A 144179-nucleotide genomic window follows, 5' to 3' on the forward strand; every position below is an offset into this window, starting at 1 on the left:
TCATGTAGCCTAGTAAATAGGCTACAGATACAAATTCGCTGAACAAACATAAAAAATAAAAACAAGTAGGCCTAGGCTTCAACGAATTTGAACGTTTCTCACATGGGCATAAGTGTATCTCACACACAATATATTTAATAACATGTCACACATCTAATAGGCCTATTGCGTATACAAATCTGATTATTGCAAATACATATATAGACAAAATAAATATTTTGAAATGTATCAAACAGAGTGGAAATAAGCCTATTCAATCGGATTCAACAGAAAACAGAGTCGTTTAAGACATAAAGCAAATCGGTTTTGCTGCCAACAGTAGCCTAGTGTGAACATTAATCACGGTGTTTAGAGTATTTAGAGATTGTGAGCATCTAAGCACGTGAACATAATTAATATGATATTTGAACTGCTCACATGCTTGATGTGCTGCAAAACTACATGTCCTTTCAGTCACCCACAGGCAAGGGTATGGGCAAGCATTCAAGTTTATAACGGGAAAAGCCTGTGGGTCTAATAATTCTCACCTATAATTTGAAGAACGGGATATACTTAGAGTTAAAGGTGCAATGAAAGGGGAATATTAAGGATGTGCAGCCTTTTATAAAGATTTCCATCGATTTGTATTATTTTTATAATTATTGTTATTATTATAATGTTTAGTTTTTCAAAATTAATGTTATTGTTGGTAAAATAATGCAAATTAGTGTAGACATTTGTGACTTCCATCACTATTCTTATTGGTAGCCTATTAACAATAGGATTATTATTATTATTCACAATTTTATTATACTTAGCCTATTGTAATTATGGATCCATAACTATAAAACAGTGTTGTTGGTTAAAACGTGTTTTAAGATTTAAAAAAAAAGTCTGATCAGTAGGCTACCACAAACAACTTGCATGAGGGAATGCCGTATACTTGCTACAAATGTTAAGCCTGTGTCGGAAGCAAAGTCAATATTTCAGCCAGAGAGTGAAATTGTCATTTCTGGTTTAAGGCTATGACTTCTATGGCCGGGGGCAAACATAGGCAAAGAGATATCAAAAGAATGTCAGTTAACCCGTGGGCAATTCACATTTCACCGGCAGGGGTCGCTGTAAAGCGGCCAAAAAACAATCCGAACACACTACATGCACATAGTCACTCCCGTTAACGACCGCAGCACAAGGGACTCATCCATGGCCTATTGTGTGTACCTAATGTCTTAGCACGTGATTATAGTGGTATCATAGTAAATCCGATGCATTGTATTAAAATTGATTCGATATTTGAGAAACAAATCTCCACACGTTTGCACCATATTTGAATTGGATAAGAATTATTTCATGTTCATTGGAATGACAGTTCAACTTATTGTAAAAGCTATGTTGGAAATGCAATAATCTTAGTTTTACTGCACAACACATTCAACAGTTAAACTGCATTATAGCAAGCCTGTAAGGCATTCACAGTGGTAGACCTTCATCTTGTGTAAATACTGATTCAACTGTCCTTAATTTCTCATGACACCATTTCCCCAGGTTGTTTTCAAATATGAGCCATAACGGGTTTAAAAACCAAGGACTACAGCAATAATGTATTTTGCTTAGCATGAATGAACACTACACTAGACTACTAATATATTTTTTAAATGGTAGTAAATCTACCCTTCAAGGACATTAAAAAAATACATACTAAATTGATGCTACGGATATCAAATAAGGTTTGTTTTTTTAACACAGTTAATCACACAAAAATCTAACAAAAATCAAAAATGAAATATTTATTACAGCATTTGTGACTGAACACCTTTTAAACATTACGTCACAGTCCTCATACAAGTATTTAATGTATTTTGACAAAGCTTAAGGGAGACGGCATTTTATCTAGTGAGGAACACGTGCTGAAAAAGGAAGGAATTCATGGACATACAATATCAATGCCACAGCAGATCTGAAACTAGCAAAAACATTCTTTTTCAATTGAGGTAAACACATAGAATATCTAACATGAAACAATTAATAGACTGAACTCTGTACGAAGTTTGTTACAATATTCTCTTAGCTTTTTCCCAAAAGCTTTGAGTTCATAATTTAAGTTCTTTTTTTCATCTATTTTTTTTGTTTTAGGTTTTTTGGTGCATCAACCATCATTTGCTTCTCCCAGTGCCATAGAATCCACCATTGTGTCAGTATTGTCCTCATGGCAAGTATACGTTGATCCAAAGGCAAAAGAAGCACTTTAGGATGTTGCTTTTCCACTATTGAGCTTCCTTCAACAGGCTCTTTCATTGAGAGTCCAGGATACAAAAAAAAAAAAAATTATAATATTAATAAAATAAAAATGTATAAAACCAACACAATCCAGTGCTTGGGCAATTCAAACTAAGAACTTTGTTTTCAACCTACAGGGAAACATTCATTCATGAACCAAAAAAGAAGAAGAGGGGCATGAAAAATGTTCAAACTGAATCCTCTGGAGAGATCAGGTGTCACTTAGCAGCCTTGTCCCATCAGGCCCTGTTCTTGTTGGGGGTGGGGGGACAGGGCCCGATGGCCCTCTGTTATTGGAGCCATGGTGAGTTGTTCCATCTTCTGGTTTATAGTGCTGCGCTGCCAATGAGACAGTTTCTCCTCCAACAAGGAGCACACACAGTGTGAGAGAAAGGGTTACCTTTTATTCTAGAACTAGCTCAGGAAACATAAATCGTGATCAACGAAAATGCACAAGTTTTAACTTATTTTTAGTCTATACTTTTTTTATACTACAGTAGTTATAACTCTTGGAGTCTTTGTCTTTTTCTCTTTTTTTTAAAATCTTCCAGAGCGATTTCGGCTTTAGATCGTTTGAACGTGTCACTTGAGTATGCTGGATGTGTGGGAGTGTGTTTGTGTTTGCGTGCGTTGTGTGTGTTTTTGAGTGTGCGTGTATCCCATTTCCTTTTTTTTTGTTGCACATGTGTAAGTCAAAAAATCCTCTGTTGATCTTTAACAAAAGCCCAAGACTTTACAAAGTGTTCTTGTCAGCTTGGTCCTCCAATGGATGAAAGTAACAAAATTGACAGGTAAAAAAAAAAAAAAAAAAGATTTATCACAGCTCATCTGGAATTCTGTTTTTAGCGTCTAATTCTGGTCAAAAGGATTCGCTTTTATTCTGAAAAATAGTCTCAAAATAGCTTGCTTGGGGGATTGTGGGTTCATGTTGTTGACGTTCCTCTAAGTAGCTGCTGTTGTCGTAGTAGTTGTCGTAGTAACAGTTCCCTTATACTATTGGGCATGGATGTCCAGGCCTTGTCCTCCTGTGCTGGGGTCAAGGGGGGTCAGCAGGGGGGGGCTCTGAGCTGACATGGTCATTCCTGGGTGAGAGTGGGGTCCTCCGTGCATCAGCATGGCTGGGTGATGGGGGTGGTGGTGGTGGTGGTGGTGGGGGCCGGACAAGTAGGATGGGTGGATGTGAGGTCCGTGTCGGAGCTGGGAGGGATGGGAGGTCATCTGGGAAGGGTTGTAACTAGGTGGGGCCATGCTCATGCCCATAGGACCACTCTGAGGTATATACTCCCCTGGCATGCCTGGTAGAGCTGGAGAGAGAGAGAGAAAGAGAGAGAGAGAGGGAGTTAGTCATGATTACAAATAACCTTTTTTACAATGTATAATACAGTATTATGCCACAATACAAACATCATTTCTATCATATCGACCAAAGAAAGAATGTTTCACAAAATAAATCCCAGTATATTTGAGGAAATATGAGGCTTCATTGACTAAACAGCTTTTGTTTCTCTGAGCAAAACCAGTCATTACATTGGTCTATTTTAGGTGATGGAGGGTGGTTTACAATGTCCGATAGACTTGTGGTCAGTTCTCTGGTTGTAAAGTGATCCTCTGCCCCCCCACAGACACGCTAGCTGAGAAGGAGCGTGAGGAAAACCAAGCAGCTATATTGATGTTAGCAGCACTAATATTCTTACAGGCGGAACAGTCAATTCCCTCGCTGAATTTAGCGACAAACCAAACAGGCGTTCTCTCATGGGGATCCGCTACTGTGAACGTTATTTGATTTAGAATCCTGTAAAGAAGTTATTAAATAATTGAGGCCTCGCTAAACTCTCACAACACAACATTCTAAGAATAGCATTCAATAGCTTTGCTTTTGCCTCCTCAATGAGAGCAGTTTTAAGAAAAACAAAGTTGGGCTCTGAAGTGAAGGAGCGTGGGTTTATAATGAAGACATCCGCTAAAGCACAAGAGACAGACAGAAGCAGACAGGAGGGACAGAAGGAAAGGGACATATTTAAAGGAAGGAGCGAGAGAGAGACATGGACAGAGAGAAAAGGATGAGGGTTATGCTGAGGTCCCTAATGATGGAGAGTAGAGGGCCCTACTTTCCGTGGGACCCCTGAGTGACTCCAGTCACAGGTTGACAAGAGGTGCCTCTGATTTGGTTTTTGTAAACAGACAGGGGGAGGAGGAGGTATGAGGAGTCAGGGGTGGAGGGGAGGGGGACTGCCCTGGAGCCTGGGACTGGAGTATGGGAACAGGCCTGGTCTGAAGGCCTGGACCCTGGGGAGAAGCAGGGGCAAGCAGGCTCGGGGTCCTGCTGGAGCCATGGACCTGGGTCTGGGCCGGCCTGCTTTGTAATGTGAACCCCTGGAGGAGAGGGGGGGGGGGGGTCATAGCAAGGTCACCAGGCATGCTCACTCTCCACATTCCTCCACCTTAGTACACCGCAATTAAGAAATGACACTGGAGGGCCCTGGCGAGGGTGGAGGAAAGGGGACGAAGGGAAGATGGGAAAGGGTGGTGGGCGGGGGGGTGAAAATAAAGAGGACAGCAAAGACAGAGATTAATGGCCAATCTCATTGGCTGAAAGCTGTGCCATTTTCCAATACTCTGCCCTCTTCCACGTCAGTTCATTTGAAATGCACATGTTTGTCGGAGTGCTCTCTTAAAACCCCACTATCGGGGTCATAAAATAAGTAAATCAATCTGGGTGTTGGGGGGCAAGAGGAGTGCCCTCACCTCCATATAACCTCACGGGGCTCCTGTTAAAAGGCCCAGCAGATGTTTTTGACACTGTAAGCTGGTAATCTCAAGTCTTGTAAGCTGCAGTCATTCTGTTAAGTAGATCTGCACCCCCCCCCCCCACCCCTCCTCCTTTATTAACAGGAGTGGTAAAACCATCTGAAGACAATAACGGGGGGCCAGCACTCTGCACCAGGTCCCTCTCTTCCCCTCGTTCTTCTCCAGGCCTGCCTCCTCTCACCCCCCCTCCCCCCCTCTTCCTTCGCTGCTTCCCGACTTTTCCCCCTTTCTCTCCTTTCGGCCTTCCCCCTCTTTCTCCTTTCGTCCTCCTTACCCTACCCTACCTACCATCACAATCTCATCCCTACTCTCGCTCCTCCCGCTCCTCTCTACCTCCTTGCCTTGCTCTACCCTGCCTCACCAGACTATGTCACAGCAGTCCAGCTCAATGGATGGTCGTAATTAACAACCAAATATACCATATTGTTTGGCTGCATGATCAAATCAAAAAAGGGTAATATTCCTCTGTATTAAGCCATTAATGTAATTGATCATGAAGCATAAAATATGTTGCATAATTAAATTGTTTCAGAACGATATTGCCTACATTAAGAATTAGCCAAGCTGAGCAAATGTTGTCTCTGTGTGGATATTCCAGGGAACATTGCTTCCTGCTTAGTCTTTTTTGGGTGACACATTAGCAAAGCCAGGAGGGGATGAGGTGGAGAAAGAAAGAGAGAGAGAGAGAGTAAGACAAAAAGAGAGAGAACAAGAGAGAAAGGGGTGAAATGATCTCTGTCGGAGGAATCGCTATGGTGACCCTATGTAAAATCTAATGTCCATTTACATATAAAGGGTTCTTTTAATCAAGGTAAGTGTTATGATTTGTTGCCTCATTGGGCAACTGAGTTTAGGTGTTAAATAAAATCTGTTCTGCTCTGCTGCCTTTGGGATGTGATATGTCTTGATTTTTGAAATGTCAGCACAGTGGCAAGCAGGAGGTGAAATGACCGACTTAATAAGACCACTGCCATTTAGTTACACTAGGTGTGAGTGTGTAAGGGAGAATGTCTGTCTGTGTGTGTCTGTGTGTGTGTGAGAGAGAGAAAGAATAGAACCCCCCCTTTCATATACCTCCACTCTTTAATGTCTCCATCCCTTAAAATTTATCTCCGTGTCCCACTGTTTCTTGTCTGTGTGTGTGTGTGTGTGTGTGTCGTGACGAACTACGTACCGCCGCCCCCCCCCCCGTCCCCCTAAAGTCCTCCCCCCTCCAGTAAAAAATAATCAAAACACAGGGGTCTCCCCCCTCCAGCCCCCCCCCCCCCCCCCCCCCCAGTGAGGGATCGCCGGTGTCACCCGGGGCCGTATATCTGGACCAGGGAGCGTAATGTAGTGCCGCGTTCCCGTCTTTGCATATAAGATAATTTGGGCATCAATCCTCGGCCAGACAGATTTATGTCACTCGGAGGACAGTTTCACTTCTCCTTCTTTATCGCTTCGCTGGAGCCTGCTTCATTTCTCCCCGTCAGACCCTGCCCCTGGAGATGGTCTTTTTTCCCTAAATGTCCAACATTTGCATTGGCTGTCGGAGATGGCGGAGAGCGATGGCGCTGTTGTGATAAATACATTTGAGCTTGCCATGCCTACTTGGTTGTTGGAATGGGAGGGAGAGTGTATTTTCTTTTTTTCGCCCACCCCCCCCTATTCACTTTTTTGTTGTGGTGGATGTCTGGCGCCACAAGTCGCCCCTCTCTCTCTCTCTCTCTCTCTCTCTCTCTCTCTCTCTGTCTGTCTCTCTCTCTCTCTCTCTCTCTGTCTCTCTCTCTCTGTCTCTCTCTCTCTCTCTCTCTCTCTCTCTCTCTCTCCCAGGGTCTTCATGAGATGGCCTTGTGACACCACGGCGGCTCCCACTACTCCCAGTACACCCATTCATCCTGGGCTCGCTGCACCTCCCCTACCACACTGGTAGCTTGTTGTTGTGTGGAATCGATGAAGGGGGGGGGGGGGGGGGGTTTGCTGTTTTAGAATTATGGTTAAGGGAGGTGTGTGGGGGAAGGGGGTTGTGGGAGGTGGGTTGTGGTGGAGTGAAAGGGAGACAGTGGGTAAGAAAAAAGTATAAACCCACCAGCCCCCGAAACGTATGAGAACCCAAGGAAAAAGAGCCCAGTTGTACTTACTTCCCCCTCTTTCTTTGCGTTTTTGCTTTACAAGGTTGAGGTTACATGTAGTGCCATTGCCCATCCATGCCCATATTCATCCCCATTCCACTCATAGGCCCTAGAAGAGGAGATAAACGCCAAAGAGAAGGTCAGCAGAGGTCAAAGAGGGAACCACATCGAGGTCAGAGGACAGACCCTGACAGAGGGAGGACTTCAGGGTTAGAAGGAGAGGGACGGGAAGGTCAGTGCAGGTTGATGTGATGAGGCGAGGGGGTGTTTTTTTGATCTCTCTGCAATTGTCTACCTTCCTCTGTTAGACTTCGCATTTCTTTAGGTGAGAAGGGTGAGCGGAAGGACAAGCGAGGCTGATATTCAGGCAGCAGGCAGAGATGCCAGTTAGTGAGGGGTGTGAAAATACAGTGGAGTTGGATTTTAGAATTGTAAAAGGGTAATAACAGTGTATAATAGTGACAGTGTAGGGTCGTAAAACAGCAGAAACAAGGTAGGATGGTAACAGGGTAGTGAGGTAGTTGGATGGTAACAGGGTAGTAATCCTCTAGTCAGCAGTGGTTATGTCGCTCCTACAGCAGGTTAGTAGCGGGTGCATGCTATCATGTCGGCCCGGTGCATGCCAGGGTGACCACAGCGCGACCAGTTTCCAAGGGTGCGGTGTGATACACATGACATGAGTGGAGGGAGGGGATGAGGGAGGGAGGGGGGGTAGGAGGGAGGGAGGGAGGGGGGAAGGGAGGGAGGGAGGGAGGGAGGGAGGGAGGGAGGGAGGGAGGGAGGGAGGGAGGGAGGGAGGGAGGGAGGGAGGGAGGGAGGGAGGGAGGGAGGGAGGGAGGGAGGGAGGGAGGGAGGGAGGGAGGGAGGGAGGGAGGGAGGGAGGGAGGGGGGAGGGAGGGGGGGGTGCCTTACCAGCTGGCCGGATCCCCATGTGTTGCTGACCGTCCAGCACGAAGCTGCCCATGGGCTGGCCCTCAGGACTGTATGCTGCTCCTTGGCTCACTGAAGGATCAAGAAGAAAACCTGATTGTAGTCAAAACATGGACACGAAGGGGGGAGAAAGAAGAGAAGACACACCAGACAATCAGCAATTGTCCCAGCCCAAACCAACACTGCAAGACATTGTGCTACAGTATGCGCATGGCCCCTAAGCACCCAGGACATGCAAACAGGCATCCAGTATGCAAACAGTCACACACACATACAATCTCTGTGTCTCTCTCTCACACATACACACTCATGTTAACATTACAGAACAGAGAAGATGCATTGTCTTCTACAGTAGAAAAGAAAGCATGTAGTTTGACAGGTTCAGCCACTCAGCCAAGACTGTCACCGACCAATCACCATCCCTACAGACAAATCGGCTCATGATGCAGAAACACAATTTAGACCTCATTAACTCAAATACAACCATTCATCCTTTTAATGAATTGTGATAAGTGAATATGATTATGTTCATTTTAATTTATTAGCATTTAGTAGATCAATAAATGAATACATTATGTATTTATATAAAGCTGTTCGGTAATCGCTTAGTTATGTTGTCTTCTGTACTGTTTATTATTAGTCAATTGGGTAAATGCACTCTGGAGTCTTCAGAAGAAAAAAAAATATTCCCGGACTAAACAGTATTATCCGCAGTAATCTGTAAACCCAAGAGATTAGACGAAGCTGTTAGTCATGCTGTCTTTGGGAAGACTGCTAAATTGCCACACTTTGAAAGCGCGCTCTCAGAAATATTCCTTAGAAACCACAGGAACTCTACCGAGACCCACCACAATTCGGGGGCTTATCTCATTTCAATAATTGGTTAACTTCATTTGCACAATCTCCACCCCCTCCTGGTTGGTGGGACTTTCTTAGATGCAGAGCTACGTAAACCCCAATCAACGAAAAAGCTTTTTTCCTCCTCAAAAGAAAAATGACTCAGCATTTTGTTTTATATTTATTTATCTTTTTTTGGGGCAACGGCACAGTCAACGCAACTCTAGAGGCAGCTACATAAATTCTTATCGGATTCTTTGCTCGATTTGCGAGTGGCATGTTTACGACTCAATCTTTCATCGTTTTTTGTCGTCTGACCGCGGTAGATATGGGAAATCAATGCATTATCAATTTACAATATGAAGCCTTCCTTAATCCCTTTCAGAGGAATGGAAATCTCTCCATCCGTGGGCCTCATGCCAGGAATCGTGGATCAATGGATCATATAAAACTCATTCTCAATCCTGAGCCAGGATGACCAGGATGAATTCATTACCCACAATTACTAAATTGAAATTAAGCCGTCTGATACGATAGTTGTTGTTGTTTTTATTTTTTGGGGGGGGAATGGGGGTGAATGCTGTGTAAAGGAATACTCGATAATCAGAGTCCAGCTGAAACAAGCTGACTCCTGGTGCTTGAGGGAATTTAATGAATAACAAAATAACATAAGAGCTGTGGGCATTGACTTGCACAGCACCCCTCCCCGCCATCTCCCTCCAAAATGAAGATAACCCCCAAAAACGGTTCATACGGTTTGGTTTTGCAAACTCCTCTGGTGCCCAATTAGTGATTGGCAGAGAGGGTGCTAATGTCGCTCTCTCTCCAGTTATATTGGGAAATATCCAATTAGAGCCAATCAGTAACAGGCAGGCTTCACAGCCAGACTCATCCCATTGAGAATGGGGAAGATAGGAGGAGGAAGGAGGAAGGAGGGAAGCAAAGGGGGGGGCAACCTTAAAAATTCAGGCTGCGGGCATGTTGTATATGCCAGCAAAATACTGGGAAAGGGCTGGGGTGTTTAGGGACCATGGGAGATACAGTACAGAGAGAGAGAGAGAGAGAGAGAGAGAGAGAGAGAGAGAGAGAGAGAGAGAGAGAGAGAGAGAGAGAGAGAGAGAGAGAGAGAGAGAGAGAGAGAGAGAGAGAGAGAGAGAGAGAGAGAGAGAGAGAGAGAGAGAGAGAGAGAGAGAGAGAGAGAGAGAGAGAGAGAGAGAGAGAGAGAGAGAGAGAGAGAGAGAGAGAGAGAGAGAGAGAGAGAGAGAGAGAGAGAGAGAGAGAGAGAGAGAGAGAGAGAGAGAGAGAGAGAGAAGCCTATATAAGCTATGAGCTATATAATGACGGGCTCTTGTCTTTCTTTACCTGCTCGATTTGACTGGTCAATCATGGGCTGTACTATTCTTCTCCTGGCATTGATGAACCTGAGAAAGAGAAGAAAAACAGAAGACATACACAAGTTAAACCACTTGTAGCTTTCACATAGCAGAGGTATGCAACCGTTACACCACCTCAATACCACAAAACACCTCAAAATCAATGCCAGCATTGGCCACTGGTTGCCTGTAAGGGGCCATCCAAATAATAGTATTTTTTGGAGTATATGAAGGAATATTTCTGTTCAGGGATAAGGAAACCAGGTCCCTCATGATGCACTCCCCTTGTTTAATAAAGCTTTTGATTACACTGGTCACCATGGACACCAGGACAACATTTCTCAAGCATTCCCTTAGAGTTCTCAGCATTTGACACACACACACACACACACACGCACACACATACACTACTCCATTTCCACCCCCCTTCCACCCCCCACCCCCCACACAAACATTATTCCTACAATGTTATCGCTAATCTTAAAAAAATAAATACATTACCAAACAGCAAAGATACAAGTGGTTCCTTTCACCCCCCCTTAAGCCCGAGTTTTCTCCGGCTGGTCTGGGACCCCCACCTTGGCTTCATGGTAGGGGGTTCTACTCCCCTTCCAGCTGTCTATAAATGAGGACCAGGCACGGCCACTCGGCGCTTTCACAAGGTATTGTTATGTCAGCGAGCCCATCAATTAGGCTGTCTGAAGTTTTATCACCAGCACGGCAGCGAATGAGTGCAGTTCCACAAAGGCTCCGTGGCCCTGCTCTCTCCTGCAGCTCGGCACTGTAAAACCAGGGGGGTCATCTGGAGGTGACAGCCAGCCGGGGGCCATCTTTTAAGTCAGGACGGGACACCCGGGGCCCGAGTCTTAAGACAAGCTGGCCACTCTGGCCTGACCAGCCAGCCAGCGAGGTCTGCCTGCAGGCCCCATGGCCCCTCCCTCCCTCCCTCCCTCCCTCCCTCCCTCCCTCCCTCCCTCCCTCCCTCCCTCCCTCCCTCCCTCCCTCCCTCCCTCCCTCCCTCCCTCCCTCCCTCCCTCCCTCCCTCCCTCCCTCCCTCCCTCCCTCCCTCCCTCCCTCCCTCGGTCTGCCTTTCTTTACTCTCACGTACTAAAAAAGCAGCGAGGAGTTAGCGCTACAGGTACTGACATGTGGTTGATATTAGAGGGAGGTTTCAAATCATTGTGGGGCTATCCAGAGAGCGCTTATTCGTTGGAAACCCCCAAAAAACGAGACAGAGAAAGGAAGAAAGGGTGTATTTCGGTCTTAGTGTGCGGAGGGAGTGAGGGAGGGCCAGATGATGGAACAGAAGGACAGAAGGACGGATGGTGTGAGGGAGGGATGGATGGAAGGGTGAACAGATGAAAGGAGGGAGCGAGTGAGGGAACGATGGATGGAAAGAGGGAGGGGGGGAGGGAGGGCACGGCTGGGCAACACTGTTGGTCATTAGACGGAGAGGACTGGAACCACTTTGGGGTTCCTAATCCCCCGTGAACCCCTGATACCTGCCCTTACCTCCTCCCATTAACTTAAACAGCCCTAATCTGGCCGCTTGCAGTGACATGGTTAAACGTAACAAAAGACACGTTCGGTGAAAAGGAGATGCAGTACTCATTTGCCTGGGGGGGCAAATGGAGTGCAGGTAGGCAGGCAGGGGGTAGAACACTAGCTATAAGATATGAGGAGAGGGGGAAGGGGGGGGGGTCCCGTCAGCGAGGGAAGATTTTTCTGTTTCCCTGATTGTGTGTTCGGGTTAAAAAAGGCTTGGCCCTATTTGGCTCTCGTCTATGTGTCTCCTGTTTGCGTACGTCCTCAGAAACGTCACTTGGCCTAACTGTGCTCGGTAAGAAGTGAGAGAGATCGGGCGAGGGAGCGAGAGCGAGAGAGAGAGAAGGAACAATCACAGAAAGAGTGAGGGGAGGCTTCCAGCACCAAAACCAGCTGAGCAAGTAAACAGGGAAGCATTCCAGCCATCAGGCTTGCTAGGTGAGCTCAGAGTGAAACCTGCCCGGATGCACGTCCTGCTCTCCCTCGCCAGACGCTCGGAGGGTTCGGAAATCCTAACGTACGACTGTGAACACGTAATATGGGAATGTTTTCCACAGGTGCTAAACATTCCCATACTTCACATAAGAAGAACAACCTAGCATTCTAAGAAGACATCAGCACCAAATGAATATGTGCCCTGGTTATCTATTCAAACTATACCTTTGTGTACACAGCTTATACAACCTGTTTACCGATATATATATATAAATATACCCGTATACTTGTGAGAATAATACTATGTAGGTGTGTTTGTGTTATTGACATGATCATTTGATAATGAAAAACAGACTCTTCACGGCGTCTACAAGCATATGGGTATTCAAATATTTTCCATGTGAGTTTTCGCAGTGATGGAGCCCCCTCTTGTCAACACATTAGCCAAACACACACAAACACACACACAAACAAACACACACACACACAAATACAACTGCCAGCATACAAACACACACACACACACACACAGACATGAGGGCCCAAACACATACAGGCACACACACATTACAGGCTCTGTTGATATTCCCTGAACATGTTGCCACAGTAACACGCTGGGAGGATGTGGGGCATAGTGACGGCGGTGGGGGCGCGGGTGGGTTGACTGAAACGCCCCTCCCTAGACCCTAGAGCTTCTTTATCAGTCAGAGTAAAGCCAATTGAGATTATCAGAGCTTGGCCTGATAACACTGTTTTCTCTCCTCCCATGAGCTGCTAATGGTGTGTGCTTAGGAACAACCATGGCAGGAATCTCTGAGAGATGAAGGCCAGACAAGCAGGGGTGGGCGGGTGAAGGGGTTGAGGGAGAGGAGGATGGGTGGACAGATGGATGGATGTGTGGATGCACGTGTTTGTGTGTGTGCAAGGGGTTTCGGGTTAATAGACCGGGGAACGCCACAAAGACATGACCCCCCCCCGGTGAACAAGTCCACACTCAAGAAGCAACCCCAACCCTGGTCAGGGTGTCCATAGCTGAACCAGACCACAGACTACACAAAGACAGACACAAACCTCGAAACCTCCGACCATATTTGATTATTTACATCTGGTGGTCTCCCTTATTATGGCCTACCCCTGCTCTGTGCAAGAGTGCAGGCTCTCTCTCTCTCTCTCTCTCTCTCTCTCTCTCTCTCTCACACACACGCACACAAACACACACACACACACACACACACACAGTGACTCACAGCATGGGAACTCCATGCTGTCTTCAAACAAATAATTAAAGGCAAGGTTAGGGGGTTGAGGGGAGGTCATTCCTCTGGATACAGCTCAGAATGTGTACATTACCCCAGGAGAGGGGGGGATGGAGGGAGGGAGCGAGAGAAAGTGGTGGGCTGCTCTTTAATGTGCAGGGTACTCACTATCCATTAAGCCACAAAGACGAACAAGAGAAGAGATTTGCATAAGACAGAAAAAAGTGTATGTGTAATGTAAAGTGTAGAGTGTGTGTATGTGTGTGTGTGCACGTGTTGTGGACATGAACATTATGTGTGTGTGGTACATGAAGGTATGCGACTAAGTGTGTGAGTGTGTTAGCACATTCCTCACAGCGCAGTGAGAATGGGCCTCTGGTTGCAGTTGCAGTCATTCCACCAGCACATTTCAACTAGCCAGAAACACACAGCCCCAATGTGTGTATGTGTGTGTGTGTGTGCATGTGTGTGTGTGTGTGTGTGCATGTGTATGTGTTTGTGCGTATCTGTACAAGCACCCAAAACTACAACTGAATGTGGTGGATGAAGTGAGCCAGTAGGAGGATTTAGAGTCCTGGTGGCGTGTTTGGGCAGTCTGGCCCACGGAACACAATAACTGGCAGCTCTGAGTGATGGAGGCACACCAGCAGGAGTCCACTTGACCCTGTGCCTCCTCTGAGCTGGATCAACACACCATCCCCGACCGAGGGGAGGGGGGATGACCACGACTGGGAAACAGACGTTTAGGTGTTAAATACCCGTGCTAGGTTGTGTTACACTACAGCAGCGACAGGGAGAAGTGCGAGCAACGACAGGGAGAGGAGAGGACAGGGAGGAGAGGACTCCCACAACTTTGAGAGGGAGGGAAAGAGAGAGAGAGAGATAGAGGAGCAGTCCTGTGAAGGAGTTTCACCTTGAAGAAGACCTTGGTCTTAGTATTCTCTTTCATCCACCAACGCCACACACTGTATCTTCAGAGCGAGACAAGGAGCTCTCATATCAAGGAGAGAGACAGAGAGAAAGACAGTGACTGTGCATATAAATCGGCGCAATCCCGTTCTTATTGAATCTTTCGGGCTTGCCTCTGCTCTTGTAAGCCTTCTTTCTGTTTTTTTTTCTCCTCCTCTCTTACGTCTTTTCGATCTGTCAGAAAAGTCTTGTTTCTGCTTAACTGACTCATGGCCACACCTGGTAACGGACTCCTGTTGTCAGCATTCCTTCCCTTAGAGATCCTCATGCCAAACCACCCTACCCTGGAGCGCTGCCAAGACTCTGAGAGAGCCTCGTGCGGCCAATAGCATGGGAGACCCGAGGGAGGCCGGCCAATCAGGAGCGGGGTCACTCGTTTGACGAGTTTGTGATGAAAGAGCAACAGCGAGCCAGAGCCAGAAAAAGAGACAGGGCGAGAGAAGAAAAAAAAGGCATGACATGCAGAACACATCTTTGTATGAGAGCAGAGGTTGGGGGTTAGGGCCTCACTGGATATTTGTCCAAATCAAGCCCAAAATCAAGCCTGGAGAATTTGTAAAAGAAAAGACATGAGGAGTTCCTGAAATTGGGACTCTAGGGGGGTGGGGGGGAGGGGGAGGGGTATGGGGTTTGGAGTTTCCGTTTGCCAGTCACAGTGAGATTAGACGCAAATCAATCTGAACTTGAACATAGCTTTCCTTAATCCCCCGTCACTTGTTTGCCAACATCGTCGTCCTCTGGTTCCTATTAGAGTTCATTGCTTCCATGCTCCTGTCTCAGAGACAAATCCCAAATGGCTAGCGTCTGACTCACTGGAAATCAAAAAGGGAAGATGAGGCTTGAAAACAACAACAACAACAACAAAGACGACTGGTGAACTTTGACCTGGATGTGATTGTAGATTAACCCCTGGGTAGGTGGTTGTTAAATAAAAGCAAACAAGCCCCAATAATGGTCCTGTCCGAGGGCTGGTTGGAGGGCCAGTCCCAGGCCAGTCCCAGTGTGTCTTCTATGCCCCTGCAGGCCTACTAATCTACTGTGTGGTAAATACTGATGGAATCAGCTCCTCTGGGCCAATGGGAGACACTGCAGCAGCTGCGGCCCGCCGCCAGATCACCGTTATCGTAGGATTTATCATAAACTATCAGAAAAAGGGTATTTTTTTCCCCCCAAAGCTACTCCTCTTCAAGCTTCCTCCAGCTACTCCTGTCACCGATGTAGGGTTCCTCTCTCCCTCTCTCTCTCTCTCGCCCCCTCTTTTCTTTAAGTTAAAACAGGAGTCAGGAGACATGAGCCCCGGCATTACCTCATCGCCGTGTTTGATTTAGTGCAGATGTGAAGCGGAGCTCAGCCGCTCGGTCGTCTGTGGAGGAACTTCGGAGGGCGGCGAGGGCCAGTGTCTAGGGCCAGCCAGCCATTGTGTTTACATACTTCTGCTTCTCTCTCTCTCTCTCTCTCTCTCTCTCTCTCTCTCTCTCTCTCTCTCTCTCTCTCTCTCTCTCTCTCTCTCTGTCTTTTCATATATAAATAGCCTAGTTCTCAATGGGAAACATTTCACATTTTTCTCTCTCACCAATGACATATTTTCTCTTTTATCCGCCATTCACCTACAAAAAGTATGTTCCACCGTCTCTCCTGGTGTGAGCATCATTAGCGTCTCTCTCTCCCTGTGTCAATCCTCTCCTTCCCTCCATCGCTTGGAAGTGTTCCACTCATTAACACTGAAGTGAAAAATCTGGCAGATAATTTTATTTTGGTGTTGCAAACCGATGCGATTTAACGAGCTGCTAATTAAAATAAATCAATAGCACTGCGGAACTCGCTCTCTCTCACTCGCATCTCCAGCTTTCTCTCTGTCCAGTTCTTTCTGCGTCTGTGGAGCAACGTATGCTGCTCAACAAGTGTCCCAGTGACGGTCCATCTTTTGGGATTCCCCGCCAATCCCCCCTGCCCTTAGAACATCCGCTAAGCTATTGCACCGCCCCTTCAAAAACCAACCTGCCCAAGCACAAACCCACAGTGTCCTTCAGATCCCTTTCCACTCCTCCCCCCACCAGCCCCACTCACCCGTCCTCCCTCCCTCCCTCCCTGCCGTCCGGTCGGGGGACATCACCTCCAGGCCCTGCCGTCCAGCAGCCTGATCCCCACCCCCCGGGGTGTCAGACAGAGACGAGAGCGTTGTCCAGCTGCCCGCTGTCCGTCAGACACCTCCGGAGCAGCGCGGGGCCGGAGCAGAAACACCACGCTTGTCGCCCCTTTGATCCTGCACACAGCAGCTGCTGCTTCCCACAGCACCACTTTGTTTCCTTCCTCTCCTCTCCCCTCCTCTCCTCTCCCCTCCTCTCATCTCCTCTCCCCTCATCTCTTCTCTTCCTCTCCCCTCCTCTCTTCTCTTCTCCTCTCCCCTCTTCTCCCCTCCCCTCCCTCCCCTCCTCTCCTCTCCTCTCCTCTATCCTCTCCTTCCTTCCGCTGCTCTGCCCTGGTCTCCTCCTTTCTGTCCTAAGGCACTAAACTAAACCACACCACAGAATCTAAAGGAGAGAGAGAGGGGAAAAAATTGAAATCTCACTTTCCAGATTTGACTCTGCAACATCAACAAGCTCTGACAACAGCAGTGGGGGGCTTTCTTGGTCTGGCAGGGCTCTCAGGCATCCTCTTCTTCTGAGGCCTCACCTTCTCCTCTTCTTTTTAAGAGATACGATAGTCATTGTTTAAATCGGCCCGGGTGATTTGACTGGAGCCCAGCCAAGCCTGCCTGCCTTCTTTCCTGCCCCAGGCGTCAACACACCTGTATGAAAGAGGCCTTATTGTAGCAACTGCGCGGCTAACCTGCACTAGCTCTACCAGTTCTCCACCCGCTGTTAAGGGGAAGGGAGGACCTCTCTCTCTCTCTCTCTCTCTCTCTCTCTCTCTTCTCTCTCTCTCTCTCTCTCTCTCTCTCTCTCTCTCTCTCTCTCTCTTCTCTCTCTCTCTCTCTCTCTCTCTCTCTCTCTGTCTCTCTCTCTCTCTCTCTCTCTCTCTCTCTCTCTCTCTCTCTCTCTCTCTCTCTCTCTCTCTCTCTCTCTGTCTCTCTCTCTCTCTCTCTCTCTCTCTCTCTCTCTGTCTCTCTCTCTCTCTCTCTCTCTCTCTCTCTCTCTCTCTCTCTCTCTCTCTGTCTCTCAGACAGCACCCTAATCTTTCCCCTTCATTAATCCCCCTTTCTTCTCCAGGCAGGCACCTCTGCTCTGGAATGTTTTTACTTGGGCTATTATTTTTGATTATCACTGGCGGGGTGGGGGGTGGGTTTTGCGGATTAGGGAAAGAGTTGGTCCACATACCCTTGTTAGCACCCCCCCCCCCCTCCGCTCCCCTGCCCCGCAACTCCCCTCTGTCTTTTTCTTTCTCATTCTGCCTCTTTTGCTCTCCGTCCCGAGAGACAACACCTTTGTGGACGTGCATAGCATAGGTGCACAACAGGTATCCCCCCCCGCCTTGTCTCATCACTGGGGGGGAAGAGAACAGCTGTGCTCCTCCACTGTTTGAAGTGTGGCTGGAAAAACGACTGGCGCACGTCAATATTGGTCCCTGTCAAGAGCCACGCTCAGCATGACAGAGGTCTCCTGCGCTGGAAGGTCAACTCTCCGTCTCCTGACGCGCCGAGGGTTCTGCCGTTGCTCTCATGCAGGGCCAATGTAAAACAGCCCACCGGGCACACTTGGCACATACACACACACTAATACACACACACTTACACAGCAATAGGAAAACATTTATACACAATCGGATGTTAGGACTTTTTTCTTAGCGTTTGAGTCTGGCAGTGTGTGTGTGTGTGTGTGTGCGCGCAGGTCCCTGACCCTTCAGTACACCGGAGAAGGAGGATCTGAACCAAACACCCTAATTATCAGACTCCTCCTCCTTAGAGAGAGAGAGAGAGAGAGAGAGAGAGAGAGAGAGAGAGAGAGAGAGAGAGAGAGAGAGGAGGGATGAGGGGAGAAGGGGAGTGCCGCACTGTCATTACTCCAGCCTCCACAGCAGGCAGGGATAAATGAGTAGGTGTGCTAGTGAGGTCGCCCGGCCCCATTCTCTCTGCTCTATAGGCTCGCTCCCAAACGCCCAGCTTTCCCTTTTCTCCCACAATGCCATGCACGCTGGGGTCCTCCATGGGGAGGGCAGGGACCATCTCTCCACCGTGCCCTCACCTCTTATCTCAGACCGCTAGCAAGCAAAATGTTGGTCTTTCTCTCTCTCTCTCTCTCTCTCTGTCTCTCTCTGTCTCTCTCTCTCTCTCTCTCTCCCTCTCTCTCTCTCTCCTCTGTCTGTCTGCTCCACTCTCCTTTCCGCCTTTCATCCTTCACCTCTTTTTCTTCTCTCTCCGCAGTAATCGAGTGAGAGATTCCGCGACACGCCGACTCGCCCCTTATTGTCAGATATCAAACAGGGCCGCTCTGAGGATCACCAGGGGAAACCGATAATGACGCGACACAAGCGCGAGATTTCCGACAAAATTGAGTGTCAATCGACGGCATCGTCTAGGCAACACAAGTGTCTGCGGCAAGAAATAAGGCCAATCTGTTTCCTTTGCTTGATATCAAACGTCTCATTTTTTCATCTCCTGTGTTGTGAGTCTATAATGGGCCCAGCTCTCTCTCTCTCTCTCTCTCTCTCTCTCTCTCTCTCTCTCTCTCCCTCCCTCCCTCCCTCCCTCTCTCTCTCTCTCTCTCTCTCTCTCTCTCTCTCTCTCTCTCTCTCTCTCTCTCTCTCTCTCTCTCTCTCTCTCTCTCTCTCTCTCTCTCTCTCTCTCTCTCTCTCTCTCTCTCTCTCTCTCTCTCTCTCTCTCTCTCTCTCTCTCCTCTCTCTCTCTCTCTCTCTCTCTCTCTCTCTCTCTCTCTCTCTCTCTCTTCAGGCTGCTCCAACAAGAGGGGCCTGTAGAGAGGGGTTATGACTGAACTCCTTATGCAACAAACCACACACACAACACACACACAACACACGCACAACACACACACGCACACAACATCTCCAATGCATTGGAAGGAAACAGAAACCACAGCTGGTAAGAGGGTATAAGGGTGCCCCCATTTTGTACTTTCTTCCTCGTACTCTCGCCAGTGAGCATGAATTCGGAGGGAGGGAGAATGCACGGCAGTTTGCACAATTAAAAAGGGACACCTAAACCTGTCAGAGAGATGGCCTAGCCCTCCTAATGCCGGGACTTAAAGCTGGAGCTCTCAGGGTCTTAAAGAAGACTTTCTGAGAAGGAGGGCATGTGTGAGCATCTCTCCTTCTCTCTCACTGACTGTCTCACCCTCTTGTGGGGAAGGGCGTTTAACGTGACTGAGGAACAGCCAACAAGGATATCATCGTCCTCTTGACATTGTGGTGTGAGTGTTTGTATGTGTAGTGTAGTGTATGTGTGCGTGTGTGTGTGTGTGTGTATACTTGCAGCTGTGAGAGTCATCAGTCAAATACTGTGGGCTCTCCTCTGACTCTTTCAATAATTAATTTGAGTCTGAATCACGCTCACACTCGGTTACACACCCACACACACACACACACATACACATACACAAACACACTTAGAAACCACAGTTTAGGGGTATCAAAGCCCAGAGGCAGACCAGTGATATAAATAGCTTAGTGCTGGGGATGGGTGGGAGAGGGGATTGGCAGTATTGACTCTGTGGAGCAGAGCAGAGAAGGGAGATGTGTCCAGTGACTGTAGTTCTCCCTCTCTCTCCCTTTTCACTCTCTCTGTCTTTACCCTTCCTCTCTTCATCCGCCTTTCTAGCCTGAGGGGGGGAGATGTTAAGCAACTGTCTGTGTAGACTTCTGACTGTGTCTCACTGTGACTCTGTGTCACATGCCACATGGCCTGTGGTGGATGGAACTGGTCTGCCAGGGCAGCCTCTCCATAGTGGTGTATGAACAACATAGTCAACCTCTCTCTCCCCCTCTCTCTCTCTCTTTCTATCTTTTCTCTCATCCTCACTTGTTCTCTACTACAATCTCTACACGCGGGGGGAAGGCCTCCTGCACATGCTCAGTGCGTCGCCGCAATTGAAACATCATAGTGGGTAATGAGGAGAGATAAATATTCATGAGGCTGGCTGGGAGGAAATCCTAGATTATACTCTGATAGGCTGCTCATTGTGCTTCTCTCTCTTTCTCTGTATCCCATTCTCTCTCTCTCTTTCTCTCTCTCTCTCTCTCTCTCTCTCTCTCTCTCTCTCTCTCTCTCTCTGTCTCTCTCTCTCTTTCTCTCTCTAGGCCTGGCTGCGCAAAATACCTACAGCTCTCTGATATCTTCATTGAGGAGCTAACTGGTGTGTGTGTGTTGGTGCCAGTGTATATGTTGTGGGGGGGGAGAGCGGTTTCTGTGCAAGCATTTATTTCCCACCTCTCCTAATTACCCAGTGCTTTAAGAACCTCGGCCCTGTTCCAATTAGATTTGATTATTCTTCCGCTGAGCGAGCTTCGGGGACTCAGGGTTTGTGCGTTGGGTTTGGCACCGGTCCGACCTCTACCTCACCCGTGACAGGCTGGACCCAGGTGAAGCTGACTCACGCTAACAAAAGTCAGTTTGGACTCACAGGGTCCACTGTGATGGGGGGGGCTATCAGCTTCTGACCGGACTACACAGCTACAGTATAGGGAAGCAGTTCATCCATTACTACGTCATTCACACACAGACACACACACACACACTGAACAGTAAACATATACAAATGACAACATTTCAACATAAGGGTTGGTGGTGGGGTGTGGTCATGAAAAAAAAGATAAAAAGAAAGAGAGTAACAATGACAGAGAGAGAGAGAGAGAGAGAAAGAGAGAGAGAGAAATAGAGAGAGAGAGAGAGAGAGAGAGAGAGAGAGAGAGAGAGAGAGAGAGAGAGAGAGAGAGAGAGAGAGAGAAGAAGAGAGAAAGAGAGAATGAAAAGCATGTCTGGACAGAGAGAGAATACCTGGGCTGGGTTCACCAGGTTTAAAGGGATCAGCCAGAAAAGGAGCCTCCTGTCCTCTTGGGCTTGCAACCCCTCCCCCCCCCCCACACACACACACAAACACACACCCCGGGGCCAGGGCCTGTCTGTTACACCTGGTCACCTTTACTCCTCAACACTCCAGCCACTCCCCTTGTCCCCCACCTGTTTCATTCTTTGTCCACAGTAGCTATGTCAGCAATGAGCTGCCCTTCTCTAATCTCTTCCTTGATCTGTTTTCTTTATTTAATTGATTTAGTTTTGCCTCAAAACATCCACTCATTAAATAAATACAGACACACACACACACACACACAGCAAACCATAACCAGACCTGCAAAAAAACACTAAATGAGGAATACTATAATAATTGACATATACAACATAACATTGCAATCTCAGTCAGACTCATGGAGATGTTCAGAGGTATGTTCTAATGGTTCCTTGACATTGGCAGGGAAGAGTGGACTTTAGTACTCCATAACAGGCCAGTATCCTCTGGCTTCCAGCTGCATGGAGACAGCATCGCTCCCAATGGGCTCAGGAGGACCAGGCCTGATCATAAATACTGACTTGACTGTATAGACTTTGCATTTTATCTTTAAGCAGTTTCCCTTTTTATGGGCCTGGGACCTTTATAAGAGAGAGAGTTCGAGAGAGGAAGAGAGAGGAAGAGATAGATGGGGAGAGTGAGAGAGGGACACAGAGAGGGAGAGAGAGAGAGCAAAAGTGAAAGAGTGAAGGAGAGCGAAAGAGTGAGAGAGGTCTTTAGAAAACGAGGTGCTACTACAGAGAGAAAGAGAGAGAGAGAGACACAGAGAGAGAGAGAGAGAAAGAGAGAGAGAGAGAGAGAGAGAGAGAGAGAGAGAGAGAGAGAGAGAGAGAGAGAGAGAGAGGGAGAGAGAGATAAATGGGAGACGTGCCGAAAAGAGGGAGCCGGGAGGAGAACAGGAGAATAAGAATGAGGGAGAGACAGAGGAAGGAGAGCGAGGTCACAAATCTTGCTGCTATTCCAGCACGTGACATCTTTGCTCGTTTGCTGCTGCTCATTAACAAACAATACTGCTGTGAAATTGGTTTAATGACAAAGTAATAAAATTGCTATTCTGCTCACAGATGGCCCGAGGCTCTGGGAGATTCTGCCAGGCTTACTCTTGCTGCCCCTACACATTAGCCTGCTTATTTATGAAAACAGCTTCCTCCACTTTTCCTCCTCTTTTCTCTCTCTCTCTCTCTCTCTCTCTCTCTCTCTCTCTCTCTCTCTCTCTCTCTCACTCTCTCTCTCTCTCTCTCTCTCTCTCTCTCTCTCTCTCTCTCTCTCTCTCTCTCCCCCTTTATTTATACCTTTTTTACTTTCTACCTGCAAAAGGAAATAAATTAACCTACTTTCCCCTCCCTGTGTTCTCCTTGATTTCTGCCTCTCCCACACTCTTACCCTTTTGGTGTGTCTCTGACTCTCTCTCTCTCTTACTCCCTCGCTCTCTGTCTGTGTTTCTTTCATTCCTCGAGCGGATTCCTCCTCCCGTTCGCTCGTTCTCTCCGTCTCTCTCTCACCCCTGAACAGAAATTACCATCTTAAAATAAAAAAGGAGACTCGCCCACGCAAAACGCAGCTCTGCTTCATTTTCAAACGCGGAGCCCTTGTTATTAAACGACCCACCAATAAAACCAAGCCGTTGAGGAATGAAAGAGCCAAAAGGAGGAGAGAAGTACAAAGACACCCCCCCTCTGCTCCCTCGCTCCTTTTCTCTCTCTCTCTCACACACACACACTCTTTCTCTCTCTCCCTCTCTCTCCCCCCTCCCTCCCTCCTCTCATTTTCTCTACTCTTCATTGCCTGCTTTACTTCTCCTTACAGGCTGCCTCCTTTGCAGGGAGAATTTCACAATTTCACAGCTCCTGGAAAGGGTTGAGTTAGTTATGGAGTTACGGGAAAAGAACTAAAAAAGGCTTTGTTTTTGCATGATCAGCCTGCGATGCCAGCGTTCTTACAGAACCACCTGTTTTTCATCCTCTCACATGGAGGTGGGTATGGCTATGCCCTTCACTGTCCCCTTGACTGCAACAGACACCCAACCCACTGTGTGACTCAACCTACCCTTGTGCCCAGTTACTGTAAGTGGAGAAGTGTTCATCTCACTAAACACACAAACGTACGTACACACACACACACACAGAAACACACGCACACACATGGCGAAAACATGCACACACATAAATCAGATGCTTATGGAAGTTATGTGTATTTACGTCAATTAGATCCATTTACGATAAACAAATAAAACATAATACCGGAAGGGATTCTGATCGGGCAGTAATCAAAATATGTTTCTCCAAATATTTAAATTTCCTCTTTTCAAAATTCAAAAAAATAACTTAAAAAATGAAAATAGTTTGAAATCACGGCCTCATGTAAACATGCAGATGAAAGGAGTGTTCAGTGTAGAGGGGGTTGGGGGGTGGGGGGCGTGGGGCACATGGGATCCAACAACAGAGTCAATTCTGCTAATTAACTGCCAATTAGCCGTCCCTAAATGAGAGGGATCATGATGCCCGCTCTGGCAGTGCCCGGTTAGCTCCCCTTAACACACACACACATGCACTCACATGCACTCACATGCACTCACATGCACTCACATGCACTGAACCACCCCCACCATCCCACCACCCCCTTTCCTTACAAACACACATGAGAAAAATGGGCATGCAAGCACACACACACACACACACACACCACACACACACACACACCACACACACACACACACACACACTCTTTACACTCCAGCTGTATATTTAGAAAGCCAGGGCCACAAGATGGCCACCACTGGGAGTCCCAGGTCGAAGCCAAAATAAGGCCTGACATTTCCATCTGGGTCAAAGTTAAACGGATAACCAACTACTTCAGTCGACTGTCCCACCGATGTGGGTGGGTGAGAAAGAGAACGAGGAAAGGAGGAGGAGAGGAACTCAAATGCCTCTTTGTAAAAAAATAAAAAATAACTTTGATGACTGAGAGGATATAAAAGAAACAAGTTGTGGTTGCGCCAACTTTGGATTTTTACATTACATTTGGAAAATATTAGTTATTATTTTGCATTTCATAACGGGTGAGCATGCCAAGCCCGAGGGTCATAAAAAATCATGCAAAAAATCATAAAAGCCCAGTTTCTAAGTGTCTCGTTGTGCTCTGAGACAGAACGGGTGGTGTTGTGTGTGTATGTGTGTGTATGTGTGAGCATGTGTGTGTGTGTTGGGGCTTGTGTGTGTATGTGGGGGTGGTGGGGGGTGGAGGGGTAGAAGCAGTAAGAAACAACTAACAAAGCCTTTTCTGTAGCTCAGACACTCAACTTCCCAACTTCAATGTCCCAACTTCACACCACAGACTAAACCCTGCGCGTGTGTCTTCTAATCTGGCTCCAGCTCTGGGGAAAGAGAGAAAGAGAGAGGGTGAGGGAGAGAGAGAGAGAGAGAGAGAGGAGAGAGAGAGAGAGAGAGAGAGAGAGAGGGAGAGAGAGAGGGAGAGGGAGAGAGAGAGGGAGAGTGGGGCGGAGGGGTGGGAGAGCGAGAGGGGAGGACAAATTGGAGGGCGGAGGGGGAGGAAGAGGGGCTTGCTGTGACGATGGCGATGAGGTGTTTGGTGAGCGAGACATGATGCGGCAGGCAGAGGAAACAAGAGACTGGGGAGGTACAGACCCCCCCCTCTCCCCCCCACCACCACCTCACCAATTCTGACTCAGCGGTGAAAGAAAAAAAAAAGAGATAAAAAGGCATCGGTCATCCCCGTGACATCACAATGGACTCGATGGGGTGATACTTTGACTGGGTACTTTGGACTTCAGAGGAGGGGTGTTGGGGAGTACGCCATCCCTGGAAGGAAAAAAACCCTGGCCTCACCTCGCCTGTCTGCGGCGAGGATTGGATCTATTTCATCTCGGCAGCGGGCATGAGGTGGTTGGCGCCGTCACTTGGCGGATATCCCTCTCTTATCACATGACCTGTGCTCCTGTCGGGGGCAAAGGTTGTCCAGGATCCGCCCCCGTGTCTTAATAACTCACTCATTGTATTCCTCTCCACTGCTAATTAGTGCCTCGCTGTGTGTGTGCCTGTGTGTGTGTGTGTGTTTCCCTCCAAGCCCTGGAAAGGAGGCGGGGAGGTAAAAATAGAGTGTGGCTCAGTGCCCTCTTTATTGTTATTAGTGCTCCAGTGCTATGGCAGTCAGTCATTATAGACGCCAAGAACTGATGTCTCTCTCTCTCTCTCTCTCTCTCTCTCTCAGTCTCTCTCAGTCTCTCTCTCTTACTGCCTGGGAGATGAGGGAATAATGAGGGGACGATTTCCTTCCTCTTTTTTAGACGCTGTGTCTCTCTCCCCTCGTCTGTCATCGCACTCATCTCTCCCGGGTGCGTAATAACCCTCTGTGTGTGTCTGTGTGTGTGTGTGTGGCAATGGAGCAGGGCCATGTCGTGCTGGGTCTAATGCTGAGACATGAACAGATCCGGTCAGGCCCCATTGATCCCAGACTGATAGAATAACACACTGCTCCTGGTGCTGCTGCGGGGAATATCTCCCCGGCTGAATCCTTCTCCCTCGCCAGGCTCTCTCTTCGAACCTCCATCTCGACGCCTTCCTGAGAAGCATCTCTTTGAGCCGCTCTCCCCCCCCCCTCCCCTTTCTCCTCCTCCACCTCCAGACATGACCCTCACCTCCACTGACAATCTGGAGCGAATGGCGCCATGCTCTCGGACCACTCCTCCATTCCGTCAGCGCCAACTGCCACTGCTTAAGCCGAGCAAACACAACGCTAACTAACGCTGAACTAATGGCCTCCCGCGATAGTGTAGATACAGTACGCACGCACGCACGCAAACACACACACTTGGCCACTATTTGAGGAACAATGAATTCCTCCTCCAACACCCGGCCTTTCCCTTCCTCGCCAGTGAGAGTGCCTGTGTGTACTTTACCCTGTCCTGTCCTTTGTTCCGTATTAGCAGCCCTGAGCTAATGGACCGTGGGCGTTTGCAGGTGAGGGAGCATGCTCCTGTAGCTAACACACACACACTCACACACAAGTTTCCTTCCAGGCACAGCTAAGGTACAGGTGAGTGTGCAACGGAGGCGGCGGGGGTACAAGGTGAGGGTGTTGGCGGGGCAGCGTTGGCAGGGCGACACGGGAGAGAGGGAGATGTGCCGTCCATTGACACTCGTACAGAGCGCCCTTGTGCCCTCCCCGGGCGGGGGCCACGGCGGCGGACAAAGCTCTGATTCAGCACATCCTCCCCCGAGGGAGCGGCCTGGAAACTGAAGACAGACGCTCGTCCCTCTCTCTCTCTTTCTCCCTCCCTATCTCTCTCTCTCTCTCTCCCTCCCTATCTCTCTCTCTCTCTCTCCCTCCCTATCTCTCTCTCTCCCTCTCTCTCTCTCTCTCTCTCTCTCTCTCTCTCTCTCTCTCTCTCTCTCTCTCTCTCTCCCCCTCTCTCTCTCTCTCTCTCTCTCTCCCTCTCTCTCTCTCTCTCTCTCTCTCTCTCTCTCTCTCTCTCTCTCTCTCTCCCTCCCTATCTCTCTCCCTCCCTATCTCTCTCTCTCCCTCTCTCTCTCTCTCTCTCTCTCTCTCTCTCTCCCCCTCTCTCTCTCTCTCTCTCTCTCTCTCTCTCCCTCTCTCTCTCCCTCTCTCTCTCTCTCTCTGTCTCTCTCTCTCTCTCTCTCTCTCTCTCTCTCTCTCTCTCTCTCTCTCTCTCTCTCTCTCTCTCTCTCTCTCTTCTCCCTTCGTCTGTCTATCTCTGGGGCGGCCTGGTAACCTGGCAGCTCACACAATCAAAGGGAAGCGACACACAATGCTCACGGCCAGCCAGCCAGCCAGGAATTCAGGACGCTTGTTTTTTTTCGGTTTCATCAGGAATGTCATACATGGGGCGGGGTGGTATCCTGGGTGGACTGGACCATCCCATGACCTCTAGGGTGGGGGTTTCAGAAGTCCTGATAGGGGCCACGCAACACAAAGAGACAGTTAACTGTAACTGTCCCTGTGTCCCACTTGGTTAATAAAACAAAACTAAAAACTAAACTTGGAGCATCCTGTCTGGGTCTTGTCTTTCCCCGCGCTGTGAGACACCCAATAACGCGCTGCTGCCAAGCGACCCCCCCCCCCTCCCCATCCCAAAATGCAGCAGAGACATGCCTTAAGCCCCTCTAATGACTTTATTTGTGAAAACAGATTCCTGTTGTGTTTTTGTTCGCGCTAGTGTAACAGTAATGCTCAGGCCACGGCTTCTGGCTCCGTGTGTGTGTGTGTCTATAAGGATGCATCCCACTGGGATGGTTTCTCAGTCTCTCTAAGAAGGGATCTGATCCATTTCAGGGCTAGGCTTGGATTTCATGGCCACAACCCAAAGATTCTCTCTCTGTCTTCCTCTGTCTGTCTCTCTTCATGCCCCATGCCTCTCTCTCTCTCTCTCTCTCTCTCTCTCTCTCTCTCTCTCTCTCTCTCTCTCTCTCTCTCTCTCTCTCTCTCTCGCTCTCGCTCTCGCTCTCGCTCTCACTCTCTCTCCGTTCTTTCAGGTTAGTAGACTATTTCTGCATTAATCACCATGTCACAGGCAAGGCAACTCAATTTTCTGCTCCTGTAGGTAAGGTGCGTGGCATCCCGAGACGCCGGCGCGAGGCATGAAACAGGCAAGCGGGGGCTAATCTTTGGTTACTGGTGTAATTGAAATGCTATCCACACTGTAGGGTGCATTAAAGGCAGATAACAGCGGTTCCTGTGGCCAATTTAAGTAGCTTGACTTCCCCTGGCTAAAGAAGGGAGAGAAAAAAAGGAAGAGAGAGAGAGGGGCGGGGGGTGGGGTGGAAAGAGAGAGAGAAAGAGGGAGAGGAGAAGAAGAAGAAAATTGCCTGACAGATAAGGCAGACAAACCAGTCTAATTCTCCAGGCATGTTTTTTATTGTGAGGGGAGAGAGACAGAAAGAGAAAAAAGAGGGGAAAAAATGAATCACGGAACCAAAAAATCAATTGACCCTCGGGTGGCTTGTCAGCCTGTGAGTCTGATAAACCTAAAAGCTTGGTTAATGTCGGCCTGCCTGTACCCAACAGATAGAGCACTTTGTAAATGAACCCGCTTTGATAAATATATTAAGGAAAGCTGCGTATAAAAGGAGAGAGACTTCTCATTTGTAAATAGAACCTTCGCTACATGGAATTAGAATGATAAAATGGGGTTCCATGTAATTAAGTTTGTGTAAGACCTGAAATCCGTGCAAATACCTTCCCGGAATAGTGAAAGGAAGCTGTCACTTCAATTAATCTGAACATCACCCCCAGAATGTACTGAACAAAATTAAGCCCTCGATAAAACCAGGGCTAGTATTTTGATAAGTAATTCCTGTATCATTTCTTTGCCTCTGAGATCATTTTCTTTAATCCACCACCCCCAGTTATGTGCTAAGCTGTCTACAAAGAGGACTGCTGGCCAGGCCAACGAAACCTTAATCCACCATATAGTATGTGTAACATAGGGAGGGGGAGGCTGTGTGTGTGTGTGGTAGATGTGTGTGGTGTGTGTGCGTGTGTGTGGTGCGTTTGGTGTGTGAGGTAGGCAGGGAGCTTCTTTGTGATCAACCATTTTTTTTTCCCTTGAAAACTATCAAAGTGAATACATGTGTATCAAACAGTAGGGACCAGTGACTCAGGGCTAAACACTTTGCTGATAACACCTTAACATCCTGATACAACTAGCTGTGTATGCGGAGGGGAGGGGGTGTCTGTACATAAACGGTTTTCACACTTTAGGAGTATTAGTGGCCTGTGCTGGCACACAAAGGGAGAGAGGGAGGCGAAGGCTTTTGAAAATGAAAGACAGAGTGATGCTGGTGGTGGATAGATAGGGGACTTGACTCACCAGTTGTTTACTTGTAAGATGGTGAGGCCTGTATCCTGGGCTAATTGCTTCTTCTGCTCTTCAGATGGGTATGGGTGCTGGAGAAGAGAACACACATACACACATGAGTTTCCTTTGCCCAACAACTTTACATACGAGTCCATGTTCATGTTGGTGAACCCTTGTGTGAGTGGAGTGGCACTGACTGACAGTAGTGAGGCATGTTACAGGTACTGCACAGGTAGTGCTACATCAGCAGTTGAGGTGGATGTGGCTGGGAGACATGTACTGGCTGTATTGTGTAACCGAAGCCTGCACCTTCTGTTGACCCCAACCCAACCCCGCCCCTTCTCAGCAAAGACATGCAAAGAAAACACGTGTCCACCCACGCACGTGCACACCCAGACGTGCACACACACAGACACACACAAGTCAGTGCAGACCTGCAAGAGGTGGCCAAACAAGTTTGTCAAAACTGTCAACTGTGATCACCCCCCTCCTCATCCCTGCCCACACACACGCACACACACACACACACACACACACACACACCAGGCACAAACAAACAGATCGTCTCCCTTCACTCTCCAGAGTGTAAGATTCCTTTCATAATACCAGGATGCAGAACGAGTGGGTGATGATTTGCATTGAACACGTTTCTCTTTCCTTGACGGTCTGAAGGAGAAACCGTGTAGCCGGGTGTGTGTTTAATAGACAGCAGCGAAACACAGCCCAGCTTAGAAAGAACACTGCTCTAGGAAATGACTCCTTGCCGCCAACTGAAAATGCTATTCCGCGAGCTGAGCTTCAGTGATACTATGTGTGTCAACTTCAATCTAGAGAGCTGGTGCCTGACAGCAATGGCAGACCTTGGGCAGTGCCCCCCCCCCCCCCCCCTTTTCTCCACCTCACTTCCTCCCCCCTCTCTCCCTCTTTCTCCCCGCTCTCTCTTCCTATCTTCCTCCCTCTCCTCCTCCCTCGTCCTCCCCCCCCCTCACCCCTGCCAGGGAGCCGTGACAAAACAACAGTGATCGCTGGTGACAGATGTCTTTAAGGGCCAGATTAGGAGACGGAGCGCACGCAAACGCCACAGACGAGATGCTCGGCGCTTCATTCAAACGCTCGGCGCTCGCGTACACGCACGCACGCACGCTCGCTGGCACGCACACACGCAGACGCAAACACATACACATGCACACAGACAGACCCATGCAACAGACAATGCATATGGTACGCATAAGCACAACACATGGATGGAAGGTTTAAAGTTGACACTCTAATCCTCAACATTTTCGGTTTCGGAATTCGTTGACGCACGCCAGCCCACCCCCCACCCCCACACACTCTCCCTTCCTCCCCACGCCCCTCTCTCTAGCTCTCCCTCAGTCAACCTTGCCTATCTTTCCCCTGGTCTCTCACAAGACAGGCCAACACGACATCCAAATCACAAACAACGTCCATCCAGCTCTGTTCAATTGAATGTGAACGTAACTTGAAAGGATAACTGTGGCTCAAGAAGCGTGTGCGACTTTCCAGCTTGAGAGCGAGGGGCTCCCTATCTGCACAGCCAAGAAAACCTTTTCTTCAGGTAGCCGCCTGTCTCAGAGTAGTCATTTTAATTATAGCATAGAAGGAAAGAAAAAAAAAACATGGGAGGAATGTGCTCAATTAATAGCAAACAAGGGCAGAGATTGGTCAAATAATGAGCTGTGGCTCACAAGGAGGACTAATCTGATTTCTACATGTGCATGTCGTCTCTTTTAATATGCTAAAATCATTAACAAAGAAAGATGATAATGCTTACATAGAAATACATTTTTTTTATTACTAGGTGATGACATTTCTTTGGCTGGGGCGGATGAGGCTTTTTTCTGTGTGTGTGTGTGTGTGTGTACTTCTGCCCTCGCCTACATTCAGGCAAGCGTGTGTTTGTTATTTTCCTTTCACCCCGAGATAACAACATGTAATAAGAGGAGGACTCCTCCTCCTCCTCCCTCCCTCCACTCCTCCTCCACTCATTCCATCCTCTTCTTCTACTTCTTCCTCCACTCTTTGTTCCCTTGGTACTTTCACATTAACTATGACCTCGGCTACAATCAACACACACACACACAGACAGACATCAGCTGATCTGGAGTGGAGGTCAGGCAAGAGGAGAGCAGCAGCCCAGACAGGGAAAAGAGAGCGGGTCATTTCCATTGTGCCGAGGCTTCCTCCTCGTCCACTCTGCTCCAGACCCACTCATCAATCGCCTACTGTCAGCCGGGCCGGGCCAGGGAGCGAGGCAGGCGCGGAGGGAGCGAGGCGCGGAGGGAGGGGACGGCGGTGATAAATACGCCAGGCCCACGGCGAGCCGGCCTTCACCGGCAGCACCACATAATGAATGGATTGAACAAACAAGAAAGATGTCTCATCAAGGAGAGTGGCAATGTTAAAGCCCCCCTCTCCTCCCACACATCTTGTGTACACACATCCACACACACATATACACACACTCGCCCCCGCTGGTCAGAAAGACCTGAGTAAGGAGATTTAGCTTGACCGCAAAGACACAACACTGAAAATCCTATTTCACTCAGCCTTCCCTCAGTCCCTTTGCCCCTTCCATTCTGAGGGAGCACACACACATATCCACATAGGCACACGTGCACACACACATCCATGCATGTAGACATACACACATGAAACAATCACGTAGATGCACAAAAACACGCTTTTAGCCACACACACGGACAGGGGTAAACAAGTCCCTGTTTCTGTCTTAATGTACTCTCGCACTCCTTTCCCTTCCCCTCTCCTCTTTATCTCTCACACTCTCCCTCTCTTTTCTCACCCCTCTCCCCCCCCATCCCTACTTTTTATGACTGCAGGCCACCCACAGTTTACGTGGTGACAGTTCTAGGGTTCTAGTTCTCAGTCACACAAAATGGAGCGTGTGGTTGCTAGTCGGTTGGGTGAGTGGGGATATAGGCTGGGGTGCAGAGCACACAAACACAAACACACACCCACACACGCACGCACACGCACGCACAGCAGGCTGAGAAGTAGGCCAGCACGGTGGGCTAGTGGTTACAGAGCTGCAGCAGCCGTGAAATTGGAGAAGGGCTATTTAGACCTCTGAGTAACCTCTTAACGTTAATTGCTTCAGTAAAAAACTATACAACATTAAAATCACCAACGTTGGGGGAAAATCTGATGTGCTGATATAAATGTTGAGGAAAGAACAAAATATGGATGTAAAACAGCGTGTGTATATACAGTATACTGTTTTAATAAATATATATATATATATATATATATATATATATATTCACACACATACAATTTATAATGTATATGCTGTTGAGTGGCATGTGTGTCTCCTTCCTGGACATGTCCACATTGTGACGCTCTGTGACACGACGACTTAATGAAGGAAACCCCAACACAGACGGCCAGATCAAAGACCTTATTGATAATCTCCAGACGAGCTTCGACTGGAATCAATACCGTCGGTTACAAACACAGAGACCAATATCCTGCATAGAGGGACTGACCGCAAAATGTACAGCAGTCCAGTCTATAAATAATTAGAGGCAGAGCTGTGCGGTGTCTTTTATTGCGCAGGCCAGCCCTGGCTTCCGATCGAAACAGTTCTGTTAATTACGTGGAAGGCCGTTAATGGCCCAAGCGTGTCCTATCCCACTACGACACTCATCTAATTCCTACAATCTTAGCCGCAGATGCACATCCTCAGACTCAAACACACACACACACGACACACACAGACACACATTCTCATGATGGAGACATGCTGAAGTGGATCATGTTATATGCCAGACAGAGAGGTTGGGAGCGCATTTGTGTGTGTGTGTGTGTGTGTGTGTCTCACAGCTCTGTTGGCTAAATTACAGGGTGTGATGGGCTCTGTGCACTCTCACAGTGTTCGATGTAATGAGTCCTGTGGTTGGCGAATGTTACAAGCTGAGCTAGCTCCATCATCACAGTTCCTTCCTTACAACAGCCCACCCCCCATCCCGCCTCCCACCCTCCCCAGCCACAACCCTGCCCCTCAACCTGCAAGACCAGCTCTTTCCCCTTACACTGCTCAGCAAGAAGAACACCATCCCACGCATGCTTATCTACAGTGTGTCTGCTACACATTTGATTCACCACCTCCCCCTGCACTCCCCCCCAGCTCTGACCACTTCATGGAACCCCCCCTCAACCTCTTGGTACATCTCAATGCCCCCCACCTCCCACCCCTTCCATCCTCAGCCACTGCAGGTCCCGTTGATGAATGACATCATCAGGGTGTGACATGAGTTATAGAGCCAGGCCACAGGGTCACCATGTCCTGAGAACTCATTCCATGCTAATGACTCCCAGGAAATAAGAGGCCATTGGCTGTTTACCCCTACTGCCATGGCAACAGACTGAAATTGCTAGTGTTGATTTGTGTGATTTGGGTCCCATCTATTGTTCTGTTGGCCCTCTTAGAAAATATAAACATCTCCTTCATCTTTATTTCCCAGTCATCATATGCAGTATTTAATACAATTTGTTGGTTAAAAACTTTAATAACGTTTAAGTACCAAATACTTTTAGACAGTATGGCGTTTTTGTGTTGATAGCTTTCCCTTTATTGCAATTGTGTTTTCCCCAATGTGCTGCAATGTATTATTCAAATGCATCATTTCATATACATATTGCAATCATATTTGTTTTTTAATCAAAGTGACTGAAGGATAATAATATTCACTGTCTAAATAAAAGTCATCAAATATAGGCATGACATTTTAATATTTATTCTGCATTGAACTGAGAGTAAGATTGGCACTTTTGAGATACAAACATGCCATTGTTAATAATATTACAGTTATGGCATCCCTGACAAATGACAATAAGATTGAATGCATAAAGGCATTTCTACCAGATCCAAAAGATATGACATAAATATATCCAATTTGACTATGTGAAGTTATGAATCATGAATGGTGACTGATTACTATGCACCGTTTGATGGTTTTAGCAGCAAGAATAGCTTCCATAAAATATTCATTTTTTCTTAAATTGCTGGATCGCTCATCAATCAAAAAATCCATGTGAGAAGAGCAGTAGGACTGACTGAATATTTTGGGGAAAATGTACATGGTTTTATAAGATAACCTCATATTCTTCTTGACAGCATATTTTCAACAAGGTTTTAGTAAATGAGCCATTTCTGTTCGTAAACTATGTGTTGCTTCTGCTTAAAGACAAGGTTCCTTTGGCCTTCTGTCTGCCTGTGTCTTTGTGTGTGTTCTTAGGTGGGTGGAGGTGGGGGTGGGGGTGTGTGGGGGTTTTGGGGTGGTGATGTTTGTTTTATTTTCCTGGGGACTAAGCTGCTTCCTGACAACAGGGAGAAAACAGGCAAGAATGCCACATGACTCAACCTTGCTGTTCAACTGCCTCAAATAGACAAACACACGCACACACACAAACAAACTCTATGTCCTATCCACACACACACACACGCACACACACACACACACACACACACACACACACATACTCTCGCATGGGTACATGCACAAAACTCTTGTGCACTGCACACACAGACACACAACCATTCCTGACCACAACCTCTGTTCCAATCAAAACCACAGGCTCTCCCAATTCCACCGCGTGCTCCTCCGCTGGTGGCCCTCAGACCAGCCTCTGAGGTAAAACAGTTCTCATCTCACACTCACAGAGCCCAGTGCCAGAGCCGTCGGGGGGGCCCTGGCAGCCACTGAGGAGTTTAGGGCCTTCTGTGCCTTCATGCCTGTGTCTCTGTCTGACATGCTGCTTGGCAGAGCTTCAGTAACTCCACCAACCACCACCACCAATGTTGCTGTTCCATCCACCGCTGACCCCCACAACATGCACTGGCTGGCCTGCTCAAGATGATTCCTGGCCCCCTGCCAGCCGCCCTGTCTGCTCCAGACCGTACATGTATTCTCACTAGAGATGGAGAAAAGTTCTAGAGGTTTCCTCGCCATACTAACTGTTGCCCCTGCGATGGGAGGGAGGAAGTGTGGGAGGAGTGGGTGAGGCGAGAGGGGGCGGCAGAGCTGGACCCAGGAGAGTCTGTAAGCCTCACTGTTGATGGTAAATGTCCACAAGGCTAAAAAGCAATCACTCCCACACAGTCCCAATGCACGCAGAGGAGCCATGGCCCATGGGTAATACTGTAGCCTTCACTGATTGACCAATTTAAAGGAGAGCAAGGTGAACGCCTTGTATATTTACTATGAGTAAATGAATGAACAATAATAAAACAAAAAAAAGCCTTATCAACAGATAAGGCATTAATGAAACAATATACAGCTAACTGAGCCACAGATCCAAGTACTACACAGAGTTCAGGTGAAGGTTGGGGGACCTGGTGTGTATGTGTGTACGTGTTGCGAGTGTATGTGAGCATATGTGTGTGTTGTTTTCCGGACCTGGTCTCAGATGTGGCCCGAAGCCATAGAGATGTGCCTGTTTAATCATCAGATCGAGTTCATGGCTTCTCTTTCCACCACACGACCGCCCCTATGCTTTCAAGGGGAGGAATATGATCCCCCCCATCCTTACACAGTGGGCCTGCTCTCTCTCTCTCTCTCTCTTTTTCTCTCTCACTCTCTCTCTCTCTCTCTCTCTCTCTCTCTCTCTCTCTCACTCTCTCTCTCTCTCTTTCTCTCTCTCTCTCTCTCTCTCTCTCTCTCTCTCTCTCTCTCTCTCTCTCTCTCTCTCTCTCTCTCTCTCTCTCCCTCCCTCCATACTCCTCAGGCCCAGCGGCTATCGTCCACGCACTCAACACCAGCCAGTCTGGCCTCTTCTCCTCTCCTTCTCCTCCTCCTCCGTCTCTTTTCAAAGTTTCCTGCCGGAGCTCAGAGCCAGGTCCTAGAGGGCAGGAATTTGGCCTTCTTTTTCTCGACCAGGCTCTTGTCTTTGTTGTGGTAACCGGATTTCGGAGGAGCACCAGCCCCTGCTCCCCCGTCCTGTGCTGCTTGCCTCATGTTAGCACTCAGGCACACTTAGCGTTGCCCTTTGAGAAGCCTGTGCATTTTCTTTCCTTCTTCGTATGGCGCGGTGAACTTAGGAATCTTCAGTTTAATTCGAACGCCGTGCTCTCGTTTCTCGAATCGTTTTTTGTTGTTGTCGTCGTTGTCGTCGCTTTTTTTGGAGAGCGGCAGGAACTCTCTGCGGTTCCTAAAATGCCGACTTTACGGAAGGTCCTTTAGCTGTGTGCTGCTGTGAGGTCACTCATCAACATTCTTCGCGAGGGACTTTTAGGGGCTATAAGCAGGTCATTAGAGGCCTGCTACAATAACCCAGGGCCAGTGAAAGGGACAGGCTCACCCCCCTGGCTCTCTGGGACCCACCCCCCACCACCTGTCACTCTAGCCTGTCATGAAGTCATTGAGAGCCTTGGCAGACTCATGAGAGAGCACGGACTGCTGCATAAACACCAACACTAGTTCAAATGACAAGAGCACACACTGTAAAACAATGAATGCTCTTACAGGCAGGTATGCTCGCAGGCTAGCAAGCCAACCAGCTAGCAGACTAACAGGCTAGAATGCTAACAGCTCAACTGATCCTAGCCCAGCCAATCCCCACAGCCAAACCCAAGAGCTAAAACGAAAACAAAATAGCACTGTTGCCGTTTGCTGCCATTTCAACACAGAAAATACCATATCACCGGTGACCTTTTTAAACGTGTCTTTTGAGGGTGTTTACTATGAAACCAAGAGGTCATGGAGAGGCACAGGGATTTGGGCACCCCTACTGGGAAAGAGGGTGTGCTCACTGGGGACTGGCGACACTGAGCCAGGAGAGCACTTCACCTCGTCTGTTGACTGAGTCTGTTGTGAGAGAGGCTTAGCATTAACATACAGGGTTTCCCAAAGGTGCTCTCTCTTTCTCTCTCTCTCCATTGTGCTCACTTTACATTGTTTAACTTCTTGGTTCCAGAGTGAAGGGGGATTGATCTTCAAAAGCAACAGTCCAGGTTTATTTGTCTTTTTGACTACCGCTCTTTTGACTGGAGTATTAACTTAATGAGTGTAAGTACTCCCTCAGACTCTCTCTTTTTTTCTTTCTTTCTTTCTTTCTTTCTTTCTTTCTTTCTTTCTTTCTTTTTTTCTCTCTCTCTCTCTCTCTCTCTCTCTCTCTCTCTCTCTCTCTCTCTCTCTCTCTCTCTCTCTCTCTCTCTGTGTCTCTCTCTCTGTGTCTCTCTCTCTGTGTCTCTCTCTCTCTCTCTCTCTCTCCAACACTCCTCCATATTACCCAGAGAGGCCGGTATGTTCTAATAGCCAGCCTTAGGACACAACCACAACAGCAGAACCACTTAGAAAAGGACAAACAAGAAGGCCAGAGGGCTGCGGAGGAATGTCAAGCCTATTTGGAGATATTACAGCACGTTTGTAATGTCAATTTCTGTTTTTCGGGTCAAAAATCGAAGGGAAAAACACAGAGGGCAACATTTGTCCATTACAGTGGGTGATGAGAGGAAAGGAGAGCCCCCGCAAAAACAGCTGCAGGGATCACTTCCTGTTTGCTAATGACGCTAAATGTGTTCAAGTCAACCATGTCACATCTTTCCTCTGAATGGACAGAACACAGCTGGTGTGTGTGGGTGTGTGCCTGTGTGTGTGTGTGTGTGTTCGTCACCCTCCCAATGGCGAAGGCTCTAAACTCAATACCTGGCTGTATGTTCATGTTCAAGAGAGCCAGCAGCCGTGAGTAACCGTACACATGTTAGGTGACTCAGCTCAGATCACGTGTCCCTCACAGGAAGGCAGGACTGGGGAACAAAGGACAGCCTTGATCCGTCATCGCCCGTCCGTACCTGTTGCGTCTGTTCCTCCACGGAGAACGCTATCTCTGCCTTTAAACAAAAACGCGCACGTTCCGACCACTCCTTTCATACGGGGGGGGGGGTGAAGGAGTGGTGGAGTGAAGGTGGAGGAGACATCTCCTGTCAGGCCTCAAGCCCTGGGGCCTCGCCGGAGAACAGAGCTGTGGACAGACACATGCGCTCAGGTTCTGAGGCTTCATCAGAGGTTGGAAAACCCGGAGGTGAGATGTGAGGGGGAGCTGGGAGAACTTAGGAAGCACCATAGAGAGAGGAGAGGATAGATCGAGCCGACTGGGGCTTTTAATGCCCGGCTAATAGCGTCAGACCTGTCTTAAGTGCATTCCCCCAACCCCCCCCCCCCCCCCCCAAACCCCCTTCTCCCCGTAGTGCTCCTGGGCTGAATCCTGGCCTGGGGCCGGCCTGACCCCTGACCCCGTCGGCCCAGCCTATCTACAGCGCTCTCGTTTGTTAGGGGCTTTATCCACTGACAAAGCAGGCAGGAAGCTGGCAGCCACCCAGGAGCCCCCTGGGAGGATGACCATCAGCTAGCTCAGCTTACCGCTTATTACAGGACAGGGTGGGGAGTATGTGTGTGTGTGTGTGAGAAAGAGAGAGGGAGAGAGAGAGAGAGAGAGAGAGAGAGAGAGAGAGAGAGAGAGAGAGAGAGAGAGAGAGAGAGAAGGGGAATGTGCATATAATGAATGTATGTATGCCTGTGCTTGTACAAGGGTGTGTGATAGAGAACGAGTAAGGATGACTGGGTGTGTGTGTGAGAATGTGCGTGTTGGTGTGCATGCATGTGTGTACGAGGCAAGGGGGGCGGACAAATCAGAGACGTGGCCGACCTTTTTTTTTCCTGCTGACGGTTTTGCTAACTAATGAAACACAAAGAATAAGCCTGGAAGCCACGAATGTCCTCGTCTCCCAGCTAACCCGATCAGCTACGCATGTTAGTGACAATCAGGCAGCCGTCCAGACACTGCGCTCAGGGGACCCCGGTACTGTACTGACCTCCTCTCCTTTCCTCTCCTCTCCCTTCCTTTCCTTTCACTCCTCTCCTCCCTTGTCCACTTCTCCCCTCCAATCTCCTTTCCTCTTAACTCTGTTCCTTTCCTTTCCTCTCCTCCTCGTTTCTCTTCTCTCCTCTCGCCCCTCTCTCCTCCTCTTCTCTCCTCCTTCCCCCAGTTCATCCCAGCCCTCAGAACAGCTTACTAAAACATTCTATCATCAGACACTCCAGTTTCTTCTCTCCACTCCATAAATGTCGGGTAATTCATACTTCATTTATATATCTGGCCATTAATAAAGCTGATGAACTTTTACTCCTTAAATCTAATGGGCCATTTTGCCTGACTGCCGGCGCTCACATCTCTCCTCTCTTCCCTCTCTCCCCCTCTCCCCCTCCCTCTTTTACTCCCCGCTCCGGAGCGGCCTACACTAATCCACACAGTCGTTCGGCTGAGCAGCGAGGGCCTTGTACAGTGATTGAAGGAGGGGGAGACCAAGAGGGATTTGGAGATTCTTGACTGACCTCTGCCACAGGCAAGCAGTGACACGCAACATTTATTGTGGGACCGGCACAGCTTTAGTGGCTGCTCTCTCTCTCTCTCTCTCTCTCTCTCTCTCTCTCTCTCTCTCTCTCTCTCTCTCTATCTCTGTCTCTCTCTTTCTCCTTTCCCCATCTCTCTCTCTTCTTCTCTCTTCCCCATCTTTCTCCCCCTTTTTCTCTCCCTCCCTCTTACCCAGAGTGCACTGTGGGATCATTAACCCCTGGGCCAGGACTGAGGCCTGATGGCTCCCCGACTCAGACCCTGTTGACAAGCGTCTGTGTTCTTTTCAACAACTCGTTGAATCACCTTACCGCCCCCTTCCATCTCCTCCCTCCTCCTCTCCACCTCTGCTACCCCACCCTCCCTCCCTCCCTCCCTCACCCTTTCCCTTCTCAGGAATGTAACACAACCGCTTACTGAGGTAACCAAAGGCCCTCCCTTTTCTCATCCCTCTCTTGCAAGGACAGAGCGCAAGACAGAAAGAGGCCAACTGGAGGTGTAAAACAGTTGCCTCTCTCTCTCTCTCTCTTTCTTTCTCTCGGCCTATCTCTCTGTATTGCCCTCTTTACATTTGCTTCCACCTCTTTGCCTGTGGAATAATTCATGATGCATCTGAGCTAAGAGAGAGAGAGAGAGAGAGAGAGAGAGAGAGAGAGAGAGAGAGAGAGAGAGAGAGAGAGAGAGAGAGAGAGAGAGAGAGACTGACCAGCAGGGGCAGCTGCTACCTGACAGCCTATCCTACAGAGGTCTCAAGGAATGGGAGAGAGCAAGAAAGACAGAGAGAGAGAAGTGGGGCTATCACAGCTGTAATGGTAGCTGTGGACAGACAGTAAACTATTCGTCTACCCCCTACCCCCCCACCCCCCTTCCTCTTTGAGTGGTGTTTGAGCCCCCCTCAATCCTTCCTCCCATCCCCCTCTCCCCTCCTTTCCTCCCCTGTGTCCTGATGGCAGGATTGGGGGGCCTGACCTGTCTGGTGATTGATGGTAATGTCTCAGGAAGTCATTTTCCCCGACAGCGCCCCGCTGCCTTTCACCAGGCCCGCTGCAGAGGTGAGCCCATCACAGAGCGCTTTCAACTCCCCGCCACCCACCCACCCCCCCCTCCCCTCCCCTCCCCCCAGCTCCACTGGCATAGCCCCCTCCACGCACGCAAACCCCCTGCGACCCCCAAGGCCCCCACCCAGTTCAAACACAAGGCCGAAAACAATGACTCCAGTCAATGCCAGGTCTCCGTGGGCCGAGGACATCCATCGCGCAGGTTCCAGGAGATACAAGCAGCGCTGGACGATTGGAGGACGGAACGAGAGAGGGACAGGGAAGGAGAGAGGGACGAGGGTGGAAAGAGGGAGAGAAAGATGGAGGGAGGGCAGAAATAAAGGACTAAGCCCCCCGCCCCCCCTCCCCCCCCCCCCAAAAAAAAGTTTCAACCATCTTGTTGTTTAAACCAACACGGAACATCTTGAAGTTGATCTGCCGGACGGCCCCTCTAATTCAGTGTTCTGGGGATGGCACCCCCAAAAACTCCATAACAGTCGGTGCTCACCACCTCCATTATGGCAATTAGGAGATGGGTCCAGCGCTAGGAATGCTATGCGGTGCAATTGCTAACATCTGCCTGCCTTCTTCCTCCATGTGTCAGACGGTTGTCTTAACTTAAACACACAGCCTCTTTTTTTTGTTACAGTCGCAGTCTCTCTATCTCGCTCCCCGCTCTCTCCCTCCCTCCTATTTTCCTTTCTTCTTTCTCTCGACAGTGCACTCGACATTTATTTACTTAATTCCACTCAAACTGTGCCTTAAAGAGATCCCTCACTGTTTGAGTCCAAATATGCGAAAATGATCCGTGAAGAGCCCGCCGTTCCCGTTGGTTCCATAGGCTTCGTTACTCTTTCATATCTGCCTGAGAGGAGAGAGGGCTGGCGCGGAGATAATCAATGGAAAGCAACCGGTAGCCTATTAATCTCCCCCAAAGGATTGTGGGTTACTGGGGGAGTGTGGGGGGGGAGGGGTGGGGGGGCAAACAGGGATGTGTGGGGAGCACATGTGGCTGGCCTGCTGGATGGGCAGGGTAATGAACCAGACACTCTTTTGGTGCTGGAATGGATATTGCACCAACCCCCCTCCCCTCCCCCTCTCTCAAACACACACACACACACACATGTACACACACACACAAAACAAGGGGTGTTCATATTTCCGGAGAACAGACCCCTGTCAATCCCTGGGTGAGGGAGCTACAACAGTCCAGGTGCCAGGCAGGGCGGGGCTTCCACAAAACGCCTGCCCACCGGAGCACGTCCCCATGGAGACGATATCAGGGATCCCTAATGTGAACAAGAGTCGGACTGATCCGGCAGAGAAAGAACTGGACAAAGAAGAGAGAAAAAGGAGAAGTACAGTGGGAGAGATAAAGAGAGGGAGGGAGGGACTGTGGCACCTGGGGCTGATGAGTAGATGTGATGTGTGTGTGTGTGTGTGTGTTCGAATTGAATGCGCGGCCCAGTACACACGTTTGTGTGTGTGCCCTGTGTGTGCTGTGTGTGTGTGTGTGTGTGTAGAGGACTGTGTGTGAGGTGACCCCTGGTCAGGGAGCCCTGTAACCAGAGCTCACCTCCGGTTCTGTGAGTCCTCCTCTCAGTGCTAAACAGCCACCTGAAGACAGGATTAGCCCTGGTGACCCAGCCCCACTGGTAACAGAGATACAGCTCCAGGGGTGCGCCCGAAACACACACTGTCATGTGCTGTGGGGAGGCAGACAGGTGGGGCAGACGGAGGGAGGGAGGGTGGGTGGGTGGGTGGAGGGAAGAGTGGATGTAGTATAGGTGGGTGGGCAGGTGAGACAGACAGGAGGGAGATAGACAGGAGGGAGATAGACAGGAGGGAAACCGAGGGAGGATGTGTGGCGGAGAGAGGGAAGGGAGGTTTCTGGGGGTTTTTGGCGGAGGGAAAACAAAACAGCAACGGTTAAGAGGATTGTGGGACCTGATCTAAAGCCCTGAGGTGGCTGAGATTTGTGCCTGTGTGGAAACCGATGCCCGTGTCTCTCTCTCTCTCTCTCTCTCTCTCTCTCTCTCTCTCTCTCTCTCTCTCTCTCTCTTACTCTCTCTCTCTCTCTTACTCTCTTACTCTCTCTCTCTCCCTGTACGAGTCACCCATGACAGCAAACATGCTTGTGCGTGTGCGCTAGTGTGTGTACATCTGCATGTGTGTGTGTGTGTGTGTTCCCTTCTGTGACGAATGAGTGGCGCTTAATTTGCTTCTGATTATGCGGCCTGCTGGTCCCTTAAACCCCTTTGAACTTGTAATTGCTGCTGGTTTCAATAATGAACATTAAGGAGGATTCCGAAAAGTGTGGACGATTACAGGTTTCCCATCTCCACACAGGATGAGGAGTAGGGAGGAGGAGGAACTGGAGGAGAGACAGGAGAGGAGGTGCAGGGTCGGGAGGCATAGAGCGTCATGCCAGGCCCTCTTTATCTAAATAATTGTACAAGCTGGGTTTATGGGATTTGGAGAGGCCCTTTTTGTGTGAGTCACAGTAGCCCTGGGGATGGAGGTTGGGGGGTGGGGTGGGGGGGGGGTGGGGGGGGGGGGTCGGGGGGGGTGGGTGACTAGCTCCCCCCTCTCCGATCAATATTCACACAGATCCACATCTGGAGCCAAGGCCTGCGCGACTTAGATTTGGATTTATTTTCTTTTTATTTGATTTTTCCCCCCTTCTCTTCCTCCTCCATCCCTCCTCCCCCCTTCCCTTTCTTTTCTCCGCTCTTATCGGTGGGCGGCTCAGCTCCATTTGATCCGGTGGTTCGCTGTATCGTTCTCCCTCATCTGTGCAGCCTTACATGATCTTAGGAGACGTGGCTGCATAGTAAGTCAAGCTCCCAACCAGGCCTGCTCAATGGATAACAGATATCCAGATGCAACACATGATCAGACTCACACACAGTCAGGGCCTCCCTTCGATTCAGTGTGCGCCAGATAGCACAGAAGCGGTGCATTGTGGGTGTGTGTGTGTGTGTGTGGGGGGGGGTAGTGGGGGGGAGGGTGGGGGACACAGGGGGATGGGGGGGAACATGCAGGCCAGCAGAGTTTCAGGGGGGAGGAAACCACAACAAATTGAGCTGCTCAGTTTTCCTCTTTGACACGGGCTGTTGCTGTTACACTCCCCGATATGAAACCATGTTGCTCTTAGAGAGAGAGGGAGCTAGGGAGGGGAGCGGGGGAGTAAGAGACAGAAAGAGAGAGAGGGGGGGAAGGAGGGGGTGTATTATTGAATGAAAAGATGAAGAGGGGAGGAGAGCAAGGGAGCGAGGTGAGAACAAGAGCCATGGCTCCCAGATATAAGGACCCCACTGTGCAGGAATCCCCCCGCCTGCCTGTCTGAAATAAACGCTGTGCAAAACAAAAGCATCGACGCAGGCAGCGCAGAGGAGGAGAGGAAGAGAGGAGGAGAGAGGAGGACAGAGGAAGGGAGGAGAGAGCGAAAACACACCACGAAACTGGGGCTCCCCCGGCGGACTCAGAAGAGGAACACAAGGTCTGCTTTTGATTCCTGCTCCATCCATCCATCCTTTCACCTCCATCCCTCCCTCCTGCTGCACCCCCCTCCCCCCCCCCCCCCCCCCCCCCTTTGAGCCTGGTCTGTTCCTTCCATGGTTCCTTCTTTTCGTGCGCTTCCTCTCCTCTCCTGGTGTGAGGTGGGTATCAAAGGGGGGTTTAGCTGGGCTCGCTTGGCCTATGCTGGGCAGCGCAACACTATCTACGGCTCCAGTCCCAGCACACATTCAGCCGGGGAGGACTGTAAACTGCTTCACACAGAAGCCCCCCTGTGGCTGGGAGGGGATGTGTGGAGGGAGAGGGGGGTGGATGATGGGGGTCATCCTCTATCATCCACCACCGTCTTAATGGTGGTGGTGGGGAGGGGGGCTGGTAGAACTGGACTCGGACTGGAGGTGCTGCACCACTGGGGAATACAGGGCTGTTTGGGGGGGGGGGGGGTTGTCATTGGAGCATGGGGGCCTCGGAGTAGCCTAGTCTCTCCAGTTTATAAATCTGCCTGGCCTTCTCGAGCCCGCGGCTGTGTTTGTCTTGTGCTCAGGTCATTGAGCGTGCAGTCACCTCTGGAGGAGCTGACCGTGTGGACGTCAGAAACTATGTGAACAGTCCCTGGTCAGGCCGAGAGGCTGGGAGGCCGGGGCTGGGAGGCTGGGAGGCTTAAAGACAGAACTTGCACTAGGAGAGGAAATGCATTGAACCAGGGATAAGGAACCAGCGAATTAACAAACCAGGGGCTTCTACAACGTATGTACTATGTGTGACCAAACAGAGGATGGAACATAAGTCTCCTTTATTTAAGTAAAGGGCTAATTTGCTAAGTGAAATTCTAAGATGGTAAGCTAATACAGTGTTTAGGCAGAGCAAGCTGCTACTTACATTTCTTACAGTGCCCCTCAATTTGGTCTGGTTCAGCGTTTTGTGCTCGGTTTTTTATTTGTTAACATGTTGTGGGTTGCTCTTTTTTCTCGCTCTTTTTGTCGTTTTTTTTTTGGCAGGCACCAAGGAGCCGTACATGGCTTAATCGCCTCGGAAACAGCGTGAAGGTGTTGTAAACAAGCTCTTAACGAGAGCACTCATTTCTGCAAGTTCATTAAACAGGGAGTGCTAAGACGCCAACAGCAGGCATGGGCATTAAGAACTGCCTGGAAGGGAGGGAGGGGAGGGAGAGATAGAGGGAGGGATATAGAGTGAGCACAGAAAGGTGTAAGAGGTCATGCACAAAAGTGGCTGCGAATAAGAGAGTCCTCACAGCCAAATCATAACATGGGAGATCAGCCAAGACGTGAGTGTCGGCTTGAAAGAAAAAACTGAACGCTCACGTGGAGAGAAGCCTCCTTTCCCATCTCCATGTGCCCTACCCAAACTACACCTGCACACACACACACACACACACCCACACACCCATAACAAGCCGCTTAAGCCCTGCTGTGTGCTAAGTGTAGGAGTTTCCCAGCCTCTGGCACCTAACCATGACCAATGCAGATTAGTAGGGCAGAGTGAGAAGGCCTGATGTCAGGGGGGTGAAGCTGTTCACGCCTGTTACACCCTAACGCCCTGCTAAACCTATGGAGCTGGCTGCTCGACGTAAAGCCTGCTGTACTGTAAATGAGGCTTTGACAGTCACACGGCAGCAAGGAGCTCGCTTGCACCACTGGGGAGCTCTGTAGAAGCGCCCGACGCGGCCCACCAGAAGTTGATGTGGCTTGTCATATAATTATACGGCCCACAAGAAGAGGGGGAGTAACTGGATACGGCCTTCTAAACTTTCAAAGTGTATTTTTTGGCCTGCTCGTGTATGAAAGGGATTTCTTGTTAGCATAGAATGAAAACGTATTCCCATGAATAGTGAACGGCGAAATGTCTCGTTGTTTGAACGGGTATAGTTCTGTCTCTCAGCCTCCCCAGCCTCTCCCAGCCTTTCCTCTCCCCGGCCTCCCAGCCCTCAGAGTGAGGTGCAGGCTGGAGGGGAACAGATGGTAGGCTGAGATGACTTGTGTCTCTGTTTTCTAGGGTCGCTGAGCAGCAAGCATTAGAACACACTGTCGGACAAAAGCCCTTACCAGACCTCCTCCCCCTTCACACACACACACACACACACTCACACACACCCTCTTCCCCCTCTTCTCCCTCTTCCCTACTCAGTCATTATTAGTGAGTGTGGTGACTCCCTAACACAATCACCCTTTTCTGGGTATTGTCACTTAATTCTGTTTTGTAAACTCGCCTAACACACACCAGTGGCTATCTTACATTGAATAAGGAAACTTCTTAGGAAGCAGCCACACTCTCTCTCTCTCTCTCTCTCTCTCTCTCTGTCTCTGTCTGTCTCTGTCTCTCCCTCTCCCTCTCTTGTTCTCTGACTCTAGCACACGGTCAGTGGCGGTGAACCGAAATGTGGCCTGGGTTGCCACGGGTGACTGGAGAGCTGACTTCTGGGCTCCGAGGCAAACGAGCACATGACAGATTAGTGTGTGGGCCTCTTCGAGTCCCGCACCTCCCTGACCCTTAGGATCCCCCTCCTTACCCCCTTCCCAACACCTCCCCCCTCCCTCCCCGTCTTTACAACCCTATCCCTTCTCTCTCCCCCCCCCCCCCGCCCCGCCCCCGTGGAACAAGCACACCAAGAGAAGAAAATGAAGACACTAAACATCTCCCCACCCCCCCTCCACAAAGACCAGTCAGACCAAAGCACAGCGAGCGGTTAACACTACAGAGCCATCATCTTCAGCCAGGGGGCGGGGGAGACGCCGGAAAATCGCCGCAAAATATGGAATAAACAGTTGCATGAAAGGAGGGGAAGCTGCGAGCCATTTCAAAGCGTTTGCAGATGTGCTTCCATCCGTTAAACCGGTGCTAGGGCCCATGACCAATCAGAGTGGTTTCGAGAGACTATTGAGAGAAGTGGTACAGACTGACGACAGCACAGCACCAGGGTGTTTAGTCTGCGCTAGCACACAGGCCCACTCTCTCTTTCTGGGGACAGACTTTTGTTGCGTTTTGTTTACGTCTCCTGGACAAACATCCGTTGCCGGGGACTGGCCAAACACGGAGCCCCGCGTCTCTGCCGGTGAACCCGGGCCGAGCTTTTCTGTCCCTCGCTGAGGGGGGAGGGCCCGGGGAGGGAGTCCCACGGGGGGGCTCGACCTGGGGATGACACCCTGTCGCCATGGAGACTAATGCTGAGTCGGGGGGAGGCGGAGTGTAAGAGGGGAGAAGCCACCTAATGATGTTTGCGGTGCAACAACCTTGTCTCTCTCATTAACCCCTCGTGGTGCCGGGGCAACCGCCTCACCTCCGCTCGCTTCCCTTTTCACCGCGGTTGCCACTGTGACAGGTCTCGCTTCCGATTGCGTCAACGCTCCCCCCCCCCCCCCCCCCCACCCTCACCCATCAACTGTCCCTCCCTCTCCTGAGACGAACATCACGTGACTTGTGGATGCCTTGGCAAACCCCATGCTCGTAAGCACTGCAAAGGGCTGACAGCCAAGTCAACATTGCCTTCCCCAGACACAATCTTCTTTCTTTAGCACGGAGAAATATCCCACTGACAGGCTTTTGGAAGTTATTCAATTACTGGCCATAAAGAGCACTACTTAGCAAGAGTGTCCCCAGCTCACGTGAACAAGGGCCAAGGCTCTGGTGTGCCCTCCAGAGTGACCATGGGATATATCACTTCCCTTTGAGAGAGCCCAAGGGAGCCATACACCTGGCTTAGCAGCTTAACAGCATTTCCCCAAACAGGCCAGCCAGAGGGTGGCCCAACGCCGAACTTGAGACGCTTGATGCCTCAGAGTGCTACCTCTCCTCCTGGACACACACACACAGACACAGACAAACACACACACACACACACACACACACACACAGACATACTCCCACTAGCCCTCGTCTGCTCTTGAGGTCCCCTATTTATTTTCATAGGTGTTGGAGGGTTTATGTTAGTCAAAAGACAAGGCCAAGCCACCAGAGGTATCTTTGTATCTGAGTGCTTCCTGTTTTCATTACAGGGCCGACCCTTGTCTTTGCAGGGGTGAGTGTAGCTAGCAGGGGGCTAGCACAGCCTACAAAGGAGGAAGGCTAGGGGCGCTAAAAGGCTAATTGAGAGATCTCAGAGTTTGTCTTTGCCAAGCGAAAGGCCATCCCCTCCACCGCTATGAGAAAAACCCACAGCGCCTCTCTCTTCCCTTTGTCGTTCCTTGTCTCGCTCCAGCACGACCTCTCCTCCTCTCTTCCCCTCTTTGCCTCCCTGCTTTTGAAGCAAAGTAGAACATTGTACCCCTAACAGTGAAGTTTACCTTTCTGATAACATAATCTCCCAGTAGTATTGAAAAGCTTATACCAACAGTCTGGGATTTCCCTTCCCTAATGTGACTGGAAGACATCCAGGAACTCTAAGAGGTTGAGAGGGAGGGGAGAGCGGAGAAAGGGGGGGGGGGGGTCATGGAAAGATGGGGAGAGACCGTCTCTGGCCCTTTAGTGCCAGCTTGTGCCAGTCAATGTGCCCGCGTCGTTTGCCAGTTGCACATGGTGAAGGCCGGTATTAAAAGACGCCAGCTTGCGCGCTTTTCCCGCTCCACGGCAACGTCCATGAAGGAGGAAGTAGTAGGCTGGGAGGGAGGTGGGTTATCACTCTATAGAATAATTGCGTATTCATTATGTGAGATATCAGATCTCCGGAGCACAAAAACCCTGCACTCTCCCTCGAGCCGACTGAACCAGGGGGACCGCTGGGCGGAGGGCAGGAGCCAAGTGAGGCCAGGCTACTTTCCATATCTGATTGTGATGAAGAAAGCCGCCCCGCAATTTCTCCCATGAGAGTGTGAGGTCAGGATGAACCCGTGGGGGCAGAGAGGGGAGGGGACGGGGGGGGAGGGGTTGGAGGACGAGGGCAGAGAGGTGATTTTGTTATACTGAATCCAAAAGCCAACAATTGTTACTGTCGGCCTGTGTTGTTTTTCTGTGTGCTCGTGGGGGGAGGAGGGGGGGCTTCTGGGGGTGGGGTGGGGGGTTGCTTTTGAGCCATTCAGAATAGGTGACAATGGTTGGATGTTGAGAACATATGTAGAGGGACCCCTGGAGTTCAGGCTAGAGGAGCTCCATGCTGGCCCCGGCGTTTGAGAAAATACAAGACGGCTCCTTTCACTCCTCACCCCTCAGTTAATGAATGCGTGAATAGCAGAATGTCGCTATAAGGCCATTCAGGGGCCAAAGTCCCCAAGAATTCTCCCTCGCATCCTGCAACTGAAAAAATACATTTGCTTAACGGATTTGAATAAAAGGGTAATGGGTGTGCATGAGTGGGAGCTGTGTGTGTTCCTGTCTGTGTGTCTGGGTGGGGACTTGGCTGGTTAGACCAGGGGATAATTCAATTAGTCCATTTTCTTTTTTTTTGGGGGGGGGGAATGAAGGTAGGTTAAAAGGAAGGGATTATTGCTTGTAAAAAGACTGGTCTGGGCTCCTTACAATAGAGACAAATAAAGATTGGAGAAAACATCTAAAAGCACGAGAGATGACAAAGGACAGCGGTATAGAAGCTCCTGAAAGCCCTTCTCATCTGAATCAGAGAGGAACACTATCAAAATGCCCGTGTGTCCCATCTATGGGCTCCTTTCTCCTTCTGTTTTTCACTCTTTCAATGCAATTTTAAAACAATTCTAAAGAAAATTGGTGGGGACTGTTCCTCGTTCAGAGTTTGGTACTGGATCGGGGCGAGGGGAGAGAGAGAGAGAGAGGCTGGCTGACAGGCATTCCTTCCGTCTCCAGGACAGACCTCTAATGCTCCCTCAATAAAGTGAGACATTTCTACTCAGTATGAGCACATCAAATTACCAGGACGGTGTGTGAGCGAGAGAGAGAGAGAGAGAGAGAGAGAGAGAGAGAGAGAGAGAGAGAGAGAGAGAGAGAGAGAGAGAGAGAGAGAGAGAGAGAGAGAGAGAGAGAGAGAGAGAGAGAGAGAGAGAGAGAGAGAGAGAGAGAGGGTAGGTGGGGAAAAGAAAAAATGGTAGAGAGCGGTAGGGGGGGATGGAGGGAGGGTGCGAAATAATCACCATGGAAGGTTGCTGACAGGAGGCTTCCAAAACTTTGCCCTTCTCCATCTCCTTTCCTCCTCTCCTCGCCACACTCAAAACAAGCAACCACCTCGGAGCAACACTCCGGGTGGGAGAAAGAAGCGCAAAAACAAGGAGCCCTTTTCAGTCGGCCTTTCCCGCTCTCCGGCTGCCTCGGCCTCGTACCGCAGGCTGCCGTGCGAGGCCGGTGAGACAGCCATCCAGTTTGAAGCAGCTGCGAACAGCTGTGTAGTCATTTGGATAATGATGGAAATAATAAGAGCTAGTGTTGGGCTTGCAGAGAGCGCCAGGCCGCCTGGAAGGGAAGCTCTGGGCTCTGCTGCTGCAGCTTCACTGCCTCTGAATAGATAAAAGTGATTAAAGCACTCCTGATAATCCCTGACCAATATGTCATGGATTTACAGCCCTTTCAATTAGGCCGTATTTGCTGGCCACTCATTCCTCCAGCTCTGGTTAGGTAATCAGAGTCCCTTGCTGTTTGGGCAGACAGGGCACAGGGTGGTGGTGTGTGTGTGTGTGTGTGTGGGGGGGGGGGGGGGGGTGGAGGGGGGGTTACAGACAGGGGGCACCTGACCCTCTTAAGAGAGCGGCTCATCCTGAGCTCAGGGTTCTGACCTGACCTCCTTCACTCTCCCTCCGTCTCTCTCTCCGCCCCCTATCCCTCAGTCCCCAGGTGACCACGTGTTCAGGGAGCAGCTTGTGTGTCCTGCCCCCCTCCACATCTGAAACATGACCTCCTTGTCCAGATCAATACTGCCCAGCGCTCTGATAATGTTCTGACACAAGAGAGGGCGGTGACACATGTCTGACCTAACTCTCCACCCTCCCCCCCCACACACACACACACACACACCAATCCCATTCAACATGCTGAACAACGATGAATTAATATGGCCTTGCCATAAACAATTTCATAAAATAGGAGCCTCACTCTAAACAGCATAGTTGTTGTCAAATTTAGATTAAATATATATATTATTATAATTCGGTTTAATAGCACACCTCTTGTTTGCACTCATTTACCAGTAACCGAATAAACAGCCTCATTTGCTACCAAAATTCCCACATTGCTGTTGGAGTTAACCAAGCATCTCTGGAATTATATACAGTTGAAAAAAAAGATGAAGACTGACAAATGGCTGACAATGCTCCCAGCTAGGCTAAGCTATGTTCCAATATTAACTTTGTGCTAAGCTAGGTATCAGTGCTAGCTCTCAATCTGCCAAGGTCCTCAGCAAAGTAAACAGGCCCGTTTAATTGAGTTGACCCTGTCACTCTGACCCTACTGACAGGTGAGTGACGGGTGAGCATCACAGAATGGCCTGTCATGAATCACTCCACTGACAGGTCCGTAAAGAGAGTGTTTGCTCGTGTGAGTGTGTGAGTGTACGCTTGTGCGTACCGTGACACAAAATAGCTTGACTCACCGTGAGATGCTGGAAGAGCCACGCCCTCATTATGTTGGTGGCCACCTTGGGGAAGATGCCACGCTTTTTCTGCCTCTTCTTGTCCTTGTCCGGGTCATCGTCGTCTCCTGTGCCAGGGGACGCCACACTATTGTCTAGACCATCTCCTGAGCAGAAACAAGACCAGCGGTCAAATAGTAGCCTGGGCTAGTAAGGCAACACAGACACCAGCGGCTAGCTAAAAAGCAAGCTACTAATCACTAGTTTTCATGCTAATGCTAGTGCTACTCCTGTGACTGAAGAGAGATGCATACAGCTGGTTAGCATCAGACCAACATAGGCTTTTCACACTATATTGCAAGTCCAGAACAGAGGTAGAGAGAATGATCATCTTTAGTTGTAGGCCAGTTGAGAGAGAGAGAGAGAGAGAGAGAGAGAGAGAGAGAGAGAGAGAGAGAGAGAGAGAGAGAGAGAGGGGGGGGGGGGGGGGGGGGTTCAGATGGCCTCAGAGTAGAGGAGGTTCCTGGTGATGTGTCATGATTAGACTAGGCCATCCTACTAGGCTTTTACAGTAGGAGGAGAAAAGAAGAGAGTGAAAAAGAAAGAAAAAAACGCTTCAAGTATTAGGCTAGGGCTCATGTCATTAATCCAATAAAATTTGCATGCTTGACATAAAGCAGTGTGTTTTATTTTTTCTTGAAGCACCAAAGGAGTCCATAAGGACACATACATTGTGTAATACACTCCCATGCACACACACACACACACACACACACACACACACACACAGTGAACGCATGTCCACACATTAAGTTGGAAATTCAAAGGCATCTGTTCAGAAGTGAGGTGTTTAATGATTGGTTCATTGCTACAGCCTGAACTCCCCTAATACCCCCCCCATCCCTGTCCCCCACCACCTGCCCCCCACCACACACCACACACCACCAGCACACACCACCACTAACAACAACTTTGGCTTCCACACGCAGCCCCAGACCCCTCAGCCGATCCACCACCAGATTAGCATGGCAGCCCACTCCGCATTAATGTCAGTCAGCGCTCGATTTCAGCAAGAAAAACATGCGCATATCAAGGCGGCCTTGCTCCTTTAAACCGAAGTTTCCATGTTTGGCCCCGGACCTTTTTCTCTCCCCTCTTCTCCGCCATTAATTGTGCATTAGCAAAAATGATTTACTTTTAACAGTCATAGTTATTTTTTCTTGCCCCCGGGCACAAATGCCTTGAAAGCCTTCCTTGAGGGCATCTAAATTATGTATCTGAAAAACTCCTCCTCTAAGGCTGGGAAGGACCCAGACATTCTCCAAATTCAGACCCGCATGTCTCCCTGTTTTTGGGGAGGCATCAATCAAGGGCACCTACACAAGCCCTAATCTTGCATAAATATTTGAACTAATAACATTAAAAAGGAGGAAAGAAAAAGGATCCAACTGGCGGAGTAACCAAACGCAAAATACATGAAGAAGACAAGGACAGCGCTCTCTTTCTCTCCTCCTTTCTCCTCCTCTCTCTTTCTACAGACACTTATTTCCATCGATTGTTTATTTCCTTCTCTACTTCTTTCCTCACGCTCTCCGTATCTCTCAGTCTCCCCCCCCCCCTCACCCTCTCTCTCGCTCTGTCTGTCTGCATGGTGTTTTCCTTTCACATCATTAGCAGGGAGCCACAGGAAAGAGAAAGGCAGAAAAGTGCCGACTTAGCGCTCCCCACGTGGAGCTAAAGCAGCCGTGGATGCAGCCTGCGTCTCTCTGAAGGACATATGGGACGAAGCAAACTGGGGGCCTGTTGTAATTGTAGAATGGGCATTCATTAGCAGCAAATGCCATAAATCCCAGGCTAAGTACGAATCCTTGTTCAGGAAAGCCTAAAACAATAAACGGGGGCCTAGTTGCAGCCCTGGCCTGCCCACGAGGGGCTTCCTGAGAAACACGACCCAGACGGAAGGCTGGAGAGAAGCTAAGTTAAGCTAAGCTAAACTAGTCCCCCACGTTTAGTCTCTCTACGCTTCAATAACAACACTCCAGCCATCACCAGGCTGCTCTCTTCCCCTGCACACCACCGTGTTCAGGCTTGAATGAAATGTAACTATGTTACAACACACCAGTTGGCTGCTGTTTGTGTAGAGCCTAGCTGGTTTTGTGTATGTTGTCTTTCAAGATAGTTTCCAAATCCGTCTCCTGTTGGGAGACACCAGTGGCCAAAAGGCCGGCAGATTAATTTTATTGACGTTTCCATTTTCACTGCAATGTGATAGCCTCCCTATGGCTAGGGCTAGGGCTTGAACTGAGGCTGAGGCTGGGGGTGGGGTTTTAGGTGAGGTTGGGGTGAAGGCTGGAACTGCCTTGATTGAGGCTGTTCTAGCATGTGGTGGGACTTGTTGTGAGTGAGGCTGTAGTTATGTTTGCAGCTTGGACTGAGGCTGAGAGTGGAGCTCAGACAAGGCCCAAGGCTGGGACTGAGGCCGAGGCCGAGGCTGGGGGTGAGGCCAGGGTGACCCGTGCTTATTTACAGACTGACCTGTCACTTCATTACCCTGCCCGCTCTCTCCCTCCAGTCCAGACCCGCAAGGGTGAAACCAGACTCCCAGCCTTTCAGCTCCTCTCTCTCTCCCTGACTCTCCCTCTCTCTCTGTCTTGTACATGTGTGAACACAGCACACAAACCCAGATCTTATGCTGTGCATCAGCTGTTCTTTAGGATCTACATGCGTCTACATGCATATACATGTGCTCTGACATGTACACAAACACACAGAGGGGTAGGGACTGACAATGTGTGCTGGCCAAAGAGGTGGAAATAATCAAGTAAATGAGGATCCCGGAGAAGAGGAATAAAGGTCAAAAAGAAAGAAAGAAGTAAAGGAGTAGAAGAGAAAAGAAAGAAGGGGAAAAAAGAGAGAAAGAGAGAAAGAGAGAGGAAAAGAAAGAAACGGCCCCAACTTGCACACAACCTCATTACATCTAAAGCAGAGTGGGTGATTTACATCCTCCCCCTCTCCTTTCTTAGGAGCCAGAGAAGGAGCGCTGCAGGGCAAATTGTCCCAAACGCTAATGGCTTCTGACTGTTCCCTGGCAACTCGGCCATTTTAACCTGTGTAGATGTGCACTCGACAAAGCAAAAATAAATAAATGGGAGAGAAAAGGGGAAGGGGAAAAGGCAGTGTTGGGGCAGAGGAGAGGAGAGAGGAAAGGAAAGGAAAGGAAAGGAGAGGGCAGAGGGAAGCGTCCCATCATCTGGCCATGTGACACAGATGGGGGCTGGCTATTAGGAGGCGGGAGCAAGGGCCTCGGGGAGTGGAGGTGGTGGAGTGTAGCCCCGGGCAAGTTTGGGAAAGCAGCGCCCTTGGAGACGGAAAAGAGACAGCCTCCTTCTCTCCCTCTCTCCCCTCCCCCCCCCCCTCACCCCCCCCCCCACACCCCCTCATTCTCTCCCTTCCTCCACCATTCCACCCTCCTCCTCCCGTCCCCTTCTCCCCATCTCCCTCTCACTTTTGAGTCAGAGTGCACGCAATGAAAGTATGTGCATGTTTTCGTGTGCACGGGGAGAACATGTGTGTGTTTGGGGGACCGGACACACGTGAGCAAACAAACAAGCCACACACAGTACATAATTCTCCTACACACACACACGCGCAAAAAAACCACACACACACATACACACACACACATACACACACTCATCACCGATGGGCACTTATTAAAAATGTATTCCGATCCAGTCCATGCCTCTCTCTTCTCCCAGTGAGTAAATTGGTCTCGGGGCTGAGCTCATTAAGTAGCCGAGATAGGACTGCAAACACTCGGCAAGCACACTTTACTAATGTTGGTCTGAATAATAAGACGGTCTCCGCCAGGGTCGTCCCTGTGTGTCGTAGGTGGGTGTGAGGAAGGAGAGGCAGCGCGGTGCTGCGTGCGCTGTCCGTGTTGAGGGCACAGGGGCCTGGGTGAACCCTAATGACTCCAGAGTGCATGTCTTCATAGCTGGGGGGCATGGAGCACTTCAGGGCAGCACGCTAGGGTCCTTAGATGGGGGAGGTGGGCAGGCGGCTCGACTGGAGACATGCACAGGTGGTGGAGCAGTCAATACTGCAAGAATGCACAGGCGCGTGACTCGGTGAGTTCTTCACGAACCCACCTCAGCGCACGCCCTCGTTGTTCTTGCATAGAAGAGCACGCTTATTTGGCCTCGTGGAGTGTTTAAGCCAGATGAGCAGGGTGTGGATGAGCGTTGCTGCGGAGGCTGGGTGGAGGGTTAGCAAGGCCGAGCCGGGCGTTTGTTTCAGGGTAATGGGGCATGAGGGTGGAGGCCGTGCTGTACAGAGGCAGTGGTTAAAGGGACTCATTACAATGGGACACCCCCCCACACACACACACAAACACATACACACACTGCAGAGCCAGACCGCTCAGGCATGCTTGGCCCACATTGGGGTAGGGGTGAAGGGGATGAGTGTGGGGGGGAGGTAGAAAGGGGCTCTATGGTTCTAAAGCCCAGCCTCTTAATGGGTTATAGACCATGAGCCCCCCCCCCCCCCCCCCCCCGACCCTGCCCTTGCCGAACAACCCCCCGCACACACACACACACACACACTCCCCAGCACCACCTTCACCCCCAAAGGCTGGGCCACAGAGAAAAGAGAGAAAAGAAGAGGGGATTTAGAGCCTCCCTTTCCCCTCCTTTTTTCTCCTCAACTTTTCAGCCGGCATAAGCGCCGTTTAGGACATTCAGTCCCCCAAATGGCAGCGAACGAGCGAAGCAGCGGGGCTTTCTCTTTTGTCCGGCCCTTTCCCCCTTTTATTTACTCAGGATTTACGCACAGCCCTCTCCGACACTGGGACCACATGTTCCTGAAGCACACACACACACACACACACAAACGCAGAGCGCTCCATTCACACTCCAGCAGGCAGGGGAATTGCTGGCCTCTGTTGCTCTATTCCCTACCCAAGGGATTACAGGTTTTCTTGCCTCAACCACATGCTAGCAATATGCTAACCTAAAACACACACACACATACACACGGTGATAACAAAACACACACTCGGACGCTCTGCCGGCGAGCCGCATATCAAAATACACACACTCCCAACACATTGTCAACATGATCTAAATTCCGCCTAAAATAAAACTGTTTCTGTGTTGTTTCTCACACATGCTCCTCTATACACCATGTACTGTACATGAGGGGCCTCAAAGTGAATTGTTTTTGTGTGGTGGCCAATGAAGCCTTTGCTTTACGCTGATTATTTCCTGATCTGTGCTTAAACAAGCAGCAGGGCTTGCACTGGACCGTAAAACAACAGCTTAGTAAACACCAAGCAGGCTGACAAATTGGGAGCACTATGCCTGGAGTCATTAACAGCTCTAAAACCTGTCGTAGCAATTACACTCTTCTTCTACTCTACTCTCTCTCTCTCTCTCTCTCTCTCTCTCTCTCTCTCTCTCTCTCTCTCTCTCTCTCTCTCTCTCTCACAGTCTTCATGTCATGGTCAGGTGTCGTCTGGCTGCCTGCTTGACTACTCGTCTGTGGCACGACCAGGACCTGTCCAACACTACACTCTTCAGCTACAGCCACATCCTAGAGGAGGTAGGACTGGCTGGCTGACTGGCTGACTGACTGGCTGACTGACTGGCTGACTGGCTGACTGGCTGACTGGCTGACTGGCTGACTGGCTGACTGACTACCCACCTGCTTCAGTGACTCCGTTTGCATGACAAGTAATGGGTAGTTGTCTCTCCAGAAAAACACATCATTAAGTGCTCCCTTAAATGAAGTGGAATAAGAGAGCCTGATTAGAGGGCTTCTTCCTGTGGCTTGTGCAAAGGGAGGCAGTCAGGCAGACAGGCAGACAGGCAGTCAGGCAGACAGGCAGTCAGGCAGACAGGCAGTACGGCAGGGAAACAGACGGAGGTCATTGGTTGCTCAACTGCTCCTTTTCTTCCTCCTCCTCCTCCTCCTCCTCCTCCTGCTCCTCCTCCTTCTCCCCTGCTCCCTCTCCCCGCCCCCTCACCCAGCCACCAGGCAGATCTCTCTGTCATCCCAGGAATGCAGGAGATAACTATCGCCTCTCCACACCGATACACGGCCCCTCTCCTCTCCCTGGACGCAGGCCAAATGCTGACCCCACAGCTCCACTGGAGTGGGGGTGAGGGGAGTGGGGGGGGTGGGGGGAGTGGGGGGTGGGGGTGGGGGGGTGGGGGGTGTGGGGAGTGGGGGGAGTGGGGAGTGGGGGTGGGGGGTGTGGAGAGTGGGGGGGGTGGGGGGAGTGGGGGGGTGGGGGGAGTGGGGGGAGTGGGGGGAGTGGGGAGTGGGGGTGGCGGGGTGGGGGGAGTGGGGGGAGTGGGGAGTGGGGGTGGGGGGTGTGGGGAGTGGGGGGGGTGGGGGGAGTGGGGGTGGGGGGGTGGGGGGTGGGGAGTGGGGTAGCGGAGACAGAGGAAAGGAGAAAGGAAGGAGGGACAGAGGTGGAGCAAAACCAAAACAGGTGCAACACTTACATATCTGGCCAGGTCATTTTACCTGTCAAACCAAAACAAGGCTCCCAATACAAGCTTCCCTCCACCTGTCTCAGGAAAAGCTCCCTAGTTGTAGGCCTCTGTCCTGGGCCTCTGTCCTGGACTCTATCCTGGGCCTCTAACCTATGCCTCTGTCCTGGGCCTCTGTCCTGGGCCTCTGTTGTAGGCTTTTGTCTCCTGTTACTCCAAGCATAAGTGACCACTAGGCCCAATGTGTGGTTAAAGCCTGGCTTCTTATCAAAGACTTTGGGACTTGGTAATTATCACTGTAATTAACCTGCTACCTGTAACAACAACTATCTAATGACATCATAAATAGGCCCTTTGAGAGGCCCACAATGGCGGCTGCTGGCCTGGCCTCCTCTGATTGCACTTCAGATTTGTCCAGCGGCCCCCCACACACACACACACACAGTCTTGTTAGCTTGCTGATCACTTGGTCCTGATGATTTTATTAGTCCGCAGCCCTTTCATTTAAGTAAACAAAAGCACAGCTTACTTAGCACAGGTAGCCTTTCCTGAGACTTTAACCCCAAACAATTAGACCACAGGGACACACCCATGAACAAACACTTGGACTTTGAGTGAGAACCCCCCCCCCCTCACACACACACACACACACATGTCACCCCCCACCTCCCCCTCCCCTCTCCCTTCGATAGAGTACAGCGGAGCTCAACTAGGAAGAGGCGGAAAAGGAACATCATCTAGAGGGATGAGAGGGAGGAGAGGGAGGGGGGAAAAGTGGAGAAAGGGTCTGGGATAGAGATGTGTTGTGTGCAGATGTCAGGAGCCAATTTGCATGAATAGCAAAGGGCTAAATTGCAGGGGAAGGGGTTTGGGGGTGGGAGGAGGGCGGGTGCAACATCTCGCTCCTCTTCTTTTTTTTGGGAAGGGGAACCAAAAGGGCATTGTGATGTCCATGACTGCACCCCTCTCTCTCTCTCTCTCTCTCTCTCTCTCTCTCTCTCTCTCTCTCTCTCCGGAGGTGAGGATCAGTAGCTAATGAAGGGCCCTGGGTCTCTTCTCCATGCGTGTTTCACACACGCTGCCTCCCTGACAACTCCACCCTGCTCCCTTCAGCCAAACCCTCCCTCCCTCCCAGTCCCCTCCCAGTCCCCTCCCCCCGCCCCCCCCCACCTTCCACTCCCTTCTTCTCCAAATCAGATTGACCTAATTGGTCCCAGAGGTTATCAAGGTGCATATCCCTGTCTCATACACATCCTTTATAGAAGCCTGTCTGTCTTCTTCCCTCCCCTCACCTCCTCCCCTGTCCCCTCCCTTCCCTTCTCTTCTGTCCTCCGCCCCTCTCAATCCCTCTCTTCTTCCCTGTTGTGGTTTCCAGGCACAATGGAGCTATTCTCTCGCCATCTCGCTGGTTAAAATTACACACGTCCCCTCTGCCCTCGTTGGACTTTGATAACTTTATTACTACGGCAAACTAAATAACAGGCCGTCCTGGCTTTGTAGAGGAGAGAGGAGGAGAGAGGAGCAGAGAGGAGCTGGGAGGAGGACAGAGGAGCGAAGAGAGGGGCAGGGAAGCAAGGGCCCAGGTCTGTGGGTCTCACCACATGCCCCTCCTCTCGTCTCCAACCCGCCACCCCACTCCACAGAAGGAAAACTGGGTCGTGTTGAATTAATTGGAATGAGCATGGAAATTAGCAGAGCAAAATGCATCCATTTTCACAGCCAAAATAGGGGGTGTTGCGCCTCTTTTGAGCCCTGAATCCGTCAATGAAAAGAGAGAATAGAGAAGAGAGATAAAAAGAAAACAAAGAATGGGCGAGAACTAGAGAGAGAGAGAAAGAGGGAGGGAGAGAGAGAGAGAGAGAGAGAGAGAGAGAGAGAGAGAGAGAGAGAGAGAGAGAGAGAGAGAGAGAGAGAGCTAGAGAAGCAAGTGAGCTCATCACATGGATTTGGTCTGCTAGGGGCTATATGGCTTTATTAATCCCTGCTAGAGCGCTATCAAAGTCAGCTCTGAGAACCGACAGGAAAGGAAGAGAGGATTCAGCACTCCGCTGCACCTTCCACCACCCCGTCCTCCCCCTGTTTTACCCGAGCTAGGGGTTGCGATGTCAGATAGATGGGGGAACAGCTCGCAACGTTATACAGGCCGGACAAGGACAACAACACCAGTAGCGATTCTCTACCCTCAATTACACCTCCGCCTCAAACAAACAAAGCCATTCTGTTAGTGTTGTGTTGCAGCTGGGAGGGCAGGACACCTTGGAGTTATTACCCTGGCCAGCCTACCACACCCGCCAGACAACCCCACGAAAAAGGAGAGATTTCAACGATGGAGGTTTGTGTTACCGGAAGGGAGAGAGGAGGGTGGGTGGGTAAAGGGGTTTAGGGGAGGGCGGGGTGTCGGAGGAGCAAAAGATGAAATAAAAGGTTTATAAATCAACAACTCAACCATCAGATTGTAGGCTCTGCTCTCCAGGCCTCTCATCAGCCCGCTGCCATGAAGTTTTCTTTCTTTTTTTCACTCTCTCTTCTCTTTTTTTTTCATACGAATGTCCTGGAGGCAGGGAACAAAGCGAGCAGAACTGATTACTGCGGCGCTGAGCTGAGCCCGGGCCCGCTCCGGCAGTCTAAACTCTGTTTGGCTTCCTAATGAGCTCACTAAAAACCCAATTCATCACCCATAACCCCTTCTCAACTTGCCCAGAAACTCACCTTTTATGGAGAGTCAAGGGTAGTTGTATACAGGGGTTAGGGGTTGTGGTGGGGGTTGAGGTAAGGACGGTAAGGCTTATAGCTTATAGCCTGGCCAGGGTGTCCTGCTGCCAGAGGGGTTCCCTCTGTGCTCCCCTTTCTCCTACTTACAGGGTTTTGCTTACAGAAATGGGTGTGCCTGTCTGCCTGTCCGTGTCTGTCTGCCTGCCTGCCTGTCTGTGTGCCTACGCCTGCATACCTCCCTCCCTCCCTGTCTGTCTGTCTGTCTGTCTGTCTGTCTGTCTGTCCATCTGTTTGCCAGTGCCTATCTGCGTGTCTGTCTCCCAGTCTCCAGTACTGCTGGTCTGTCTCCCTGGATGCCCGGGTGAAGGAATGTCTGGCTCAGTGGTTCCAACAGCGGGAACGTCCCGTTCCCTACTGCCTCCACGCAGGGCCGGAGATTTCCACTTTAATACCCCTTTCCCCTTCTCTCTCTCTCTCTCTCTGTCTCTCTCTCTCTCTCTCTCTCTCTCTCTCTCTCTCTCTCTCTCTCTGTCTCTCTCTCCCCTCTCTCTCTCATCCCTGGGAAGACAGGAATTTGGTGGGAAGGGAATGTTGAGGTGGTGGGGGTGTCACTAGGAATGAGTGGGGCACTGGCGAAAGAAGGGAGTTGTGTGTGTGTGGAGCAAGGTTTTGAGGAAAAAGATAGAAAGAGATATGGAGAGGTATGAAGCTGGATGACAAACAGCTGAGGTATATTGACGATTCTCCAGCAGTAGAACCAGTATTGGAACAGACGGAGAGAGATAGAGAAAGAAAGAGGGTGCAGAAGTAGAGGTGGAAGAGGGGAGGAGAGAATGAGGCTGAGGGTGGGGGAGTAAACTCCCACAGTTCCTCATTACATGGAGTCGGAATGATCCTCTTGGCACCTGAGCTGTAACCGAGAGATTACAGAATTGATGAATCCTCGGTTTAAAATGCAGCTGTTTTATTCTGCTTTAGTAATTAATTCTTTTTCCGATACAGTATTGATTAAGCGTAGCCCCTGATAAAGTTCAAACCCAGAGGAAACCCCTTGTGGGCTTTGGCATGGCCAGCTCTGGAGTCAATGAAACTTCCTTCAGTTCCTCTTGCCTCTACCTCTCTCTCTCTCTCTCATCCTCTCTCTCTCATCCTCTCTCTCCCCGTCTCTCTTTTTTCCTCTCTCCCCCTCTCTCTCTCCCCCTCTCTCTCTACCCCTCTCTCTCTCATCCTCTCTCCCCATCTCTCTTATCCTCGCTCTCTCATCCTCTCTCTCCCCATCTCTCTGCAGCATAGTTTTCCCTCATAAATTAGTCAAGCCAGTGTGGAGCTCTGTTAGTTGATCTCTGCTTTTGTCTGCGCCGTTGCTGACTTGCTCCCCTCTCTCGAACGGGGCCTTTTTACAGTAAGCTTGTGTCACACACAAACACACCCATACGCACGCAGAGAGAGATGCACGCACATACAATTGTAGTAAGCGCTGGTAAAAGTCTGCGTACACACGTGCACATTCACGGGCACGCCCAGACACGAGCAGGGCCAGTCAGTTGGCTGGTTTGTTCTCCCCTTTCTCTCGTCCCTCGTTCCCACTCCCTCGCTCTCACCAAGCATCGCAGACAAAAGAGGGGAAGCTTCTCATCCACGAACCCGTCTTTCATCCCTTCATTTATTTATTTATTTTTTCTCCATACAGCTGAGCGTCTGTCTGATCAACATAGGGTATGGGCTTCTTCTCAGGGGACCCGACCAGCAGAGAAATCAGATACTGCTTTACAGGCGCTTGAGCCGCTCGTGTCTTGTCAAGACCTCTCACCTGCTGACTCTTTTACGAGTCAATATTTGCAGCCTAGCCTAATATAACCAAACTTAGCTTAGCCTAGCCTAACTTAGCTTAGCCTGGCATAACCTTTACGCGCATTACTGAGCCTAACCTAGCCTAGACTTTGGCAGTCTAACTTTGCCAGCTCTTCTGGGTTGTGGCACAGATTCACACAAATTCTTGGATACACTCCCTCGATCCCAGATAGGGGGAGGATGTTCACAAGGCTACGCCTCTTCTTTCAAGGTTCCATGGAACACGTGGAGATCTGGGTGAAGCTCGATACCAGTAGTTTAGGCTCCATTACTGCAGAGCCACAGAGCTTAGTGACTTGGACATATTCCCACAAGGACAAGGATGACCCTATTCAGACAGCTCAAACAACACACTCCGTCTGCCCCTGTTCAATATGAACAGAATTAATGAGTTAATGAGAAAAAGTAAGAAATATAATACGACAGCAGAGGCTGTGCTCAATGCATGGACAGGAGACTATTTCCTTAACTTACAGTAATGGGACCGGAAGGGAGGTTTTGATGAGCCTCTGTATTGACTGTCCCTCCCCGCTCCTTAAAGTCAATTCACCAGGTCATTTCATTAGAACACCAATCCTGGTCCTAATTTTGATTTTAGATGCTTGACAGTTGTTGGCAGAGTAATTTGCCATGGCAGTCCTAGACTGAGAGGCTCATTACTACAGCCAAGAATGCTAGTTTGGAAGCCCAAGGTTCAAATTATCACTTCCCTGACTGGCTGACCAACCCAAATAGGTATTCTATCACATTTCAGGACCCCTTTTTTTGGCCTGACAAGCTGGTCTGAAATAGGCCAGACAAGATTTCATCCAAAACACACCACTAGTATGTTGGTGGGAGAGGCAGGCGACAATGTATGTCACCTCCACACGCACACAGCGCCAACTGCATATCACCAAATCCTATCGTAACTTCATCATTCTGGACCCGAACCATCTGTGGGAGGGGCCTAACCCCACACTCAGCTCATCATGGAACTGCATTGCAAGATAAAACACAGCCTTAATGCTCCAGCACTGGTGGATCGGAACCCTGGTAATAAGCTGCTCTCTGCTGTTCATCTCTGCTTTTGATTCCTTTTGTTTCCTCTCTCTCTCTCTCTCTCTCTCTCTCTCTCTCTCTCTCTCTCTCTCTCTCTCTCTCTCTCTCTCTCTCTCTCTCTCTCTCTCTCTCTCTCTCTCTCTCTCTTTTTCTTTCTCGCTCCTCCTTTTTTGAAGGGCCTTCCTTATTGACTTTTCAATTTTCCCCCCTCACATACCCCCCTCCACACCAGCACTACCCCGGTGCCTCGGCAACAAGACCCAGCCCGGCAGTACCCCCAAGCCCACTCCCTGAGACCGTTGCTGGGGCTGGGGAGTGCTCGGAGCATAGGCAAACCCTCAGCTCCCAGCAGCCCAGAATTCACTCCCCAGGAGGCCACAATCAAAGGGAAAGACCCTTAAAATCTAACCATGGGTAATGAGGGTGCTCCTCTACAGAAACAATAAGCAGATACACCACTGGAGAGAAGGAGGGAGGGAGAGAGAGTGGGAGGAAAGAAGAAAGAGGAGACGATAGATACATAAAGATCTCAGGCCTGGTTTAGTTGAGGGTTATATAGGACTGAACAGCAGAGGAATGAAAGAAGAAAATAAAGTGGTGAGACAGAAGAGAGAGAGAGAGAGAGAGAGAGAGAGAGAAAGAGAGAGTGAGATAGAGAGAAAACGAGCGAGAGAGAGAGAAGAAAGGGCAAAAGGCCAGAGCCAGTGGTGATGGTAGCCCCGGCCACACATCCACCCAGGCACGTATCTGTGTTAAAGACAAGGGTGTGTGTGGCATGTCTCTGCAGCCAAAGGGAGCCAAAGGGAGCACGACTAATTTCTGCACAACAATAGGCCTGGATGGGCGCCCACACAATGGCAGGTGCTTTGAATAGCAGCAGAGCCCTTACAGCATGGAGCTTCTCCTCTGCTCTCCTCCACTAAGGAGGACCCAGGAGCTGGCTTGTGTAACCTTTTATTTTGGACTGGGCTTCCTTTTGACTTATAAAGGATGAAAACGATCTCATGGGGGGCCGCAGAAGGAGCGGCCAGCCAGGCCCATAGGGCAGAGCGCAGACCGAGGCCTGTGTTCTCTCTCTCTCTCTCTCTCTCTCTCTCTCTCTCTCTCTCTCTCTCTCTCTCTCTCTCTCTCTCTCTCTCTCTCTCTCTCTCTCCCTCCCCCTTCCTCCCACCCCTTTACCCCCCCCCCCTCCTCAGTCCAGGCCTGGGACCCCTTTTCTCTCTTTTTGATCTCTCCCATTCTTACTGCTCCCTTCTTCTTTGTGGTTGGTGGTGTTGGTGTTGTTGTTTCAGGAGTGCGCTGTAGCAGAGTAGCTGCTGGGCTCAGAGCTGCGTTGTGGGCCGACCAGGGGTAAAGGCAGCATTCCCCCACCTTAACAGCATTCTTTCCGGGGTCAAGAGGTCAGGCTTCACAGATGTCTCCTGCAGACACTCTGTTGTCTAAGCACTGCAGCCCAGGGAGTCAGCATTCTCTCCAAACAATGCTGTTCACCCCCTCACTTAGGAAAAATGTAAAATCTCACTCTCTTATTTTTAGAATTAAGCTACATTATGTTTTTTCTTTTTTCAAAGTGGAGATTTTTGGGGGATAATGAACGAATGGCTATCGCAAGATAGCAATGTTTTTTTCTTTCTTTCATTCTGTTCAACCCTCCCCTCTTCCTTAGTTTCCTACAATTGTTCTAAGGGAGCCTTAGTCATCCTTGCCTGATGGCAGAGGGAAAGATGCTTTACTGAGCCGTTTTCCCCTTTTCAAATAACACTCGAGAAAATTGCCAGGAGAGTAAAACGAAAAAAAAAACTAGGAAGTAACTCTCTAAAAACGCACACGCCACACACACAAACAACTCTTGACTAGTCAGGGCAGAAACCAGAACAAACAGAAAACCTAAATGAACAGAAAAACAATATTTAAAGTAGTGCATTGGTGGGTAGCCTCAATAACAACAAAATGGTGGAGAGGAGTATTCCCGAACCCAACGGCTTTCATTAAATACAAATCAGGCTTCTGCATTTGGGTGGGCGGGGCGTGAAACACGTGAAAAAGAGAGAAAAGATGGCAGTGTTTAACATGCGCGTTCCGCCTCAGAACATGGAAAACGGGGGAACTGGAACAACCTTTTAAATCAGGCCTCCTTCAGGGATCCTTGTTTCTGTTTTTATCCCTCTCTGTCTCCTCTCTCTTTTGACATGGCTTGCTTCTTGCTTCCCCTCCAAACATCTCTCCTGTATTCTGAAAATTGATAACCCTCTAAAATGAATTATAGTAGGTGTATAATGAAGGGCTCCTCAGCATCAGCCCGAAGCCTGCCAGTACTCGAGCCTGCCTCTTTTGGCATGTTGATTTGTTTTGTTGTGTATTTAGCCCCTGTGTTTCCTTAAGAGTGCACACTGCTCGAGGCATGTAAATAAGAAATTATCCCTGCTGACTAACATCCCTAAGACCTCCTTGGGGTAATCAGGAATTATTAGATGCACGCTTGCAATAAACACAAGAACTCATGGTGCTAACCACTGTCAAAGCTCTCACCTCCTTCTGCCCCCCTTTCCCTCATTGAATGGAGGAACAAAAGCTATCAGGTGTGGGAAAAAGGGAGGGCAAAATGAGGACCATAGGGAGGAGTGCTGTACTGTACGCCCAGAAAACTGCCTTCTGCTTAAACACTCATTTAAGCATGTACCCGAGTGGGAAACAGACTAGAAAATAAGCTTATCTCCCATAATGCCCTCAAAAGCTTTGCATAAACGGTGAAAGATGTACGCGTGAAAATCAGCTAAGGGGAAAAAACTTGCATTGCAACAACGTGGCGGCCCCCTTTGTCGTCCTCCCACTCTCTTGGACTGGGAGTCTGCCAGGTGCAAAACACGACCTGTAGGGTACAGATGCTCCAGAGAGCTTCAGAAGCAGCTCGCTCTGAAAAATCCACCGCTTGTATACGAGACCACACCGCGCCTGCTGGCTAACGAGCTAGCGAGCTCGCTAGTTAGCGAGACTATTATCCTCAAATGAGTCGTGATTATAGGAGGGGTTCTCACAGTTCTGAGGTGGGGATACAGGGGGGGGGGGAGGCTGGTGGGGGTGGTGGAAGGGGGGGGGGTAGAGATTAGAGAGCAAAGGGGGACAGAAGAAAGGGGAAAAAGTAAAAGAGAGCAAGGGCCATTGGTCAAACACAATGAGGTAGAAAGGGAGGGGACCCAACTAGGGTTAAACCCCAACTAAGCACACCTTAAATGAGCCAGTGTGAGCAGGCGTAGGAGCAGGGGGGCCGGAGCCTCCCTGCAGGTGTGCCTTTGACTGACATGCCCTTCTAACCCCTCTCTACTAGAATGGGGACTCGAGTCACTCACGGACATGGCCTAAGAGATGCCTATGGCGTCTCACTGTCGCTGTGTGTGTGTGTGTGTGGGTGTGTGCGTGCGTGTGCATACATATGTGTGTGTCTTCTTCCTTGAACTCACTTTCCCTCAGAGAAGTATAAACACAGGCACACACACACCCATGATCACATAACACACACACACACACACACACAAACACACATAAACACCCACCGGCGGCTTGAGGAAATCAAATCTGGTTGAGACTAGAGCAATTGGATTATCACCTCTTAAGGGGTTGACTTCTTGGTCGACTCCCTCAGGGAAGACGCATGCTATAACAAGACCCCCAAATTCCTGGGAAAACACTATCCCTTTAATGAACCGGGCGCATGGTCATCCTTGTGAAAATACAGCAGCATTAATGGACGTGGCGGTGCCCTTGGGGCCATGCTCTAAGATCCCTTTTAGCCATATTACATCAGCTCCCCAAGCGCAGCAGCATCGCCACGGTGATGGGACTCGTCCGCTCAGGGAGCGGGGAATCGGAGCGTTCCACATCTGTGTAATGATTGAGTGCACCGAGGCACAGAGGTACACCTCCGTCACTCAGTCCCTCTTTCTCCCTCTCTTTCTCTGTTTTGTCTGGGCCACGAGGTGAAACGGAAAGAGAGAGAGAAGAGAGAGAGAGAGAGAGAGAGAGAGAGAGAGAGAGAGAGAGAGAGAGAGACAGAGAGAGAGAGAGAGAGAGAGAGAGAGAAGACAAAAAGAGAGACAGAGAAACAAAGAGACTCACCATGCTCCATATAGTTCTCATGATTACCTTCCTGCCTACCCCCGACCCCACAGTTTCCTCTATGTTTGTTAATTACGCCCAGCTCACTTCCACCAAGGCTGGTCTGTATCCACTCCAGAAAAAAGACAGAAGTCAGGAAAGAACAAAGTGAGAGTAAGAAAGGGGGGAAAAAGTGTCTCCCCAAAGCCTTCCCCTAATGGCGCATAACATACATTCTCCTCAGCTGATGTCAGAATAATCGGGGTAATTTTTTCCCCATGTCCAGCAAACATTAGTTTGCACATTAGGCTGACCCAGTTAATGTGCCTTTCCTGCTGTGGAGGACCCAGACTCAGCACCAGGAACAGGCACTGGACCAGGCAAGTGGAGCAAAGCGAGGCCAGGGCCAATATGGGCTAGGCTGGACAGGGTTGGGATAAAAGCATGCTCGTGATTACGGACCAGAGGGACGAGCCCCAGTCAGCAAGGGAGGGGGCATGGCCCGGGGAAGATCTGAGAACCCAGGGAAAGGGAGGAGAGGAGGGAGGGAAGGGGAAGAAGGGAGAGTGCTTGGGGTGAAGTGTGGACAGAGGAAGAGAGGGAGGCTGGGGGGGGGGGTGACGTTACTGGAAGTCCTCCGATTGACTTACTGGATAGCGTTAACCATACTCTTCTTTCCGTCTTTTGAAGTGTTTTTGTGTCTTAATCCAGAGATTGGGGGGTGTTATACAGTGAGAGAAAAGAACGGTGGGCAGAGAGGAAGAGAGAGAGAGAAACACAGAAAGAGAGAAAGAGAGGGATGGGAATGAGAGAGATGGAGGGAGAGAGAGAGAGAGACAGATAGAGAGGAGAGAGAGAGAGAGAGAGAGAGAGAGAGAGAGAGAGAGAGAGAGAGAGAGAGAGAGAGAGAGAGAGAGAGAAGGGGAAAGAGGGAGCTGATCGTTCTGTTTAATCACCTTCTGGAAGAGGGCCAGATAGTCTGCGGTGCTGAAGTGGAAGAGGGAGGGAGGGAGGGAGGGAGGGAGGGAGGGAGGGAGGGAAGGAGGGAGGGAGGGAGGGAGGGAGGGAGGGAGGGAGGGAGGGAGGGAGGGAGGGAGGGAGGGAGGGAGGGAGGGAGGGAGGGAGGGAGGGAGGGAGGGAGGGAGGGAGGGAGGGAGGGAGGGAGGGAGGGAGGGAGGGGAGAGCATGGGTGAGTGAATGGAGATGTGGGAAAGCCACATAGAAGTAGAAAGAGAGGGCACGGGGGAGAGAAAGAGAGACCAAGACAGAAATAAGAGAGTGAAAAAGAGAGGGGTAAAGAGAGAAGAGGTGGTTGTTGCCTGAGAGCACAGTCCCTTGAAAGCTCTGAGAGCACATAGCCGTTATGTGTGTGCGTGTGTGTATGTATGCTCAACCTGTGTGTATGTGTGTGTGTGTGTGTGAGAAAACAAGGCCCTGTTCCCGTAAACGCCCCTGAATGCTGAATCTAGCAAGAATCTGGTCTCAGCTCAGAGCGGGAGCGATCCATTTTGAAACTATGTGCATTAACTATACTTTTCCCCATAGATGAAGCACTCCACATGAATAATTTAGCCTCTCTTATGCTAATGGAATCATGAAAGTATCCCCTCTGTACTGTGTCCCCCCACCCCCACCCCGTCCCCCACCCCCCCTTCCAGAGCACCTATTCTCAGCTTTCAACAATGGCCTTGCCCCTTTCCAACCAGGCCAGACACCGATACTGCTCTCACCACCACCACACAGACACCTGACTAAGATAGGACGGGCCTGTGGTGACAGGGTGAAAACCCCTCCCGACCACAACACAGCCGAATGGGCCAGCTCTGAAACCATGTAGTGAGGGGATGAGAGCTAGTAAGTATGTGGTTGAATGCAATTTCATTGCCAGAGCAGTTTTGAGAGGTGTCTATTTATCTTGTCGTCTATTAGAATGTCATTGAGGACAGACCACTGGCGTTGACAGACTAAATACTGCTGGAAGCCTGGATAGGAAGTAACACTAGCCACACCACGACGGCTCTTCATTTGATGGTGAAGTGATCATTGATCATTGTTGACGTTTAAGTAGTTTTGTAAACAATCGCTTGGGCAGGCTCCTCTTGCCACTTGCTGTGGAGTCTGTTCTTTAGTCTCTCTCTCTGTCTTTCTCTCTCTCTCTCTTTCTTGATTTCTCTTAGCATACCAACACCACATACACACACAGACACGTTGTGATGAGGCAGGGGCACTGTGTAGAATATTTTGGTCCTCCAGCAGCTGGGAGTGAAGGCTGTTAAACAGCAGGGACTGGCCACGCTTTATTGTTTATCTGTTGTTTATTGGCCAGTATTCAGCTTTAATTAGTACTCTAAATTAAGGTCTAACAGGCAGCTAGAGACAGTATCAAACACACACAAACACACACACACACTTCAGCGGTTTCAGTCCGGGGCAGGCGCATCCTCAAAAAACGCAACAAGGCTTCCATCTTGCGTTTTAGCACAGACTCTGGCTTCCTTTTTGTTGTGGTTACACATTTTTTTCTCTCTCACTTTCTCTCTTTCTTTTCTGGACTCACAGCAAGGCTGGAGCTTTACCCAGGACCAAAAAGAAAAAAAAGAAAAGGAAACCAGAGGTCTGAAAGCTGCCAGATTCAACAGGCCTTGTTCACGCGGGGGGGTTCTGGGTTTGGGCCGCTAGTCGTGTCCCCAATAGGAATGACCCCCTCTGGTGAGCTCTACCACAAAGACCCTGCCTGGAGGGGCCCCTGACCAGGGCTGAAGGAGCTGAACTCCCCACACGCTACACACACACTGGAAACACACACACACACACTCACTCACACACACACTAACACCAGTACACTACAACACAATCAGACCCTGCACACTCCCTCCAAGCTCAACACGCTCTCTTGCCTTCCTCTCTTCATCCCCCTCTCCCTCCTTCTCTCTCTCCTTCCACCTCTCTGGGGAGTCTGTCTTTCCGCAGAGCATGGGGGATTGTTCAATTGCTGAGAAAATGTACAAAACGCTCTCTCTCTCTCTCTTTTCTGATGGGCTTTTTTCTGACTAAAAGGGGGGAATCGTATGGTAAAGCCTTTTGCTCACCACTCAAGATGTCAACATGGATTTGGTTTTCATGCATAGCTAATAATTACAGGAGCGGACTGAGGCCAAGACAGTCAGAAAGAGGGAGAGAGATAGCAAGACAGTGGTAGAGAGGGAGAGAGAGAGAGATTCCCAGCAATACCTTGTTGAGTCAGTGGTTGGGATTTATCTAGATGAATGAGGGTGCCTGACTCCACAGTGTTTAGCATTGATACAAACTGGACTGTCATCGCGTACTGCTCAAACACACACTGGGCGGTGAAAAGGATTACAGACACTCACTTGTAAACGAGGGCTATCTTTAGACAGCCACAGACATCATGTTTTATTACTACAAGTGATGTGGTGAGTGTTTCATGTGAGGGTACTATGTTCAGTGGTAGAGTTCAGTGGTGGAGGGACAGGGCTGATTATCAGCAGAAGCAAGGGAAGAACAGCCAATAGAATCGCTGGATCATTACAGGGTGAAAATCTGCATGTAACCCGTTCTTCTTCAAGCTGAATAAACACAGGCAGCGTAACTCACAGTCAGTTTGGGGAGGGGGCAGAAATTGCCCTGAAGGTGATAATTCACTTATGTTTTGGACATTCTAAGAATACTTTTGTTTTAAAGTGTGCGGGATGGTGGGAGCAAGGTGTTAGGAGGATTGGGTGGATGGGTGGATGGGTGGGTGGGGGCAGGGGGTGACGAAGGTGGGGGAGGGAGTGCATGGGAGTGCTCAGGCCCAGGTGCTACTGAAGCCCTCCACATAATGTGTCAAAGCCTGATCTGGCAAACTCTCCTGACAGCTACGAGCATGCTTCACCTTGCTTTACGCTCTCCTATAAATTATTCTGTAAGAGGGGCTACACATATTTTCTCACTGGTTAAATTGTTTTCTGGCACCGGTTCAGAGTACTGCTCCAGTGCTGAGATACAAGCCAGAGATTACCGATGTAAATTCTGCTCAGAGCAACCCTGGCCAGACTTGTAGAGCGAAGCGGTACAGTACATCCTCTGAGGGGATTTAGGGAAAGGTGTGTGTGTGTGTGTTTGTGTGTATGTGTGCAAAGTACAGTTTGTAATACAATATATCTTCTAGCCGGAGTCTTTATAGGTGATGACTATATAACAAGGAAGGGAAAACTGGAGAGCGACTCTAACTTTGCCAACACATCCGCTTAGAGGGCTGTCCTCCGTAGAGCTTACATAAGTGGGAACACCTCAGCTCCCACTGAGAAAAGGTTGGAGGGCAGAAGCCCTGTTATCAGCCAGTTGCCTGTAGACTCCTCACACGCTGGGTAAGGTTTCCAATCACTGGTTCACGGTGCAGTTTGCAAAAGGTCCCGATGTTACAGTGTTTACACTTCTGTCTTTGTTTCACTGTTAAAACCCCAAAGGCTAAGACGGAGCTCTCCTTCCCTCCTCCCTCGCTCCCTCCCCCATTCTTTGTCTCTTCCCTCTCTCCTTATCCTTCCTCTGGTCTCTCTTCCTCTCCTGCTCTCCTTCTTTCTCTCCATCCCACTCTGTCTACTCCTACACTGATCCCCACCCTCACCCCTTTTAACCGAGGCCAAGCTGTTAAATAGCCCATTACTGAAGTGAAGCACTCGTCTCTCGCTCTCTCCCCCTCTCTCTCCCCCTCTCACTCACTCGTTCCCTCTCTCTCTCCCTCTCTCTTTATTTCTCTCTCTCTCTGTCTGGGCTGCCATGTGCTTGCTGAAGATTGTGTGTGGAAATGTATGGAGATGAGATAGGAGTCCAGTTCATGCGTGGAGTGGAGTGGAAAAGTGAGGAGAACAGAGGAAGAAGAGGAGGAGGTGAGGAGGGGTCTGTCAGAGTGGAAGGGCCAGAGTCGGGAGTCGGGGAGAGCTTGAAGCGTTAACGTAATTGCAAGAATGTGAAAAATGAGGCGGTGGGGCTCCCGAGTGGAGCGAAAGGTCAGAGCACGCTTCACACACAACAACTGGCTGGAGGACAGCCTCATTAGAGCATTAAATCAGCTCTCTCTCTCTGTCTCTCTCTGTCTTTATCTCCCTCTCTCTCTGTCTCTCTCTGTCTCTCTCTGTCTCTCTCTGTCTCTCTCTCTCTCTCTCTCTCTCTCTCTCTCTCTCTCTCTCTCTCTCTCTCTGTGTCTCGGTCTCGGTCTCTGTCTCTTCTCTCCTTTCTTATTTTGGTATTTTTCCCCTCCTCCCTACTTTGCCTTCTCATTTTCACCTTCTTCCACTTCTCCAATTCTCATTCCTTCTCTCTGTTCTGCTCATACCTGTGCTTCAGTCCTAGATCTGAGCTTTTACTTTCCACAGGGGCCAGGAGGGGAAAAAGAGTGTTTAGCCCCGCTTTGGTCTGGGTCTGGCCCAGGTCAGGATTGGCCCTGTGCACAGGTCCGTACGGTAACTGTCCTGGCCAGTATTGATCCTGTGTTACTGGATCCGGTGGAGAGAGGAGTCGATAAGTGCTCTGTGGATTACAGGTCACTTGTACTTATGCATGTAAGATAATCAATAGGCAGTGCATTTCTTTCCCTTCTTGCTCTCTCCCTCGCTTGCTCTCTCTCTTTCTATCTTTCTTTCTCTCTCTCTTTCTCTCCCTATCTCTCTCTCTAGTTCCAGTTTACTATTGTCTCTGTCGGGATGATGAAAATCAAAAGGGGGGTGGGGTGGAGTTCAGGCCAAGACAAAAATAAAACACACACACACACACAGAGACACGATGGACCTGTGCTACTACTCTGTCATGGTCTCTCCTCCACTCAATCAGGGAAAAAGCTGACCACAGAGTATTCTTCAGCTGTGTGTGTGTGTGTGTGTGTGTGTGTGTGTGTGTGTGTGTGTGTGTGTGTGTGTGTGTGTGTGTGTGTGTGTGTGTGTGTGTGTGTGCACGGTGGGGGTGTCTGTGGTCACTGATGGATGACAAGTGAGAATGGGAAACCGTGATTAAACCAGCTCCACCACAGAACACACACTCCATCGATATCTTTGATTGCCTATCGGCAAAACGTTAGTATAGATTGGACTTGACAATGCCTGGCCTCCTCTGGGGAGCCAGACTGTGTGTGTGTGTGTGTGTGTGTGTGTGTGTGTGTGTGTGTGTGTGTGTGTGTGTGTGTGTGTGTGTTTGAGACAGGAGTTGAGTGTGATGAAATTCCATGTAAACCCTAGATGCTGCCAGAGCATCCACACAAAGGTGAACACACACAATCACATTCACACACACACACTCTCACACGCATAAGACTGCTGCCAATGAAAGTGGATCTCTGGCCTGACTGTTAGAGAGAACATTCAAAACAAGTGCAAAGGGAGAAAGGAGAAGCTGTGGCTAATCAACATTGTTGTCTTAGTAAATAAAGACAGTACTTAAAAGTTTGATAAGTGAATCATTTATGACCCTACATAGTTTCTTTTTTTCCTGCTTCCGTGTTGACATTTGGACCCATACTTATTTTAAAAATATATGATTTAAACCAGGCTGCATGGATTTTTTTTTAATCTAAAGAGCTTTGACCATAACATTGCAGACTGGTGTATTGTAACAGTAATAAGCATAAATGTTTAGAAATGTGTTATTGCAAGTTGGCATGGCCAAAGCCAAATAGAAATGCAAGGTGCTCTGCTCTGTAATTAGCTCGCAAAGTTAATATGCTTTAAATGCAAGTGAGAACTGGCAGAAATATCCTATTAATCACCAGCTTTCCTAAGCTCAGCTCTGCTCACTATTAAGCATGCTGTCCTACTCTAAATAGCATTGGTTGGAAAGCCTTCATAAACCAGTGATTGTGCATGTGTGTGTGCGTGTGTGTACATGCATGCCAGTGAGGGAACAGGATAATGTGATGTGCATCTGAGGCAGATTTGTTGGAAACTATTTCCAGAGAAGAGAGAGGTGCCATGTTATCAGTCTTGCTCTCATATTACACATGGCTATACTGGTTTGTTGGCTAAATGTATCATTGCAAGGATTAATATATACTTGATGTGGGTGTGTGTGTTTGCATGTGTGTGTATTTTGTACATATGTTAGAGTGTACATTTCTGTTTGACGTATTTGTTTGTATATGTGCTGTGCATGGTGAATGTGTGTGTGTGTGCGTGTGAGTAACTGCGTTTTGGACTCACCTTGTTCACTGCTGTTATCGCCGCTCTGTGACGCGTGGCCTCCACTGGAGGGTCCAGGTGTGCCGGCGGAGTGTGTGGAGGTGGCGTCATCGTGGTCTCTCCAGGAAGCAGGGTTCTGGAGGGGTTGGAGAGAGAGAGAGAGAGAGAGAGAGAGAGAGAGAGAGAGAGAGAGAGAGAGAGAGAGAAAAAGGGGGAGAGGGGATCCATCCACATTCCCATCCAAAACCGCAAACCAGAAGCGGAATGGAGGAAGAGGAGGGACGGCAGGGAGGGAGGGAGGAAGGGAGGGCGAGAGGGCGAGAGAAAGAGAGAGAGAGGAGACCACATGAGCATGCTGGAAACATGAGAGTGACATCTGTAAGAGTCCAGAGTGCTGCGCCGATCTTTGGACTGCTTACATTCTCCGAGCAAGCAAAGAGCTCCACTCCCAATTTCCCCTCAATCACACACACACACACACAACACTGTACACACACACAATCAACAACGGCACTACAATCAAAGGGCCCAGAAAAGACTGGAACACCACAGCAGCTGGCACTAAGTCCAAAACTTTGCAATCAAACAGGTCCATTAGGACAGAAGCGCAAGGGGGGGTAGAGACAGTTAATGTGGCGTCTGATTTTGAACGTTGCAGGCAGGCCTCTGGCGAGGACTTGTCTAAACACACATGGAGAAGGAGAGTTCGTTTATACCGTGACCAATTGAGACTTCCGTGTCAAGTGAGAAATGCAGGGAGAAACGCGAGGTAAAAAGTCTAGATATCCCACAGACCTCATTAATCATTCCCACTGTCAGCAATGAAAATAAGATATGACAGTGATTCTCCTTCTAATCTGCCAAAAAATGCATGCACGCCCACATTCACATATACGCCCACACACACACACACAGAAAAAAGCATTCCCTCAAAACACACACACACACATTCAGAGAAAGCACAGCCTTTTTCCCATGCCGCTTCTGCGGAGTGAGCGCATTTGAGTTTTTTATCTCTATTAGTTGAAAAAAATGCAATTTATATGTGTTTACATGTGCTCTCGTTTTTTCTCTCTCTCTCTGTGTCACTTTCCTGGTCATTCCCTGCTGGACCATGCAGGGAAACAGGATTTCTACTGTACAGGAAGGGCTTTATCAGTGACACACGAAGGCAGACTAGAGGTGGAATTTCCTCTGGAATTTAGGCCAAAGAAGCACAAACTGACCACATCACCAAAAACATGCACCCACACACACCCTCATGCATACACGCTAGACATGGAAAAAAAAACGAGCCCCAATTTAACTTGTCACCTGAATACGATGACAACATGTTGGCTAACATTAGCCTAACATTGACTGGGGCCCTTGGAGAAGCAGCCCCTTGAAAGGAGCCCAAGCCAAACAAACATAGGGCTGTACCCAGGCTTCCCACAAACCTCAGCCCACTTCTCAGTACCAGCTTTGGGCTTTTTTCTCTCCCTCCAACGCACACAAACACATACATATATGACATGGGGAGGGGGGGGGGGGAGAAAACGCCACAAAACGTTTTTACCGTTCTGCCTTTTAGTTTGCTCGCTTTCTTGATGAACTGTCGCCTGAGCCCCAGCCAGTGAAGAACCAGCCAGGACCCCGCCTGCCCCAGATAGACTGAGTTTTTTTGGGGGGATGGGGTGACAGACATACAGCCTGGAGAGTAGAGGAGCTTCTCTGCGAGGGGGGCTGTGAAGCAACTGCTGCCTGCTTCCCCTGGGTGCCTGGTCCTTGCTGCCTGCCAGGGAGCCTGCTGCTCTGCCTATGAGCGGACCCTTTTATGTGCTCTAAGTTGTTTTTTTGTGGAGGAAGACCATTTTCCCCCCAACAGCTTGGAGCGCGGGGGCCGCAGACCGTCGCAGGCCCTTGGAGCTCCACTCCAAACCCTCTCAGCATCAGCTGTTCACCGGATGGCAATCATGTAAAGAGCTCAGAAAATTCCCCAAAAGAGGGGGAAAAAACAGGCTGAACAATAGCACCCGCGCTATTGGCCATAGAGGACAAGAGGTGGGTAATAGTGCTCCTCCTTCTCGCTTGGAAAGGGGTGTATGATTGTGATGTGCTAAGTCTCCCAGGTCACTTGTGATCAAGGACACAGCGTCCGGGAGCGCACCCCGTGTCCTGAGAGTCACAACTGTAAATGGTTTCTGAGCTGAACACAGCTCGTCGACTTGAGCATCACTTTGACTGCAGTAGCTATGGCAGTTCTATTATGTGTCACAAGTCAATGTCATAAAACAGGGAGGAGGGGAATGTCGACATGAGAGGGAGAGAGAGAGAGAGAGAGAGAGAGAGAGAGAGAGAGAGAGAGAGAGAGAGAGAGAAGACAGACAGCGAGGAAAAAAGGAAAGAAAATGGTTGGATGTATTCTTACAGAGCTGGGCTGCTCCGCCGTGCTCTCAGAATGTGCTGTTGTTGTTCTAAGGGAAGAAAATGACTGGTTTCTGCTTCCTGACACTGAAACACCCATTGCAAGCAAGACTGGCCTGAAAACCCAGGCTCGCCTCACATCCCTGTCTGCCTGGGATATCCAGCTTGTCCGGGACGCCAACTTAATGCAACGGCGGAATCGATAGAACTTAATTTAGCTATCATTGCAGGGTAATGTGTCATTTTTAATGGCCCGGGCACTAAATTAATTTCAAAGACACCCCAGCTAATGGTGTTACAGGGAGATATATATTGCAATGATTTGCTACACAGAGAACGGAACCTATTTTCTGACACTTGCTGAGTGAAAACACACAGCAAAGCTACAAGCATGTGAGCCAATGAAGAGGGAGAACACACAGTGTCAGTGTCCATTCTCACACAAACACAAACACACACACACCTCTGTTTTCGTGTGTATGGCATCCCACAGCCTTTCCCGAGTACCACCGCCAGTGTACTAGATCACAACAGAGGCGTTGACTTTCAACACGGAACAAGGCGACAAAAGCAACAGCCTTTCCTCCACATGAATAATTTAGGGCACCTCTCCAAGCTATGAGGGGTGCTCATCAGACACCGAGGCTTGTAGCACCGGCACACACACACACACACACACACACAAGGCGCGTACACAAAAACATTTTGTCATGACTCCCCTGAGTCCATTAAATTTCAAACAACTTGTAAAAAAAAAAAAAGTTGAATCCGGGACCCCTAAAAAAATGGGATTGTGAGGGAAAAAAAGGGAAGAAAAGGAGGAGAAAAGCCATCCGTGGCCCATGTGACTACTCCCTGAAGCTTGGCATAATTAGGAGTCAAACATGGTTCACTCCATGCTCTTCTCTAATTGTGTTAAAGAGCACTGTTACCAGAAGGAGGAGGAGAGAGCCAGCCAGCAAACACACAGCGCAGCAATAGCACAAGGTGTCAAATAAGATACAACGGGAGGCCTGGTCTCTTGGGGCAATGTTGTCTATTTGCCGAGGTTAGTGACCAGCGGCTGATAATGGAAGATGTAATTAATATAAAATCAGGAGACAATATGGGGAGGGAAGGGGGTGTGTGTGTGGGGGGGGCTGGGGGGCGGCGTGTAGTACAACAGAGCCACAGGAGAATTGTGTTTCTCTCCACTCTTTCACACACTCGCACATATACACTTGCTCTTCCCATGGATACACAATCTCGCTCATGGTGTCCCTTGACATTTCCCAAATAAAACAGATTTAGGTGCGTCATTGAATTGTGCTTGAATTCCCCAGGAAACTAGATGGACGGAGAGAGGGAGGCAGGGAGAGAGTCAGGGAAGGCCAGAGAGACAGTGTTCTGTGTTCTGGTGAGAGGAAGCAGGTTGGGAATAACTACACTGCAGTGTGAGCTGGCTGCATGGGAGGATCCCATACTGAACATGTACATACTGCTGACACACTCCAAAACGCAGAGGATCGTAAATTACAGACCCAGCTGATGGTCGGAGACATCTTCTTGCCACACTGCATAAGCCGTTAAAACTCCTTGCACATTTTTTGTTTGCAGCATTTACTAGGGCAATTATGCTATTTCAAAAAAGGTGAACATGTCTCCCTATTCAACAAACATATTTACAAAACCCCCAATTATACTCCAGGAATAGAAGAGAAGCAATAATTAAGCATCTAATAATTCACCACTATGTATTTTAAGAGGCGTACGGGAGGGAACGACTGTGTGTAGGGTTGGTAATTTTCTTCAGGGCAAAATAAGTCTCGTTCACTGCACCCAATGGCACATTACATGTGCAATCACTCTATCAGAAAAGCAGAAATAAAAAGCTGATTCCACGCCACTGGTTCGGTTTGATTTATGGACTGGACTCACATAAACACATGAAGACAAATCCAAAACTCTGACAATGGATTTATCAAAAAGACACCTGAAGCCGTTGAAAAACACATGCAAATTCCCATCTAAACCATTCAAAATGAGGTGCCACAAACCCTTTGGATATGACAATGATCATCAACAAGTAAGCTAATGCCATAGTGCATTGATGCAAATAGGGCTAGACACATTTAATAGTCCAAAAACAGATAGATCTATGTTGAGCACACAGTAGACGAGGCAACTTCGATTGCATGGTGCTCGGAGGGCGAGTGAGGGGCGCAACAAGTGAGATCGGTCTCTCTCTTCTCTCTCTGTCTCAAGCCTTAGTGATTAGGCATGCCTGCCAACAAAGCGCTGCATCTCAACCCTAATCAAATAGGAAATGTAGGGCCAGACAACCCACCACCACCAAAACAATAGTCTGTAACAGTGCACTCCACTCCGCTAGGCCACGCTATTTGAGGAATAGGTCTGTGTGGGGAAGAGGGGGTGTCTGGAGGGGACTGGTGTATGTCAAATTGGAACACCTCCAGAACATAGAAATGGCATAGCTCTGCAGCTCACTGCGGCCTAGCGAACACAAACACAAGGAGGCCGACAGGAGCTCTGGAAGAGAATAGGAACATGAACCCAATGTGGCATTCCATAACATCCCCCCCTCCCCTCTTGACAAATAACACGAGCAGCAGTTGTGCACATAAGATATATACAGCAGACTTATAGGTCTGACTCAGAGGCATTGTTCTGAGTCTGATCAATGGCCTTCTCTGGCCCAGGGGCTGCTCTAGAGAATCATATGTAAACAGGAACATTTTCACGCCAACCATGCAAAGCTCAGATGACCTGCACATAACATCCTAGAGAGCGAACTGTCATAAGCTCAGAGCAAGTAGTGCAAACCCCAGGATGCCAAGAATCACTCAAGTACAACAATGTCACCAAATAACCCTAAAATGATATTCCAAGTTGTTACAGTTTCTATGTGCATGTGTGTGAACGCTCCCTCTGCTAATATGGACAGCTTGACTGAAGAGGCAACACAATAATGCCAGGAAATCACACAATTCAATTCATTAGAACAGATCATTTTCAGCATCAGCAACCATTAATTCTATCCGCCTTGCTAAATGGGTGTAGCACAGAAAAGACTGAAATGTAATTTTATTAATTAAAAGAAAGGCGGACAAAGCGTTGATCTAGCAGCACAACGGCAACAATCTTTCTTGCCAATGAGACATAGTCCTGCTTTTACTTTTCAATTTTAACTTTGCGTGATTATTATTATGTTGTTACAAGAGGGAGGGATGACGGGCAGGGGGGAGGGTGTGTGTGTGTGTGTAAGGGGGCTAGAGATAGCCACTGGAAGCTAATGTCAGACACCAACAATGTCATCAAGGCCTTAGCTCTGCCGACGATAATGTTGTAATCCTATCACCTTCTCATCCTACAGACAGTGCTGCACTTGAGTGTAAATAAAACTGGGCTTATTAGGGACAAGCCAACCCCATCAGGTAAGGGTGGTAGAGAGGGGAGGGGATGAAAAGAGGGAAGAGGGAGAAAAAAACAAGCTCAACGGGCTGTCTCCTTCACAGTGAAGAGCCTCATCATCTCCAGCAAGTCCAACTTTCACCAAATGAGATGTAGCCCTGGGCTATATATTAAAAATGCATATCAAAGCAAAGAAAAATGGACGTGAGAGATTCTAACTAAATAAATTAGCATATCTAACTATCAAATTGCCTTCCCCTCTCCAACTAGAAGAGAGGGTAGAAATGAATAATAAAACACAGCCAAAATAAATAATAAAATAAATAAGACAAAAGTAAAGCAGACTGTTTGTCATCATCCCAAAAAATGGGATGATTAGTTATTCTATAAATAATTCTTCAGTTATTCTGTCTTGTGTGTATATACAGTATAATCAATGATCATTCCATTTGAAGCATATAAAACAGTTTTAAATACCAAAATTAGATATGGAAATAACTATACCCATTCACGTCAAGGGCTGCCGGTAATACGTAAGCACTTAAATACACACTTGGTTAAGCACTGAACCTCACACATTATCTTCACTTCAGCAGTGTTTGACTTGCACCATGCATTCAATATTACTGACAAGAAGACATAGCCTACACACAAATCCTATTAAAGAAGAGAAAATAAATAATGCCACACACAATGAGTTGTATTAAGGCATCAGCCTATACATCCAAACGTTTGTAACAATGTAACAAAGATGGTTTAAGTTATAGCCTAGTGCACATGGTTCTTACATTTGCATAAAGATAATCCGACTCAACGGCCTTTATCAGAATAGTTTCCACAGTGAAAGCCAAGTCCACGGGTAAACATGGCAGAAAACGCACAAGCAACCCTTCCGCTTTGTTAACGCTGAGCCCAGCAATTAGGTGTAGTAAAATGTTCATTGCTGCCACACGAAAGAAATAAATCGCTCCAAAAAAAAAAAATAACTAATGAAGTGGTCAGTCTAAACGACCACAGGATAAATGGCTTGTCATTCACCTTACAAATTGTTTATTTCTGCTCCTGATTTTCTTTATTGGCAGGTTGAATTGTCTAATTATGAAAATAATATTTCTCACAAGTATCCTGATGACAATGCCTGGCTACAGACATTGCGACGGAACGCTGGAAATTGGCTTGAGTAACAGCCATCTGCCATGAAACTAAACAGGCTAGTTTATCTAATCTCTTCAGTATAAACAACAGCATGCCTCATTTCTACACTCTTCTGAACAAGCGACACAATATTGAGATTTCAGCCTCTTCCCGGCCCCGCACTGACATTTCAGTGTTGATCGTGTTTTAATGCACCTATACTGCATTGCACTTTGAACAAGTCTGAAAACGCGACGGGTATTCAAAGAGAATCCGCCGCCATTAGGCCTATAGCCAGACCCAACAGATGCAGCGCAGTGACTTTGCATAACACTTAAATCTGCTTTGATTCCTAATAGGCTTGGGCTCGTGCTGCTTAGATATTAACCAAGTCACTCTGTTGCTTTTGTCGCTGACCGATTTGACCAGATACAAGGCTTGAACAGCCTTACTTTTATCAGGTGGAGAGGAGTCTCCCAAAACAATCAGATGGATGTAGGCTATGTAGGCTACTGACCCATTCCAGAGTAAGCGTATATTACACTGAAAAGACACATTTAAACCACGGAATCGATTCTCAAATTTAAAGGCACTGTACTTCAGGTGGACATAATTGAATTCAGCATTATGGAGCCTCTGGGCCATAAAATAGGGCGGAGAGGTAAAAGCCACTGCAGAGCAAACCACAGGTCGATCAATAGAAGACAATTAAACACATTAACATCAACGGCAAGTAACGTCATGGCACTGCTCGGCCATCAGGTATAGGACTAATATGAACTTGACATTGATGGTAGACAATACGAAGCAATGGAATATTACTTTCTCCACCTATGCAGATAAAACAGCTTAACGCGCGCGCCACGTGACTTCTTCCACAGCTTTTACAAAATGTTGTACTTTCTCAGTAAGTTCCAGAAGCCCAAAGTATTATTCTTAGTCTGTTTTAATGTAGGCTGAAGTTGAACCAATGCAAGAAAATATTTTTTTCAAGTTTTCAGTGGCCAACAATCCATAGTGCGCGGCGGCCATGTCCAAAGCCATGTAACCACACACTGACGCATTATGCACACATGGATGCCTCTAATCTAAAAGACAAAAACAATAACTCTCTCCATTGTATTACAACAAGCTTTTGACCTCAAAATATCGATTGTTAAATTTTACTTGTAAAAACGGCGTACATACAATAAGCTGTTGACACAGAGGTCAAAGACTAAGCGCATACAACAATAAATGTGACGTCAAGTAAAATATCAAACAAATAATTGTCAAGGAAAGCTCGTGAGATAACATATCTTTCCTCGCAAATATAATCTACCAAAACAGAGCTTTGCAGAAAATCCATGTCAAACATATCACCAAGAAACCTGCAGGCACCCACAACGTATACACACACACACACACACACACACACACACACACACACACACATATAACTCTTTCATAAAACTACTGCAAAGAGATGGAAGCCATTGTTAGGTAACTTACGTGATCGGCTAGGTTAGTCGAAGATCCTGAGAGTTCCTCATGGTCTGACTTTGAGCTTCCATCCCTTTCGTCAATAACCAGATCTATTGGCATTTTTCCTTTCAAACAACTGATGTACCGGTGGCAAAAATTGTCACAGAGCTCGTGAACCTATAAGGAGGGATAACATAAGATACAAAATCAGGATGTGGAAACAGTGCGGGCAGTCCAAGAATAACTACAATTACTGGGCATTATCGGTCAAGGCAAGGAAACAATAGTGAATTTGTTGCTGTGGTTATTATTCTCCTGAGACTGGAGCAACAAGTTGAACGGCAAAAATAAATACCATGCCGTCAGCTCGTCAAAAGAATTACACAAAACTATCGCAACTAAATCTTTCAACCATAAAAGTGCACACTGTAATATTTGTCAGAAGATGTATACCATTAGTCGATTACTACTGTGATTATCGGCTAGTTATAGCCTAGTAGTAGAACTTTAATTAGCCTATGGTTGGTGTCTTTACGTCTTTTAAATGTTTATATAAATTATGCATTTTATAATAAAAGTATAGATCTAATAAATGTTTACATGCTACAGGATATAAATTATATCACCAGATGATCAGACATATTGTGCTACAAACTGTAGGCTATACAAGCGATTTATGTCAAGCCTACAAACAATATAATATGTTATGTAAACGTTTACCTTTTCTAATTCCAAAAGGTGAAACCGTAATACTTGTATGGCTTGAATCATCTGAAAAATAAAATAAACAAAAATGCAATTTAGTCATGAAAGGATTATTATACACATATGACATTTAGCATTTACCCGATGTTCTATTTTACAGATTGAAAAAAGTCAACAAACATGTAAAAAGTATTTTTGTGTTACTTATAGTTTTACTGGAGATCACAATTATACTGTAAATTTTACATGTAGAATACAGATTTTTTATTCCACAATTGAATGAGACAAGACATAGCCTATTTGGTCACCCGGGCCAGCTGTTGGCCTCAGAGACTGAACTATGAAAGCGGCAAGTAGGGCCACAATGCTTCAAATGAGTGACCAGGGCGCAGTGGGGCTGGTTTCACCCGCCGAGATGTCCCAGCGCTCTGCCTAATCAGAGGCTTCCCTCCCGGCCTCCTTAGAGCTAGCGTAATACGCTGCCACTCGAGACCCCTTAGAGCTTGCCCTTGCTCACTTCAAAGAATCCTATCTAACGTCTATGTTGTGCTTTTGCATCAGATCTTCACATATGTACTTTGCAATGCCGAAAACAGAAAACCAGATTGAAAGTCCAAAAAACAAGTTAAATAGCAATCAAACCTAAAATGGGGATAAGGAGGACACGGCGCTTACCAAATTGTCCAACTCTGGATTTGATGAAAATAAAGGTTTTTCTGCTCGGACCTACGTGAGCACACAAGACACATGGAGTTAGCCTACTTTAAGTATAATTCAAAAACATGTTATGAATATGCACACATAGCCTATTTGCCTATAATGACCATAATGTTGACGGAATGAATGCAAAAATAATGTTATTACATATAACGCACGTACAAGGCTATGTCATCGTACGCATTGTCCCTACTTTATAAACAGAAAAGCTATGAGTTTAAGATGCATATTATTTTATATAGCACATTATTAAGATTAACAAACCTGTAGCCTATGTGCAGTGTCAAAAGTTGCAATAATAGTTGAAATACTATTTAACATTCAACAACTGTATGCGCTGTGTGTCTCATAACTTAGTGTAAAATCCGTGTAGCCTATATTTTATAAAGTATAATTGAAGTGACCTGTTTGGCAAAGACTGCGATGTCCTCGTTGAAGGAGTCTGAGGAACAGACATCCCCGCCTGCTACCCCGGGCTCCCTCGGAGTGCATGTCGCCAGCTCGCACTTCTCAAAAACCAGCGCAAGCAGGGGGAATAATGGGTGACTGCAAGAGGGGAAACAGAGCCTGAGTACAAGCCGCCACGAGCTCCACCACGCCGGAGCTCCGCACAAGCTACACCGAGAAACCGTGTCTTAAAAGTCGGGCATTGCAACAGCAACGCTTGTTTTGGTCAGCGCCTTCTATGGTTAGCTGTGTACACATATAAAAGCTAAATGTGATATGTTGCCAATTAAAACATGTATTGCTTTGACAATGTCATTTGTCATAAACAAAATAATGCCTGAATTTCGGAAACTACAATTATTAGTTTGAAACCTATATAATTACGTTGTGAAGCAAGTGAAACATATTTATTCAAAGTTCCATAAAAACAGATAAATAGTAAAAAACTAACTTTCAATAATAAGGTATTAAATTGTAGTGTTTACCTACCCATAAATTTGATCTTTGTCCCGCTTTAAAACATCATTGACAGCGGAGCCCATGCTAGTGGGCATAACGTTGGGGTGTGCATGTGCACCGTAGTGCTGGCTCGCGTGTAGCGGCGGTCCATGGTTCAAATGATGGACTTGGGGAAGCGGCCGGGGAGCATGCGGGTCTCCGTACATAGACGCCGGGACTCCCACTCCGTCCATCCCACCGTAGTGGGCCAGCTCATCGTACTGGAATAAAACAAGATAAAGTCAAAATGTGCAAAGCAACTTTTGTGTAAAAGTTTGACAAAATGTATATAGTAGCCTATTTCATTCATAATAGAAAGCAGAAGTTGTAGAAGTGATTACTACGACAGCAAAATCGGAATGCCTTTCCCTTTGTAATCTTAAAAAGTCACTCGCTACTGCTAGACTATCAGGTTAATATATTGATAAGATTTGTAATTACCAAAAACATTCTAAACTTCGGTAGACTATCCCCGAAGGAGAGTTACTTTGGTAAAACACCGAACTACTTAGGAGTCCCTTTAAAACTGCTCCACGAATGTCGCGGAGACCGTCGGTTAAGCAGAGGCTGTCACTTGTCTTGAAGAGAAAAGGTACTGCAAAAATGTCAAATAAAACGGCTTAGATATGAAAACTTTGCAAATTAGCCGCCACTGACAAGAGGATAGTGCTATGGTGGCCCTCCTATAGTGGATTTGTATAGGTAAGTGTTGGAGATTTAAAACCTACCCTTTGCGCCATCAGGCTGCGCTCCAATAAACTCCTGGATGTGTCGTATATTTAATATCCCAGTCCGGTTAGAAAGTGATTTAGAGTTAAGATTCCTTTTTCAACCAACTTTTCGAATTCTCCTATTCTCCAATGTGGTTGAGTTGAAGCAGAAGCATCAGGAGGAGTTTTGCAATTTTTCTTGTTTTCCTCTTTCCCCAAATCAGAAAAAATGTCAAGCACCCAACTGAAGGTTACAATCGGCCCATCAACAACCTGCATGTAACTAAACTGTCGTGTCTCATGGCTTTTTGCCACTCCAGCTGTCAATCAAAGCCAGGGGTTGTCAAGGTAATGAATGAATGATGGTTGGTGATGATGTTCAAGAGAGGATGAATCTTTTTAGCCCGTTTTCATCCAGCAAGTCCACGTCTCCCTTCTGCCTCCGGATCGCTATCTTGTTTTATTATTACTGTAAAAAGAAAAAAGCAGTAGAAATTAAGAGATTGCAATTCAGATCTTTCCTTTCCCCCGTAGGTATTTCATCTATCTCGCGGTCTGAGATGAGTGAGTGTCAGCGAGTGTTGGCAGGTTGGCTGCTAGCTTGCTTATAGAACAGAGTCAGTTTGCTGCGCTGATCGGCAGGAGAATGAAATGACGGAACCCGGAAGTAGCAGTGGCCATAGCCAGTCCTACAACAGCTACAGAAAGAGAGGAGAGACCAAATCCTGTGATATGCAGAGTATGCACGAGGACGGCTTCAACTCCTCACGGGGGGAGCCAAACAACACGGCTTCTACTCTCAACCAATTCCCTTCGCAGATAAGAGAGGTAGAAAGAAAAGCAGAAAGCGTTGTTTCTGTTAACCTGCAATGCGTTTCAGTTCGAACTAGCCTATAGCGATTTCCTCGTGGGTTCCACTGCGGAGAGAACCCCCAAAGTATGAGACTATCGTAAAATAAAATGCACACTAACTTCTTTGAGTTGCCATATAGATTATTCGGAGAGACTATGCGAATGCAAGACACCTTTTAGCTTGTACGCGGATTGAAATGATAAAGATCAAAACCTACTTTGATTCTCAAGCCATAAATAGAATTACGCACGTAGCAATTCAGTCTTTACGCTTCGAAACATAAACATCAACAATAAAAACAGCCTAAATTAAACGTTCACCATATACGTCCATGCTTGTATAGGCTATGTTTCAGTCAAACTACATATTTTAAGGTAAGAAAATTATCATCCTTGAGTCAAACTATTATTGGTTTAACTTTATAGAGCATCGGATGTATTGAGTTTAATTTATGAGTATGACCCTTACGTTTTATCTTTGTTGTGGTTTTCCAATGCCTATGAAAAAGCCTATCTTGTAATACCTTCTAATCGCACTGCTAATTATGAACTGGGCTGTTTAGCAAATTAAACGATATGGCGCACCCCCACTCAGCTCAAAATGAACTTTTCCAAAGAGAAAAAAGCTTTTGTGGAGAATGTAATTTTGTATGTTTCTATCGTCCAATCCCCTTGCTTGATAGAAATCCGTGCCTTACCTCTGAGTAGTCAATTATCAAAGCTCCCCAAGATCATCAATCATGTGGATTCTGAAGTTTAGAGGAGGAGCAACGCTCCGGCCATCGATTGCTCTAAAGCTAGCCCTTTTTTTCCAGTGACCGAGCTCTTTTGCGCACAAAACAGGCCATCCATTCCTTTTCCTATTTAGCTCCATCAATGGTAATCTACACTGTGGCACAGATGCCATCATCGCTATATTGATAGGGTTTCACATAAATGGGTACATTTATGGCTTGGTGACATTTTTGGTTGTCGAAATTAACCATTCATAGTTTGGATGAGCTAGACTTCTTTACCCGAGGAGTGGGTTGGAAGGCTACAGCTGTAGGGTCAATAAACTCCCAACTAACAAATAAGCCATACGGTTGCTTGGGTCGACAATAGAAATAGCAATTAAAAAGATTTAATAAATGAATCACCGTGACAACAATTATGTTTGTTGGCATAAGGGGGTGGGAAGCCCGACAAGACAAAGTAGGACCGCAGGGTTGACAAACGGCTGTGGACATTTCAGCGAGCAGTAGCCCGAGAAGGAACTACAGGGCTCTGAGCAGAGCGGCATTGCACCGTCTCCAAGTCCCTCTGACCGTCTTTACATTCTGAGAACCCGAGTCTGGCTGCCGTCAGCTATTGAAGACTGCTGTTTTCATAAGCTACTGCCTAAAATACGATCGTGCACATTGACTTGTACACTAACGCTTGACTTTGTTCCCCGGACAAACATGGTAAGTGAATCATACTGTATCCTTTGTTATGACTGGGTCTAGCGTGAAACGCGAGTCTCTTTAACAGTGAAGCTGCGAGTTAGAAAGTTATAATCAATTAGCATAGCTTATATTATTAGAGCGACTTTACATTTTTAAACGAAGATGCAGAAGTAATACCCTATCTATAACGCCGACATGTTTGTAGATAGCCTAATTAATGATAGTTAGTTAAAGGTGTTTGCCGTTGACCACCTAGATATGTATTTTCGCCCGAAGAGCGGTGATGTGCACATCACAAGAACGTCTGGAAATGGCGTGGGGTTATAACGCATTGAGCAAATGTTTTGCTCTTCGGAAATAGGCTACTTCTTGCGTGGTTAAGAATTCACACACAACTTTTTGAATGCTAAACATGTAAACAGGTTTCTCTTAAAGCTAATTATAGGTGTTTATGTACACTAATTTCCATGTATTTAGGCCTAATATAGATGTAGCCTACGCAACATAAGCGTTAACTTGGCCCACATTTCTCATACATTATAATGATAATACAGTGTAAAAAATTATGAATACATAACTTTAAAGACATTAAGTGTACTTGCACACTCAATCTTTTTGATGCGGTCTGTATTTCATTAATCTACGTAATCTGACTCAATCTTAATTGACCGTTTGAACCAGCCTTACAGCATTATACATTAAATAATCACTTATTAAAAACCTAATAGCCTATAATGTTTACAAACTAAATAATTGTTAAAATTAATTTAAATCTTCCATATCAGAGACTAATATTTTCTGTTTTATTTGGCCTATATGTTCAATCGTTTACATTCTTGTTTGAGTTTTTAGTGGTTAAATGGAGCCATTATAGAAATAAATAAATACAAAAATCTGTGTTTAAGTAGGCTAGATGCGTAACTCCGTCAACATGCGGATCCCTCGCCTCTGCAGAGGGTGGCATTAACAGGCGGTAAAATTTCATCTGGTGGTGTCAAATGGAGGTCAGTTTAGGGTTAAAGCTCTCGGTGTCCGTGTGGGACATGGCCAGCTGCGTTTGGATTCATTAGGGGGCAGCGGATCCATTTCAAGGAAAACACTACTGAGACAATCACGAGGCTAAAGATCCACTCCATGTCACATCCTAAAGGTGCACCTCGACTGTAACAAACTTCCCTCTAAAACTTACATTTAGAAATAGACACCGTTCACTGCTATCGTGTGCAAAAGTCAGAATCTGACTCCACTTGGCGCTCCCCAGAAGCTTGTTTCTAAACATGAAGAAATGTATTGTTGATTCAATTCCTACAGAAAGGTCACTGATACGAATCAAGGTTTCAATCCTCTTAGAGACCTTAAATACTTCTGTGGAAATAATTGGTGTTCAACCAAAGACACCAATAACATCTTCCTAATCATGTTTGTAACTATGTTTTTGGTTGGCCTTCTTTAGTTTTTTAGATGAAATAAACTTAGATAATATATCCACAAAAGACACGGGTCAGGCTGTTCATAAGAATCAGAAAACCAGCAACCTTTTACGCTTTTTTGTTTTTTGTTTGGAGAAGCCTGTAGATGAATAGAAGCCTTTAGAAATTCTAAGCGTTTTGGCCTAGTCTTTATAGTTTCAACTGGTACTACCCAAAATAGTCATAGGCCTACATCTGGTAACTCCAAAATGTGAATCTTAATAATGATTATGCTTTACATGTCATCCAATTTCATTTACAAAATGAGATGTTTGTCACTATCTACACATTATGTTTAATTTATATTTTTGTTTACAAGCTTTCTGTCAGTGTTTTCCTCATGCGGCACACGGGCATTACCTCACCAGCCTTTCAGGCTGAACTTGCTTTGACCCCCACGTGAAATGTGACTAGGGTCTCAGAAAGTGGAATGAGCAACTCAAATACTTGTAAAAGTTTCGCGACTAACTGTAAATTCTTCAGCTCCAAAGACGTATTTTCCCCTTCACCGATTCTCAGAGTCTGGTGTCGACGGGGTTAGTAAGGGGGGCGACAGAAAATGTAACTGTGGCTTTGCATTGAATATCTGTGGGCTATTTCTCCAACACTTACTGTGCCGAACGCGTAAAATGTGCAGCCCTCCAGTGACATCTAGCGGACGAAGAAAAGGCCAAACGGCTCGCCACTGCGTTGGAAACATCAAAAATAAAATAAAAAAAGCTTTCAAACTTTTTTTTCAGTCTATAAACTAGCCCTGAATTTAAAAACGATTATAATAAGAATTACACGTCAAACAACATATTATATGACACGTTACTCGGAGATAGATATGGTAGATACAGAAATATAGTATATTTCACTTTCAAAATGTGATGAAATCGTGAAATCCTTTATTTGTTCGTTATCAAGGTTATCTATAGATACGATCGTTTATTTTCATTAATATTCAGATAGACTTCATGTTTTGTTAAAAAGCAGTTTATATTCAAATTCCTGCCTTTCCATTTTTGCTCACAATAAGGGCCTAGATTAACCCCAAGCATGGGGACCATAATTAGTTATGGTTTCTGACTTGATTCTTGTAAAGGTATTTATTGGCAGCCCATGCATTTACACGTTTACCCCGAGTAATTGTATTAAGGTGGCCTATCTATACCCACATAAAATGTGATTCATATTTGGGGATTTCTGTTGTAGTCTTAATTGAACTAAATTGTATTTTTAAACTGTTTTAAAAGAGCATATCGTGCGACCAGGGATTTATGTTGATCAGGCCAAATACTGTAGCCTATTTAAAGTTAAAATACAATTATTTATTTATTTTCAATCGATAATGTCAAAAAGCATTTACGCTGCCTTCACTGACAATGTTTCTATGAAACAATGTTACACCTATAAGTAAAAAAGTACAAAAAAAGAGAAGAAAATAGGTAGGCTATATTTTGACATGATATATCACTTAAGTATTATCAGACTACAAACACATTTTAATTTACAACTTGTAAATTGTCTCTAATGTCTGCGTCCACAAAGCAGTTATGGTATTAAAACGAAAACTAGCCTATAGGCTACCTTCATGCTCGGCTTTAACCATAATTCAGAATGTGACAATGAGTGGAAAAAATTGAGACAAGGGTTTTAGAACAACCATCAGACATGCACTGAATGTTGATTTTAATAAAATTGCATTGTTTACTCAAACAAACGTCATTCTTTAAATCATATCTCAGTGGATTCAAATAATTAGTCGATTCTGTAAAAACACGCTGACATTCTGTTTCATACTCTGGAACTTTGGGTTCTATATAGGCTGGTTGTGCTTTTTATTTATTTATTATCGTGTCGGTGCGTATGAGGACGCTTTCTCCACATTACCATGCAATTGAGAGAACTTTAAGTGTAGCCCGGATAACCGAGAAGTTAATAGCGATGACCCTCTTGCGGTGCCTCTGTCGCTCATCATTTATCAGACTTAAGAAGCTTAAAGCGGCAGTATGGACCCACCTTTTATTACATATCAAACGCTCTCTTCCTTATCTACATTATAGGAAATACATGCCTCGTTGCCCGTTATGTGGATTCGGAAATAGAAACATGTCCAATAAAGTCTGCCTCACTCGTTGATCGGAAGGAAATATGCTTTAGGCGCACCGAGACTGTACCCTGTCTATTTAAGCCTTTAATAAATTGTCTTAATTCCCCACTTCACATTAAGCTTAACATAAATTCCACCCTTGAGTTGTTTGTCCAGCACAGAGCACAAGGAAAATTCCTATAGTGTGAAATATTGTCATGGTTGCATTATCATTTGGAATTGAATGAAATTGCACTGAACAATCAAGGGCGCAAATAGAACGCGTCTGGTTGCCTTGATGCCCTCTGGACACTTGGTAATGCTTTTATGCCAGCCTTGATGGCAAACGTGTCAAGATACATAATCATGTATGCAGTGTTAACCCTCTGTATGTCAGACACAGTCAACCAAACAGATAACCATATCTGATGTAAACTAGAGCTTTGGACACTGCGGGACACAGATAAATACCCAGCGTGAAAAAAGCTGCTTCAATTGCTCCTGCAGGCCACACATTCAAATGAACTAGATATTGTATTCAGGACATAGGAATGCGAACATATTAGAACGTTTATCATCCTATTTTATTTTGTGATTTAGATGTTACGTTTTAGAATGAAAAACACTGTTAATGTTTAGCCTATGCGTTCAAAAGTCAATTTTCTGATTTATTTTTATTTAAGAAATGCCTGTGTTTTACATGAGTCTTCCCAAATAAATGTGTTACACATTGTCATCATTGTCTGCATTACAATTACAGCTATGAAAAACTGCTAATATTCTGTCAATGTAAAACATTAATAAAAAGAAAAAAGAATACAAATAAGCCTCTAAGATTCTTTACTTTGTATTTATTTGATTTTATTTTTGGTCAAGAGCTATTCCATGACCACTCAGCCGAAGAGGAGTGAGCTGAATGTATGTCCAGTTGTAGTAAACCCTCATTTATATCTGGTGACATGTTTTAAAATCTAATCATAGGACAGGCCAAGATAAACTGTACAATGTTGTTCAATAAATAACATGAACACATTTTTACGTCCTGTGTGTTGATTTGTTTTGTGAATATGACAGGTGATATCCTCTGACTAAAGTCTAAAGAGAAAATGTTGATGTTCACTCTAAGCCTTGTGTGCTGACTTTACAAACCTGAATTAAGGCCAAGGACATACACTGACACATTTTCCCTTGTCACAAATGTAAATATCATCAGTATTAAGATGTAATTTTTTGAAAACCCTTTTTTACGATAGGGTAAATAGTCAACACACTGTGATGACATTAAATATGTGCTGCACCATATATGGGATTGTTCTGCTGTCTTTTTTTATTTAACGTAGACACAATTCAGATCCCACTGAGACCTGCATGTCTTACAGCAAAGCACGCCATTGTGAAGGAACAACAGTACGCTCGTCACAAAATGACTACTTGAGCTAACCAAAATAGCCATTTAGAAACCTAAGACAACTCATTATATAACTAGCTGAAATGTTAGGTCTCTGACTGTAAGCACGCATGTATGGGCCTCCGGGTACAGCATGCATATGAGATGACTTACAGCTCCCAGGTCACATTTCAGTCTTCAAAGCCTAACCTCATGGATTCTCATCACTCAACACAGACCTGTTGGTTCATCAACTCTGGGGAACATCCTAGAACACACCTCACCGTTGTCTGCGAACGTAACTCACAAACATCTCACTCACGACTCTGACTCAATTGTCTGAAAAGAAAAAATGCAGGTAAACAAATGCAGGTGGCATGTGTGTTCCTGTTTTTGTCCCCCACCCTCTACTCGACTCTTTCCTGTTTGTGTTCCCCCTTCCCTTGCCTCCCTCGTCTCCCTCTCCCCACCCCCTCTCCACCCCCCACCCCTTCCTCTGGTTCTGCTGGAGTTCACTTGATCAAGCAAGGTACCCAGGTAATTACCGAGCATTGTCAAATAAAACGACCGCTGATTCAAATGAGGAGTGAAATATCAAAGAGCAGCGTTGCCTTTGCAGCCAGCCACTTATCCACATAGGAGACAGAGAGGAGATCTGAGGAGCTGCGAGACCTGCAGAGAGGCTGCGACAACGCTCAGCCTCTCCTTCTTAGATAAATATCATCACACACACACAAACACACCAACGCTCTCTGGAGCCACTGGAGTAAACATGCCCATGTTTCCTCGTTACTCTAGTTAGATAATCATACTCATCGTACACACTTTTGTCAGTAGACACCAACACTAAAGTAACCATGGTGCAAACCAAAGAGGTTTTTATGTCAATATATCCCAGGTTACCTTGCGGTTAGTCGACTCAATGAATTGACTCAAAGATCAAAGGTTATTTGTGGTGACTCACTGCCCTCTTGGAAATCCTATAGCTCTGTATTAATGACTATTTTAGTAGTCATACAGCATTGTAAATCATGTAATCACATTTAAATAGTATACTGTTATAGTATACTGTAATAGTATGAAATTGTGGAAAATAGATGTTGCTTTTACAGCAAAGTCATTATAAAATAATGTATTCACACATCTGGGAGAGGGATCACAAGAGAAATGGCTCCTGTGAAGAGGATCATAGAAGATGATACCATTTTTACAAAGTTAAGATTGTGACGTCCTTGCATTTCAGAGTATCTGCATGCACTGAATGTAAAGGCTTCCAACACATGCGTGCATCAAATTTTAAGAGGAAGGGGATATGGGAAGGTTTTCACGCATATTCAAACATAATTCATATATATATTGCATTTCTGCTATTATTTTTTTTCCGTTGTTCCTATTGGTGCACACACTACACCATGATGTGAACACAGTTGACAATACAATCTACCCCATTTTGACGCAGTAAGTGGAAGGGTGATCTCAATGAACAACGTCTATGCTCTGGCAACAAAACCAGAGAAACATCTTTTCTTTTCCCTTCAAGTTAGACGGAGACAAGCAGTGCCCTGGGATTTCAGCCTGCACACTCAGAGTACCTGTAATTTGACTTGCCATGTCTAAATGGAAGTTGAATGGGTTACATTGTGAAACAACAAATAAAATACTCACAATGCTTTAACGGGTATGTTTCATGGTTGCAGGCGAAATGGGGTCTGTGAGAATGTTTGAGTGTTTAATACTATAAACACACACGCTTTCCTCCCTCTGGCTTACCGAGGGCTCCTAGGGATGTTTTACATGTAAATATTCACAGAACGATGGACTGGGCCATTAATTATTAAGCACAGTAAGGAAGTGTAATACTTCAATGTTTAACATATGAATCCTTTATTTTATTAGATGAGCTGGAAGATGAACATGTGAGGGGAAAAAGCAGTTTTTCGGAATTGCCACGCAAAAAGCCTGAGGAGGTAAAAATGAACGGGATGAAAACATCCTCTCTCAGTCTCCCCGTGACCATGTGTAATGAAATTTAAATGTAACAAAATCTGCCGGGAGTCACAGATAGCCCTTCAAGAAAGATAGGAGAAAAGCTTATGCTGCCATACATTTTATAACAGCATTGCAGCCAATTTACGCAGACATTGTACAGGTGTGTTGCTTATACTTGCTCTATTTAATAGCTTCCAAAATGCACGGGGCCCCACTAAGATCCCAATAATGAAAAGTTGACTTGCTTTACGTGAAATACTAAAAGACTCCTTCAACATTACACAAGCTCTTTTCAAGCCAAGTGTTGATGCAACTTTGAAACGTGTCGGGATGGAGGCGTGGGTTAAAGGTCAGAAGAACAGGACATTCTGTAGTTTTTGATGTGCTTTTCACACTTGCTGTTAATGCCCTCGGTAACTTTCCAGGTGAACTGTGTCTGACCGCATTCCTTCAGCCCTACTCCACTAAGGTGCTCCAGGGCTTGTGGCTAGACTCATGACAGATTGTCACAAGGTGATGGAACTTGAGTGGGGCCGCTGGTAAGCACTAGTTAGAGTTCCATGCCTCAGACTGCAGACTTTTGAAATCGGAGAAGAAAAAAAAACGTCTTCTGTACCGTGGTATGCCAGTGGAATTGTGTCTCAAGTGTCATCTGAATGCATGTATACCTGTAAGGCCCTGAGGATAAAAGCCATTGGAGGTTAGAACAAAGAAGTTTTGTGTAATGACTTGAAAAAAAAAAAAAGATTGCATACACTTGTGCAATACAGTGATGTATGATTCAAAATTCCCTTAAGTGTGTATGTTTTCAATTTCTTACTTGTCTTAAACCCAACACAAATTTGAGATGTTACGAAGATGTTGGTGTTAAAGAATAAAATACATATCATTGATAATGATCAAGTTATGAACAAAATGATGCTCAAATGCCATACCATGTAACTACCCACATTGAGTTTAAATTGTTTTAGACTTTATAACAAGGAGCAAATTATAATGGTCCCTTATTACATGAATGTTCAAGACTTTGTACATTCAGTAAGAAAAGCTACTGGGCTGGACGCTGAAGAATGACTTAGTGCACATACTGACATCCACTCACCAAATGCTCACGTGAATCTTCATGGATTGTATGGTATCACATGAGTCAAAATTAACGAAGACACCCATGCTTTTCTGTGAGATCCATCCTTCTCAAAACTAAGTATCCAATAAATGAAATTGAATTAACAAATCCCCTTGCTTATTCCGTCTCTTAAAGTCCTAATTATGCCGAGGCGTTGTATCTATTATCAAATCCCTGAGAGGAGAAAAGGATTCTATGTTCGTCTTATCATTACCAAGTTTGTAATATTCTAATCAATTAGCATGAAGGAGCTAATTACCCAGTCTCTCACTAACTGATTTGGTGCAGGAAATAATATAAGTAGGACAAAATAATGTAACGCATTAAAGTGCATTCCCAAATTGAGCTCATCCGTTGGGTTCCGAAGTTGAATAGTGCTGTGCATCGTCAATATGTATGAGCCACATCAAAGAGTACAGCCGGGGTCCCCCACAAAGGCAGAATTCATTCTTATTAGGCATATGCAAATATGTTGATTCCTGTTGAACTCTTGGTGTTTGTGTAATATCTGTTGACAAAAATACAAGATTGTTTTTTAATTTAACTTCTTGGGTATGGAAAATGTTGTGCCCTTCTGGATATTTTTTCTCTGAGGCAATTTAGAAAAAAATGTATATTTAAAGGTACATTAGGTATGTTTTTTTCACCAAGAAAATACAGTTTTGTCTCCTTTAAACTTTAATACTTTGTAAGCTAATGAGGCCTTCTGAGAGTTATTTAGTAACAGACAGCTCAGTACCAGTGGAATGCCAATTTCTAATTTTTGGAGCAGCAGACAACACTTCCCTGCTAATTGTGAACCTTCTATAAGGCGGGCTTTCCTCTTGGCCTATTCTCTGAAACTAATGTCAATCAAACTCGAACTGTAGGAAAGTTCAGACAAGAATTGGGGGCTCTGTTTGTATGTTGCCTATTTCAGCTTTAAGTTGACCAAAGAAAAACCTGGCACTGAGTAGAATATTCTACATGTCCTCTTCCCTCTCATTACTCACACTATTTGTACAGTACAGTATTCTACTGTCTTTCACAGTACCTCACTTTCTTAATGGTCTTTTCTCTGGGAATGCTGACTGATTCATTTATTTATCCAAGTCTTATATATGTACCCACACAGATAAAGCAACCTGTGTAATGTGTGGTATCAGTAGCACAGTCTATTATAGACTACCAGAAGCTAGGTTGGCTAAGTGTCCTCAATACCAACATCTGCTCTCTTCTTCAAGCAGAAAACACACAATCAGAGTTTGTGTGTGTCAGGATGTTAGGCTCCCACCATCATGGTTACCCACAGACATAGCAGGATGAGGACACCATGACAAGGCTTTAAACGAAATCAAGGAAGTTGTCGTGTGGCAGTGATCTCATTAGGGGATATTTTCCAACGAGACAGCAGGGGAGAGGGTTGACAAAGCCAAAACCATAGAAATGCTGTTTGCTTGTGTTACTGTGGGCCAAGTTTCCAAGGAGTAGCCTTTCGGATGATTTCTGGTTCAGTGTCTAGAAAAAACAAGCAGTCTTTTGAAAATGAGATTGATGAAACAATCTCGAGTTTGATCATGAAGTAAGATCAGTTTCAGTCTAGAGTTGTAATTTCCTTAGAGAACAATACATATTTCCTGTAATTTTTTTTTCTTTGGTTTCATCAGCAATACTATTTCCGATTCAGAAATGTCTGAGATTATCGCAGGCAACTTTGGTTTTAGGATTATTTTCTCTGTTCCTCAGTAGAGTGAAATCTAAAAATAGAATGCAATTTATTTGCCTCCCTGTCTGTACATGACATCCTGCATTCTCTTTTAATATTCACTGGTAGTTAATTATTAAAGGTATGTATTTGAATTATAAATATACTAGTTATACAGAAGTAGGCAAAGCAGGCATACAGCCTCGGGCTAAATTCTTCCATTACCCATTATTTTCCAGACTCCCGTCTCCACACCCCAGCTTCCTACCCCTATGTCATCCCTGAAAACACTGAGGCACTCCTTTGTACTTACCTACTGCCCCCCCACCCCCCACGCACACTTTGGCCACACAGACACCCCCCCCCCCCCCCGTATGTATGGGCGCTACCTCCTTGAAGTAGGATGTCACACTTGTCTTAAATATAATGAAGCGCTATCTTTAAGGCATCCCACGGATCCAGGGCCGCTCCCCACAGAAAGCCTGGCCCAGTCCTCCCGTTTCCCCGGTTTCTTCCCTCCTGCCCACATGTCACAAATCATTCCGTGTTGGATGGGCCTTGCAGGGAATCATTAACATTGTCAGGACTGACTGAGCCAAGAGAGAGGGAAGAGCCAGGAGATGCTGTGCAGACCTTTGTGCGTGTGATAGGAATATGGAACAGTAAACAAAAGAAGCGACTCTTCCCCTCCACCTTGCGTCTCCTCACAGGAATCATAAAGTAGATGCAAGACAAGGTACAGTGTGAAGAAAGTATGGCAACTGTCAGACAGTTCACATGTTTGAAACCCCACATGCTTTTTTATTCTTTTTTTGCCTTCATAGGAAAGTGTGTAAGAAAAGTTTCACTCCCTTGCTACAAAAAAAAGAGGGGCGGATTTGACCACGATGGATCACTGTGTATGGCAACATTCAGTAATGGGCATTATCAAAGTAGGATGTTGGGGTATATTATACCAAATTAAATGCTTTTACTAACCATAGTTGCTCAGTCGACATGACATTCATAAATATGCCAAAATCCTACGTACCAAAGATGTTATCTGGTCTCTTTCAGATCTACCAGATCTGAACACTTCAGATTCTCACAAATTCTGTAATTAATTCCGTAGCTTCCTTTTTAATTCTTTAGCCACACTTACATCTTAAGGATACACTTATGTGTCATCCATCAAAAGGATTACTAATTTTCTCTCAATTTCCGACGTTCTCTAAAGAATCCAAAGAATGATTGATAACGGATTAACGAAAAGCACTGTGGTACTGTTTTTAACCTTGCTCAAGTCATCAATCCACTTTATGCCTGTGGAGGTAATAAAGAAGACAATGAATTAGTCATTAAAGCACAGGTCAGTTTATTAGAATTCCTGATTGAACTGTAAAATGACTTCTCTGGGGCTGCCAGGATGGATAGATCAGAAGGAGGAGGGAGAAGAAAAGAAGCTGAGGGAAGCACAGAGCAGAAGCCGCCATTAATGCGTTTTTCCATCTTCTCCGAAAAGGTGAAACAAAGGATCACAAATCTCTACACCATCTGAAAACATCTACGGAACTGGAATACTGTGAATAGGCTTTTGGTTGATATTGGGTCCAGTGAAGGTCTTTGAAGACATTTGGGATATTAGCCAACTCCATAAAAAAAGTTGAACTGTGTAAAGAGAAGAGGTTAAAGAAGAGGTTAGAAGTAAGGAATACACACACAAACACACACACACAGTTATACTGACATTACATGGTGAAGCTATGTCCCTCTCCTTGCATCAGTTAGCAAAGGTTGCTGATGAGAGTGCTGACTTGTGTTCGTCACCATTTATTAAGTAATGTGGTTGTTGGCATGAATCCAGTACAAGTAAGACCTTGGATGTCTGCTGTTCCCTACAAAAGAGTGATGACCTAAATACATGAATGGATTAAGACAGAACTCCAGTCTCTGGAACCTGGCATGGGGACTGGTTCAGACGTAGCAATGGCTGCCAATTTCATTTCAAGAAAGCCACTGCATAGGGGGAATCTTGGGAGGGGTTTTCTGTAGACAATCCATTTCTATAAAGTCCAATCCCAACTATAGAGAGAGTAGAGTTGTAATTTAAGGATTTAAGAGGATAATTTGCACTGATTCAGCCAAGTTGAAAGGCACAATGCAAAAGGCCCATAAGGAATATTTAAAAAACGTTAAAAACTACAAGGAACATTAGTGCAAATAAAAAGTTTTTCTTGGAATGCCGGGTGTATAGACATGCCTCTTCACTCTCCTTTAATTCAAAATTCATAACATGATTCCAATGGAACTATCCCGCCAATAAGGGAATGAAGTTCCAGGATTCAGGTCAGGGTTATTTAGAAAATTACCGTGATGAGGAGTCAGTGATTAGTTGACTCACTCTGGGAGGCCACTCATCAAAAAGCCAGCCAGAGAGACATTAAGGCCAGGTCAACAAGGGACTTGGCAAATCTCTATTTGGGACTAAGGTCAGTAGATGTTTTGTCTATGAAGCCAGAAAAGTGCATTCAAGAACTTCAAACCCAAAGTTTGGACCAGGTGTTTTTTGCAGGCCTCAAATGATCTTTTGTTGGTTTTAGGCATCCTTTTGTAACTGGAACCTTTGCTCACAAATTATTTTCTTGCCCTCTTCTCACTTCTTCTTTCTTTTCTTTTGCTTTCTCTCACTTTACCTCCTGTAATCTCTCCATCTCTCTAGCATCCTCAGCTCTACCCCTGCAAGAGTAATGTCTGTCACGTTCAAGAATCCTTATGAAGGGAATTGGTTTCCAGTGGTTGGCCTGATAATAAATATGCTCTGACAACTCGTCTCTCCTGAAGGTGCTGTGCTGGACCACCAGCTGGGTGCCGTACTGCCCCTCCACCCCGCCCCACAACCCCCCTGAGAGACAGCCCCTTTCTACTCACGGGGGGGACAAGGTTCCCCATTGGGACGTGGGGTTAGGGGATGGGGCAACCAGCTCCAACCACAAAAAATGTAAACACTGTGCATACATTAAAAAACAACAACAAACAACAGCCCGTCACAGACGAAAGAGGTTTGGTGGAGGGGAATTCGCAACATGGATGTGCCATTCTGTAGCTGCATACACCGTTGTGCTGTTCAGTTCTCTTCTCAGCTGTTGGCCCGCATCCGTATCATCGCTGGTGTAGGTTTACAGCTGAGCCCTGTTAACGATGAGTGATCGTCTACAACTAAAAGCCATTTATGAATGTCTTATTAATGCTACATGAAAATAGACCTAGTTTTTAACCATCGTCTCAAACAACCGAGCCAATGGCACTGTCAGTATGCCTCAGACCTTTATATGAACTGCTTAGGCTTGGTGTATTAAAAAGTTACTTTTTGCCATACATCAATGTACAATAAAAGTGTCTTGGGAGAGGTACGAGAATCCATTTGTCCTGAGAGTCAAGCGTTATGACTGGAGTGAATGTTAGGGAGCGGTTGTATACTGAAGCAGCATCAGTCAGCAGAATGCGCTCACGCTGTGAGAATCCAAGGAATGCACAGTTAAGCTGCATTTCAGAATCCCAGTTGCATTTGAAGGTCTTCATAGAGCATGCCCCATTATTATTACGCAACACCTCTGCATAATGACCCAGCTCACCCCTAACAATCCTCTCCTTATTTCAGGGCTATGTTGGAGGTCCATGGAGGGAGATGAGACCTCGCTAAACCAATGAGCTTCAGCAAAATGGATGTCATTGCCCAGGCCTTGGTGTAAATGATCCTGGAATAACACGAAGCAGATTGTGCCATCACCAAGGGACAAGATGGCCGTAGTTGGTTCCAGACCGGCGCACTCTCGGACCGAGCCTAATGAGGGGGCTAATGAGCACGCTTATGAGCTTGCTACACAGGTGGCCAGGTGGCTGTGGGGGTGAGGGGGTGGGTGGTTGAGGAGGACGAGGAGAGGTGGAGGTTGCAGGAATGAAGACCTGGGCCTGACATTTCAGAAATTGCATGGCATAACTGGGATATGGATATGTGATGTCACGTTGAAACGGAAAGGGAGATCAGCGTGGCCGTGTGGGCGCAGAAAAGGGATTTTTTTCCGAGGTTTCCGAGGTCATGGTCAAATATAGGCTGTGTTCCAATCCACGGTGAGGGGACCAGCCATGCACGGGCCCCACCATACATTCCAATAGCACTGGATGGGTCCACACAGCATTCACCTCCTCTGGCATGGTTTGACATGCTAGCTGATAAGTGTTTGACTTTTACCAAGCGTGCCAAATCCGTTCCTGGTCATTTCCGCTGTAAAGACGAATCATCAGCCGCTGCCATATGCTGAACCATGTGAGAGACAACCAGGGAGAGAGGGGAGGGAGAGAGAGACAGCGAGAGAGAAATCTGTTTGGGAACGCTCTGTTTCCTTATGAAGATATAATTGTCCCCCCCTCCGTTGCAAAACAAAGAGCAATCAAACTGTGTTTATTTAGAATTTTTCCGGCCACGTTTTATCTCGACGGAGGACGTTTGTGACGGGCCGCCGTCGGTGCAAGCTGGTGGGTAAGGGGGTGAGGTTAGGCGTGTGCTCAGGGGAGGGAGGGGGCTGCAGATGGAGGACGGCAGGAGGCGGGGGATCGTCGTGGGTAACGGGTGTGTGTGCGATGGCGCCGGGAAGACAAGAAGAGGACATTATCCCGGTTTTTACATTTCTGCCTGTCTATTACTGACACTCATAAGCTAAAGCGCCGCTAAACGTCTCGGGAGCACAGATAATGTCCCTCCTCCGACACGGGGCCGCCAGGCGGCTGTCACCGGCGCCGACAGAATAAATGACGGGGTTCCGTCAGGCCGCCTCTGTGGCGCATTAGGGACCTGGGGATCTCCCCATCCCAAACACGGCTGTGAAGAATCATTTTGTCACCACGGAGCAGGGTCACCCATCACTGTCTCAGCCACAGCCTTGACTAATAGTAAGAAGGGAGCAACATTACGTCCTTTAGCTGGCTGCTTAATTGCCCCCCCCCCCCCCCTCCCCCCCCCCCCTCCCCCGCTCACACTCACCCGCACACAACTCCCATTTTCCTACCCAGCCTTTGCTCTTAATATAATGACTGACCGTCTGCCACTGTGGGACAGCATGTACTTAGCCTGGTGTGTCCCCAGTCAGTAGGATGGGATAACCCCCCCCCCCCCCCCAACACACACACACATACTGTACATGCACATTCAAATCTCCTTTTGGAACCCCTTATCACTCCCCTAACTAGCACCTTCTCCCCTCTTGTCACCCGCCTTCATGGGAGTAGGCTCCAGGCAAAGCAGCCGCACCCCCCCACCTCCCCCACCCCTTTCCCAGCTCTGTGTTGATGTCCACGCCACAATGATCCTGGGTGTTAATGCATGTAGATTTCATTTCTGATGAGTGATTATTTGACCGCTCATTTGGTCTGAGATTGATGGCGTTGCTTCTATCTCCTGACTGCAGTGGCAGCCTTATCTTTAATAAAAGGAATGAGGACATTAATCAGGGTTTGTCAGCGGCCCTGACTAAGACATTAAATGTATTGTATAGGGTAAGTAAACACGCTCCACGTCCCTCTCTACTCCACCAGATGAGAAGAGAGGGGAGAGGAAAGGAGAGAGAGATGGAGAGAGAAACGGAGAGACAGAGAGAGAGAAAAAGAGTAGAGAAAGAGAAAGATTGAAAGAGAGAGCAATGGTGAAAAAAAATCCCTTCATTATATCTTATCATAATTCCACATCTGCTGTTTTTGAAGCAATGTACCATGAGGCCATAAAGTGTATTACAACTATGCATAAATTCAAATGATTTGTGGCTGGAGTAACTAATTCCTTGAGTACATTTTAGAAAAACAAGCAGTCAGCCCTGAAATTGCAATTCCATAAAGGCTTTAAATTACTGAGTGCCGAATCAAGAACTTGTCTGATGTGTCTGGCACGGTGGCTGTGTCCTAGTTCAGATAGAGTCAATAAACCCAAAGATGAGTGAGCCATATACTCAAACAAAATTAAAGGGAGAAGATGTGGAGATGGGCTGGCTCTAACGTGATGGAAGGGACTGAGGGGTCTGCAAGACCACCCCTCCCCTGCTGCATCTCATTTCACCCTTTTACTAACCATGAGAATGCCTTTGAGAGGACACATCCTCTCTCTCTCTCTCTCTTTCTCTCTCGCTCTTTCTTTCTCTCTCGCTCTCTCTCTCCCTCCCTCTGTCTCATCATAACCCTCTCATCCCTTCTTCCCAGTGGAGGAGTTAGTGGATGGGTGCCAGTGTTGCTTGCCAAGCTTTCTCATTCAGACACAGTTCAACTGATATGAATCTCATCATTAGCAGAAAGGGGGAGATTTGTACTGCCAAGTATTGTATGGGAAGCCTATCACCTCACACACTCACATACACACAAACACACAATTTTTCATACACACATACACACACTCTTTCTCTGTCTTTCTCACTCACCTGCATACATGCACAAAAGCATGCACACACACACACACACAAACACACACACACACACACACACACACACACACACAAGCAATACTGAAATAGCACACACATCCTCCTTCCATGCAATGCACCTGCTATGGACACCATACCATTTTGTTAAAGATGGAGGAATGGGTGCTACATTCTCTCGAAAGATCACCAAGGCCCGCAATTTTGGCTGATGGATCCATGTTTCAACTCCATTTTGTCACAGCTTTTCACCCTTCATCTGGCGGTTCAGTTTTCATACATCTTCCCAACTTCCTTCTCTACATTTCCAGAGTCATTTACTGTAGTTCCAGGCCGAACTCGATTCTCTTATCAGGCAAATGAATATCTTTATCGGCGCTGCAGGAGCTGGAACACAGAGGGAGCAGGGGAGAATAAACAGACAGAGCAAACAGAGCATCTGAAACACCGCCGCTCTGTAATAGCAGGTCCTCAGTCAGCACACACTGTGAACATTTAAATGGCCTGCTTACTTTGGGAGGGACTGGCTTGGTGGGCTGCCATGAATGTTAGCCCTGTTGTGGAACTTGAGGCTCAAATATATTCACTTCAGCTGAAGACGGCAAAGAATATTGTCAAACATATATATTTGAGAACTCCAACTGCAAAATACATAAAACTACGAGGTTGTGATAGAGTAAGTCCCAAAAAGTTCTGTTTCACACCTAAACCACGACATGATGACATCCTTTACATGTGGAGAAAGAATACGTGGCTAAGAAGGATATGAACATTCCGACTGGATGGAAAGTTAATTCATGAACACCAACTTTCAGGAGTGATTTTGTTTCGCTTGTCTGTCCTTCACTTGTTCAAACCCAAGAAGACGAACACTGAAGAGTTAGGATGTGACAGGATCATCCTCATTATGCCTCATGCAGTGTGTAAAACAAAAGCACCCAATCCGCTTTGTTAAGACCCAATAATAGTTGATTTAATGGCCATAAAATGTGTTCATTAGAGGGATATAGTTAAGAAATATTGAAAGTATACCTAAAAGTGTCACTTTTATTGTGAACGAACATGATAATATAATCTAAAAAGGGTGTGATTATATTAAAGATTTGTCCTCCAGCATTATCTAGGAGCTCGTAAAGAGATGAAATTTAATATGATGCTTTCAGTCAGTTTAATTGAATTTTAATTGCCACTTTGGGCAGAAGGTTTAGATCGGATCAATAAAATATTCTAGATATGGTGCTTTGGCATGGAATGGTCTCCTGCCTCTCAACTCATTGTATTCTGGGACAAGATGGGAACGTGTCTGTTTATGAGGTGGAGGCCGAGCCAATAGCTGTGTTTTTCAAAGTGTTTCGACAGTGTGCGGTGGATAAATAACACAAGGCCAACAAGCTGGAATTCCATTAATTACATCGGTGTGGAAGTGTGGTCGGTCACCTTCAGAGGCAGGCCTTTAATGTGTCACAGCTATAAATATTTTGAAATGTCACACCTGAGGAAGACAGCGTCAGGCCAGAGCCAGAGTCATAAATCAGAGGTTGAGAAAGACCAGGAAAGAAAAGATGGCTCTTTGGTATTTTAGAAATAATTACTAATACAAAAAGGGTAATGAATGAAGCCATAAATTACATTAAAAAGGGCCATTAGAGAGAGGATTAGTTTATAAAACTATGTGCTGGTCCTTGAAAATTACCCTCCCAGAATATTGCCTATCTTACTCTGTCCATAATTCATATAAATAAAAAACATGTATGCATAATACCACTAAACCTGGAGATTAATGTTAAATTAATTGATTTTGCTGTACAGCATAAACACCAGAAGACAAAAGGTTGATGAGGAAATCTAAAGACAAAGAGAAACCCAAAACATTCAACCCTTTCATAAAAAATGTATACAGTACCCACAGTATGCAAAAGCAGAAAAAGGTTTTCTAAAAATAGTTAATAGAAAATGCTTGGATGCCAACTTCCTTTGTCCCTCCTCTACCTTACAAGCCTATCATCACTTCCACCATCACCCCCATCTCTACCAACTGCACAATTATCACCACTACCATCACCGCCAGCATTACCACCATCACCACCACAACCACTGTCATCAAGAACAGGGATAAATCTGGAGCAGCCTGGGTTCGACTGCTGCATGGATGGAAGGAATTTATACTCCATCCCATGGAAGAGGGCCGGGTGTGAGAAATGACATGGCCCATCCTCCAAGCCTCATAAAAGTCTAAATTAAATATCAAATGGAAGCGCTGATGGATGGCATGCCTATATGACTCCCTGCCCCCAGCCTCCCCGCCTCTTCCACTCACGACAGGTGCTGCTCACATGGCTGGAGACACAGACAACTTTGTTAGAGAGACCTGCTTCCTAGTTTTGAGTAAAGGCAGATAATAAATATGTGTACTAAATGAGAAGCCAAGGTCTAGAAATTGCAGGATGTTAGAGTTGAATATCTCAAGTCTTGACAAGGTGACATCCTCCCACGTTCTTTTCCAAAGTTCAGCTGTAGATGTCATTACCTTGTGCCTGAGGAAACTGAGAGTTGCTAACTTAGAACACGTAGCGATAGCATAGCACATACACATTCTGGGAGTAAGGAAACTCTTATAGAAAGGTCCATACACATATGGGCCTCACCAAATGCATTTCTGTGGAACTCATGAACTCCCAAGTCCTCAGCTGCACACGATAACACCTCTGAAGCAAAGCGTTTCGATTCAACACGAAAGTGAATGCTGTCTTGCCAACAATGGCTGCTGTCGCCATCGCTGAGCTAAAACTGTACATTATGAATCATCAATTGTCCCCCTGCTTTGTATTATCCTCCAGGAAAATCCCAATCGGGTCCTGAGCCCCTGGCTGACGGACACCCCATTATTCAGCAGGCTCTGCCCCAGCTCTTAGACAGGACCAGGGACAGACAGTAAAGAGACGGCCTTAAGATTAATCCGCTCTTCCTCTCACTTGCCTCTGAATCAAAATGAAATAGAACATCCGCTTCCTTAATCAAAAAGTTTTCATCTTTACTTTCCGAACTTGGCGAAGCGAGGGATATTCTCAGTCTGGCTCGCCTGGTGACATGACGTAGGAGGGGGGTCTTGTCTTTGTTTAGGAACAATTCGGAGGGAAACCAGTTGTAGCCTTTCAAAATCATGTCATGTGTTTTCTCAGATGTGGGAACGAAACAACCCCTTGACAACGCCACACATTCCTCCAGCGGACGCCCTGGCATGCGTGTGTGTGTGTGTGTGTGTTCTGTCGCTCCCTGGCATGCGTGTGTGTGTGTGTGTGTGTGTGTGTGTGTTCTGTCGCTCCCTGGCACATGTGTGTGCCAGAATTGAGATTACGAAAGGACTTTTCTTCATCCTTCACCGACCTCCATTCTGCCGGGATGGGATCTAATTGGGATAATAGTTTAATAAAAGTCAAACTACACAGCACAGAGGGAAGGAGGCAACGGAGAGATACAAAACTGACGATGACAAGCCTGCGATTGTTAACAATAACACCTCCAACAAGCCTAAACTTTCACTATGATTCCACACACGTAACAACTTTTTTTTCTTCAGTTCATACTGGACTAAAAATGGAGGTGGTGGTGGTGGAGGAGGTGGGGGCTGCGCGGGTGCAACGTGATGTGGTTGTCAGTGTGGTCTCAGGATCCAGGTGAGCTGTGAGGCTGTGCTAGCAGAGCGTTCACGCCGCCAAACCGCTTATACGAGCAGGACTGCTGTCATGCTGCAGCCCACAGCACTTAGCAGAGGGTTGTGAATTTTTTTCCACTGAGGTGTTAATGAACTACCAACTTTGTCTGCCTAATAAGAGTAGGTTCCTATTGAAAGCGTTACCTGCGAAAGATAATGAGAGCTCGGGAATAGTTTAGCGGTAGCGGCTGTTCATCTTGCTTGGTTCATGTGAAGGAAAAATGACTTAAAGCTCTCCTTGCTGTGTGAATTTCAAGGTTTTTATTCCAAATCCTACTGTAGCTTTACCTTCTAATCCCTAAACCACTCATACCGTGGCATGCCCACCTCCTGGCCACGGCGGAACAGGATTCCAGGTGTGTCAAATATATAGTGTGGAGCAACAGTGCTGGCCCCCAGCCAGTTCCACCCAGCAGCTCCTCTGAAAGAAGCCAAAAGACAAAGGCTCACTGCAGTCCTCTGTGTGTGAGGGTGGTGGACGTGTGGGTGGTTATGCAGATCACTAATTGTGCAGGGCCACCGGGGGTAGAGAACAGTGAGGCAGCTCCACTCAAAGACATGCCGATGGAGGGGATGGGGACTGATGCCGCCCTCCCTTTCTCTCCATGTCTCCCCCTCGATCTCTCCCCCTCGATCTCTCCCCCTTGACCGCTCTCACCCCGATCGCTCCCTCTCAGGCTGTCCTACCTTAGTAACATTCTCTCTCTCTCTGTCTCTCTGTCTCTCTGTCTCTCTCTCTCTCTCTCTCACTTCTCTCTTATAAATTGGCAGCTGGCAGGCAAATGAATGCAGTGTGAAGTGAGCCTGCAGAAGTGCAGGGTCCTGCTGTTCGAGCAACAAAGGAGCTCCGTGCGAGACATCTGCTGTTCGCTCATCAGAATACATTTAGTCACGTGCCTCTCCTCTCTCCTTCCCTCCCTCTCTGTCCTCCCACATCATCAGCCCAGCACCCTCCGTTTGGCCAGCCCAGATCCAGCCATTTCCACCTCTCCTCTTCATTGTGTACCTTTTCTTCCATGGCATTCTTGAGAACAACTGCCCCCACCCCACCATCCTCTCCCCTCCTCTCCCCTCCCTCTATCTCTCATTCTCTCTCGGTTGGCCACCGTAATCCCCCCCCCCCTCTTTTCCTTTGCTTCCTTTATTTAAACAGTTTAGGTCTGGCAGATAACCCTGAAGTGCTTCCTATCTGCAGTTCAATGCATGAACTCTGTGTGAATGATCACAAAGAGGGCCGCAGGAAACGCCAGCCTGAATCTTAATGAGGGAGCCCGGCGCAGGCTAAAGTAAATTGAGCTTACCACCATGATAAATTAACCTAATGAATGCAATTGTTCTGTGGCACGCTAGCTTGGGCTGGAGCCAGATGGTCGATACTTAGCACTTGAATTCCGTGCCACCGGTTTACAACCGATAACACAGGCTAAATGGAAGCCCCTGATCGTTTATTTTAGAGAAATATATCTAGTTTTTTACACGTCTATGTTTTGTATCCACTAGCTATAAAAGATAGGCGGAGCACTCTCAAAACGCTCAAATGATATATGAACAGAGAATCCGGAAATTGTTAAAATGTGTAACAACATAATTTGAAGATGTGAAGATTCATCCTGCTGGTTCTACACACCATGACAAACATTAAACTGTCTCTTTCAACAGCAAAACTGTTTCGTCTGTTCGTCTGAGTAAACCTTAAGAGTGTGTCTTGAGCCAGGATCCTCCAAATTCCTGCTCTCATCAGGGGAAATGTTTCATGGCCCCAAACCCCACCTCCAACCCACCTGTCTATCTGGTCGACATGTAAACGAGATCACTTCCTCTGGGCAGGTGGCACTCATCTAGCTGTTCATGTGGTGGATGACACTGCTCCGACGGTGACCCCTGGTCTCTCCCTCTTTCCCTACCTCGGTCTCTCTCTCTCTCTCTCTCTCTCTCTCTCTCTCTCTCTCTCTCTCTCTCTCTCTCTCTCTCTCTCTCTCTCTCTCTCTCTCTCACATTATCCCTCTCCCTCTCCACTAGAACAGCCCTGTTGGGTTGGTTTACACCATAATGACTTGTTTCGCTTGGGGCCTCACCACATCTGTGTTTTACTTCCTCCATCTCCGTCTCTGCCTTTCCGAGTTTCAAGCGCAATCACACACACACCACGCACGCTCACACACTCGCTCACACACTCGCTCACACACTGTCTCTCACTCTACCTCTCACTCTCAGTGGGACTTCTCTTTTTGAATCCATACTGATGTCAAACCGGACTCTGCCTGTTTATTCAATGCCCAAGCCTACATGGATCTACATCCACATCTACATCTCGTCATCTCTATCACATGACCTCTCTTCCCTTTGTCTGCTGTGCATCTCCGCACAGTCCTGCTCCCAGAGAGACAGGTCACTGCGCTCACCGGACTGAAGCGCGGACGTATATGACACATATCAGTCCAAATGAACGGCAGCATCATTCAAAGCCAGCCAGGCCGGTTAGTGGTTAGTTGTTATTGACTGGGCTCTGTATGCAGGCGTAGTTTTTGCTAGATTGTTGAAGCGGGGGGGGGGCAGGTGTACATGGGCATGCGCTGGCAGCATTGTGTGAGTTTACTGTCACAAGGAGTGATGTGTGTACGACCAGCTCTCCACTCATTACCAACCCTGCCAACCAGGGCATGGGGTGGAGGTGGAGAGGGGGGGGGGGTAACCAAAGTGTGGCCAATTGCTGAGCCGGCGTTCTGTCTTGTCCCCTCTCACCTTGCTCCCTTACATAGAGCGGGGCGGCCCAGTGACTTTCTGGACGGACGAGCTATCGATAACATGTGACATTTGTGACATTGCATTGCACAGATATGCATCTCCGGGGTGTCAACTTATCAGTCAAACTATGTCGCGGACAGGACATACATATCACATGACATGTTAAGCAGCCCTAGAATTCCGGCAGGGGGGGAATGTGCAAGTCGATTTGGACACTCGCGCTTGCACACGGGTAAACCTTGCCTCTGTGAATGTGTTAGAGTGTCCATAAGCTGCCTAACCTTCACGTTCAGTAGTTACAGCAGCATGGTGGTCGGTCTGATGGAAACAGAGATATTCAGCAGTATTGTGGTGTGTGTGTGTGTGTGCATATTTCTGCTTCTCCCTTCACAATGAGAGACATATTCACTTTGAATACAAGCGTACACACGTACCGTCACACATCCCTACAGGCTCACCCCACAAGGTTTTGTATCTCCTCAATTATAAAGAAGGCCTACTCCCCCTCAAGATACATCCCCCCCCCCACACACACACACACACACACACTCCTCACACCACACACAGTGTGTCTTGTTTTCAGGTTCATTAGGCACCAGTGCCCCAGTGTCTGACAGGATGAAAAAAAGCACAGGGATGTCCCCCTGCAGGTATCCATTCAGATGATCATTGGGAGAAAGCCTTCTCTCGTTAGTGTCCTCATTAAGGCTCGAGGGGAGTCCGTTAATTAGTGGGACGAGAACTGCTTGAGAATGAGTCACTTCCACCTGTGGACCTAGATACCTGGAGTACCGCGTATACTTACTGTTAAAAACTCCTGGTTCTGTCCCCCCCCAGCATCCCCCCACCACACACAGACACTATCTCTCCCCAAATAGGCCAAAAGTAGACTGTATCTTCAAGGCAAAAAGAGGAGAAGGAAAGATAGATTGAAATCAAACAAAGGCCAGAAAATGTCAGACCTATGAAAGGTTCTATGAAAATGATCATTGAATTAGCTGCAGTGATCAAATCAACCATGAACCGGTTCGCTGGGGTAGGCAGGGTGATTCTCTCTCTCTCTCTCTCTCTCTCTCTCTCTCTCTCTCTCTCTCTCGTCTCTCTCTCTCTGTCTCTCTCTCTCCCTCTCTCTCTCTCTCCCTCTCCCTCTCCCTCTCCCTCTCCCTCTCCCTCTCCCTCTCCCTCTCCCTCTCCCTCTCCCTCTCCCTCTCCCTCTCTCTCTCTCCCTTCCCCCCTCTCTCTCTCCCTTGCTCTCTCATGTGTGTGGTGTGGTGTAATTCCACCCTGCTCACATGAACTCATGAGAGGAAATTCAGTTAGTTTTCTCATCACCGCTAATTATACTAATAAGTTTGAAAATGTCTTGTACAAAATGCATGAGCCCTCCAAGGCTCGTCGTTACAGTGATATGATTTTTGGCAGAATATGTATCAAACCTATTATCACCACAGCCTCTCTCCTCTCCCTCCACAAATCGTCTGTATAGAAATATGCCTTGTCTAACTGTGAAGAGGGGGTGAAGAGGAGTGTTCTCCTGGTAGGGGTCTTTCTTGTTTCCAACCTTAGTTCCACTCTGTCCACTTCAAATCATGCTTCATGTTCCTCCAATGACTTTTTAAACAGTTTTCCTCCAGATGTATGTAAACAACATCACAGACGTCTTCCAGTGTGCTGTCCCCGATCCCTTCATGCCAGCCTGGAACGAAAACCAAGGAACAACGTGTAAAGAAACGTAAAACAATGTTTGTGCCTGGAGCCTCACCGGCTAAGAGCACGTATCACATGGGCTGAGACCTTGCCGCGGTGGCCTTGGTTGGAACACGGCCTGGGCCTTTCCCTGCATGTCATCCTCCCTCTCTCCCCTGCCTTCCCTGTCCTTCTACACGGTCACTACAACAATAATGTAAGCAGAATTTCCCCCAGAACATATAACATGTAAAAATAAAAAATATATACAAAACTTTGCGAGTATATAGTGAAGTCGGTAGAGGACTTGGCTTGTGTTACAACCTGATAGTATTTATGTGAGTTGATTTAACTGCTGGCCAGGGTCCTCTGGTGAAATGTGAGTTAGTTCCAGTGTTTAACCCCAATGCAGTCATTTCTGATCTGTGGCAAGGGGCCCTCAATCATCCACTCTTTGGGGAGGGACAGTCATCTCATTATCTCGGATTTAATTAAATGCAAGGATACACTTCTTAATTCTAGAGATTACTAAAACCCAAACCAGGTGTAAATCTCAGGTGCAGCCATGACTCCATAAATTGTGAAGGGAGAGAGGAGATGAGAAATGAGGGAAGAAGTGTGGAGTGGAAAGGAGAGGAGAGGAAGATAACCTAAATTCCTCATACCTCTAGTTGTTCTTCTAAAGAAAAGAAAATACCTAGAATACAGTGTCAAGCACCAAAAAAACAAACAAAAGAACAATAAAACATAGCAGGCTTTACCTAAAACTAACAAAACATGTATGTACACAATGCAAACATGGGAAGCGGGAAATACTATTACTTACATATTCTATGTTATATTGAGGTGCTTTCCCTTCTATTCTAGTCAATAGGGCTTTCTCATGACTGGTCCAGCTTTATGGCTCTCAGTCTGGATATATCTGGACTGACAACACAGTGCCCGTGCATCCTCAATATCCTCTTGACTGCTATTACAAACTCCCAGTACTGCGCTAGCCCCAAGCCAAACAGTCAGATTTGGTGAATACTTATTAGTGAATACATGGGACAAGGAGAGGAGAATGCCGGGTAGGTCTTAGTCTGATCTTGGTGTCTGTACATGTTCATTATGAATGCTGTTGTCCAGGACTGGGAGTAGGAGACAGCCGTCGAGAAAGCCAGCCGACCGCCCCTCGGCTGCACGATGCAGGACATTAACACTACAATTTACATAAAATTACTTACATACTGCAGTAGTAATTTAATTTGTTTGACCAGAGCAGTGCAACTGTGAGAAATAGATTCTCTTCTGCACACGAGGGACCTCTGCCTGCTCTTCCAGTTGGGTGGCTCTTTCACAGAATATTATGGGCAGAAAATTAACAATAGCCACACTATAAAAAACCTTTATTTCATTTATGAGCCCTGTCTCCCACATATAGACTCACGGGAGGTGTGTGCTTCTCTCTCTCTCTCTCTCTCTCTCTCTCTCTCTCTCTCTCTCTCTCTGTCTCTCTCTCTCTCTCTCTCTCTCTCTCTCTCTCTCTCTCTCTCTCTCTCTGTCTCTCTCACTCACACACACACACACACACACACACACATACATACAGAGATTTTCATAACCCACACCCACCCACCCACACACACTGAAAATGTCTAAATCTATACAGTATATCGACACTTTTGTCTATATCAATTCATATCCAAGAGAATTTCTTCCTGGACTTTATGTGTCAAAATAGGACACATTCAAGTTTTTGATGATTTTTGCCACCCACAGCACTTACTCACATATCCTTATTTATTCATGAAATTTGTTTAACGAGGTTCATGTCTTTCCTGGAGATCAGCATCATGTCAGACATGCTTCTGCCTACAGAGCTCTCTCTCTCTCCTTGTCTCCTTCCACAATACAGTATGTCCATCACTTTTTTTTTTTCTTCCACTCTCATCACTCCCTTTATTTATCTCCACCATCACTTTCTATCAACCCATTACAAATATATCCTTATTTTTTCTAACCTATGCAGCAATCCATCCCCCTCTTCATCTTTCCTTTCTTTTTTTCTTCTTTTTTTCTCTCTTTCTCTCTCTATCTGTATAACTCCTATCTCATCCTACTCCATGTCTGCATTTCCAGCTAATGGGGGTGACACATACATGTAATCAAAAACAAGATGGAGGATAAAAGCACATTCAAATCAGAAAATATGCAGAAAGATCCCTCCCCCTTCACCCATCTTCCTACTCGGACCTTTGAATCGTAGAGAGAATTAGAGCTGGGCTTATTCTGAAGGCAGAGATGACCTGACAGGTGAGCTGTCAACCTTCTGTCTGTCTGCCAACGCCAGCCTTTAACTTCTCTGCCGTTATTTCTCTCTCTCTTTCTCTTGCCACCATCTCTCTGTCTCTCCACCTCTCTATATAAATATATATTTCACTCTCATTTTCTCTCTCTATTTCTCTCTGTATTTCTGTCTTTTTCTGTAACTCTCTCCTCCTCTCCCGTTCTCATTTTCAATTTCTCTCTCTCTCTCTCTCTCTCTCTCTCTCTCTCTCTCTCTCTCTCTCTCTCTCTCTCTCTCTCTCTCTCTCTCTCTCTCTCTCTCTCTCTTGCTCTGTCTCTGTCTCTTTCTCTTTTTCTCAAGCTCACACAAGACCCCGTCAGCTGACAGGAAAAAAATAGCCACCTCCACCAGAGAAAAGAACTTAATGTCCTATTCAACCTAACGCTGTTTCGAAAATTGCTCAATCTTTTTTTTCTTCCTTTCGCTGATATATTATTATGCATTGTTTCTGTGGAAAAGCATTTTATATTATTGCCATGAGAAATATGAAAGTTGGGAGCATGTACTAGGACATTTGGGGGAGAAGGGTGAGGATAAAAGCAAAGGGAAGGATGTAATTATGTGAAATAGTCTGCTAATGTGTATTATCATGCCATTAAATGTAAATGAGATGGAGCTGAAGGAGCTGAAGATGAGGACTTGTGACTTGCCTAGTTGAAAAAAAACATTTTGTTGAGAAAAACATAAAACTTCAATGTTTACATCATTTCTATGACCGTAATTATTTTATATTACTGTAAAACCTATTTAGAACCCCCCTTGTTTTTGCTGGAAATATATATTATCACATAGCCTATATTATAAATAGCAAAATGTACATTTCTTCACAAATGACAATGCACCAGTCAAAAATTCCCACAAGGCAGCCACAATTAAACAAACACCTAAGAATTCATAACCAAATAAGACGTACAGGAGTCTATTTATACTGAACCGCACTTGGAGACAGGGACAAAGTTCACCACGCTATGGCTGTCCTGTCAGAGGCAAGACACTGATGTTGTCTGATGTCCCAAACAAGAGTCTGAGTGTGTGTGTGTGTGTGTGTGTTCCTGTATTTGATCCTCAGTGTGGGAGTGCCAGCTTCCACTCCAGCTGCTTAATAAGACTGTCTGGATTGTGAGCTCCTCATTGCCTCCAGCTCAGTTATCAGAAACATTAAGCTGAATATTAATGGTCTGGCCTGAGACAAATACCATTAAGCCTGGCTGGCCATTTCTCTCTGTCCTTCCTATCTACTGTACGAGAATGAATGAATCCATGGGTAATGTAGGGAACTGGAAAGGGAAGGGGGTCGGAGGCAGGGTGGGGGGGGGGGTATTTGGATGGTGCATATTTCTCCAGAGGAATTAAATATGCAGGAATCAGAGATACAATGTTCCATGAAGGGGTGGAGTTCACCGTTCACCGAACGAGTGTCTTTTAATTTCTACATGTTTCTTTTATAACACTCACGGAGGACATTCGTGTCTTGCTGGAAGGTAAAAAAGAGAGTACAAATACTCCTTTTTGATCATGATGGCGCCACAATTCTCTTTTCCAACCCATGGCCCTGCATTTGGAGCGGAGGGACAAGCCCCGCTCCTCCTTAAGTGCTCTGCTGCCGTGGCCTGGGCAAAGTGAGCTGTTAACAGATATAATTTGCACGGAATAGCCAGAGGAGGTCTTTTGATATGCAGAAGAGCTGACCCCCCTGGTCCGCTTCCTTAATTGGGTTTTTAATTTTCCAGACCATCTGACAATATCAAACATGATCCCTTAACTCTGCCCGACTGATGTAGCGGGAGCCTTGGTGGCAAGACAAATGACAACACTCCCTGTCTTTCTGAGGACGGAGAAAGAGAGAGAAAGAGCTGTGAGGTACGACGAAAGGAAAGAAATAATGGGAAAAGAGGAAAAGGAGAATGAATAAAAGTGGGGCTGGAGGGGAGATCGGGGGGCTTGGGATGGAAATGTGTTTTACAGTACAGTAATAGTGGCGGCCTGGCTGTGGTATTGGGAGGCCTGATGTAGAGGCCATGGATGGGGTGAGAGTACCACCCTGTGAGACACAGAGATACTGAGAGAGAGAGAGAGAGAGAGAGAGAGAGAGAGAGAGAGAGAGAGAGAGAGAGAGAGAGAGAGAGAGAGGGAGAGGGAGAGGGAGAGGGAGAAAGGTCATGAGAGAGAAAGCGAGAAAGAGAAAAAAAGAGAAACAGGAAGGAAGAGACAGGACAACCACAAGCTGCTGATATGTGGCTGGTCATTTGTGTAAACTGACTGTACACTAGGAGTGCACGGAGGAAGACTTGGAGCACACGGTGACATCACAGTGACATGGTGACATGGTGACATTCAATTAGAGGGCTTCAACCAGTTTAGCAATGCAACATATCTCGAATGTTGTTGATTGGGAAACTCATAATTATTTTCCGAGCCCATGCGGGCATCAGATCCCATTGTTCAACACTAACATTCTGACACTGACAGACACATCGGTGTTGTGTTGTACCAGCGTGTTTACCATCAAACGTCCAAATAATGTGATACTCCCCCAATCTGGAGCGGAGCCTCAAGTTTCGGAGTCTGGATATGCACTAAGCGGAGGGAGCGGCGTGGAGTGGAGTGGACAGGGCGGGCTTTCAAATGAGGTGAGATCATTGAATCTGAACGTGGCCCATCAACACCCCAACCACCACAATTATCACCCACATTCACGGTCCATCTGGCCTGTGTGTGTCACAATGCAGAGAGAGAGAGAGAGAGAGAGAGAGAGAGAGAGAGAGAGAGAGAGAGAGAGAGAGAGGATGGGGGAACAGACAGACAGTCTGGTGGGTTCTTGGACAGAAGCTCCTACTGGTGCCTGTTTGTTCAATCTGCGAGACCACACAAAGAGTTGCAGCACTCTAATCTCCTAACCAAACAAGACACCAATTACACAGGCAGATAACGAGGCAACGTGTCCATCCGCTGTGACGGCGTCAACCGAGGAGAGTGTGTTTATGCATGGGGGTGCGAGTGCATGTGTAGTGTGGGTGTTGTGTTGGCAGAATAAGAGGGAGAGGTTCAGCTGCCCGTTACAACGTAGAGAGAAAACAGTGACAATTTACAGGGCCAGGGTTATCTAAGGGGATGCCACCGTGTCACAGGCGGCTATAAATGGGTCAATAGGAGAAGTTAGGGGTCAGTTATTGACTGAAACACCTCCTATCATTTCATGAATGGAGAGTGGTGGTGTTTGGGTTGGTTGGTGTTGGTTATTGAAGTCTTCAATGAAATAAGTCTTGCATTAGCTATTTCCAAGTCATTTAGCACTTAGTTCCAGTAACTGATCATTCACAATACTTAATGATAATGACATATGTCCTTGGAAAGAGACAATGTGTGAAAAGGAGAACATTGAGAGTAAGGGTCATTATTCAGTGTTAAGACAGTCTCCTGATATGCATTAGACAAATGTGGCTGTATTTTTCATAGGTGGGGGGGAAGTCTCGTTTTGAGGTGAGATTGATCTGGTCTTCTTTGCACCATATACATCCCTCAGTTTTAAATCATTAACAGTGGGAGGTCCATCTCCAGTAAAGTTCATGTTCTCATCTCAGTTTAATTACTCTGTTCTAAGATCGTCATGAACCCTAGGGTAATAAAAGTCTATATGTGCTCTGTGGAAAATATACATACCATTTTAAACATTGTGAAGCTGAGACACACACAAAAACAGACACACAAATGTACACACTGTCTAACACACATACACACCGTTAGATATACACATGCACACACACACCAGTTTGTCTAGAAAATCTCATTAAATCCCCCGTTAATTGCAGCAGACAAATGCTAATGGTTCGAGCAACAAAGCAGCTGTGTGTATGAAAAATGTGAATCCACAAAGTAATTATTACATCCAATATTAATTTAATTATAGCGTTTGGTGTGATACAGTAATTTAGGAGGGTTTTTCTAATCACGCACATGCTCGAAATAAATGAGGAGTTACATTGGCACCGGGGAGCAGGAGATTTCTCTAAAGACTCATTGGGGGGAAAATAGCTTCGTTCTACACTGGAGGAGTGGGATTTTCACATTTAAATTAAAACCCCATTGTCTCTTCTATATAAAAAGCTAGACGAGGAGACAAGAGACGGGAGACAATAGACCGGCCTGGGACATCTCTGTCACGTCTGGAAAACATCCCCTGTGCTCATCAGACGACACTGGCGTTATGGATGTCAGTGAGAAATGAACATGTGAAAATAATAATACCAATGATCTCTCTCGGGCCACGTTCTTCCCTGCCCCCTTCCTCCCCGTGAGTAAGGACGTGACTCCGGCGTGTTCTGAAGGGGCAGCCGCTGGAGAATCAGCCGTGCTCCAACAGAACCCCGAAGAGGGAGCTTTTGTTTTTCATCCTTTGATTCCAGAGTCACTCTGATTTCTCTTCTTCTCCGAAACCCAACCATGTCTGACAGGGCATTTGCACATTGTCTTTTTCTTTGTCTCCGACACAGAATGTTGTTATTGTCTGTTAACTGTTATTGTCTGCGATGCTTGTCAGATGTGTGGCTCGGTGGAGAGACTCTCTCTGTCCTCCCTGGCTTGGGAGAGCTCCTCCTGAGTGGTGCCCAAGCGTACTTCAAACAAACACCCCGATGCCACAGCTAGTATCACTCTGTCGTTATGCACGGACAAATTGGGCATGTGTATGTTAACAGCCTCCACCCATACCCCTCACTGTGTGTTTCTCTCTCTCTCTTCCTCTTCCTCTCTCTCTCTCTCTCTCTCTCTCTCGCTCTCTCTCTCTCTCTCTCTCTCTCTCTCTCTCTCTCTCTCTCTCTCTCTCTCTCTCTCTCGCTCTCTCTCTCTCTCTCTCTCTCTCTCTCTCTCTCTCTCTCTCTCTCTCTCGCTCTCGCTCTCTCTCTCTCTCTCTCTCTCTCTCTCTCTCTCGCTCTCTCTCTCTCTCTCTCTCTCTCTCTCTCTCTCTCTCTCTCTCTCTCTCTCTCTCTCTCTCTCTCTCTCTCTCTCTCTCTCTTTCTCTCTCTCTCTCTCACACGCTCTCTCTCGCTCTTGCTCTCTCTCTCTCGTTTGCTCGTTTTTATTCACACTTCTTAATAAAGCCGAGGACGTAGCTCGTGGAGGTCTGCAGGATGGACAGCTGTGCCAGTGGTTGAGGTGAAAATCATCCCCAGGACACGTCAAAGACTGAGATATCCAGCCTAAAATTAGATGAGAAAACCTGCGTGTGTGTGAAGGAAAGACAAGGGCCAGCAAGGGTGCGAGGAGAGAGGGGTTGGGGGTTTAGTGTGTGTGTGTGTGTGTGGGGGGGGGGGGTAACACGGGGGTGGAAGCTCTTGTGGTGTTGGTGAAGCACGTCCACCCCTGGCAAGCTGCAGTAAATCAGGTCCCCGAATGACTCAGGGTTACACCCCAGGAAGTAGCTTCCTGGAGTCAAAAGTGCAGTGGTATTTATACAATAACACTGCCTCATTCTAGCACCCCACCACCACAGTCATGGGGTCTCAGTGACCCCCCCACCTCCACCACCACCACCACTTCCACCACCACCACCACCACCAGGGTAATTACAACAAGTAGAGAGTAGAAGAGAGTACATTCATTAAAACAGGACCCCCATCCCCTCGAAACACACCTCACACACATCAGCTTGTTCACCTATGCCACGCACAAAACCATGAGCTGCAGCAGCGACGGAGAAAGTGGACCGTGGTTAATGTTGACATTTTGCTTCTCGGTATCATGATTACTGTGAACGTGGGTGTGACTCGCTGTTGCTACGGCATGCTGTCCTGTTAACCGGTGCTTTGGATGTCCTCATTTTGATCTTGATAACGATCCACCTGTCCGTGATTTACGAGTGGGAGAGAAGCGCTGTTGCGCCACACATGTATAATTAACTACAAGTGTTATTGTGATTAAAGGATATCCAGAGAACTCAAAGGAAAGGGAGGCTGGGGACTTACCGTGGTGTGAGCAAGGGACAGGGCAAAGGGAAGGGGGGCAGGGGGGGGGGGGGGGTGCTCGCTGCTTCCAAGGGCCAGGAAACGTTGCTGGGATCAGGGATAGTTCACACGTTACAGGTGCTTAAAGACCAGGGGCCAATCATTCAACTGATCTCCCCTCGGGGAAACGGCCAGGCGTGTATTTACAGTAACAATGGGGTCTGGCTGGCATCCAGCCTGTGTATTATTGTCACAGAGGATCCTGTGGGTGAGTGGGTGGAAGGAGGGGCCGGCAGTGTAAGCAAGAGCGATAATGGATGAGAAGATGTTGAAACAGACCTGGCAGCGGGTACTTAGCTCTATTTCCAGCATGTGTTTTATGTAAGAACTCTGCTGTCCCTTGAAATGAATGTTCGAGTGTTGCTTCCCGGTATCATCTGCAGTCTCCATATACTCCGGACCTGGTCCAATGTGATGCGATTCGACCCTAAGTGGAAATGAATGGAGGGATGTCCATTTGGGTTTCTCCAGTGGCTCGATCCTTATGGAAGAAGGAGGTCTCAGGGAGTTTTGCCATGTAGAATGATTAAAAAGTGCATATACAGTACTGTAAGTGGTTAATGCTCCTGCAGTGTCTACATGGAGGGGGGGGGGCAGCTGTGGAAAAGGGAGGTGGTGCTCCTTCTGGATCACTGGAGAAGATGGCGAACGCTTTGTCGATTAGCAAACTCTCTCTCTCTTCCTCACCCTCTCTCTCTCTTTCCCTCTCTCTTTCTCTTTCTCTCCAGATCAGGCTGGGGCGTACTGGGGCTTTTTGTTGTCCCATTATTCCGCTCCATGATTGAGATAATAACCAAGCTCTCTCCCTCTCTGTCTGCCCTCCCATCTTCTCTTTGCATTCGTTTTCAGCCGTTCTCCTTTAAAGGTCCTCTGTCGCCACCCTGGCATACCATTTCCGCTGCTTGTGCTTTTATTTCTGGGTTTTTTTTCACCAGCGAAGGTTGTTGGTGAATGAAGCCTTTTCAGCATGTTTTTCGTTCTTTTTTTAAAGTTAAGAAAGCTTAAATGAACTGGGGCATTGCACAATCATCTCTAGCGAACACAAGGTAAAATGGATTCTCCGTTGCTTTCTGCAGGTTTGGGGTAATACTCTTAACCCCGCTTGATCCCCCTCCAGAGTGCACCCCAGGTCAGCGTCTGGACAGTGTTAATCCTGCCTTCTATTAGAGGATATCTGTGTGGGTGTGACCAACCAATGACTGGTAACCCTTGATCACCTCGACATGTTTTGGATGAAGGTCGCTAAACTAGAAATTCCACATGGACTGCAATGGATCAGTGTTTTCCTGTTGTTTTATCTTTGAGAGCCCTTAATGACATCAGGTCAAGTTTGGTCTGTGGCATGAACCTCCACTGAACCAATAATGACCATCTTTGTGGTTGAGGTTTGTTCTTCTTTCAAGTGACCTCTGTTGACCTGCTATTTCAGTGAGATTGGTCTTATGATGATGATGTGTGTGTGTGTGTGTGTGTGGGTGTGTATTTTAGTGTGTGTGTGTGTGTAATCTCCCAGTCAGGGAAGTGGTGCTCCATTCCATGTCAGAGCCACCCAGGAACTAAGCCAATCCTATCAGCATCCCACAGTGTCCCAATTGATACAGTAAAGCTTGTCTGACCCTGGAACTGTAGACCATACAGACATGTTACAGGGTACACAGACACACATACACAGGCACACAGTACAGGAGACATGCTCACACACCTATACATACACACATATCTACTAAAGTACATGAGAAACGCCAACAGACCTACACACACAAAACAAAGCCACACACACTCTCCTTTGTTCAAACACAAGGAGCATGCATGATTATGTAGTCCTGCCCAATATGCCTTTTCTGTGTGTGTGTGTGTGTGTGTGTGTGTGTGTGTGTGTGTGTGTGTGTGCGCGTGTGGGCATGTGTGTGTTTGTTTGTGTGCTTGTAAGTGTGGCATAGGTGTGTGTGTGTGTGTTGGGGTCAAAGCACAGAGATGACCCACCACACACCAAGCCAAAAAGTCAATGATAGAGTGGTAATGTTCTAAACACATGCCTCATATTTTCACCTGTAAACCTTCGCTTTGTTGCTAATTAACCCAAATATTTAGTTGTTCAGGTTTTGTAATGTCGGTCTTGTTTCTCCATTTACTGTACACCTTTCTGCGTCCACCCACCAAGTCCTTAGTTTGGTTGTGAAAGCTGACTTCCAGCTGCCCATCTGGAGAAACCATTCCAACAGGCTGCCAGTCCTCCTTATGCTCTGTGTTTTCCTGTTGACATAAGAACGCTATTCAATTAACCATCTTTGTGACAAACACTGCAGATGGATCGAGGGACCAGACTACATATGTTTCAGGGGGGGTTTAAATGCCAGGCTTTATAGGCTAATAGGTTCTAGAACTGACATAACTCCCCCTATCGTACCCCCTGTGATGCTTATCACAATTAGCTTTTGTATAAAACCTGTTAAGCAGATTTGGAGAGATACAAGTGGACTTAAATCCACTAACACACTTATCACACAGACTAGTACATGTATTTGAGTAGATGAGAATATATTTGGAAGACTAATAGCACTACCTGATATATTTCATTCATAAGTAAAGTTAAAAAAGGTATTTAAATAAGTAAATCATATCCATGTCTAATTTTCTTTAATACTGTAGATCCAAAGTACTGCAGTCTAAAATAGATGCATGTCTGTTCCTCCTCAGGTCTCTGTTACTATCTTCATCAAGCCTTGTGTGTGTTGATGGGGGGGGGGGGGGGTTGGGGTCAGGTAGGGGTCAGAGGTTACCTTAGGACAGGTGTCATGGAGGGAGTGAACCCAGGCCTGTACCCTGATATCATCCCAGTGAGATGGGACCTCCATGTGACCCCCAGTCTATCATTAGGGGGTCCTAGCTACACCCCAGCAGCTGTGCTTATCTCCCCCCTGCAGCTCCATCACAGGACTGGGAGCTGTCAATCACTGTCCGATATGTGACGTCTTCCTCAGCCAGGGGTACAGGACTGACGATGGGCTGGCGGCAAATCACCTCAGATGGGGTGTTTCATCACAATGTATCACGACAATTGTGTGTTAGAATCCTATATGCTGGGTAAAAAGTGAAGAATGCCAATGGAAGAAGTGAATGAGAGGGACAGTTGATGACAGAGAGAGGGCAATAGTGTTATACTACTTTATAAAGTACAATGCCTCCCCTTTCTAACGTCCCCCAAAAACACAGGATGGAGAAAGTCAGAACACAAATACAATGCAAATTATTTTGAGGTATTTGGTTCCTTCCCCCTCCCTCTCTCTCTTTCTCTCCAACTCTTTCTTTTTTTCTCTCTCTCACCCATCCTTGCTTCTTCCATATATGGCAGGCTGTAATGATTCACATTGTAAACTCCACGTAAGCACCCACCTCCAACACCACTAAAATTGACCCTATCAACCGTAATGGGGCTGCATCACTCAGAGCAGGGAGGAGGTGAAATGAACAGTTTAAAATCCATTGTTCTGCTGTTGAGTGGCTCAAAACAGTGTTTCATTTTCACTGCAAGGGAGGTCCTACAGAAGACATTTCACAAGAAAACGTGTGTTGACGAGAAATGGGGTTTGGGTCAGGTACAAGTTCAGGGGTGAAGGGGTTTGCACTGCAGTTTTAGAGCAGCCCTCTAATTTAGTCAAGGTTGGTATGTTATGGCTTTATGATGTGTATGGGATGCCAGATACCTCTTTACCAGAATCAATCCACTATTTGACTGTATTTGTGAAAAACACTCGAAGTTATTCCAAAAGTTGACCTGATTTGAGCATTGTGTAACCATAAAATCCATAACATAAAAAATGCCTTTACTTAGATTTTTTTAAATAAAACAGGCCTGAAGTTCCCGAAGCTTTTCAAAAATAAAGATTGAGTCAGCATGGTGTTGAGTCAACGTCAGTAAGCTGTAAAGTTCTTGATTAACTTTCAAAACTTGAGGTTTTAACGATATTTTACGGTTGTGCATTTATTTCTACCCAAGACTTCCTCATCTCTGAAGTAAGTTTAATTCTTCATAAAGCCATCACATTGGGAATTTCACTCCTGCGCTCAATAAAACGTAATGGCGAAGATTACCCCGAAGAGAGAAACGGAGTAGTGTGGGCATTAGAGGCCTGTGAAATTATAGCTCCTACTACCCTGTGATAAGTGCCTGGACTGCTAATCGGCCCAGGAATAAGATTTGCGGACCACAAACGGTGTGGGACTCTGAAACCATCCTCGCCCACGCGATCATCTGTGAGAGAAAAAGAGACGAGAACAAACGCAAACGACGAGAAAAAGCATTTTACTATCAGCGGCATGGTTCCCATGCATTTATGTAAACGCGATATTTATTCAATTTCTGAACTCGGGGGACGCCGGATGATAATCCGTTAAATGTCTGCACACACCTTCCCTGTTACACTCGCCTTATTAAAATATGTAGATTAATTTGCTACCCGTTCTGCATGTGATTAGAGCGGGTGGATTGGGTTCTCGAGATTCGGCTCGTATTTGTAATCTAAATTTAACAGCGACTGAGAGCTTGTCAATTAAATGGAATGAAATGATGGCGGAGTGGAAGACTCGTCTTCATCTTCTTGTTTTATGCTCGAGTGACCGCAGAGTTATCATTTACAGGGCTTCGAATAATTGGCACGAAAGTTTTGTCGAGGGCTGCAGATAGGCTACTGAACGAATTTGTATTCTTCTCAGAGAGAAAGGCTCACTACATTCAGCTGAAGAGCACCCAAGGCTTTGACAATTACTGCGAGTGTCAGCGACGAACAGATCACGTCATTCCAGATGACGGAAGGTATTAGTCGATGACGGTAAAGTAAGATCTTGTAGAATTGAACCGTATTTATGTCAGTTTGTTTGAAGACGATTGATTTGCACTTTTCATACATTATGTGTTTAGGCTTATTCTATTAGTTTCCGTTTCATGTAAAAACATGATTTAAAATGTCTTGGAAGAATGTTCTATGACAAGATGCGGAAATTGTGCTGAAACGTTATTCATCATCATGAATGGTTTGCTTGCGCTCGTACCGTAAACCCAAACGTAAAGGAAGTGGAAGGACGTTAGTGGAACGGCGCGTGATCATTGCAAGCCAATATTTGCTCTACATTACATTTTTACCTGAGCCTACATGTTATGAATTTAACAGTCACTTATGTCCAAAGCAACTTACTGTACAAATAGTGCATAGGTTCTAAGGGGCGTTACAAGTATGTATATCCCAATCAGACGTCCCCAGTCCCCAGGCCTTCTGCTCTCTCCTCCCAGACATTCATGGAGTTGAATGACAGAGCAGAACAATGGCTCAACAGTGAGCCCTCTCCACACAGACCCTCTTTGTCATCAAACACAATCACACTCAATTTGGCTTAATTAAAATACATCTAATGGGCTGTGATGGAGTTGAAAGTCAAAAACTCTGTCCCTCCCAGCCAGATTTATTTAATTAGTATGAGCTCTTTGGTGGTACAATGACAAGGCATCATGACTGAAGTGTAGGTGTTTCAACAGGTCATTGAGGTTTGCATTGAATTATTCCCAATGAAGGGGAACCACAAGACAGGAAACCAGGTACAACCATCATGAATGGCTGCATATCAACTGACCAAATGACACAGTCTTCTCTGTGAGACAGCCCGTATGGAACATGCACAACTCAACTCCCCGATGCTCCCCAGGTGTGGTTCAACTGTGGAACTGTGCTGTGCCCTGAGAGATGTGGAGAAGCTGGTGTCGGCCTGTTGTGTTGGGTGACAGGTCTCCCCATAGGGCTTCATTTCCTCTGCTCTAGATTGGTGAAGACCTCAGGGCAGAGGTGAAATGGATGGAGGGAGGGAGGGAGGGAGGGAGGGAGGGAGGGAGGGAGGGAGGGAGGGAGGGAGGGAGGGAGGGAGGGAGGGAGGGAGGGAGGGAGGGAGGGAGGGAGGGAGGGAGGGAGGGAGGGAGAGGGAGATAGGAGGGGGGAGTGGAGAGAGAGAGAGAGAGAGAGAGAGAGAGAGAGAGAGAGAGAGAGAGAGAGAGAGAGAGAGATGTCTTGACAGTGTTTGGTTTCTCCTCCCCTCAGCACTTTTTCGAGCCCTACGGCAGGATTTACAAACTTCACTTTCTCCCATTAAGAAGTTTCTTCTCCAACAAAACTTCAGGGGCTGATTTTGTTGTTAGCCATGATAGAAATACAAATCCTCATTCAGTAGCACAGAGTTACAGTACTGTAGGGGGTCCTTTATGAGGGACCTTAGGCTTTAGTGCATTTGTTAAGGTGAGTCTACACTGTGTGTGTGTGTGTGTGTGTGCATACAGTATGTGAAGCTGGGTATTTCTGTCTGGACAGGAGAGCCACCGGTTCTAAGCGCTCCGGCACGACAGTGAGACAGGATTAGAGGCAGCTTCTGAAATGTGGCCCAACACCTGACTGTGGGGCAGAGTTAATTTAGCGGTAAGGGGTCAGAAGGTCTAGGGCCTGACCCAACCATTCCTCGCAGGAAGAGCAGGGGTAAGCATGCTTGTAGACCGCCACCATGCTGGGGGGACGTGCTACTGAAGGTTGATGTGATGGCTTCCAACAAGTCAGTAAGCAATAGTCCAGCACAGAACTACCCAGCTTGATCATAAAGAGTAGCAGTAATTAGCAGTTGAAAGGAAGGGGCTGAAATCATCATTGTGCACCAAGCAGTCTGTTTAAGGCTGATTGTCGTACCATGGGATGTGTGTTTTGGGTCAGAGAGAGAGAGAAAAGGAGAGCTGATTTGTGCGTCTGAATGGACGTGTGTGCATGTGTGTCTGCATGCGTGTGTGAAATGTGTGCATGCATGTGTGTGTGTCTCTCAGTCGGTGTGATGGGTTCGGGGTGGGAAAGCAGCGCTCTCCCCTCCTTCAGTCAGTCACTTCCTCTTGCTTGACTGGCCTGCTCACCCAGGCTGAAAGCCTCGCTGTTGTCACGTTGGAGTGTGCTAGCTAATTAGGCTCTAGTCTAATTTTACAGGATGCTCTACTGCCCTTTAAATGGCCATTTCAAATTCAAAGTGATGGTAATTGTACCAAGGCATGCTGATCTAGTAATCACCCGGGGGGATTTTGGGCTCCGTTTTTTTTTTCCCCTTCTCCTCTTCTTTTTTTTGTCTTTCTTTTATTGTTTGGTGCTTGTGCACCGTATGAAGAGATCTTAAGTGGAAGAGCAAACAATGCCCCCTGCGCCCTTGGACCTCTCTTTCCTTCAGCAGCCCTGGCCAGGACTGGGGAGGCCGAGGGTCCACAGGGGCCCGCTGGCCGCCAAGGGGTTTGTCAACAGCGGGGCCAAATGAAATGTCAAAATAAGTGGCTCCTACTTATGATGGGGAGGGGGGGAACGCTGAGGGGAAATGGGTTTGGAAACAGGGCAACCCCCCAACCACCACCACTCCTCAAAAAGTGTGTTTCCCCATGTTCTGTCTGTGGAGACAGTTGACAGTTAACACGTCTCCCCTCTCTGAGTTGTGAAGTCATCCACTGTCGTAATCAGCTGGAGAAAAACACTGACAGGACGTTAATGACATTTGCGAGACGGAAACATTTGCATCACAATGAAAATGGAAGAGGAAACCAATAACTACCGAGGTCAAATTAGGACAAAATGCAGAGAAGGAGGAAATTAACACTGGTCAGAGAATAAACTGGTAGAATAATTAACCTCTTGTTAAACTTTGTCTCTTTGGCTTTAATCCCAGATTTACCCTAAAAGATTAAACTAGCAGATGATGAGTGCAGCTGGACTTATGCGGAAATTCTATTTGAAAAAATACTTTGATCTCCTACTGTGAGAGTAATGGGGGTTACTGAATACAATAAAGCATGAGACCAGGACATGATTGAATTGGTTGGCCCTTAGACATCTCATTCACAACAAACCACATGTAACTTAATGATAATTTCTTTGCCAAAGTAACACTTCTGACAACGCTGTCCAATCCAAACAATCTTTTCCTCTCCAGAATCTTTTGTTCTAACGGGGGGGGGGGGGGGGGGGCGGTGTTTTTTTCTCTCTCAGGGTGGAACTCCCCTCAATGTTTGATGCTATTTACTCTTGTCTTGGGCTGCTTTGCTTTGTCAGGTGAGGTTTTATTTGTTCTTAAAAGGGATTCCTTGAAGTGACTCGAGTGTCAGGTCTGTGACGCGCCTCTTTTCAATTGTCTTTGCACTCGGAGGAGATGTGAAGACGTGTGACTCTTCAGCCGTCACAATATTGATACTGTACGATGGCTGTCGAGGTACAAACCCAGCCGTCTAATCTGGCCTGACAGACCATGCCGTCTATGACTGATAGCAGGTGTGGCATTCCAAATAAAAGAAATAATTTGAAATTTGGAGGAAAAAAGTTTGGATTTTTTTTTCTTTGAGAAAAATGGGGAAGAGATGGAGGTGTCTTGTCAGAGAGCAAGTGTAATTCTTTTTTTTTCTGTCTTTGGATTCTATCTTTTTTTCCAGAGATTTGTTACCCTTCTCTCTCTTCCTTGTCGGAGTTTCGGATTGATGGTTGATGGGATGGTGGCCTGGTCCATTCATTGCACTGATGTCACCACTGGCTTTATTTTCCTTTTAGTGAGCGGAGGGAGGCACTGGACAGGATGCTTAGGATGGTGGAACAAAGGGACACAAAAGACTTTCTCAAAGACACCTTGGCTTGAAGTCACTGATTCATCAGTCAGACAAGAAGCCTGTGGGGCAGGTGTCTGGCCACAATGGGTGTCACCCACGCACACACACATACGCACACACACACAAAGGAATACAAAGTATACACAGGAAAGACACACATGCCACCTCAATCAGCTCCTTCTTTTCTAACAAGCCTCAGGTGATAGATAGGTCCATTAGATAGCTCCTCGTCCACATGGAAGTGGCCCAGAAGGCAGTGCCCTTGTCGCCCGTCTCACACTGTTGTTTGGCAAGTAGTGTTGCAGAGGTGTGGAGACCATTAATGATGGATAAGAGGTTTGAAAGAATGCAGACCGCTAACTGCTAACTGCTAACTGCTAACCCATGGTGGATGTTACACACACTGGCTACAGAGAGCCTGGGTTCACTATTTATCCAAACAAAAGACCTACCTTTTAGACCAAGAGGAAATCCTTTTCTAACAGTCACTTCATATCCTCAGATTTTCTTTTTCCAATTCTGTTTTGCTTTGAAATTGCTGAGGCTGGGAAGCGATATGTGTTTGTATGTAAGGATGGGTAAATATTGGGCCGATTGTAGGGCCAGGGCTGTCAGGCTTTGATATGACAATGAGAGGTTTGCTTGGTCATATTGTGTGTATCTAAGCCTTGCAAGGGATGTGCAGTTCTGGACGTGAGTGACAGGGTGAGAATGGGGAGCAAACGTTGTCATTTCAAATGTCTGATCATGCACCAATTCAATTTCAATTCAGTATGGAAGAGGTGCTCGCTCTGTTCACGAAGGAATCTCATTCCTCCGTGGCCAGCCAGGTCACCTGTGTTGTTTTCTCCAGTGAGGAAGACGAGTTTTATAGCTTCTAATATGTGAAAGGAAAAATAGCTTAAAGCTATCAGTGAATATATCAATGCTGTCAGAAAACTTTTCAGAAAACACCTCCTGTCAGGAATCTTTTTACTGTGATGTGGGAAGCGTTTTTTTTTTTCTTTAAAAAAAATATGTTTTGAATCCTTTTATTTCTAGTATTGTTTACTATTTTGGCGTCAGTTGCAAGAAAGCCAATGATAAAAGTCAAGGCAAGTGTACTCAAATTTTCTTTTAATTACAGTTTGCACAGTATATGTCTGTATGTGCATTTTCAAAGGTCGTATGACACTTATCCCGTCTTGTCTTAATTGTACACCATCCTTAAGACCTGGATGTGGGCCAAACAATCTCTGAGAACAGGAGGTCTTTTTCTCCTATTTTTCTGTCTTGTTGCCAGTGCTTGCTTTTTTCATCCCTCTCTCCCACAGGAAAGACTCTTGAATTTGTTCATTTACCGAAAGCAAGAAGTTGAAGGCTGGGACATTCTTTTTTTCTGTCAGATTTGTAAAGATTACTCCCATCATGATCCTATTAGCCACAGGGAAAATGTGACTACTTAAGATGGATTTATGGAAAATAGTTATCCCCAAAAAACATTAGTCACTGAATGGGTCCAAACCCCTCCACAGAAGTTATTCCCTCTGCAAATTCATCTTGAGGGTCTCCGTTTGTGTTCTCAAGGCCAACAAGTCTGAAAGTCATAATCCCAGACCACAAGTACCACTTCAGGTTCCCAGCAGGCTCCCTATTTGGAACTTAGGGACCATTGAGGCAGAGCTGATTTGGCAGAGGGATTAATCTGGCACAGCACCTGCAGGCTCTCCCCACACAAGCCCCACAGAGACCATGGTTACCTGAGGTAAACCGGTAAAACTGCTTTGTATTAGGTATACGGTAACATTTCAGAAATTACAATTATACCTAATTGTATTTTACGAAATATTGGTAGATACAATACAGCAATAATTCAAATGTACTCATGTACTCTATTGTAGTTTTTGTGTTTGCCTCTGACTTCCGAAGACAACCACACACCCATTTCGGTAATGAGCAGAGTTGACTTGTTTTCCCTCATCCTCCAGGGTAGCATGGCACGGCAGCTCAGCTTCCCCCCGTCATGGGTTGTCTTCCTTGGGTCAGGGCCCAGCTCAAGGCCCCATGGCTGGCACCATGCGTGAGCCGGGGCAGGGGGGAGTTGTGTAAGGGAAGCCTGGTGGTCATGCCACTGAGCTCAGGTACGTTCCCCAAGCCGGATCCCCCCTACGCAGGCCACCCGGGGGAGAGGAGGTGTTAAAACCTGAAGGGCCTTCGCCCAGTCCCCCTGAGCAGACAACCATCTGCTCCACTACCCCCTCCCAGCTGGCCACCTTTGATCCCACTAAAATTGAGCTAAAACGAGGGTGATGACTGAGGCCTTCCAGTGTGCTGAGGAGGAGGGTGTAGCAGGGGGTGAATGGAGGGAGAGGTGTTCAGAAACTCGCTGTGGGATGTGTATAAATACTGTTTGAAAAAACTGAGAGGAATGCCGACATGCTCTGCCTCCCAGAACATTTGTTTTTTGTATCAAAAACACTTGAGGCCGCGGCCTAAACATGGCTAATGTGAGACATGGAATCCTGCCATTATATTCTTTAATGGCCGTAAAAATAATGGTGAAACCATGGTTTATGTAATTGCAACACCTCATATCTCTAATTAAAGCATGTATTTCAAACAGATGTAAAATGTGACTTGGGGTCAATTGAAATTGAAATCAAAATGATCAGAATCGTGGCCTGTCCAGGCTAACGCATGGATCTGTGCCAAATGGCTCATATGCCCAGTGATTAAAAGGTGATTTTGAACTGAATGACCAATTCAACAATGAATCAAAGTAGGAGAACACGCTCAGCATTTTCCTCTCGTGACCCAGGGCCAAATTGATTCCAGAGAAAATATCATGTGAATAATTAAAAGCATTGATTAAGCAGTGAGATAATATTTAATTAAAGTGGCTCATTAAAATTCCTTGTGCACTGCCATTAATGGGTCATTAACACAACTAATTAATTAAGCAGACTCTAAATACGAAAAGGAATTCAATCCATAATGAGAGCATGTTTTTGAACAAGTTAATTAGGTAACTCTTTGCTTCCTCAAAGTCTGTGGACAATCTAATGTTTAGTACAATCATTGGCCAAATGTTTTTAGATGTTTCGGTCAAGGATGTGGACTCAGTGACTGTGGCTGTTGAACTAATGGATGATAGGGTTCAACATGGCTGCACACAAGCAGTCTCTCCTTTCTGTCATGCTGTTCCTGAAAGTTCATGCGCTTGTTTTACCCCAGCATGTTCATTAAGATATTCCAGAGTAGGCCTTGAAGAAAGCTTTATGGTCTGTGTAGTTCAGCACATGTTAGTGTGGGTGTGTGTGTCAGCATGTGGAACACGCCGATAGGACCTGATCAATTTCCAGCCATTCCGTGGTGGACATAGACATACAGTGAACCCAGAGAGAAGAGAGAGCGAAGGAGAGGGAGAGATAAAGAGAGAGAGAGAGAGAGAGAGAGAGAGAGAGAGAGAGAGAGAGAGAGAGAGAGAGAGAGAGAGAGAGAGGGAGAGAGAGAGAGGGAGAAGGAGAGGTAGAGAAACGCTTGTCTGATAAAGCTGCCCTGTGTGTGATCAGGGGTGAGCTTCCCCCAGTGTGCTTCCTCACCCCCGTAGCGTGAACAATCCCCTCCTCGCGACCCCGCAGCTAACCGGCTTGCATAAATAACATTAGTTATCTCCCAGTCCCTCGGCCTCCCCGGACGCTCAGCCCCCCGTTTAATCACACCGGGGCCGAGCGGGATAGGGCCATTTTTCCGCTGGAATAATCAGAAGGCTTCCATAACCCCGGTCAAATGTATTAATCCTGCCTTCCTATGGCTGGCCTTATCAGCTCCCAAAGCCTGCCTCTCCAGGGATCTGGGCGGCGGGCTCACCGCCCTCTAATCTGCCCTGAGAAATTGTTAACAGGATGTAAATGCGTCCAGGGATGATATATGGGCCCATGTATGACACACGTGTTATTGTTAAGCGTTTTGCATGGCGCTTCTGAGATTATGCACACAGAGAATGGCTGAGATGGTATTGATTGATGGAATAACAAACGTTGGATATCGTTTTAGATGCAAATGATCAGAGGTAGATTTTTTTCTCTTTTTGGGGGGGGGGGACAAGGTTCGACCGTTCTTGGATGAAAGGGATGAGGGATTGGGTTTATCTCTGTCCTGTCAGCCATTTTAGTTCAATGGAATGTGGAATGCAGTGTAGAAGGTGAAGCAGCATGTTCCATATTTCTCATAGAGGTTCTTCTGCAGTGTCCCAGCGTCCAAGTTACCATAGCTGGGTGATACTGGAGAGATATTTAAATATATAAAAATTCTGCATAACAAGAACAAGCTCACAGTTCTTCACAACCTGAAGTGCCAGCATTAATTAGTGCAGAAACAGATGAGGGGATGTGGGAGTGTTTGTTATTTGTTCATGGAACAGACCCGAGGAAGTAAAGCATTCGGTATTGTTGCTGTTTTTTGGCATGCTTCACTTGCTTGTTCATTTTAACAAAAGCATTCGGTGCTGTCATAATGTGTCAGGGGGGGATGCGTATCAAAGTCAAGTTTAGCTCACACTTGATGATGCGTCTTATTTTGATGTCTCACGGCTTCATCTCTGTCAGCTGAGACTTTAGAAGGGGAGTTTTAGTAATGAGGATTTCGTTGTGTGCATTAAAAGAATGTACAGTGAGTACAGTATTTATAAGCTGAAAGATACACAGTGCGCATTACAATGGATAATAGTGAATATTGGTGATTTATATTTATGTTTTACATTGCTTTTTTCTTAAATAGAACTATTCAGTGATGAACAGAGAAAATAATCATTTGGGGAGGGTGGGGGCGGGCTGTTGTCATTTCTTCCGTTTCTTCGTCGGTTGGACATCACATCAAAATTGAGACACTCTCTTTGCTGTCACTTCCTGCCACATTAGCTTAGCATCAGTTCCGACGGACAGGAAGCTGCCTGGTGTCTACAGTAGTGTGTTACGATAATTAGAGCCCCCTCTTTTTTTTCGGCAAATAAGATGCAAAGCAGCTCAAAGTACTGTCTCCCATGATTAAAGACAGCTCATTATTTCAGGCAAGTCTCCGTATGATCCCAGCCCCCACAGAGCAGAGTAGAGCTCAATGAGAAGACTCACATAATTGTCCCTGTCACCCAAAACAGAATTTGACTATGCAAATGACTGGTCACACCCTTCTTCGGAATTGGATACTGGATTTCATAGCCCATTATCACTCATGAATCATCTTTGTGTTTGTATCTGTAAAGTAGGCTATGTTGGTGTGTATGTTCCAGGGTTGTTTAAAATAATGCGGATGGCATGTATGGATTAAAACATTCAGTCATTATTGTACTGACAAGAACATCTCAAGTCTTTTTGTTTCTTTTGCAAACCCAGTGATGAAGGAGAACATGTACAATTACAATACATTAATGCAATGTTATGTTCCAGTCACATGTATTCCTTTAGTACTAGGCAGTGTGCCATATGGAGGGCAGTGGGTTGGATTGCTAGCACTCTGTCCTGTGAGGGAAAACCCTGTGACAGCAGAGGACATTCTGACTGGGCTCCACAGCTCTGCACACTGTGGAGGAAGAGGTAATTGGCTTGAAGAGACTGACCGACACATTCGCTCAACGACTATAATTATCAAAAATCAAATGCTGGGCCTGCTCTGGTGGCAGCAACTTTTAATGGAAATGTTAGGAACCAGGCCCTCAAATGAGTGAATAATTTCTGACCACACTCAGCGGTGCCTCTCAGTCACGGGGGGGCCACACCGAGGAACGTTTTCAGGCTGGGGGCTGATTAGGATGAGGACGGGGCTCGGCTGGAGGACGGACATCGCCGGGCTTCCCGAGAGAATAAATTTGCACCTGCCCCATCCAGAACAATGTCCCTGTGGCTCGTACCGAGCGGAGGGCTTAATTAAAAAACATGGCTAATTTGCACACGGCTCCTCTGCCTCCAAATTGGAATCTAGTTCACCACTGAGTCTGTTAATTTACAGCGGAAACAGCCGACTGAGAAGGCATGGCGCTGTGACGACTTTGACAGGGACCGGACAAAGAGGGACCATCTTTCCGCCTAGAAAGTCATCCTGCCTTTTCTTACAGAGCAAAGAACAAGGAAAAAGAGTAAACTTTGATTGAGCAAACCAGAGAAATAATCCCGGTTTCTTTATAGTCCAGGATAATCTCCATAAAGTGAAATCACAGAGAGCCTGGCGGAATGGGAAATCTGTCACGTCTCTTTCTGACAGGTGACCGGATTGAGGATCCGTCTGAAACGTATATTCCTGAAAAGGCGGATGAATTATGACAGTTTTCATATTAAGCAGACTTATCTGCAGCAAAGAGCATTAAGAGCAGCAAGTACATCAGCCGATGCTATCACAAATTGACCTGCCAGTCAGTCTGCCCTGGCTTCAAAGGTGCAGATAAGGTATTTAAGGTCATTGAAAGTGGACGCATCAGTCTGTAGGCCTTCCTCTTTCTATTATCAGCACCGTGTTTCCCTCAGAACCACAGCTTCCTGGTCCCGGATGACATGAAGAGGACCTTGGGTAATTCAACCCTGGCTCAAAATGGTGACTATTTCACAGTTGTAATCGTTACACGTTTTTTACACGCTGACTAAAATAGCCCTTTAATTCTCTCTGCATGTCTGAGTAGACTTGAGAGGGAAGAGGATATCTTCCCAAGGCTTATGAGGTAATCTCATTGATATTTATTCTTCTAATGACGACTAAGAATGTAAACTGATGGCCACATTTATTCTCAGATGACCTCAATGAGGCTTTTATATTCAAGTAATGAAACGTACATAAAGGAAACTTCAAATCTTCCTGTCTGAGATGGAATAAGCTCTCATACGAAGCAATCCCAGCAAGGTATTAAAGTTAGCAAATGGTAGATAATACCAGTAGATTCAAAGATGTGTGTCTGACAGTGGTTTCTTAAGGGTGAATTAAAGCTCTGGCCAAAATTGGATGTAACTAAGGCTTATAGAGACTATATCATTGTGGATTGGAATTTGTGAAGCTATCTACCATAAACCATATTTGGAAACCCTCACATGGAATTTGGATATAAAGTAAGAACAAATTTCATCTGCAAATAGCTTAGAGAACTCATTCAATAGAGTGATAATTACAGATTTTCACAGCCCCACGCCGCCTTCCAGAAAGAAAGAACATAAGAAAATAAGCAAGATTTGCACCGAGTTATCAAGTCTGAAAGATAGAGAGGTCATGAGAGAGGCAGGGAGAAGGGGAAGGAGAGAGGGAGGACAAGGACGAGAGAGAGTGTTACATTTGGGCGACATCACTCCTCACGTTCAGCTGGAGCTGTCCTACCTGTCGCCGTGGTGATGACAGGAGGTTTGTTTAGAGGGGGGGGTCAGGCGGGCCGCAGGGGAAGTGAGAGAATGCTGGGGACTCTCAAAGTTAGTGATAGCGGACGAAGGGGGGGAGGAGGGGGATGCAGTCGGCTGCAGAGGTGACATCTTGATTTATTGACTCTTGAGGGGGTCATCTTGACCTGAGTTGGAGGTCACTGTGAGGAGAATGTGAGATTCTACTTCCCTCTTATCTCACCCTAAATGGGAAGTGGAGCCGGAAAGTACTCAAACTCTTTCTCCCACTCTGTGAGGTGTTTCTTTGTAGACAGGCAACAAGATAGCCTGTAAAAGACGTTTTGTTATGTTGATTAAGGATAGGTAGTTTGGTAGTAATGCCAGTAAAGTTATATAACACTTGATATGTATATCACAGTATGATATTTGTTAACTCTTCTAATCTCTTGTTACAGAAACTAATTTGTGTCCTAGTGTATTGCTCAAAATCTGTAATAACATAAAAGTAACATCTGGCCCTTTCACATTTTCAAAATAAAACAACAAATACACTGTAATCAACTGCCTATTATACAATGAAACCAGATTAGATGATATGAGATAGAGGTCTGTAACACCCATCCTCACAGTATTCTGTCAAAGAACTCAAATGAAAAGCCGCGGTCCATCTGAGTTCAGCTGTGTTTCACTCCAGCTGTTGTTTGCTCGCTGTTTACTCAGCATCCTGCCACGGCCATCTTGTCATCACCTGTGTAATGACTAAGCTCTCAGAATAAAGGCCTAATGAGAAAACACACAAACACATTCATCTGGCCTTGCGGCATTGCACCCAGACACACACACAGATACAGTATGGACCAAATCCCCCCCAGCTAACCAAACACTGAGGCTTTCATATGGTCCTTTGGTTGCCAGCCGTTTTTTGGCCTAGGCGGCCATGAGGGCAGCTGTTGACACTGTTGCCATTGCATTTCCTGTTCAGCCTGCCAGCTGCCTCTCCTCTATTCTCCGTCAAACACCCCACCCTCACCCCCGCTGCCCTCCCTCCCTCAGTGGGCGGCTGGAACAAGTGTTAGCAGCCGGCTCGACGACAGACAGCTCCCTTTCTGCCTCTGGCTGTTACAGTATCGCGCAATGTTGCCTTTCACGGCACAAAGAAAACGAACCAGCGTGGAGACCACGCTGACCTCCACAACGGACCGTTGTGTTTATCCCCGCACCTTTATGCCGTGGGACCAACGTCATGGGAGTGTGTTTACACACACACACACACATGCACACAGTGTGTATGTACACGCACACACTTAGACCACTGGAGTGGGGCATCTGTTGGATGGAAATAATAATGCAGGTACAATTAAGTGTGTGTGTGATGTTGAAGTCATTCCACACATATACAAGAGGGCATGTGCCAACAGAGACAGGACAGTGAACAGCAAAGTAAGAACGTGTGTCCACATCACTGAAGCAGCATCACAACAACAAAAAATATGTTTTCGTAGCAAACCCCAATAATCTACAGGAGCCATGCTTCCAAATGCTAAAAGAAATATCTAGAACCAGATATGTTGTTGTGTTGGTTGTGGGATGTCTCACCCAAGACAGACAGAGCTTTATAAAAGCAAGCATCGTTATTTCCAAGGCCGTGACAAAATCCTACTCTCCTTGTACATGTTGTGCAAATGCATAATGTGTGCATATATGCAAACCAAAGTACAGTACTGTGTGAAGACAAAGCGTGCAGTGAATCTGTATGTAGCTGGGTTGTATTGGATCATCAATGCCCCCCATCCACATCAAATATTGACTGTCAGAAAGTGTCCATAAAGAGCTGTTGTGTCGTACTTTACATCATACGCATAAGAAAGACAACACATTACTTGTAATGTAAATGTATCATAAGCCTCTTAGGAATTTATGTATATGTCCTCCTCAAAGCACCGGCAAAACCATGACTGGTCCATCGAACGGTAGACCACGCTTTCATACCCTGCAGAACAGATAATGGAATGTGACTATTTTTTGACGGGATGTGGCGGCAGGGGGGGGGGGTTGCTTTTGCGAAGAAGGTACTTTGAAAAAAGTTTTCCCTTCCTTATTGACAGAGGCGTTTTTTTTGTGCGACGGCGGGGGTGGGTGGGTGGGAATAGGTGCGGGGGAGGGGGGGCGGGAGGGATGGGAGCTGGGGACTGGGGGAGGGGCGGCCCAAGGAGGTGTCACATGATTAAAGCGGGAGATTGGAGATAGGGGGATCTATGCGGTACGGGGGAGAGATAAGACGAGAGTAAGCGTGTTTAAAGTGTGCTATGATCAGCCATTGCGTGAGGGAAAGCAGTGACAGGTGTGCTGCAGACAGGCTAGCTGTGAACAACCCAGATGGGCCACTCCTCTGAAGGCACCTCTTTCTAAAATTAGCTTGTTTTACAAACCATCGAGAGATAATGAACAAACAATCATACAGGGTTTATAACTTAATACTGTATAATTTAGAGCTGTACACTCCACAAAACCCTTCAAACTTTGGCTGTTCTAATGACTCATAATAACAGCTATAATCCTGCCAGGTAAGCTAAAGTCTGCATGTTTAATCGCGGCAATGGATGAGTTACACATTAGAGGCTGCTAGACAATGATCATTTTTAGCTGTGTCCTCGATTCAAAACCGTTTTAATACGCTTGGCCAAACAGTGAACGAATGTGGCTCTGGAGCTACTGTTTCTTTCTTTCTGGACTGTGTCTGTGTAGAGCTGCTGGGTCTGGAAGGGTGGACAAGGAGCAGTGGAGGACATGGTGGATGCAGAGACTGGTGAAAAACAAGCAAGAGAAAAATATGTGTTTATTCCACATTATATATACATATATATATATATATATATATATATATATATATATATATATATATATCATATATAGAGAGAGAGATTGAGAAAGAGAGAGAAAGAGACAGAGAGAGAGAGAGAGAGAGAGAGAGAGAGAGAGAGAGAGAGAGAGAGAGAATGTAAACGAGAGAGGAGGAGAGAATTACAGAAAAAGACAGAAATACAGAGAGAAATACAGAGAGGAAATGAGAGTGAAATATATATTTATATAGAGAGATGGAGAGACAGAGAAATGGTGGCAAGAGAAATAGAGAGAGAGGCCCGCCCAGCCAAAACAAAAGCTGGTCTGTTCTCTGGGCCAAACCTCAAACACGGACCCACAGACAGAACAGACATGTCCCTGCTTCAACATTCAATAAACCTCATAAACATCCCTGTAAAACAAATTGTTCATAAGCTACCTGTTTAATTTTTCAGAGGTTCCTGAACTATATATTTCCTTATTAGTTTGGAAACGTTGGCTTGGCTTGAGTGGATAGATGGTGCTGTCAGAGGCCAGGCATAATGGCCGAACACTGTGAGTGATTCCTACCAGGGAAAGCCTATTAGGGTTGGCAGGGGGATGATGATATTAGACCATCATCATTCAGAAGACACTGCTTCCACCCCACCCTTCCCTCCCCACACCATCATCCATCAGACAGCACCAAACATCCAGCCTGCCTCTCCTCCCCCACAACCTCACTTCTCGCACTCCTTCCTTCCTTCCTTCCTTCTTTCCTCCCTTCCTTCCTTCCTTCCTTCCTTCCTTCCTTCCTTCCTTCCTTCCTTCCTTCCTTCCTTCCTTCCTTCCTTCCTTCCTTCCTTCCTTCCTTCCTTCCTTCCTTCCTTCCTTCCTTCCTTCCCTGTCCTCCCCTTCATTGCTCTCTCTACCTCTCCTCCCCTCATGTTCTGTCTGTCTCAACCTCATTTCGGTCTCTCCCTCTCTCCCGCTCGCGTTCGTCCCCTCTCCCTCACTCCCACTCCTCCTCCTTCCCTCACTCCTTATCTCTCTCCATCACGCCATCCCTCCTTCTTCTATCTCCCTTGCCCCCCCCCCATCTTTCTCTCCAGTCGCCAACACAAAGACACATTCTGCCCTTTTCTTAGCCCATGAAACATTTAACATTTCATTTCAGATCTTGCCAGACGCAAGTAAAAAATGGCCTAATGAATCTTCCTTCTTGTCTAGCAGCAGTGCACTGCTGAGCTAAATATGAGCTCCCTGTCGCCTTGTCCGTTTCCATTGTCTTCCTGGCTGCCCTGAGTGCTCATCAACATCTACAGTCACAGATCTCTTTCTCCTTACAGTATCCAACCACACAGGTCACGAGTACTGGGATAGAGAGCTATATCAGAGGATGTTTTCTGTGAAGCTCTCTCAGAATCGGAGAGATTCTGCTCTCTTTAGATTTGTTTTGCTGCTCAGAAGACACATGGCACCACCCTAATACTTCTAATCATCAATGCTGAGAGACAGATATGCCCCCACGCCACACACGCCCACCTCATCTCCACATCTCCTGTTGGGTCTGTCTCTGCAGGGACAGAGGCAACACTGACCGTCTTCACGGAGGATTAGAACTTGAAACACCACAAGCAAGACCTCCACAGTAATCCACCTGACCCCATAAGCCTTTGGCTCTGTCCCCTCTCCCTCCACTCCCTCTCCCCCTCCTCTCTCCCTCCTCTCTCTCTATGGGACCGTGAACCTGAGACTGCTCCGCTGACCCCGGTCTTGGACCACGTTGCCCTGGTTGCGACCCCCGACCCCCCTGCCCTGCTGGGGTTGAAGGAGAGCCACTGATGGGCGAGGCCTGAGGGCTCCCTCTCTAAGCCTGTTGGTGACAGTGATACCCCTGGCCCCTGGATGCCTGCTGGCCTTGACAATGGAAGTTAGTGGTGGTTTTTAGCAGTCAAACAGTGTCAAGAAGCCAACCCCCTACCCCATCATTGTGATTTGTTTTTCTGGTTTTGAGGATCATTTTGTCAGCCATCTAGGTGTATAATTAATGTATTTATTTATTTACTATTTTTTGCATTAAATTTTTTTCAGATCCACTTTTGCTGTTGTAGTTGGAAAAGATTTCTTCCCAAACAAACCAGGGGATTTTGGAGCTGGCACATTGTCGTGCTCCACTGTTTGATTCTTCCCTCCTTTATACAACAAAAGCAGGTAAAACCGGGCTTGTGTCATGAAAAACACTTTAATTGGAGCTCGTTACACACATCTTATGCATGAATTTGAAAATGCTCTAGATTCCAAAAGAGTCTGGCCAATTTAAGTCCCCCAGAATGGTGTCAGTGAGAAGGTTTGTCTCCATCCAGCTTCCATGACAGCCTTCTCCCAGGAGAGCAGGACGCAGCTTCAAACACCAGTCACGCTTTACTGCTTTTCCATCATGTCTGCTTTGAATATTGTCAAAACTTCATTTTGACGTGTCGGGGGCCCCCCGCTATGCAGATACGGGTCAGTCCTGTTCCTTTAAAACACCCAGCCTGTGGAACACTTCTTTCTGTCGCTCATCCCCCTCAGTGTGATGGGAGCCTGGTAGCTAGCTAGCTAGCTAGCAACCAGAGCCAGTATTAGTAATACTGCAGCTGATGTCTTCATGAGTCACCATGTCCCTCAGGCCATCACTAGGGGCCCACATCACATTCTGTCTCTGACAGTTTCCTATAGGGACCATCTTTTTCTTCTTCTCTCATGGTACGTCTCAAGTCGGTATCTGCTAGGAGGTATTGAAGAGATATTGGTTTCACTCTCCCTTAACCCTGTAATCGCTGATTTTATGCGGCGCTGTCATAATAATTACATCACAGTTGTCATAAACTGTTGTCAGTTCTTTGGGAGCTGAGTTTGCGCTGTCGTGGCACCAGATGTTGTTTTGGTATGATGATTAGCTGTACATAACGCTCGTCAATATGTTTGCAGAACTGTAGATTGATCTGTACAGTTGAACTGTAACTCTCAGGGGACAGTCACGAATGACTAATAGACACTCTTTTGTGGCTCAAATTCTGTTTCCTCGCCTGTTAGTGAAACAATTGAACTTGGATAATACTGCATCGGACATGCAGTGAATCAATATTTTTGAACACAGTTAGAATAGCATTGTGGATTTGTACATGTTACATGTTGTAGCCCTTTCTGAGAGCCAGATCTGGGCTGAAGCTGAATTTGATGGCGGATTACCTTGAATGTGTGAATGTGATCAAACCTAAGAAGAGCCCATGTTGCGAAGGCCCTGGCTTTAAAGGTTTTATGCAAAACACAATATCTCTCCTCCTTCCCATTAACTGACTGTATTGAACGACTTAATATGGTACAGACATTTTGCCATGAAGCAATTAAAGGATTACTCTAATCACACTGGCTGTTTGCTGTTTTGCGTTCCATCCCCCCCCACCTCCCCCCCCCCTCAACCCCCACAACCAGTCAGGCTTGTTCAAAGTCAGTCACAGACAGATAGACAGACTTAAAGACAGACAAACAGTCAGTCAGTCAGACAAACAGACAGTCCGGCAGACAGTCAGGCGGACAGAGAGAGAGGGGAAAGAACATTCAGGAAACCCAACACAACTCAAAGACACAAGGGTTTATGATGGTTCCCAGTAGACCAAGGCTGGAACACTTGCCAGACAGAGAGACAACAGTTTGGCTGCTGCAAACAACTTCATTTGATCAGCTTTATGTAAAACAGATTGTCGGTGACGCCGGTGAGAAGATTAATTGCAAATGTTTACAATGGATTTTGGTCTGTGTGTTAAACATGAT

The 144179-nt window shown here is 46.9% G+C and overlaps 1 protein-coding gene across 6 annotated transcripts; it reads right to left on the reverse strand.

The window, feature by feature from the left end:
- Positions 1-1742: 1742 nt before the first annotated feature.
- On the reverse strand, positions 1743-87259 carry meis2a (Meis homeobox 2a). Of its 6 annotated transcripts, XM_084675357.1 has the most exons (14): positions 86668-87258; positions 85931-86160; positions 85399-85540; positions 84953-85003; positions 84293-84343; positions 83600-83749; positions 75179-75293; positions 60742-60846; positions 51817-51962; positions 29383-29459; positions 10305-10363; positions 8088-8177; positions 7185-7284; positions 3429-3560 (listed from the first exon to the last, which is right to left on the reverse strand). In XM_084675357.1, exons 1-13 carry the CDS (start codon positions 86677-86679, stop codon positions 7226-7228), a joined length of 1287 nt encoding a protein of 428 aa, XP_084531483.1. In that variant the 5' UTR covers positions 86680-87258; the 3' UTR covers positions 3429-3560; positions 7185-7225. The 6 variants fall into 6 exon arrangements, with proteins under 6 accessions (XP_084531481.1, XP_084531480.1, XP_084531482.1 ...); XM_084675359.1 differs by lacking the exon at positions 60742-60846 and having other exon boundaries at positions 86668-87257; XM_084675358.1 differs by lacking the exon at positions 60742-60846 and having other exon boundaries at positions 8088-8198; positions 86668-87257.
- Between the last annotated feature and the right edge of the window lie 56920 nt (positions 87260-144179).

Source organism: Hypomesus nipponensis, chromosome 3 (assembly GCF_054491055.1).
Source record: "Hypomesus nipponensis isolate SF chromosome 3, ASM5449105v1, whole genome shotgun sequence".
NCBI lineage: Eukaryota > Metazoa > Chordata > Actinopteri > Osmeriformes > Osmeridae > Hypomesus > Hypomesus nipponensis.

Excerpts from the sequence above, each read along its gene's own strand:
- meis2a (XM_084675354.1), bottom strand. Across the intron at positions 85,004-85,398 it reads TCGCAGTCTTTGCCAAACAG|GTCCGAGCAGAAAAACCTTT; the intron begins GTCACTTCAATT and ends GTGCTCACGTAG. Across the intron at positions 84,344-84,952 it reads ATCCAGAGTTGGACAATTTG|ATGATTCAAGCCATACAAGT; the intron begins GTAAGCGCCGTG and ends TTTATTTTTCAG.